Raw genomic sequence first — 121,064 nt, forward strand, 5'->3', positions numbered from 1 at the left:
AGTATGTCAGACTTATAAAGATAAACAAGATTACAAACCAAAATTCCAAATACACCAATATTAACAAATACCAAATGGCCAAAGCCAAAACCAAATTGCAGATTTTATTTTGCAATCATTTAATTTTTCAGTTGGTGAACAACACACAGGAAGAGTAAGTAAAACAAAACGTAATGACGAATCAATGGAGTTGAGGGTTAACTCGACTAGACATATCTGCATGTACAAATAATGTGTTGCGCCCTAGAAATGGTGTAACAAATTTTGTCGATGTCAGACGTTCTGCTCGCCCGTCCAACAGACCATTGGATTTTAGACGTTTCTTCGGATTTTGTTACAAAAATTTAGAAGTGACGTTGGTAATCTCATTTAAGTATTTGTATTAAATAAAATATCGAGCCTGTTTTCTTAAAATGACGATTGACATACTTCAAATCTCATAACAAAAAACTGTAAACTAACATGACATTTATTGCATTAAATGTTTAAAAATCACCATCGTATGATAAAACCAAGAAGGAGGGTCATTTACTTCACAAGATCCTGTTGCTGCGTTTTCGTATTGACTTCGAGGTCCATTTCTGTTCTTTTGTAGATTGATATTTCTTTTGTTGTACTTAATTTTTTCTAGAGTGTAGTAATAGGGTATACTTCAAGCTTTTGCTTGTTAAATAAAGATACAATAAACAAACGTTTTATATTATCTTTTATGTTTCCGATAGATTATCAAACTTCGCACAACAAACCGAAGTTATCCCGAATGTCAGTCTAACGGGCATGACACCTTTAGCGACACCTCTCAGTTTATTTCAAGTGACCACGTACTTAAAGCAACTGAAGTTATCATTGGGTAAGTAAATGATCTGATATGCTTAAAGTAGTTAAAGATAATCCTTGTGTTCGTGACAATATAGAAAAGTTACTTGTATACTGATGTAAAATGTTTCCTTATTTTTGAGTTATCATTTACCTGTAAAAGATCAAAGAAGTGCCCGAGTCGTTCACCCGAGCATTTCGATAGGGTTCTATTTGTAGTATTAACATTTAGTTGGGGATATTACTTGGAAAAGTAGAATCATGACCGTATGGACCGGTATTTGTTAATGCGCTAGACCCATGGCACTGATTTGACCAAAGTTGGATTCTACTACCATGAGAGCAAATGTTAATTAAAACTAAATGCGTTGAAAATTCAAGATTATTTTTTTCTGGTCATAATAATACCATATAAAACAGCTCCAATTATGAAACAGAATCCTTGTTTGAACTTGCTAGAAAGTTTTGAAATAAACTAAGCTTTGCTGTATTGCGAGAAGACTTTTAGTAATTTTATAGAATTATTCGCTATTGTCCTGTAAAGGAATTCGGACTCCTCTACCTGTACAAATCCGACTTGGTATGCTACAATGTACTGCTGAAAAACAAGCCAAGCATGTAAAAACGACAGACACTGGGTATTGATTTACGTCACGAAATAAGTCACCTGGCCTAGGCCAGGCCAGGTAGTTTAAGGTTGCATATACATTTTATTCCTTTTAATTCTCAAAAACTACGAATTATCCTCGTATTTCGAAGGTGGTCTAGATTGACATTTTAATTTAGGACAATGCATAATCTGCGCCTTTCCTCCATCGTCGACTCTTCCGGGTACGTTCCACTGTTGTCTTGTTGAGAGGAGAGATAGTGTAGATGTATACTGTGTGTAATCGACGATGTTTTACTTCAGTTCCTGTTGAATTTTCCCTTAAATTTTGGTACCAATGTTATCAATTATAACAATAATGTGGGATGACGCAATGTTATGTATGCAGTTGAAACTGTGTTATCTTTTTGTCCTGCATATTTTTTCAGTTTCCGCAAGTAATACATAAAAACCATCTAGAACTTTCAATTTTATAAAATATCAATGCATTAATTAGAAATAAACGGAATGAAGACCAGACATACTCGTATGAAGGCATACTTATTCGATATAAAAATACCAGCTATCTGTAGCAAATTTATAAATTTCGTTTAGGTTATTTAAAGTTAACTCATTCATTTTGATATTGAGAATATTGTTGTTGCCAGGATCTTCAGCCATACGACCACATCAACGAGTGTTATTCGTACCTGGAACCGCCATTCGAGCGTCTATTACAACACACGAACTTTGGGACGCTCCAGATCTCACGTCATCAAGTTTGACGTATTCCATAGAAATAAAAGAAGGGTGGTCAAGTAAAGGTTACCTGTGGAAGGGTGTGGTCAGTCCTGGTGGTCTACTATTCAATGGACCAGGGATGCACTTTCTGCAAGGAAATTGCAGATACTTGATGAAGGTCACTCCCCGGTACCGAACAACGACAGGCTATGTAACCTATGAAACCACACTTGGGAAGCCTTGCCGTATCTTCATTATTACAGGTAGGTTCCTTGTCTCGTCGTTTTGCAGATATTACAATTTCATATGAACAACGCGTTTAAACTTTTAAATGGTAGCAAAATGTCGTGCAAATGGCATTCCACATGAGTTAGTAAAGCATCCTTAAAGTTTACCTTTTTATAATTTGACATTATGCTTTACCATCATAATATAATTTGCTTTGTATATGAAGATAAGTTGTTCAGAATTTCCGTCTCAAAAACTTAATACAGCATTTGACTTGTCAATCGATATCAAAAGATATAACTTCCACAAATTCTCGTTTGCATCTGGAAACTGCGTCTATTACAGTTGACCGTCATGACAATGATTGTTAATGGTGTCTTAAAAATAGCCCGACCCCCAAAAGGTCACTTTGATAATCACCAAATAATAGCAAGGTGCGGTAGAGTTTTCAAAAATGTTCAAAAATAGCCTCGAATTATTATCTTTTTGCGATGGATTTAGCCTTGAAGAAGAATGTTTTATGATATGGTGTAATAAGAAAACGAGCACATTTGTAATGATTAATAATGCCGCATCATTACTTGCACGATTTCTACTTTGTTTAAAACAGTCCTTTGATTTAATTCTGCAAAAAATATGTTCTATTTTTTCAGCCTTGGAAGCAATGGATCAATCCCCTGATCGAATTAACACAGCTAAAATAACAGCAAGTTATTTGTACACAAGCTTTGAGGTAATAACTAAGTTTAATGTAGCCGCTCAACATCACAATTTAGTCCACCACAGTACGAGCATCCCACTTCTGGTTTGTCATGTTTTAATTAAACAAAGCTGATGTGAATTTTAAGTCAGAAATTGTCTGTAATTCAAAAGCATGAAGAGTTCTTGTAAACAAGGTGAATTTGATGTGATTCCTTTTATTATGACGTTAAAAATAAATCAAAACCTGTAGTGTAAATGTTTTGTTTCAGGAGGATCGTCTTGCATACATAACGCAACTGTCACGTGCAGAAAAAGGTATATTGTCATGGATTTCTTCATGTGAAAGCAAATTGTTTGCGATTTGGTTTCTCTGTGGAATATTTTATGATATGACTAATTTATTTATATAAGACAATGAATTCAATTTTCCCTCGAAACAGTTTCTTTGCTTGTTCGATATTGGTTTTAAATAATACATATATGTGTAATGATTTAAAGAGGCTCCATACTTTCGCAATTAACAGGCAAAATTCGTTGAAACTTTCCAAATTTTAACTTTTAAACATTTAAGGTGGCTCTACACATCGTCGTCAGTGTCCATTTTCGTGACGTAATTCCGGAAAAAGTAAAGCGGACTCAATTATCTCGATCGCAATGTGCATGTACACCATATGTCGTCATTTCCGTATTGCGTATCGGACATTCAATACCGTACTGTAAATTATAGTAACAGCCGGTAAAAAATAGTACCGATACGCAATACGGAAAGGACGACATATGAGCCCGCTTTAGTTTTTCCGGAATTACGTCACGAAAATGGACACTGATGACGATGTGTAAAGCCACCTTAAAGGATTGAAGCTGTTGTGAATAAAGATAAATCCAGTATCATTTTATTGTTTTAGAAACACCCGACAACAAATGCAGACGGGAGAGAAAATCATTTTGCAAACTTTGGCAGTAAGATATTACTTGTTTTCAAACTTTAATAAGCTGAGTGTGTACAACTACTTTTGTAATAATACTAAAATAAGTAATAGTTTATCATTGGTTAAATTGTGATCAGTTGTAAGCATTTGTAATTAATTTAAGCAGTTGATTGCAAGATATTTAATTCATTATAATTGACTGCTCATTTATCATTAGATCTCTATGGATACGTAAAATGAAGTATACATTTAGATAGAAAAAACATCTAGATCAATCGCTCGGTATTATTGTCAAAATCAATATTATAATTTGGTGTTATTTTATGTTAAAAATAAGTTCAAACAAAACAAATAAAGTATAAAGTAATTTCGGTCGATACATATTCATATTGACCAAGGAGAACAATATCAACCCATGGTTAATGTTCCTTTTTGATACCACATATCAAACACATCAATTGAGAGCATGACATCTTAGGAATTGATATGCCAGGGAACAAATTGAAGAACATAACGCCCTAATAATTTACAGATTAATATCAGTAACAGCTACATAGATGCATCGTTTAGCTCTACGTATGATTTAGCGTAAATATTTCAGCATTTTGGTGTGAATACACAAATTTAAACTCCATATGAATCCTAGGAAATAGGTCAACGCAAACTTAGCGACTGGCATTTTCGTTTTGCATGCATTTTTTTTGTACACAAACAAGTTCATTTGTAAATATTAAATCAAACAATCATCACTTCAAAAAGGTTTTTTGGTTATCAGAAAGCCTTTTCTCATTAAAAAATGAATTTCATCCAAAACCAGGACCCAGGTGTCATGATTTCGAACTTTCTCAAATGTGTATGTAAGGAGGGAGGAACCAAATGTGATCAGTGCCCAAAACGGATCACTAATCACAAAAAGAGTTTTAAGTATTCAAAAGTGATTATTTACACTGATGTAGCTTTAGAAGAGATAGCCGTGCAATATGTATATTTATCTACAGGTGAATACTAGTATTTTTCGAGATCGAATTGAATCGGAACACATATTTCAAACTTATAATGAAGACAACTATTTATGTTGTCAACACATTTCGAATGCAAGGACGATGCTTTCTGTATGACACAATGGGTTTATGAAATATTGAGATGCTTGTTTAGATTTTATCATTTGAAGCATAAGATATTACAAATTCTAGACGTGATCCGTTTTGGGTACTGACATTTGCTAAATCGTAAACGCTCATTGTAATGGTGACGTCAGCACAGAAGTTCCCAGTGTTAGTAAACTATCAAACGGGTGATTAGCAAAGTTCTGCTATACTCATTAGAATTAATCATTAGGATATCAATAAACTAGTGCACGAGACCTTGTAGTCCGAATTATTCTGACGTTTTATCGACATTTTTCATATCGGTCTGTCGTCGATTAACGTCAGAATTCCGGCCCTCTATAATATGCGGGAAATATGCGACCCGCGCTCGGAGCGCACTTCAAAGTGATAATTTAGAAACAAATCGTCACTTTCACACACATGTCGCACATGGATCGAAATATATATAGAGACCTTGCAGCTCCATGATTATTTTTTTCCCATTTTATAAATGCGAAGTATACCGGGGGGATCAAGCCTAGCCGGGCCCTTGAGATTTTTCTTTATATCTAATTGCTACCGTTTACTATAAACCATCTATATTGCAATAAGGTGATTTTGCGTTGTTGTTAAGTCGCCGGTACAATCAGTCACGAATTAAACACTTTTTACCATTATTTGATTTACGATACACAAATGAATACACTTATATCTCGGATGTTATCCCGGATGATTTAAATACATGTGCAGTAGTCGTTTGAATAATTGTTTTAAAAAAATCATAAAAACCACATCATATAGTTAGCTGGTAACATTGATGTTGATGTTAAACTTGAAACTAGTTACAGCATCTAGTGTAACAAATGCATGTTCAATTACATGTATGTGAAATAACATCTGCTGATAACAATTTTATTTAATTGTATTATAAACTTTCCATCATAAAACAGATTACGAAAATAAGTTTTATGTTAAACAATATTAACATACTAGTTGTAACAGGGAAGTAATACCGCTGTTACTAAGACGGTTGTGCGGTCACTGATAAGAACACGTTTACTTAGTGTCTGCACGTCATCCTATTCAAAATCATTTTTTATTTTCAGGAAGAGGTAGAACCTATTTGTAATTGGACTATACACAACGAGTATAGTTAGTCCCGTGTTCCTTGTGGGAGCACTGACTACATGAAGACATCGACTAAAATACTTTTACGGAATATAATTAACTAAACAACAAAATCATACAAAAAGTGTATAGACAAGTGTACAATTCACTTAGACGCTTAAATATTATCACACTGGTGCCAAATATAAGAGCAGTCACAGTTATAAAACCGCAAAATGAACTCCATTATCAATATCAATATATAAGTGTTATCAACATAGTAATAAATCAATTGATTCATTATCTTACCACGTCTTCGAATACGATTCTTACTCAATGACTTTTGTATTCATATACACATTGTAAATTTAGATTATATGTAAAGTAAGTCATGTGGTTGGTCTTTCCAGATGCAAAAGTTTAAAAGGATATACCAGGAGGAAAGAATGAACAGGAGAACGACGTAATAAAGGCACGGGATGTGACGACCAATTGATCAGTTACAGCGTATGGAATGTAAACAGTCTATCACAACGACTATTTGCGTAGGGAAAGACTATCTACATGATTATCATAGAGTATATTTTATATCAGAATTGCAATGCAGCTTGTTTAAATATACCTTTTTCTTGAAATAGTATGTAAATCAACGTTTAACCTTAAAGTGTACTAACGATGACGCAACATAAGGATTTGTCTTGACCACAATGTACCGAATTCCTTAGACTAGCCACCGTCTCTAGAATATTGAATTATTAAGAAATAAGTTTAACTCAAGAAATTTTGATCACTTGGATGTCTGATTCTAGAGACTGGTCAAATGTGGATAAGGTTTGTAATTTGACTCCGGGGCTAGGCTGCCTGTGAAACCACGAACACCCCAGTTTTTAATGGGTGAAAACCCTAACGGCTTGCCATAGCTTCATCCATGTTCAGGACATATCCAACATGATAAAATCAGGCCCTGGTATGTGTAGCCAAGACCATACGAACACAGCTAAAGGAAACCCCTCCTGCCCAGTCCCCCCACTCCAACAACCACCTGTAAACCTAGGGTAATAAAACTTCCACTGGTCACATCCCAGCCACCAAATCAAATCAGAATGATCTCAGTAATGCTATATGGGCTTGACCATTCTGCACTCACCTAAGTTCTAAACTAGGGGGAAATAAGCTAGTAGTAAAATGCAGCTGAGCAATTCTTCATAAAAACTTAGGGGCTGGTAGCCAGTCTACGAATTCCTGAATATAACATATTTTGTACATGTACCATATTTTACACTGCATTTTCCCAACTCCCTTCTAACTTCCCCTGTAATGTATCCCTATTCACGTCACTATCCCTAAGCTATAGTTGTTAATGTTGGTTACCATGAAACAGATTTATATATTTGTATTATGAACTACATATGTTATGAGAATAAAACAAAATTTAAACTATCTATATCTCCACATCTGACCATGAAACTTTCCGCAACTAGTCTCCATAGCTATCCAGTAACATGATGCGTATATGTAATGTAATACAACAGAGATGATGACAATGTTATAGTGTTCAAACGCTTAAGGTAACACATAGATTTCACGGGAGGAAGAACGACATGTGTTGATATATATTACCTCAGTTTGCTTTGCAAAATCATTATTTTCTCTTTAAAATATGTGATGTGTTTTTAAACCTTTGATTTTATTCTCTTCTCTTGTTAGGTTTACTTTTACCAGAAAAGTGCTTAAATAAAAAAAAATGAAACTATTTGTTATACTTTTAAACAGTCTGTAGTAAACTACATTATATGGACTCGTTTTTTGTGTGTTTTTTATGATTAAAGAATATTCATAAGATGCACACTAGATGTGTAAAAGAGAGAGAGCGAGAGAGAGAGCGAGAGAGAGTAATATTATCTAATATATAGTTACAAGTGTATAACTGCACTAATAATATACAGTAACTTTATCAAAAGGTGTATTTTCTCATAATCAGAGCCGATTAAACTCGCTTTCGGAATTTATCGCACTCAAGCTCAATGACCGACAATTTGCTGGAAGATGAGCAAGTTTTATCTAATTTTACAAACCGAGGCCCACCTTGGTTATGATGAAAATATCAATATTGTCAATTTCAATTGTTACCCAGAGTGTCGACCGAATCATCAGTAAAGATAGTTAAAATTCAAACGAATACTGGTAAAGATTGTCAATGGTTCCATAGCAGTAGTCAAGTTTTTTAACCCAAGGATTTTTGTCTCTGCCTGGCATACATTTTACATGTCAGTTGAAGCGTCATATTTTCGTATCGTCATAGGTTTTCTCTATGTCCTTGTAATTACTCTTGTTGTTTCGCATTTGGTTTAGAAAAATAAATCACACAGGAGAAAAATGCCTCACTTATGCTCTCTGCACCCCTTGAATATGTCAAGAAAAGATCGAAGACATGCGAATAGCCATTTAATTGGTCGCAGGTGATAAAACCTGGCCATTCGCTAGGCTGATAGCTGCCCCTTGAAGATTTCAGCGGAGCGCAACCCGACTTCAAAACCTGTCAATTTTACCGTTACAAATTCGCGAAATTATGTTGATGTGCATCAACGGATCAAACTAGCCTTCTTGTCTCATCCACAAGATGGTGCACACTTAGCCTTCCATTTTGTCATGATATATTCCAGGGTGTAGGAAACGTAAGTGAGCGGACCCCTGGAGTATCGAGGATTGAGAAAAATACACAGATATTCCTGTCCATGGAACAGACACATGTTTGATTATTTTCTCACATACTTACAATAAACACATTCCAGTCGGAATAAACATCGATCTGACTCTTCCGCTAAAACCCCAAAACCCTAGGGTTGAGACGGAGGATCGTGACGTCATTGTATTATTTCCGCGATGTATGACATCATGGAAATAATACAATGACGTCACATCGACAATTTATTATTATGACGTCATGGCGAGTGTCAACCGTCTTTCCCTACCCCGTGTGAAGATTAAAAGAATCTTCCCCTACCTTGAGGGTGTGACAGAGAAATCTCCAACCCGAGGGGTGATGTTTTTGGTTGTATTACCCGAGGTTCGCCCAAGTCCTTCATAATACAAGCATACCCAAGAAAAAAACATTTATTTGAATGTTAATCATTGTTACACACACACATTTGGAGCTGTTCGTACCAGTATGCATTGAAAGCCCCGGACCCGATGAAAAATATAATTTTGGGCACCGATTTGGAAGTTTATATTTGTTCAGGACTTAGTCTTTATTGCGATGCATGTAAATTGACCTCATCTCATGTCAGCCGAACTCGAACAGCATTTATCATTTTCTTCAAGTTATCAAAATGAACTATCACAACTAAGAACAAGAGTACCGCGGGGCGGAACAATATACGCCCGTCGATTGCCATATAGTGTTATATACTTTCTTACATTGAAATAGGATTTGCATAATTCTAAGAGTGGTTAGCTGACATGCTATAAAAAATGTAGAGAAAATCTCCGGACAAAAAATCAAATAATGAAATGAACAAACGGCAATAACTTTTGGAAAATTGTCGAATCAAAATTCTTTTAAGGGAGACACAACTTCATATCATGATTATAATGTGAACCAAGTTGCAAAGAGATCAGTAGAGAAATGTAGGAGGATATTGCCGGACAAACAAAAGTTTACGCCGGACGGACGGACGGACGGACGGACGACGCCATACCATAATACTCCCGTCAAATTTGACGGGCGTGTAAAAACCATGTATTTGAATGTTAATCATTGTTACACACACACATTTGGAGCTGTTCTTATCAGTATGACTTGTGAAACATAAACATACAAAATGTTACGTTTAAACACTTACATTACTTGCAAATTAGTGAAATGTTTGAAGATGGCGAAACTGCCTGCACCTTTGACTTTTAGCAAAAACACAGAAAGCCTGATGACGTCACAAATGTTGCTGCGTGACGTCATTCAGGCGTGTTTACAACAATGTTTATTTATAGGCATTTCAGTCAAATGTTCTTCTGTACTGACTGGTGCTCATCGGCATTTTGATAGATGTATATTTAGATAAATTATTAACTGAAACCCTTATTAATGTGACGAATTTGCCTGCATTAACGTTAGGCCTAGGTAATGGTTATGGTTATGATTCGTTGTCAAAATAATCCTTCTTCCATGTGGGGAAAAATTGAGGAAAATGGTGAAAATGCATGATTTTTAAAGACAAATTTCAGGGTGGAGGGGTTTCCTGAAGCCAAAAAAATAAAAACCTGGATCCGCCACTGAGGCCCTTGCATGAATTTGCGAATTGTAGATCTAAAATGTATCCATTACTCAGCTGGTATAGATTCTGCTTAATATCTTCTTCGTACTAAGGAATGGATGCACGTAACTCAAGTTTTTCATCGAAATTCATTATCTAGTTTGCGGCCCAGACTGATTCGCACTGTTCGCACTGTTCTTCCAGTCGTTGTAAGTGTTCGACTTGTGGGACTGTCCTATATCTTGTAGTCATCGATACTTAATGGTATGCGCATATTTGTTGGTGACAAGTTTTTAAAGATAAAAGTTCACACTAACGCTTTTAGTGTGTTGATTTAAAAGTGAAAGTTCTGTACAATTAAAATTCCTGATATATAGTTGCAGACGTGTAGAGGTAGCGAATCATATTCACTAACCCGCTAACAGCATGTTTAACTGAGGATTTGCAAATGACCTTAAAATTCATTTTCTCTGTTGGCTGTTGAAGATAGCAAATTAGTATTTTACTACCCTTCCATTGTCCGTTTCTAGCCACTATGTACACTATGGTAAGCGCCACATTCTGAAATTCAAAAAGTCTCTGAAGTTCTATTTAAATGCCTTTCGGTCATACACGTCTCATACTTCTCTATGGGTAGCTAAACCGGTTCGCTAACCTACAACTCAAACTATTGATTTGTTGAATATTCATAACTTCCTTAATGCCGGTTATCACAAGTTCCATTAAGACCCCCAATAACTACTATTTTTGCATTTGTTAAAATTAGCGATACAATATCACTAAATTATAACGTATGCGTACCGATGAGTTATTTGTGTTTCTGGAGCTAATAACAATCAGATGTGAATTTAATAGGCAGATTTCTCCAGTGATCATTCAGTCTGGATTTAAAAATGTTCAGGCTTCCTGCAGTCACTACCAAGCTTGACAGATTGTTCCAGTCGTTCACAATTCTGTTGGAGAAGCATTTTTTTCTACAGTTTATCCTGCTCCTTGCTTTCTTCAGCTTCCACTGGTGTCCTCGAGTTGTGGTGTTATCCTCTAGTTCGAAAAACTCAGATTTCTCTACTTTATTGATTTCCTGTAGAATTTTGTACGCCTGTACCGTATCATTCTCTTTCCTTCTCTGTTGGAGCGTTGGTATTCCGTTGGTCTTTCTCTGTATGTCTTGTTTCTGAGGGCTTTTACTAATTTTGTGGCCCGACGCTGAACGTTTTTGATGGCTATGATATCCTTTTTGTAGATTGGATTCCAAACAGAACTTGCGTATTCTACATGTGGCCTGATCAATGCTTTGTAGACTGTTAGGAACGTTTCTTTGTCAAGGTGCTCAAAAGTTCGTCTGACAACGCTGATCATTTGGTTACCTTTTGGCACACATCCTGATATGTGCTTGCTGAACTTTAAGTCTTTGTCGAATGTGACTCCTAAATCCTGTTCTTTCTTCACTCGTGCTATGTTGGTCGAGCTTCCTTTGATTGTCATTTAGTATTTATTTTCCTGCTTACTATGCCCCAGATGCATTGATTTACATTTTGAGGTGTTGAATGACATCTGCCATTTATCAGACTACTTTGTGAGGTTGTTCAGATCTTGTTGAATCAAATCTTTCTCTGCCACAGAACCGGTTTTTCCAATGATCTTTGCGTCATCTGCGAATAGTTTAGAGATGGTATGAATGTGTTCCGGAATGTCGTTAATAAATATGACAAACAGGATTGGGCCGAGTACGTTCCCTTGTGGTATTCTAAGATTTTACAGCCTCACATTCAGATACCTCACCGTGTACAATCACCCGTTGTTGTCTCCCGATAAGAAAGTCCTTTATCCACTCGTATACCTTTCCAGTAATTCCGTATCCCTCAAGCTTAGTTAATAAACGCTTGTGGGGGACTGTATCAGGGGCCTTTTTAAAATCTAAATAAATGATATTCACTGGTTCTTTGTTTTCCACAATTTTGGTGATAATTTCAATGACTTCGAGTAGTTGAGTGGTTGTTGATCTAACCTTTCTAAATCCGTACTGGTGTTTGGTCAAAAAGTTGTTGTTTTCTAAATGTTCCATTACTCTATCCCGTGGATTTTTTTCCATGCATTTTCCAATGACTGCTGTTAAACTCACCGGACGGTAATTTTCTGGTTGTTTCCTGCTTCCCTTTTTATGCAGTGCAGTTATGTTTGCCTCTTTCCATTGGGATGGAAGTTTCCCTTCATTGAGAGATTTCTGGAAGATGATTTTGGTCGGGGTTGATATTTCGCTTCCAATTTCTTGAATGACCTTTGGGTGTAGACCGTCAGCCCCTGGGGATTTTGAAACTTTGACCTCTTCTTGTTTCTTCAGGACCAGTTTATCGTTTATTTGAACTTCTGTTAGCTCGATGTTATTGTTACGGCTTTCAAATGATGGTGTTGTTTCCAGATTTTCGCCGGTGAATACAATGCAAAAGTATCTGTTTAATAGATTGGATTTCTTCTTGTTGTCCGAAACATTGTTTCCATTTTCATCCGTCAGGTCGCCCAGTCCACTCTTTACTTTGTTTTGGTCTGTACATATTTCCAAAAATATATGTCCTTTTTTCCATTCCCAGCTACTGTTTTTTTTCAAAGTTCATTTTAGCTTCCCGGCATGCTGCAGTAGCTTTATTCCTTACCTCTTGGTATTTCTGGAAGTTTTCCTCCGATTTGACATGTTTATATTTAACCCACAGCTTCTATTTTCTTTTAATGGCTTCCATAGATTCGATTGTAACCCAGTAATTTCTCGGTTTCCTGTTCGGATCTACTTTCCTCACTTGTACATGTTTCTTCGTCATCCTATTTACTTGTTCCTGAAAGCACGGAATTAGATTAGATTGTTATCTAAGTCCGTGCTGAAAGTGATCCCAAGCTTCCTGGGTTGATTCTGTTTCCATGATTTCCTCCCATGCCATTTCCTTCAGTTCCTTCCTCATTTCCTCATAGGTTCCCTTGTAGTATCTGTAGGTAGTTCCCTTTGTTTCCCTAATTTCTAGGTAAAATTGAAAGTCAAAAGACATTACCACATGGTCACTTTTTCCAAGCGGTGCCTTAATCTCTACTTCTTTTACCATATTTTCATCTTTTGTTAAAAACTAGATCCAGAATTGCAGCCCGTTGGTTTTGCCTAATATGTGTTTCATCAGTGACGCATTGTGAAAGGAATTCATCCAGCACTGTTTCCAGAAATTTGTAGGCGTTACTTCCAATGGCGCCGTTTGTAGCTCCTCGGAGCTGTTGGGACTTCTATATATGTTCCCTATAATTAATTTGTCCATTCCATTTAGTCCAATCGTGCACCATACACTTTCTTGGAAATTTGATCTTGATGAGTTCCTTGCAGTGATTTCCTTATATAAATTACTACTCCTCGCCCTTTTGAATTTAAAAAAGTATCGATCGTAGTTTTCCAAGTTGAATTCGCTTTCAAGTATGTTTCCCTGGTTATTTTTCGGTAATATTTCCGTAAGCGCTATTATGTCTGGATCTTCTGACTTGATTACCGCCTCCAATTCTTGTCTTTTATTAAGTAAGCTGTCCACATTGCTATATAAGATACGTAGTTTGTCAGGATTCTCTCTATTTACAGTTAAAATTGGTTTGTTTCCTTCCTTGTTAAAACTAGTTCCCTATGGGGTCCCCTCCTTATCGGAAGTATCGTGTTCAGAATCCATGTCATCCCATCCTTGGCTTCCCCGAGATATTTCCATTTGTGAAGCTATCAAGGATTCCACCTCTGAGCCTCCGTCCTTCTCCGAATCAAGGTTTAGAGCTATAGGGGGGACAGAAGGCGATGCACCCACTTTTCCTGATGATGTGCTTGTAATTTGTGTACTTATTAGAGGTGTGCTAGTCGTTGTCGTTGCCCGTTTTTCAGCTGATCTCATCAGACGTCCTACGATTTCACTTTGATTTTTGTTGGCATCTTCCCTCTTTTTATCCTTTTGTGGTTCTTTCAAACTTTTGGCCAAAGTTACACTTTTTTGGAAATTCCTGATGGACCCGGCCTAGGTTCCTGTTGTGTAACTGGTACTGGATTGGGTTCTTTGCCAATTTGTACTATTTTGTCTCCTCGAATGGCTAGTTTTTTCTCCTCTTTCCTTCCTTCGCTTCATTTCTTTCCACAAGGCTTGGTGTTTTCCCCTTTGTTCTTTTGTGAAGTATCTGGTTAAGACGACTTATTAAAACTCCCGGATGTCCTTGATCTTTTTACAGTTATCCGAAATTTTCTTCCTTTCTGATCTATTTTCGAGCGTTATTTTTGCTGGTCTGGTACTGTCCGTTGAGAGTTTTCTAATTCTAATTGTATCCTTTACTTGTGTATTCTTTATGCCTATTAACTGGAAAAGATGTATCAGATTTTCTATGTCTTCCCTTTTCCTGTCAGCTGAAGTTTCTTTGACTGATTCTGGGAGGTTGAAAGCCATGAGATTCATTTCTCGCCTGCGCTGATCATCCATTTCCCAGTTCTATTTCCTATGACTTCATCCATATCTTCTTTTATGTTGTTGATATATATCAGTATAATTTTAAATGCGCCCTTAAAAACATTAATTACTTTTATCATTTCTCTACATTCCATATTGCTAGGTATAACAGCCACATGTTTCAATAAATTTTATGGCTTACACAGCCTGTGATACAATGCAGGTAACAAATTAAAATGTAGGCACAGATACTAGCCTCGTTTGTCAAAACACCCATTATATATTCAAGATTATATTATGGGTGTATCGACAGACAAGACTCGTCTGTCAATACACCCATAATATAATATTGAATATATTGTGGGTGTTTTGACAGACGAGGCTAGTACCTGTGATGTGCGTTCGCATGTGCAAGACGAAAGAGCTCTTCTCCGTAGCTGAAGAAAACAAATCCGATTTTTCATTTTATTCAGCTTTTCACTTTGCTAAGTTTCTAAAATGAATAGGTTCAAATTAGATATTTTTCATTATAACATGTAAAAAAAAAAAAATCTTGAAAACGGACCTTATCTCAGACTTTTTTTGGCCCTGACCCAAACAATTCGTATTTCGCGCCATCTTGCATTTCGACTACCGTTTTCAAGTAAACACATTTTTCAACAAACCTGACGAGCTTAAAAGTAGGTTCCCTGCTGTTTTCCAACCACATACCTTATAGTCAATCGTGAGTCAGTGCTCTGTATATGTATGGGTATGTATGAGTAAGGCTATCCTTGTGTTGTTTAAATACCGGTTGTCCTCTGAGGAGCCCAGGGACCGAAGATTGACATGCTTATGTTTCTAACATCTTAACTTGTGTATCCTGTGTACACACCTCCCTATTCAGAGCATTGTGCAATAGAAAGCTCGTCAGTACAAGCATATACATGATTAAAAGCACGTAGAGTCAATCCCATGTCCTGTCAAGAATGTATGTTCAAGTACGACAACCATTTTTCGGCCGATCAATAGCCATCACATTCATACTGCAGCTATATGCTAGTCCCACAAAAGCATGTAGTACATCAGTAGATGAAAAACCATCATGTCAGGCTTTGCAAGATCAGTACCTAGTCCTTGATTACTCCTATGTCACCAGAAGGAACACCAATTCCTTTGACTCAAACATCAAAGTTACTGGAGAAAATGTTAATGATCTACCATCAACAGTAATTGGCATACTGTTAACATTATTGCCCTTACCAAACGAGCATACCCAGTCATACCTTGTCGAACAAGAAAAGTGTAGATTCATCAACATGTGCTCTATTGCAACTATGTGGCGCAAAAGAAAATCACCATTACAATCACGTAAATGGCTACTTTACCTACTTATCAGTATCATAACGCAATCCAATGATATTGAACAAAATCCAGGCCCAAGCAATGACACCACAAAATATCTGTGTGGCACATGTGATCACACAGTAACTTGGGAACACAAGGGGATAGTCTGCGAGTCTTGTGACCAATGGTTCCACAGTAATTGCCAAAACGTTGGAATCAAATCATATGAAGAATTAAATGACTCGATGGTAAGCTGGCACTGCCTAATATGTGACCGTCCAAATTACAGTCAAGTGGTATTCAACCCTCACGTGACAAGCACCACGAATTCCTTTCATGTGCTGTCCAATACAAGTGAAACATTCCAAAGCCTACAAAGCCCAAACCTCGAACAATCTAGTCGTGGCTTTAACCCTGTCCATTGTTCAACCCCAATAAGGAAAGCTATATATGCTTCCAAAGTACAAAAACCACTTCGGGTGCTGAACATAAACTTCCAGTCCCTTAGATCAAAACAACACCTCCTTGGTAACGTTATAGACAGTACAGATCCTGACATAATAATTGGTACAGAAACCTGGTTGTCACCTAACATCAAGGATAACGAGGTTTTCCCTGACTCTTTCAAACTATTTCGAAAAGATAGAGTCGGTAGAGAAGGAGGTGGGGTGTTAATTGCCATAAAAAACACCCTTATAAGCCAAGAAGTACCTGAGCTCACTGTCTCTGACAAATGTGAGCTAGTTTGGACCAAGGTAGACATTATTGGCTGCAGATCACTATACATATCTGCCTTAAAACCCTAAAACAAACGATGTGGAAAGTGCTAATGGTTTTGACTCCTCTGTTAAAAGAGCAGCCAGTATAAAAGATGCAGCTCTACTCATCGGTGGTGACTTTAACCTACCCGGTTGGGAGTGGCAATCCAGACCTCTCTAAAACCAGGCACCTTACATCAAAATATACACAAATTATTTGGAAACACTTTTGATGACACTGGCTTGACATAAATGATCTCAGAACCAACCAGGAAAAACAATACTTTAGACCTGATTTTGACAAATTTTCCCACTTTAATACCTTGAACGAAAGTCATGCCAGGCGTTTCGGACCATGATATAGTGTTTGTGGAATTTAATATTGCCCCCAAAAAGCTAAAACAAAAACCTAGAGATATCCCACTATCCAAAAAGGCAAACTGGGATAATATCAAAACTGAACTCAACTCCTTTGGAGACGAACTCAGACTTGACCATAAATCAGACGCAAACGAACTATGGGAAAAGTTCAGGGTCAAGTTACACGCTCCTATAAAGGCCCATATCCCCCCCAAAAAGGGCAAAAATAAAATAAAATAAACATTGGGTTAAACAAGAAACCAGACAACTCATCAGAAAGCGAGACAAGCTTTACAAAAAGGTGAAAAAGTCAAAAGACCCTCAACTCTCCTCTAAGTACAAAGACATCAAACGATTAGTACAACAACAACTGCGCCAGTCATATTGGAAATATATAGAGGGCATTGTAACACCTGATACTGGTAATCCAAATAATGTCAGCAAGAAATGTTGGACGTATATTAAACACCGGAAGACGGAAGGCACTAATATCAGCCAATTAAAGCACGATGGGAAACTTCTATCAGACCCCATTGATAAAGCAAATGCTCTAAACAAGCAGTTCCATTCGGTATTCTCCCCTACAACTGAAATTTCTATTGCAGAATTCCATCAGACTCTCTATGTAGATGACAACACTTATCCATCAATTGCTGACCTAAATATTTCAAACAAAGGAGTTCTGAAACTACTGCTAAATCTGAAACCAGAAAAAGCTGCTGGCCCTGATAACTTAAAACCAAGACTACTTAAGGAACTTGCAAATGAAATAGCCCCCATTCTGACACCGATTATTACCAAATCATACAATACTGACATTGTACCAAATGACTGGAAGACTGCTCATGTAGCCCCCTTATACAAAAAAGGACAACGCTATACTCCTGAAAACTACCGTCCCATATCATTGATATCTGTGTGTTGCAAGCTTTTTGAACACATTATAGTAAGCCACATCATGACCCATTCAGATAATCACGACATACTCTACCCTTTGCAACATGGTTTTCGAAAATTCAGATCCTGCGCGACCCAATTATTGGAATTTGTTGAAGATATTAATCAAAATTTAGAAGCTGGCAAACAAACCGACGTATTAGTATTAGATTTTTCGAAGGCATTTGACAAAGTCAGCCACTCACTTCTTATTCATAAATTAGAACATTACGGAGTAAGAGGGAAAACAAATTGCTGGATAAAAAACTTCCTACTTGGCCGCAAACAAGCTGTCCATTGTGAAGGGGAAATTTCATCATATATGTCTGTAGAATCTGGGGTACCACATGGGTCAGTTCTGGGACCAAGTCTCTTCCTGCACTACATAAACGACCTAGCATCACGCCTACAATCCACTGTAAGATTACATGCGGACGACACGATAGCTTATCTGACCATAGCATGTGATCAGGATGCTAAATGTCTCCAATCTGACCTGGACAAATTAGCCGTATGGGCAAAAAACTGGACTATGTCCGTCCACCCGGACAAGTGTAGCGTACTTTCTATAACACGTAGTCGTTCTCCCAAAATGTTTGATTATACCCTTTACGGACAAACCTTCAAACATGTAAATACTGCTAAATATTTGGGCATTACGTTCAGTTCAGACATGCGTTAGGAGAAACATATGACCAACATTTGTGACAAAGCCAACAACACTTTAAGCTTTTTAAGACGAAACCTCAAAATCAGCTCCAAAGGAATTAAAGAACAGGCATACAGATCTTTAGTTAGGCCATCAGTTGAATATGCCAGTACTGTATGGGACCCATATTTAGAACAAGACATCAACAAAATTGAAATGGTCCAGCGGAGAGGAGCAAGATTTACCTTAAATCGCCATGGCAACAGTGTAGGAGATATGTTAGATACTTTAAATTTGCCACCTTTAGAAACAAGAAGACAAAATGCCCGCCTAGCCATGCTTTACAAAATTAAAAACAACCCGGATGCAATTGACTCTACAAACAAACTACTCCCAGCTACACGTCTATCTAGAAACCAACATGAACAATGCTTCTCCATACCTCACTGCAGAACCCAGTATAAGAAAATGTCCTTTTATCCACGCACTATAGTTGATTGGAACAGCCTCCCGCCAGATATCGCCTACAAAAAAATCACTAGTGGCCTTCAAATCTGCCATCCTAAACTTTAAAAAACCGTAAAGTAATGTGTGTTTTTATCCTTATCTATTTTTATTAGGTGATTATTTCTAAATTAGAAAAATCATTAGCAGTACATCAGTACACTCCTGTACGGGAAGGGTTCAGAAAGGTGGCCAGTGTTGATATGACCAACACCGATTAAGAACCCTTCCCCAATACAGAGCAGTTGTAATCTTTGTTAATTTGGCAATTTATTTTTGGTTCCATGTACAAAAGCACAGTTCTGTACAGTAAAAGTTCCTAAAGTTGGCCAGTGTTGATATGACCAACACCGAGTAAGAACTCTTCCTAATACAGAGTAGCTGGTTCTAAAAAACAAACAAACAAAACACTAAATAATCAACCTTCAAATTTCCTTATTATATTAACTATTAGTAGTATTCTTCCTCATACTTATAATTATTATTATTATTATTTTTGTTTTTAAACATTTTTAATTGTACTATTGCGCACGCACAAACCAGTGTCATTATATTCGGCAAGACGAATGAGGACACTTACATGGCAGAAGCAGAAGAAGGGGCATGCTTTAGAATGCTATAAAAAGCAATATCTACCAAGAGTTGTCGTTCCTTTACACCACCGCAAGATTTCGAGTTATCGAACTTGACCTTTATTTACTTCCGTTCAAGATAGCCGGCTCATAAACACATGACAAATGCAGAACGAAGTCAATTTATCATACCGCTGGTATGTATCACTGCTATATAACCTTACATAAACAAAGATCATTCAAATAGTTTTTCAAAGCAAGGACTACGATGCAATTTAAGGGAAAAGATCATGGAACTTGACACGTCACTGCTGTCACTGAGCACTTAAAACATTTCTCAAATGACGCGTGTTTCTTACTAGAGTGAACCTCGTGTGGTTATTTTTGTGTCTGTGTTTGGAATCCCTAGCTGCTAAATTCTAAGAATAAGGATAAAAATATCGGCATAGTGCAAAATCTCGAATAGGTATGTGGGCGTTGCCCCCACCTAAATACTTCAATTTACTTGGAAAGTTAAACTTGGTAATGTATAAAAAGTGTATCTCTCTTGTAAAAGGCATACTAGGCTATGAAGAACCCACTACTAGTAGTAGAAGTAGTAGTAGTAGTGGTAACTCCCTCCTCTTGTAGGAGAACCAGCTCTTAAGGCTGTATGTTGATTCTGAAGCCAGATACATTAAATACTTGAATGGCGGTTAGAAGCTGTATAGCTGGAGTGGGAGACATATGTAATGGATATAAGTCTGTATTGCAGTGTTTACTGAGTAGTCTATTTGAAAGTAGAGCTTAATCAAGGACTATAATGTGAAGAGAGAGAGACAGTTTAAACGACCTATATCCCACTGAGTTACCCGTTACATGTCTGAAAATATATTTAGGGGTACTGTATGTAGGCAATACTATTTCTTTTTCATTGTTTATAAGGGTTATCTATATGGGAGTATAATCTTGACTTTTCTTTGAAAATTGCCAAAAGTTTACTAAAGATAAAATTACATATACATTTTTATTTACCGCAACAAAAAGATAAATCTAAGAAATATGTATATTTATCTCAAATATTCATATTTTATTTATACGTTTATTGATATTCATTTTTACATTGTAGAGAACTAACTAGAAAAAATACTACCATTGTTGAAAAGAAAAAGTCATAAAGAAGACAGCTCTTGCAGTTTCAAGTCAAGAAGTTCAGGGAACAAATATAAACTCTCAAACTAGCCATGTTTGACTGGAGAGAATGGTTGGAGTATATCTTAAGATGGGCAGCTACTAGTCCATGGGAATTTGTGTTCACAATCCTCCTTTGTTTGTCACCGTTCTTCTTCATCAGTGCAATTCTGGCATGGAAACTTGCACAGGAGATTGAGGCAAAAGAAAAAGAGAAGAAAAAGAAAGCAAAACGAGAAGCAGCTATTAAGAAAAAACAGCAAAAAGCAGACTGATTAAATATGAATAACTATGCAACTTATTGCATCAACATGGAATGACTTTTCGATATTTCCACTTAATGTTAATTTTAATTGTTTCTCATTCCTGAGTATATGTGAATTGAAGAATTTCAGGATTTTTGAATGGAACAATGTCAGAGTGCTTGGAATGAAAGATACATTATGACAACATGAAGAGTTTTCCTGTGAGAATTTCTTGTATGTGAATGTTTTAATGATAGTTTGAAAGTTAATTATAAGAATAATATATTCTGCTCTTTTGTATGTAAAATTTTATTACATATTTATCCATTAAGCATGTTTGTCTCGAAAGAATATTTGATGTCAAAATGAATAGTTCTCAATAAATAGAGACATTACTGTGCACAATCTAAATGTCATATACAGATGTATGTATTATACATGTAATTACATGCGAGTCATTATATTTGTCAGTCTTTGGTCTTTTTGTAGCCACATGTATATTATTTAGTAATATTAACTTATTAAGCCTATTATAAAATATAGAAGTAACCAATGAGGATAAGATATCGATTGTAGTACGATATACTATTTAAACTGGATTCTGTGAAGTCTAGATTTTTATCTAAACTGAATAAAAAAAGAATCAGATTGTAACATTGACAATGCCTAGCAACTAGCCTCTACAATCCAGATAACAGTCACATTAATTGTGCAAACACGTACGGAGCAGTGTGCAGCTGGCGACCACAGAACGGTCAAGGGGAGACAACTCATTACATTCACCAAACCTTTTTAATTTCTCCGAAATAATTCTTTTGGAATATCATAAATCATAAAACAAGTTTTACTATTTAATGCAAACTGAATGATAGGGCCATGAACAGACACCAGTCTGCACGAGAACAGTATTAAATTCAGGATGTAAAATGGTAATATGGATTTCCAAGCCAAGGTTTACCGAGGGATGCACAGTATAGCTCTGCTAAGCTCAGCAGTGAACCATGATCCAATGTAGTGTCGCCTCTTACTCAGTTCCCCTCTAGGCTCAATAGGTGCTCAGCCTATATGTAACAACACACAATTTATAATGGATATCAGTCAACCTCTGTTTCTACCTTACACAGATTATTGTATTTGTATTACTAGGTATGTGTATCTATACATTCAGGTTTACTGTACTTACTAAGACACTAATGGTAATTGTTACTTTGATATTTAAACTCCATTTAAAAGTTCTGAAAGATATTATTCAGCTTAAAAAAACACGCCAATATAATGTACTTTATGACACAATTTATTCATTCATAGTTATCATATAAACATATTCACCATCCCAACATTACCAGATTGGCACAAAAATGATCGTATACAATCAAAATGTTAATACCACATGTTCATTACATGTTGATAATATAGCGGGAACAGTATTTCACTGCACTGTATTAAAATGACTCCATTAATATCTTAGCACACCAATTAACAGAATTCCTTCATCTGGCATCTTAACTTTGACCCACTGTACAAACTATGTGTACATTTGTATTTTATGTATTATTGATATACTAGGTTAAGGAATTATTTAACCTATGCCTCAGATTTTTATAAGAATTTCTTTCTCAAAAGTAACTTAAAATTACATGGTCTAAAGAAAATGATGTTGTTGTTTGAAGTGTAACAATAAAATCTGAAATATAACATTTCCAGAACAATGGAGTTTACAAATAGTGCATCATCAGTCTTTACTTCAGAATAACAGCGTATGTACAATTTCTTTCAAAAAAACAAACTGGCCATTACAGTTGATGTCACGACACTGTTCTGTCTATGGGTGCTTCTTTATCTTTATAGTCCAACTTTCTAGTAGATCCTGATTTTAATTCCATATCTTCAAAATCGGGATGTGGTTCTGAAAATAGAAACCAAACTTTCATATAATCAAAGACAATAGTTATACAAAGCTGAGTGCACATTATTGTGTTATGTTTAGATTTTTCACACTTTGTTACACTAAAAGTATGTAAGGAATACTTTTCTATTTTGGTCAGGTTTTGAGGTGATAAAACCAGTTGAGCACAAGGAAAATGAACACCGTAAGATGTTGAAGGAGAGTGTAAACATGCATTATAAGTACCACATAATATGAAGGAGAGAGTGTAGACATGCATTATAAGTACCACATAATACATCTAATATAAGGGAGAATGAGATCCAACGTCCACTAATGGATTCAGTGAAGTTCTGTGTTCCCCAGTTGATGGATTCCGAAATGGAATTCACGGCCATATAAGAGTAATTGCTCTTCAAGTTGATCTTAAAACCTGAAAAACAATCCCAAGCAAGTTGATGGCTAGGTCTTGTTTGTTTAAGCTTTATTGTCTACAGGGCACTAAAAGCAGTGTTCAGGAACTTTTTTTATTTACTGGAGTAGTGATGTTGAGTTGACATTTTACCTGTGAAAGACAGCTCAAATTATTGTGGTGAAATGAAAATGCAGGTGGAAAGTAGGATAGACAGATGAAGTTCACTCCCAATCTTGATTTATGGCAATAAAAAAGTATCTGTACATGACTGTCTTAACCAAATATGAGTTATCCCTTCTTTGGCTTTCCTGTGTAAAATATTCAGCCTGAACAGTAACACAGTTTGACTTACGTTTTTCAAGTAATTTGGAGGCGTCCAGGTTTGTAGAAATTTCACTATTTGCTTCTAATGACAATTTTTCCTGTAATACAGATAAAAAGGTTAAGTTAACAAAAAGAGGCATACTTGCCAACCCTCCCTATTTAGGAGGAACAGTCTCGATATTGGACCCTGAAATTTAGTGTATTTTCAACATGTGAATTTGCTACACTATTACCATATTCAAAGATCTAATGATTTCATCTATAAGAACAACTCAAAATATGTCATTTAAAGGGTTATTTTATTGAGGTCATGGCTCCTAACTTCGTATTTAACATATAGAGGTTGTGGTTCTTAACTTCGTATTTAACATATAGATGTTGTGGTTCTTAACTTCATTTTAACTTGTCCTGGTCGTGGGGACACAATTTATTTGAGCTTTCAGATTCTCCACCATGGAAATTTCTAAAATGTTGGCAAGTATGAAAACAACAAAACCAATTTCATTTTTTCAGACATGAAGAAAAATGATAACCGATGATCTTTTAACATGATGATGTTTCCCTAAAATAAACATGACATGACTTCAGCGTTACCTTTTTTTCATGAATGTACAAAGATATTCTTGAATGCCCATCCCACTTCCAACACCCAAACCCTCTAACTTTTTTAACCAATTCAAAATTACGAGGTAAAAGTCTCACTTAATTTCAGCAATTATTTAAGCAAGACCAACAAAATCATAATACATATGTTTTTCTTACATAGCTCCAGCACATGTAAATTTTGAACTTACAAGCAGCAAGATTTTACTAATAGGATAATTGGAGAAATAATACTAGTGATATACCTCTTCTTCTCTGGTTTCAACTTCCAGTGCTCTCTGTCGTGTTTTCATCATCGACATATAATTGTGTTCAATTTCCTGCAAAAGAAGGAATTTCATTGTACATTTATATATACATCAGGCAGACTTTGAATAATTCTTCTAGCCCAAATAACATTTTCATAGTAAATATTGATAATTTTCATTTGCCCCTACGTAATATTTACCTATACTTGGATTCAAGCTATACAATGTGGAATTGCACATCCCTGCACACACATTTCATGGAATTATGTATACATTATATATGTACAGATTCTTAGGGATCAACAATCAAAGTGATTCAAAATACATTTGGATAATTTTAAACAGAAATTCAAAAGGATCAACTTAACTGATGGTAAGCAATCCTTACCAGCACAGCTACTTTCGAATACACTGCTATGACTAATATTCTACGAACTGCATATTTATAGCAATCTTATAGAACAGATTTTTTGAATTGTGAATCAAGTTGATGACTGAAAATTAAGCCCTTCATCACAATATAAAATTAAGTACGACTTTATTCAAAGTTTATATTTGCAGTTATATCCTCTAGTATGCAAGTACCTGAAGTGAGGGCGGGGTTTTCCTGCTGTGCCGAAGCCATGCTGAAAATACAGACAAAAATATTAGTAAATGTTTGTATTGAAACCAGAAAAGTGTCCAGTGGTTCAGAAGAGGAAATTGTGTGTAGAAATTACTGATTAACAGACAACTGATACATCTGTACAGCATAAGCTCACCAAGACGTTTTGGACCAGGTGAAAGTAGAGAAACTGAGCGAACTCAAAAAGATAAACCCCCGCTTCGTCTTATCTAGGTATTCAAACTTTGTCTGCAGGAGGCATAATATTCAAGTTACAAACCCCATCCTTCATAATATACTTTTACTGTGATAAGTTACAGACAAGCAAATTTGTTGAATTTATATCTCCCGCTTGCAGGACATATTGTAGGTAAACATTATTGAGGTTAGGTTTTAAACATGTGCTGTTGAGACATAATGTATAGCTTGAAACTCGGAGAAAAAAAAGCCTTGCACAAAAGTTAGACTTTTTATTAAACATGTAGGTATTACAGTGTAAATTAATCGTTTAGTCCATCAGAGTTTACTAACCTCATTAATTCTCCATAAATATGCACAAATCACATCGGTTGGCAAACTTAGCATGAGTGCGATGTGCATACAGAATTTGGTTGAAATATCTGAACAATATCTACAGCAATTATCACACGAAAACCAAAGAGTGCCCGAGATGGGTGGAAAGACAGAGAAACACAAACATTGTTGTCAAGTTTGAAGGAATTTGGCTTATATTTGCTGGAGTTATTAAGTGGAAACTGCAGATAATGATTTTTTTCGTTAATCAAGGGGCCATAACTCCACCAAATATAGTCTGCTGAAAGTGGTCATCGAACTTGGTCGAGCCCTTAAGGCATTTAACCCTGGTACCAAGTTTAAAGAAAATCGGTTAATATTTGTTGCAGTGATTGCACGGAAACGGTAGATAATGGTGTTGTTTTTTGTTATTCAAGGGGCCATAACTCCACCAAATATAGTCTGCTGAAAGTGGTCATCGAACTTGGTCAAGCCCTTAAGGCATTTAACCCTGGTACCAAGTTTAAAGAAAAATCGGTTAATATTTGTTGCAGTGATTGCACGGAAACAGTAGATAATGGTGTTGTTTTTCGTTATTCAAGGGGCCATAACTCCACCAAATATAGTCTGCTGAAAGTGGTCATCGAACTTGGTCAAGCCCTTAAGGCATTTAACCCTGGTACCAAGTTTAAAGAAAATCGGTTAAGCTGTTATTTGTTGCAGTGATTGCACGGAAACGGCAGAAAATGGCGTTGTTTCGTTATTCAAGGGACCATAACTCCGCCAAACCCAAATTAATATCCCCCGTTTCGGTGATAGCGAGAAATAAAAAAAAGTACAACACTAAGGAGGAGTTGAATTTATAAGGCTTCTGAAGCAGAAATTTAAGTTTCAAGAGCCATAACTCCAGGAAAATCAGTCTTTATACACATCTCCATATGATGTATTTTCACCATGCTACGTTACGAACAAATCTAACAAACAGTTCAAGAGGAGTTTTGTTTATAATGTTTCTGGACCAAATATTTTAAGTTTGAAGTGTCATAACTCTAGGAAATATATTAACCAGAAGTCAAATATCATATTCCTTTCACCATGTACATCTAATTATGATGTACTTGCACTGTATCAAGTTACAAAAAAATCCAACATGGTTTAAGAGGAGATGTGCTTACTAATGATCATGGATGGACGGATGGACAGTATGAACACCTTAGTCTTGCTTCCACTTTGTGGCGGCGAGACCAAAACTTGCTGTAAGATATGTAGCTTTCACTAATTTCATTTAAAAAAATCAACGTAAACACATTTAAGCATACTACTGAGTAGTTTAGCTGCATACAGCATCGGATCATAACTCATACACATGTACATGTGCAACAGGCTTACAGGACAGCAACAACATCCCTAGAGGGCCTATATTGCTCACTGTGTGCTTTTAAGCAATTATGGCAAAATCCTCCTATTGAAAGTAAACTGGGAAATATTTTTCTGTTTTGGTTGAAGTCTAAATGCATGTGTATGGTTATAAGGCTTGAGTTAATGACGCTGAAAGTAATTCCCCATGGGCCCAGCCAGACCCCATGGCTGACCCTGTTAGCAGTAGCATGTGTTTTGTTTTTTAATGTCCATCAAGTTAAGGGATGATATCTTGATCATTTCCAAGTTATGAATCATGGACCTAGCTTCCAAGGGCTTGGCTGAACCCCTTGGTCAATCTTATTTACATAAGTGTATTAATGATTTCATACATAACCATTACAAATATGTTTCAAGGGTGTAGATTTCAATTATTCAAATGTTTTGACCCAGGGACTAAACCCCAATAAACTGAAACTGTAATTAATTATAAGGTCAAGCTCTGGTAGCATTTTGTTATACCTACAGATAGCATTTTTCATAGAGTTATGATATAGGGATCTCAAACAATCCAGATTATAACCCAGAGACTAAGTACCCAGGGATGAGTCAAGACCCCTGGACCAATCTTGAGCAGCTGGTAGCATGACTACATTTGTATTCTCATGACTAGGAACTAGGAACTGTTACTATTATTTAAAGGGTGTGTATTCCTACTGTTTCCATGTAATGACTCTGCAGTTACTAATTGACCAGGTTAATCGACAACAGACTGATATAAAAAAAAGTCGATAAAACGTCAGAATAATTCGGACTACCGGGAGTGCTGCCCCCTTCCCCCTAGCCAATCTTAGCATGAACATTATAATATCCCTATCCTACACCTTTAGGCATGAAAGAGTATTTTTCTATCATTCCAACTACCAGAATAAGCCTAAAAACCATAAAAATGTGTTTGGACTGGCTTTCATTTTGAAAACTATCCATTTTCCCCCTGAACTGTTTAGACGAAAACGAATTCGTCACGAGATTTAGCAAACCCCATATATGCAAACAGAGTTTGCGCAGAAAAAAATATCTCATCTTCCTAACGTTGCCTTTTCCACATTGCGGCATCAGTGTTTTCCAAATTCGTGATGTCATATCATTGTTGAGACATTGTGATGTCACGTCATGTGAAATGGGGTGTAAGATAGAAATTTTCTACACCCCTTTCTTACCTTGGACATTTCTATCTTACACACACGGGAATGAGAGAAAAATATATATATTCAACTTTTCTTGCTCTGCAATTGTTTAAATGGTTATAGGGTTGGATTAAAAACTGTTTTCATGCAAGGTCCAGGGACTAAGTCTCCAGAGGTGGGGCTGAACTCAGAATCAAATCCTAACACTAGGATTTTGTTCAGCACTTTATGCCTAGCAGCAGTATACATAGATAAGGGGATATAGCATATTCTGTGTTATGTTATGACCTTGGTTGTATTCATCTCTTAGTGCTCAGTCAGGGCATAAGGTTCTAAGACGTTAGGGATGGACTAGACCCAAGGGCCAATTCTGGTAACATGAATGCATACTTTACAAGTGTATGTGGTTAAAAAGTGGAGTTTTTGATAATTGTTCAAGTAATATATCTCTACAGTGACAATTGCTCTTTTTGGGCCCTATATATATTCCACCAGACCTGGGGTCACCCAACTTTATTTATAAAACAAGGGGCCAAGAGGGCCTGTATCGCTCACCTGAATATGTTTAAAATAATTGGTATTAAGTAAAGATATAGCACTCCATGGTAGGTGCTGTAAGGTACATATGAAATTTCAGAAAGATCCACTCAGTACTTGAGATATAACAAATTTCAAACAGAGCCCCACCCCTATGCCCCTAGGGGGGTCATGCCCATCGTTTATACAAAATTGAGTCCCCTTGGCCCAAGGATGCTCCAGACTAAATTAAGATAAAATCCCTTAATCCCTATGGTAGAAGAAGGATTCCCTCTATTTCCCCTATAGGGCCCAGCCCCTCAGGTCCCAGGGGGGGGCCACACCCACTGTTTATACAAAATTGGTTCCCCTTTACTCAAGGATGATTCACACCAAATATGGACCAAATCTTTTCATTCCTACAGAAGAAGGATTTTAAAGAATAATTTGCTATGTTTCCCCTATTGGGCCCCGCCCCTCAGGCCCCTGGGGGGTCAGACCCATGGTTTATACAAAATTGGTACCCCTTCACCCAAGGATGCTTCAGACTAAATATGGAATAAATCCTGTCATTCCTACAGAAGAAGAAGGATTTTTAAGAATTTGCTATATTTCCCATATTGGGCCCCGCCCCTCAGCCCCCAAGGGGGCCAGACCCACCGTTTATACAAAATTGGTTTCCCTTAACCCAAGGATGCTCAACACCAAATATGGACCAAATCCTGTCATTCCTACAGAAGTAGAAGGCTTTTAAAGAATAATTTGCTATGTTCCCCTATTGGGCCCCGCCCCTCAGGCCCTTGGGAGGGCCAAACCCATGGTTTATACAAAACAGAGTCCCCTGGGCCCAAGGATGCTCAAAACTTAATAAGGATAAAATTCCTTAATCCCTAGGGTAGGAGAAGGATTTTGAAGGTTTTACCTCTATTTCCCCTATTTGGCCCCGCCCATCTGCCCCCAGGGGGCCACACCCACAATTTATACAAAATTGAGTCTCCTTGGCCTAAGGATGCTCCAGACCAAATTAAGTCAAAATCTACTTGGCCGTTCAGGACTAGTAGCGTTTTAAAGGAAAAGTTGACAGACAACGGACGACGGACGCTGCGGTATGGCATAAGCTCATCATGGACCAGGTGAGCTAAAAATATTCACCTGGCAGTATTGATATTTCAAACAAAAACATACTGTCGTAACTTCAGAACAAATTTAGTAAATATCCTTGTATAGCTACGTACCGTATACTTAAGTTCTTAGGGAGTACAAGTTGCAAATTTTACCTCTATTTCCCCTATTGGACCCTGTCCATTACGTCTTCTTCCACTTAAGTCTTAAGTCTCCTTGACCAAGAGGCACAAACCAAATTTGGCTGCAATTCATAAGTTATTGAAACTAAAGAAGTTTTACCATTATTTACCAGGCCCTGCCCCTTCATCCCCAGAGAGTCACACCTTATGTTGACAGTGATACCCTTTTGAGTCCCCTTAGTCCGAGGATGCAACATATCAAAATCATTATCAAAATTGACGGAGTAAGATTCACAAGATCCATATTTCTCTTAAGTCTTATTGAGTCCTACTCTTTAACCAGGGGGAGGGAGGGGGGAAACCTTCTGCTTCTAATGCCATGAATTTTCTTTGCCCAAGTTGTGGTGACACACACTGGTTTATAACAGAACTTATATGTAATGATGAACTAAATTGTGTCAGATTTGAACCCAGAACCTCCAGATGGATATTGTATGATATGTAAAGTATTGGCATATTGACAGTGATTTCTTGGCCTGTAAAATATAGGCTACTGAATTTTCAGCATGTCTTTTTATGGAGTCAAAATTTACCATTCCATTCTGTTGGTATTTCTAGTTCACTGTCCACCTTGGTCTGTCTATGAAAAGGTTTCACATAACGCCAACCTTTTCGATTCCTCCTCTCATCTGAAAAATACATATATAATGTAACAAGTTTTGACAGGTGTCAATTTCAATGCATCAAATATACATGTAATGTAACAAGGTTTGAAAGGTGTCATTTTGACAATGCATCATCGTGCTGAGTTTTATAATTTGTCACTTTTCAAGGATACCCTGCATGTCTATCTTCACTTCACATGCACAATCAATGACAATAAACAGCAGAGAGTGTAAAGGTATCCAAAGTATATAGATGCCAAATTACAGAGAACAAATCATAGTCATAAGTATAATCATCACTTCCATAAAGAAAAAACTTAACCTTTGCACATGAGAAATTCATGAGCAGCTTATGAACAACATGTGCACTCAAGAAACAAGTTAAATTGTATGCAAATGAAGAAAACGGGACAAATTAAAACAGAAATTTTCCAAATTTGCAGCTGGTATTTTTGAACTGCCAACATGGTTAGGAGTCAACACTACAGAATTGCCATCTCCTCAGCAAAATGTTGTTGAAAAGATACAAGAAAAGGTCAAAGATGTTGTTCAAGAGAATAGAAATTTGAAAAGAGAGTTGGAGGAAAACAATGGAGAAAAAGACTACCTTATGAATGAGGTGGAATTTTTAGAAAACAAGTTAATTGAAAGTTTAACCATTCTTAAGACTTTATAAAATACCTACAGAGAAATCATAAGGACACATTCCATGGAAAAGGTAGCTTTAGAAAAGAAACCATCTACACTGTGAGAACAATATGACAAAATATCAAATTCATTTGATGAAACAACAATGAAATTACAAAATACCAAACAAAATATAATGTTAGAAATGTAAACAAAAGACAAACAAGATATCCCAGAGGGATCTTGGCGCCCACCATTGTACCATCTTCACTAGTTCTTTGTCAGTTCGATCATTTCTCTTCTTTCCTCTAATATGTTTGATCGAGTCATGTTAACAGTAAATGCACCTTGAGGTAACTTTTGATCTAAACTTAATTCTGATGTGTATGAAAGCCAACCTTCAAAGTGAGTTTGTCATTTCACATATTTACTAGTACAGTACTTAATGTGTAAGAAATAGAATCGATCATTGCAATATGAGAAAGATCTGTTTAGTTTTTCCTTTAGCCATTTTGTTTTTATGATCAGCCTCAAAATATAACATGCACAACGAGGGATCAAGGGGAACCTACATATCAAATTTGAGAAATATCCCTCAAGTTATTCCTGAGAAATAGTACTAACAAACCTTCAATGCCAAAAAACGAAGATGGCTGTACGTAGGCCATTTCGTTTAACTGATCAGTTTCAAAAGTAAACATGAACAATAAAGGATAGTGGGAACCTGGCCAAAAATTATTTTTTGGACAAGTAAAAATTTGAAGCAAATGACATATTGGTGGATCAAATAATTTTGGGAAGAAATATTTCCACAGCATTTAACACAATGCTTCAGCACCTTTAAATTACATATAACATGACAAGGTTTGTAATATGTAAAAAAGAATAAAACATCATATTTTTAATTCTTCAACTCTAGTTAAAACCTGACATGATCCACTCCATTCAGGTCTTCCCAAAAAGAAATACACAAAACTTGCACCTCAAAGAAGACACCCTCGCAGTATTTATATAGAAAATCAGAAAAAAAATCATCACACTTTCTAAATCACGGGCAGTTCGATTCAAATCGAAGTAATGACAACTGAAAAATGTACTGCCCCCCCCCCCCAGTTAGTTTGGAAGGGACTATAATTTCTTTTATATTCATCAATATTTCTTTTTGTTGGGCCAGTGACTACCTCACTTTTGACAACTTTTAGTAACTCGAGCAAGACTTTAACCGCCATTGGCGAGCAGGCGGCCGTCCATGTCAGGCACTGCTGCACAACAAGGGAACAAGGGGAACCTACATATAAAATTTGAGAAAGATCCTCCCGTACTTTCAAAGAAATAGCGATAACAAACTTTCACTAACAAAATCCAAGATGGCTGCCTGTCGGCCATGTTGTATATCTGATCAGTCTCAAAGGTTGCCCTGCACAACAAGGGAACAAGGGAAACCTACATATTAAATTTGAGAAAGATCCCTCTCGTACTTCCCGAGAAATAGCGATAACAAACTTTCACTATCAAAATCCAAGATGGCTGCCTGTCGGCCATGTTGTTTATCCGATCAGTCTCAAAGGTTGCCCTGCACAGCTAGGGACCAAGGGGAACCCACATATAAAATTTGAGAAAGATCCCTCTCGTACTTCCCGAGAAATAGTGATAACAAACTTTCACTATCAAAATCCAAGATGACTGCCTGTCGGCCATGTTGTTTATCCGATCAGTCTCAAAAGTTGCCCTGCACAGCTAAGGACCAAGGGGAACCTACAGATAAAATTTGAGAAAGATTCCTTTGGCACTTCTTGAGAAATACCGATAACAAGAATAGTTTAAGGACGGACGACGGACGGACGGACGCAAAATCCGAAGACAAAAATTTCAATATCACAAAAAGCTGACACCCACATTTAATAATTCAAACACTTAATTGTTTGTCTTGATTTCTTTTTTCATTTGAGCTATAATATATATATTGCATATATCTTAAAACCAGAAATTGACACCAGACATCTCTATGGGTACATTCCTGTATCCTGTTGAAACGGTTGAATCGGTTGAACCTGTAAAGAAAACGAAAGGTACAAATCTGAGCCGAGATTGACCTCAGGAAAATTTGGACGTGTAGAATGAGGGGTTCAGACGTACCTAACCGAAACCAAGATGCTGACTATTGCTAGTTTATAAAACAATGTCAAGCCAGCTGTGTGACATGTAGTTTTTAAGATACATTATGTAATTCAGTGAACGCATGAAAGAAGGGCATACTATTATTGATATATTGTTTTTTATTCTCCAAAACTGTGCATTTTTAGCTCTGCTTATAATGTCTAAGTGCATTCATTTATCGTGAAATATTTCTGCGCCACACGTACCGTTTGAACCAGGATACACGAATGTAGCCTTATTCAAATTATCTAAGGCTACATTCGCGTATCCCGGTTGAAACGGTATGTGTGACGCAGAAATTTTCTACGATAAATGAACGCACTTGGACTTGAACGCAAAAGTCAGCATTTTAATTTCGGCCAGGTACGTCTGGACCCCTCAATCTTCTTCATCCTTCTTGGGTGTGGACTTGGTCCGCCCAAGTACGGGAGTAGACTTGAACTGTAACAGGAGTGTAAAACGTCCCGGAGGATTCTACACGTGCTGAATTTTCCTGATGTCAGCCTCGTTTCAGATATGTACCTGTCGTTTTCTTTACAGGTTCAACCTGATACGCGAATGTTCCCCTGGTGTTAGGAAACTCGGGCTAGCTCCTGTGATACTGGTCGTGTATCTCAAAAAATTGATGTAACCAATATATTTCTCACTCTTAATATATTCAAGATATTGACAGGAGATTGACGGTTCCAGGTTAGTTCATAGGGACCTGTTACCTTAGTTTATATAAAATATAGCTGTAACAAATTCTAAGGTCCCTGACTGCCTGAGCTGAGGCCTAGGGTTAGCTGGCTGTGTTGCTGTGTTGTGTACTGTTAGAACAGTTTAGAATGGGATCATGTTATCGACATCTTTACCCGCAAGTCTTTCGTAGTATTTGTTCCCCAGGTGATCTTCTCCTTTTAGTATCGAGTTTGGAGCACCGAAAGAATTCCAAAAATGTCGAAAGATCCGTAAGAGCGAAGAACCTTTTCTCTCCATGTTGTCTGTTGTCTGCTGAATTATTGCAGAACACATTTAACACAAGTCCAAGAAAAATGGATATGAAGCATTATGACCTTGGCAAAATAATTTCAAGTTATGTCTATAAATATTATAAATATATAGTCTATATCGATTTATACTACCAGATATGATATTGTTACAATTTAGAGGCAACGGATTGCCTCTGCTTTAGGGTTTTACTCTTAAAAAACACTCTCTTTTTCATGTGCTCTTTTGAGTATTTTATGCATTTAGTATCACCCTACTTGTGACCAATCAGATTGCTTGTTACATAAATTATAAAAAAAGATGGCTGCTGAAAGAGGGACAAGATTTTCTCCGGCGAAAATTTTCACTGGAAATAAGTTTTCGAATGATGGAAGCTTCTTAGAAATGTTTAAAAAACATATGGAAGAGAAAGATGAATTGAATTCAAACACAACGAAGGAATCAGACTCCTCAAATGTGGATAAATCGTCTTCCTCTTCTGTTGGTCAAGAAACTTCCGACTCGACGGCCACTGACAAAAAACCGGTTGTTTTACCTATTGTAAGGACGGAAACAGGAACACCAAAGAACATTTTTGAAATTGATTTTTTATCGAATTAAGTTATTGTTCTTGAATGCCTTAATTGATGTCTTTTGTCATAAAAGGGAAGGAACTCTTCCTCACTGTTAATCAATGATTTTTTATTTTTTTTTATACTGAAATGGTGAATGAGTGAAATAAAAACACACAAAGTTCTGTTAACACTAGGAGCGAATAGGAGCGTATTTTTTTAAACATAATCCAATAATTATAAATAACAAAATGAAATACATTTGTACACAAAAAGTTATCAATTCTGATATCTTAGTTTTTGTGAAAATGACCAACCATATTACTGACATTGTTCTCAATTAACTTAATTATCAGGTTGGGGAAAACCACCAACTTGCGTATAATACTATAATATACGCAAACTCGCCTATTATACGCCAGTTGGAGTATTGATTTGTTACTAAAAATAACCCAAATCGCTTTAACAGTAACTTTTGCAATATATTATTATAAATCACATTAATTTACGACAAGGTAAATAATATTTTGCTACAAGATGTTTACTGTTCAAAGACATTGGCTACTTGGAAGTTAGAAACTTGATGTAACTCTACCGGCATCCTCAATTTCCAGGTGTTACGATCGCGATCACCTACGCTCTATACGTGCTTTTTGATAGGTCAGGTTTTTTCTCCTGAAAACGTCCGTAGACCAATCAAATAGCTACCCGCGTGCCTTCAATTTTGCCATGACACATTCAAGGGGTGTAGAGAGCGTAGGTAATGGTAACCCCTGGGAATCGAGGATGCTCTACCGGAAGTATTGCATCTATGACTAAATAAATGTGACTTGGGCAAACAATTGGAAAAAGTTAAGCTTAAAGTGATTTTTACTATTTTAAGTAACAAATCCATACCCCGATTGCCATATAATAGAATCGGTGAATTTGCGTATTATACGCAAGTTAGTGGTTTTCTCCAACCTGATTATATACTGTATATGTAAGTTCAGTATGTAGTTGATGGGATCAATCAGTGCAAATGTGACAGGTGAGCATTAATTTTTTTCGTGTGCTATTTATAGCTGATCTACAACACACTATAAGCATTGGCATGGAGGTGAATCGAATGATACAATTTGTATTTTTTACAAAAATTTAGACAACTGAATCAACTTATCATTGTGCACAATTGCACCTCATTGTATTAGATACTGGATTGTGTTGAGAGAATGATGCCCTTTATTGTACATGTTCATAATGTTTCAAAGAACTTCATTTGTTTTCATTTCACTTTATTCCCCATTTCAGTAATAAAAATGTTACTGTAAATGGTAACTGTTGCCCAAATGCAGGATTATCATGTATGCCCATATGCTGTATCCACCGCTGTTCCTAGCCTGATAACGGTTTTAAGTCTTTAGATGATAGATTATATTTTGATACATGTAGTAGGCCTATAGCTACTGTACTGTGTTAATCGGTATAATTTTTTCATGGTCACAAAAACTCTATTTTTGAATCAAAATAAGGAAAACAATTGCTAGAGACGTTCCCAACCATGTTTTGACAGTTGTTACATGCATGTACATTCCCATTTTTACATCCTGTAGCAATTTCTCTGCTCCCCATGTGCACCACCTCACTCCAATATTTCTGGAAGAATATTGTCATTGCCTTGTCTCTGCATTTTTTGTCCAAAACAAATGGCATCAAAATGGTAGCTATGTAAAAAATTATATGGTGAATCAGAAATGGTCACTCAGCAATATGATATACATGTAGTGTCATGTTACCTACTGTACAATCATGATCAATGTACCTATGAGTATGTGATACCCCTGATATGATGAAAGAATTTCCATCTAAATTTGTCAGTACTTCTGTTGTCAGGTAGGGAAGAGGAAAGGGGCTAATCGTGCACTCAAAACTGGTATTGTGGCCAAGAAACCAAAACCAGAGAAAAAAGTAAGTAGCAAGGGTCTGATGCTGGTGTATGCTGTGTAGCTTCACAAGACAGTCAACGCACCTGGCATATATATTTTTCATGTACACTGCCAGTATCCTGTAGCTAGTTAACTGATCAACGGTCTTGGGTGATTTTCTGGCAAAGAAACCCAGTTACAACTCGACTAGTATTTTTCTTTTCTACACATGCAGGTGTAATCCCAGATGTGTGTTACTACCAAGTTTCTTTTTTGAAAATTAAATTGAACAATTGAAATTTAATTTGAACAATTCTGGAAATAAAAAGCAACTGATCATTAAGATTTTTTTTCTAATAGAACAAAACTTCATTTCCTTATCTTAAGTACAGATGTTTAATAAACAGAAGGGGTGAACAAATTCCCACATTTCCATTCTTTTAAATAATGTAAATAAAAAGAAAGGAAATGTGTTGTATGGCACTTAGATACGTAACCAATTATTCCCAACTCAAGGAAGGTTCCTTTAAAATACCTAGAAATAACCCTGCAGTTGAATTGTCAAAAACAATTTTGGTACTTGGCAAAAAAGAAAAATAATAAAAATAAAAATAAAGGAAATAGTGAAATAATGTTTTTATAAGGCTATATATTGCACATTAAATGTGCATTGATATTAATGAATTATTTAGTACCCTAGGCCTACTGTAATGGGATATGCTACAATGTAAATGACAGTTGGATGTTGTAGTAATAATGTAGTGGAAACTTCATGTACATATAGATGTCAATTTTATGATTTAATTATAATTTTAGCTGGTGTAAACCAGTGTAAAAATTGACTTTCAGTTTTAATAACCTCATCCTCTTTTGGTAGATTTCTCGTACACTACTCATAAACCTTCAGTGACTCGTTTATGGTGACATGTTTTCAGATTCTGTCTAGATCTGCCAACTGTCTATCAACAATTTTGTTATTGCTTTTTGACTAACTTTTCTAAACATCCTTACAAATGTTCATGATGTTGCTTAACTAAGTAAAAAAAAACTTTAAAAATGTTGTATTAAAACACATACTGTATTTTTTTGGGATTTCTGAATCAGTACTGAATATGTTATTTAATGTCGGTTCCTTCAATTTGGTTGGCTGATGGTATGGCTTCTGCTTTAAAACAAAACTGTTTTTATTCAAATTTCAGGAGATTGTAGTACAATTGTACTGGTATATAGTAAGAGGCAGATCCTTTTTTTTTTGAAGGTTAATCAATATTCTCCCTATATTTATCAATGTTTCTAACTTTATATTCACTACATGTACACTTCATGAGATCGATTAAAGCATTGGATTAGTGACAGCTGAGACTCTAACCATAGTCATTTCAATGGTTCAATGAGTACAGGACTCAGAATTCCCATTGGAATTTTCAATGCTGGATGCTTCCTGCTAATTGCTTCAGAGTTCCATTGTAAATCTGACATGTTCTAATTCTTTTTACCAGTAGTCATCTATATCTACTTGTTAGTGGTAGATCTTGTATTTGAACAAAAAGTGTTCTACAAGGTGGTAAGTGGTTTTTTTAGATTTCCATAAATTTTGATGGAACATTTAAATGTTGTAAAACATTGGCTTTTTCTTTTTGCCTATTCATACTTAATATGTAATTTCATGTACATGTATGTATGTATTAGGAAAATTCTTAATGATATTCATATTTGAATGGTTGTTTGTAGAAAGATTTACGGTAAGAATTTTAGAACTAAGGAAATTTTGGTTGTTGTGTGAAAAGATTAGATTCTTTTCAGGAGGAGTCTGACGGTAGCGCTTGGTCTAAGTATTTAGCTGAAGTGAACGAATATAAGTCTAAGATGTGCATGGATGAGGACAAAAGCAGGCCACTAGTGAAATGAGTAGTCCATGCAAAGTGAGTATTGGAGGACAAATGCAGGCTGCGGTGGAACGAGAAGTTTACATGGGAAGTAACCATTACGACATCTCTGAGAAGACTTGATCTGCATTAATAGACTGTTTTCTGAGAGACGTTGACCAACCTCAAACTTTTCTACCTTATAGCTATAGCTTCATTGTAACATCAGATTGAAATGTTTGCATTTTTCAGTACTTGGGGCACTTGATTTTCCAGACTGAACTACAAGTCTTTTGTGCATAGATTAGTTCATTTTTGGAAAACTAAGTTTACATTTTTACCAATGCAATCTTCAATTTGTTTGATAAGTTGAAGAAAGGAAGAGATTTTATTCAGAAATTTAAAATTTGTACCGATCATTTGGAAGGTGTAACCTATTGTGCATACTGAAATTATTTGATACTGATTTTTGTTCAATCATTGAATTCTGGTGGTACATTGCTTTCCAGAAAATTGTGAATTTATATATCCTTGTATAATGGAATTGTACTTATTGAAAAAGTGAGCAGAATCTGTGCATATTTCAAAAGGTTACATATATATATAGATCCTAGATTCTGATGGGCTGACACACTCCAGACAGCAACTTCCCTTAATACAAACATTGATATGTCAGTCCTGCTTTGTTATTGATGCTCAGGCCTATAGTTCAAAGATGAATGGAATCCGTGCTGTACCCGTAACTGATATATAAAGGGGAATGGCTACTTGCTTAGTTCTGATTGGTGGTTGAAAACAATTTTCCTAATTATTTTTGAAAATATAAGTTAAGTTTAATTTTTGTATACCTGGTAGATGAGAATTGAAGAATCTTCACATTCAGTTAGGATACAGGCTCTGACTTAATTCTGATTGGCTGTCTCTTTCTTGAGATGTTTTACGTTCATGTGTAGATTTTTACCAAAGTTGGTGCATGTTTTCATGTCAAAAACTCAGACCATTTGAACTGCTACAGTTTGAATTGAACAAATACTACATTTTTAATGATAATGAGGTTACCGACACTTCCTCAGTTCTGATGATTGGTTGTCATTTTTTTTCTCTCGAAAATATCTTTCCAATGTGTGTACAGGATTTTAACAAATTTTGCTTATGCTTGTTTAATCTTAGTGTTCAAGATGGCTGGAATCTGTGTTTTGTAATGAGGATACAGAAGGTTTTGCAGTTCTGATTAGTTGATGCTATGTCCAGACTTCAGACATATTAAGATGGTGTTATGATTATTGTATGGATGAGATAATTACAGTAACGTACATACATTCTATGAATTTCCATTTTTTTAAATATTTTTTTTGTGTGTGTGTTGTGTGTACTTAATTGCCTTCAAGAATTAATTGGACTCAGATCAGCAATACTTTTACCAAAACATAATCAATATAGTGATTTTAAGACCTGGCTTAGATATGGCCAATCATGTCAAAAAAGGTAGCACATCAGATTTCATTTAGACCACATAGTCAACTAGAGCTAATTAACGTGTAATAGATGACCAGGTTTATCTGTCAACCTTATAACATAATATGTTGTTCCTTGTAAGACATATCTATTCGCTGTACTACCATCTCAATATTTATTAAACTTAGTCACTTTTTAAAAGCCAGCGACAATCTTAATAACAGTCTCAATTTTTTGTGGATTTTTTTTTTTTTAAATGCAGTCAGTTTTTTAATCCTGACGTGTACAGTAACACCTCAATATAGCGCTCCTCATGTGTTTGTCACATTGTTAAACCCCTTCATCATGCCAAAATTTTGCTGGACAAAATGTGGCAGTATAGCAGCATTCAGATTTGTTGACTTTTGATGTAAAATTCTGAATTTTGAGTCCTTTTATCTAAAGTCACTAAGTTAGGTTTTCACTTAAACATATGTTCTTTTTCATGGATTACTTCAACATTTTTTTGCATAGAACAACCAGTCTTTTAAAAGATATTCTGTCTGGTATCCTATACATGATGTGTTTGTCCTGTACACCATTACACATTGTGATGAAGGGATTTCAGAAAGCTTGTTGGTTAAAAATTGTAGGGAAATACTTAACTAAATGTACTTATCTTTTACTTTATTTGATTTTCCAGTTACCTTTCAGAATGCAATTATTATCAATCTCCGGAGAATGACTGTGTCGGTAAACACAGATATAATATATATATGTAACAATGACTTCCAGTAAAAATCTGGTGACATGATCATGAATGCTGCTACATCTTTTTATTTTACAATGAAACTTTCCTGATGACTATTCCATTAATATAGTTGGGAGCCTGTCAGTGACCACACCCTTCTATTTTCTTTCTTGGCTCCACTAAAGTCATTTTAGCAACAACTTTTAGACTCCATCACTGATGTATTATTGGTCATAATTGCCAACTTTTTAATCTGTCTTACTCAAAATTAAAAGTATAAATAAAATGTGTATATGTACATCCTAAGGATTTGTTTCTTCCCTGATACTCCCCCAACACCATGTAGTAATATCTGGAATAATTCATCTCAAAGGGGACCAAATGTCTGGAAACTTAGAAAGATTAAGGTCTAATAATTAGCATAGGTTTTGGGATTGGGACAGCTTAAATTCACAAAGGTTACATAAGCATCCTAGTACATTGTATTACGCACATACTTGTAAATATTTCTTGATAAAAAAAAAGAAATCATAATTGTACAACTGCTGAAAGTTTTATGAGTTTTTGTTTAGTTCTGTACATGTGTAACACGTTAAAATTTGTCTTCACTACGCATTTTATGTGTATATAGCTTCTTGTCCTTCAATATGTCGCTAAGCAATAATATACAATCATCTGCATATTTGAGAAGCTACTTGTACTTTTAAGGATGGTATTTTTAATTATGTAAATAAGATAATAAGGTAGAGCAACCCACCACTTTCCTTCTTTATACATGCTCGAAAATTTATTCTCCTGTGAATTTCATGCTATTTTCTGTAAATTCATACAAAGACAAATAAAGGTTGCATGCTTTTTGAGGGAGGGAGATATTTTGACAATAAGTATTAACAAATATAACTGCATGGTAGGACAATGTATAAACACCTGGTTTATGATCAAGATATCTGTGTATTAAATCGTCATTACAAGATGTTAAAGAAAGTTATGATAAATATATAACTTTCACTGTATGCATCTTTTTTGATGGGCAAGCAACTCAAGTTAGGAAATTGCCAAACAAATTAGAACCGTCCCTTTTTGGAGATACAACAAAGACTGCGGGGACTATCTACCTTAAGAAAAGGAAATTTGATACATATGTACGGTATACATGAATTCCTGTAGAGTAAAACATCATAAAATCTATCCTTGTGAATAAAAGCAACTTCTCAGTTTGAAGATATTTGTGAAACTGGATCGTATAGTTTCACACCGTGTTTGATAGTTGTCAACCTGCTGGACGTCCGGGTTGACAGTCATGGATGTGTACTTATATTGTACAGGTAATACAGAGTTGCTCGGATACAAATGTTTATATAAATTAACAATATATAATGGTGTTTTTTTTTGTTTTTTTGTTTGTGAATCTGGAATTTATAAATGTATATCATAGCATATACATGCATACGTTTCACAACTCTCAACAGATGTTATTAAGTACAGCCTCAGTTATGAAAGTGTTTGGATGGATATAGCAAGTCATGAGGAGTTTGAATGTGTTTCCTTTCATTATAATGACCTATGACATTAATATGGACTTTCACCAGTCAAAAATTGATGTTCGATTGGTTTGTAATGTGCACTGCACTTTATGTGTATTTTAATTATTACATCGTAATTCTCTTTTACCCCAATTTGAAAAGAAGAAAAAGTATGATTTTAAAAATGATATCAACATTATGGTATACAAATGTTCTGTTGTGTTAGTGTTTGGTTTTCAACTGAAGTATTAAGCTCTCACTAATTAGTTTTAAACTTTTAAATTAAGTCTCTTGGTAAAATTTTAGTGTCAAGTTTTGTAAAATTTAGAATTTTTAAATTAAATAACTTGAGTAAGTTATACAATCGTCCCAAATCATGGCTTTTTGAAGAACCTCAATATATGCAATGTATAACTATATACAATAATATAAAGATTAGATACTGTTTTAAGAACTAGTACTGGTGTATATTTGAATATGACTTGTTACTGCCAACCTTTTTTTTAAGCTACTGTAATACATAATTACTTACATGTATTCCACACTGCAAGTGGGAAATACTATAAGCTTCTGTTAAAGTGTTATGATAAAAGTCAGAGATTTATTCTGTTAATTTTAGTCTACTATTGATGACTTCTGTAAGAGAAATTTCTGTGTTTGTTTGAGTTGATTTAATTTTTAATTTATTGGAATATGTCTCATTTAGCTCCTCTTGCCCACTTCCTTTTTCTTGTGCTAAACCTATAGGGAATGTTTAGATTGTGAAGTGTTGTAATTTTGGAAATGTGTTCCTTAAGATCCAGTCATTTTTAACTATCATTATCTTTGGGTAATGTACAACTCAAATGAAAATTGTATTGAACCATTTTAGTTGAAAGTGATTTTAATACATTGATTCTAGTTTTTACCAGATAGCAGAACAATTTATTGTGGTTTTAAATTGTTTTAGTCTTTACAATAACATCCACATTGGGGGTGATAGGCCCGAGATAACAGTCATCATAGCTCTTGCTTTTATTCAATGTTACTAGATTTAAATAGCCAAAAGGAATGTATGAAATGGAGCAGATGATAAGATCATGTCCCAGTTCTACAAGCCATTGTTATCCTAACATTTGTTGATAAAAACAGTTAAAATGCACATATCCCCTCAGTGGTATAAATTTAACACAATGTATAATTTAGTACACATAAATTACATATTAGGAAATTTCTTTCAAAATTTCAACTTCAGAAAAATTTCCAATTTAAATATTCTGGTTTACTTGCTTTAGGCTAACAAGGTTTTGTTGGGTCATGCTTTTGATCCACTTTGCTAGCCAAGGATTACGATCTGATGAGATAAGACCGGATCGTACCGGATCGTAACATTAACCCTTGGCTAGCGAAGATGGCTTTTGATGAGATATAGCCATTTAGCTGTTGTTATATATTTCCAAAACTATTGTCTTGTTAATGTCTGCATATTTCCGCTGATGGTCTTATAGAAATACTGATGGTTGTCCATAGTCTCTTTTACTTTGATTTTTATTTGATCATGTTTTTAATTTGAATTGTTAATTTTCTTGTGTTATGTTGCGAGTAAGAGGTCGACTGAAATATTTTATTTAATTATTGTTCTAAATTGTACAGCAATATTATGAATGCAGAACATTATATATTTTTTGTTGTTATTTCAAATATGACTTTTTGGGGGAATTTGAAATGCACAAGAGGTAATGCTGTGAATTTAGCAGTATATACAGTATATGTAGTAGCTTTAATCCAGACACTTAAGTTCCAAGCAAAATTGGCTTAACTTGAAACAACTTTTTTTACTAGTAAAAGTTTGAATAGGAAAAGTTCCAGTCTGTCTGTAAAACACAGGCTGGATCATAAGACAAATAAAGTAGAGATGATGTTGGCTTGATTTACGAAGCTCCACGTTTTATATGGTGATAGCCTTTTTTGAGTTTGTATGTCATTTATCAGGGTTTCATATTCTTAATGGTCAATAAAGGAAAAGCATTTCAGCATACGTAGGTAAATATCAGTCTATCAGTAAAATCACTTATATTATACAAATATCAAAAATTTGCTTTGAGTTATCACAATCTATTGTTAAGGTTAGGATTATTCATATTTATTTGGTAATACCTGTATATAAAAGCACAAACGATAATGACCACTGAGGACCTTTGACCTCAGTTTTTTGCAAGGCTGTCAATGAACAGAACAACTGTATAGTAAATGTTTTCAAGATGATTATTTTTTAAAGGTTCAGAATTATATTGTTTTAAAATAAATTTTGTATGAATGATTTGCGAATGATCCTATTTTGTTTGGTTGGTGTTGTTTTTGTTTTTCTACATTATACATGCAATTATAACGCAAGAATATAATAAATCTCAACAAAGTTTTTACTCAAGCTTATTCTTTTTTATTATTGTTAGTTCGTCTATTAAATACTTACCAGTGGAACTAAATGTCAGAGGAATGGAAATACATGTTTAAAAAACCCATTGCAACATCAAAAATTTACGTCTTTTGACTACAGCAGATTTTTAGCTCACCTGGCCCGAAGGGCCAGGTGATCTTATGGCATGGTGCGGCGTCCGTCGTCTGTCCGTCGTCCTCCGTCCGTTGTCCGTCCGTCTGTCGTCAACATTTTACTTTTAAACAACTTCTTCTCTGTAACCAAAAGGATGATATTTGGCCAGAAGCATGCTGGGGTGAAGGGCTACCAAGTTTGTTCAAATAAATGACCTTCATCCATTTTTAAGGTCACAGGGGTCAACTATGTTAAATTTTTTAAACAACTTCTGAATAACCAAGAGGCGTAGGGTGATGATATTTTGCCAGTAATATGCTGGGATGAAGGGCTACCAATTTTGTTCAAATAAATGACCTCTATTTATATTCAAGGTCACATGGGTCAAATATGTTTAAAAACTTTTAACAACTTCTTCTGAATAACCAAGAGGCCTAGGGTGATGATATTTGGCCTGTAACATCCTGGGATAAAGGGCTACCAAGTTTGTTCAAATACATGACCTTGACTTATATTCTAGGTCACATGGGTCAAATATGTTTAAAACATTTAAACAACTCGTTCTGAATAACCAATAGGCCTAGGGTGCTTAAATTTGGCCAGTAACATGCTGGGATGAATGGCTACCAAGTTTGTTCAAATAAATGACCTTGATTTATATTCAAGGTCACAGGGGTCAAATATGTTTAAAACCTTTCAACAACTTCTTCTAAATAACCGATAGGCCTAGGGTGATGATATTTGGCCAGTAACATGCTGGGATGAAGGGCTACCAAGTTTGTTCAAATAAATGACCTTGATTATATTCTAGGTCACAGGGGTCAAATATGTTTAAAACCTTTAAACAACTTCTTCTGAATAATCAAGAGGCCTAGGGTGATGAGATGTGTCCAGTAACATGCCGGGTTGAATAGCTACCAGGTTTGTTCAAATAAATGACCTTCATCCATTTTCAAGGTCACAGGGGTCAAATATGTTTAAAACTTTTAAACAACTTCTTCTGAATAACCATAATGCCCAGGGTACTGATAGTTGGCCTGTAGCAAAGAGGGCTACCACATTTGTTCAAATGAATGACCTTGACCCACTTTCAACCTAATGTCATTGTTTGACATTCAGGGTCACATTGATATTCTGCCTGTAGCTGTACTTTAGTCCACTTTTAAGATTACAAATGTGAGATTAATACCAGGTGAGCGATGCAGGCCCATTGGGCCTCTTGTTTTAAGCTCACCGGCCTGAAGGGCAAGTGAGCTTCTGTCATGGTGCGTCGTCCATCGTCGTCCATCGACTTTACTTTTAAATAACTTCTTCTGAAGAACGGACAGGCCTAAAGTCATGATATTTGACTGAAAGCTTGGTTGATAGGAGTCTGACAAAGTTTGAGAACGAAAATGACCTTGACCTACTTTCAAGGTCACAGGATCAAATGTGTCAAACAATTCAAACGACTTCTTCTGAAGAACTGAAAGGTATATAATCTTCATATTCGGCTGGTGGCTACCTGGGATAGAGCCCGACAAAGTCTGAGAATGATAATAACTTTGACCCACTTTCAAGGTCACAACAGTCAATTATGTCAAACTCTCCAAACTACTTCTGAAGAACTGAAATATATAGAATCTTCATATTTGGCAAGTAGCTTCGTTCGTAAGAGCCCAACAAAGTTAAGTTTGAGAATGAAAATGACCTTGACCTACTTTCCAGGTCTTGGGGGTCAAATATGTTATACATTTTAACGACTTCTAAATAATCTTGGAGTATAGATTTATTAGGTCACCTGAGCTTTGCTCAAGTGACCTATTCTAATCGCTTTTCGTCCGTTGTCGTCCGTCGTGCGTTGTGCGTAAACTTTTACATTTTCAACTTCTTCTCAAGAACCAGTGGATGGTTTTTTTTCAAACTTGGTCAGAATCATCCTTGGTAGATGAGGCTTCAAAATTGTAAAATTGGGATTCCTACCCCAACCCCTGGGGCCAGGGCGGGGCCCCAAAGGGAAAATTAACCAATATTTCAAAAATCTTCTTCTTCAGACTCCGAGGTACTACACTCATTTTCTCTGCGTGGAAAAAAAGATCATCAGGGGCTTTACTTAAATTGTAAATTTCAGGACCCCCGAGCTATCCGTTCTCCCTTGGGGAGGGGGTAAAGTTTACTATAGTTTATATAGGGAAATAACACTTTTGGGTATATTTTGACAACTTTCTGTAGGAAATTATTTTTACTTGGTGAGAATTATCCTTGGAGGTAGATGGTTTCAAATTGTAAAATTGAGATTCCTACCCCGACCCCTGGGGCCAGGGCGGGGCCCCAAAGGGAAAATTAATCAATATTTCAAAAATCTTCTTCTCCAGACTCAGAGGTACTACAGTGATTTTCTCTACGTGGAAAGAAAGATCATCAGGGGCTTTACTTAAATTGTAAATTTCAGGACCCCCGAGCTATCCGTTCTCCCTTAGGGAGGGGGTAAAGTTTAATATAGTTTATATAGGGAAATAACACTTTTCGGTATATATTTTATCCATTTTCAGCAGAAAATTACTCAAACTTAGTCAGAATCATCTTGGGTGAATGAGAGTATTACTTTGTAAAATTGGGATTCCTGCCCCATCCCCAGGGGCTAGGGCGGGGCCCCAAAGGGAACATTTACCAATATTTTCAAATTCTTATCCATTGATGACATGACAAGTATTGTATTTCACTTAGTTTACATGCTGATTTCCACATCACATCTAAACAATAAAATAAAGCTACCAGTACCTATGATATAACTCAGGTGACCGCTAAGGCCCTTGGGCCTCTTGTAATATTTGGCTAGTTGCTTCATGGGATGGAGACGACAAAGTTTACGAGTGAAGTATTTGTAGTACAGGATAATATTTAATGAGAATATTTTGATATGACTGCTTAAATATTCAGGTAAGCAATACAGGCCCTCTGGGCCTTTTGTTAAAATTAAGATTTCTGGTAAATCATGTCAGAATACATTCTGTCTACAAAGTTAAAACAAATCTCTGAGAGTGATCGTCCACCATCAAAGTCAACCACCTTGTGTATTATAAAGGCAAGAAATCCCATGTAGGGAAGCCCCTATATGTAAAACAAACTGAATGTCCAAACAGAAAGTCAAGCAAGCTGCACCATATGACCATTTCGTCCATTTAAGATAATTCGGTGGTACAAAACGTCAAAAGAACATGCAGAAATGGATCATTCATCGGGTATAGTGTGGCTATAATATTTAATCATATTCGAATCTTAACTCCATTGCAGTTTCAAGCTGATTTAAAGTTCCTTGAAAAAATGAAGAGAATATGTTTTTGTTTTAAAGAATCGACTAATTTGTATGAATATGCGCATAGTAATCACAGATAACAATTTTTCATTCTTTTCATCTTTTGTCCCTCTGATGAGTCGGTCCTTAACGGCGGAAATCGCCACATGGCACAGTAAAAATGTTTTATATGTTTGGCTGTTCGGATCTAAAAACAAGATTTTTAAATGGATGTTTCATTCCGTTGTATTTTGTAGTGATAACTGTACACGTTGACTGTGGTTGGACTGTATACCCCCCAGGTAGGACAGCTTTTTACTTGGAATATATTCAGGCACGGTTAACATAAAATACCAGTTTAAGAAAAAAACAATTGTAGCCTAAACATTTTAATGTGTAACGTTTTCATACGGTTCGGAACATTTCAGACATAAACAGGATTTTAATACCACATGCGAGTCAATATGGACGAAAAAGCCATATGGCCAAGTTCGTAAATTGTAACGTTTTACATGTAATTTATAGTCACCTCTTCCTTTTCACTTTTGTTTGGAACATTTTAGACAAGTATATTCATTATTTTGAGCTTCAGTACGACTAAGGAGTCTTAAGCGGATGAAAAGGCCTTAGGATGCAGTAAAACGTTTCCTATTTTTCGCTTGCAATATCTCTTGAGTCTGATTCCGTCTTTGTGTATTGCAGAGTTATCTTCTCTTGTGAACAGTTATTGATTGTTACGTCATTGTTTTGTGTAAGAAAATTACGTCGTTTTCTCAAAAATTGATGACGTTACTCTCCCAAACAAATGACGTAACAATCAATACCTGCTCACAAGAGAAGATAACTCTGCAATACGCAAAGACGGAATAGTCTACCAGCAGTCAGCTGCCTTGTGACGTAAGGTAATCACAAGTAATATAAAGTTATGAATAACTTACCGAAAGTCTTTGTAAGTCGATGAATAAAGCCAAATACATGTAACGTTAATGTTTACTGAATCAAAAGACCATTTCGTCCATCAAGAACCGATAAGTGGTACTACAGGTCAAAGGATTGAAAATCCATGTTTTAAATTTTCCAAAATATGTGAAAATAAAGGATTAATCAATGGTACTAAAGGGCAAAAAAACCTATTGACGTTTAGTCAAAAGGTTTGAATCTGTGTAGAAATAGAGGAGTTTGGCTGTCATCATATTCAAATAATAACTCTATTGCCGCACTTATAAATGTTATAAAATGCTTACTGCAACTAATAGAAGACTATAGATAACAATTTTGCAGAGATATTATAAATCACCAACTTATCATTATTGTCAACATGTTTTTTTTATGCATTTTCACATGTTTCAATAACATCTCTAGCACGCAGAAAACCAACTTTTGACGGTGGTCTCTACATACAGGACTAACTATTGGTATATAGGTAAACTAAAACTTAAATCATAAATGTAATACTTTTGTTAACTCCGTGAAAACGTCTTAGATTATTTCTCTCGCTCAAGGAATGTCTTGGGAATAAAAAAGAAGAAATCGTTAAAAGGATCTTTTGTTACCAATGTATATCTATATTGTGCATCACCGCTACCAATAGTTGTAGATATAATGTTTTTGGTTCTTCATCGGTTTTTTATATCATCATCTGATCACACACATGCATTCCTGAAATATCCAAGCAAGATTTGAACTTAAAGCTCAGTCTTTTTACAATAATCCTTTTGGATAAACAGCTTTTTCTTCAAGAAATGTGGGGATTACAACATTGTTTTTTTATCGCGTTTATGCCGAAACACACTTCTTTACTCTTTGAGCACCATACGACATTGTAGCACTGACGGAAGATTAGCTACTGTTATAAATTAAAGAAAGTAATATACATTTAGATAAGTCGAAATATCAACTTTCTCTGTTTACCAATAATTCTAGGTGTGGGAAAAGTTCGCTGTCGATTCTTAACAACTATTGTCAGCTTTAAGCAGTGTACCTGACCTAGGTTCTTGACAAACACACAATGGATATCTAGTAAATTATAAAAAGTATGTTTGGTTTTCATTTGGAGCAGCAGGATAAGAATCGAACTTGCTAGTGCTCATAGCATCTTGAATAGAAAGAACACATTTAATACCATTGTATTATATAGTCATTAACTTAGTAAAAGTGAGTAACAAATTTAAAATTAAATAATTTTAATTATTAAAATGCATAATTATGCAGTTTTAATATTTGTTTGACAGAATTCATTATATTTTGAAATTATTGTTACGAATGTCCCACGTTTATTGAATCCAACCTGTACACATGTACACGTGAACAATAAGGAAGCTTGTCCATGGCGTAAATACATAACATAATTTTAGGTTCGTGTAAGAGGTGTCGATGTGTTGGTATTGTTGTTTTATGGAACGTAAATATCATCCACTATTTAAACAGAGCAAAATGTCACATACAACAATGTATACACACGACCTACTGACTGTTATACAGCAGGGCAACGTGCACGTACACCAGGTGTTTGCCCTTCGCCAGATTCCAACCTGCCAAAAAGTTATATAAATATTAAAACGTGAATGAATTTGTGTTTCGAAGAGAAAATGAAAGGCATCTTTAGGCTGTGTTTTAAAGCATGGCTATTTTTACATAGGTTACCACAATTATGTCTTCCCATCGATTAAAGGGAGGCATTGTATTGTACTGGTTCTTCTGGATCTGATTCTGATTCTTGTCCGGGCCGTAAATTTCAAACCGTTAAACCTGCATCACCCATAGACACTGTCATTAGGTCATTGTGACCTTGGCTCTAAGGTCAAAAGTGAAGTATGTGCAAATATTTCAGGAACATCTTGTCCTGCTGTAAACTTTAAACTGTTAAAGATATCTTGATAAAACTTGCAGTATAAGTGTATCACCCACGGTCGATGCATAGTGCAGTGTCATTAGGTCACTGTGGCCTTTTTCTTCAAGGTCAAAGGTAAAAGAATCTGATTGTTTCGAACAATTAAAGGTGTACACCAAGGTGATGGTAACGGTCCCTAACTATGTCTTATTTTTCTTAAACTAAGTAATATAAGCAAGTACTTGATGGCATTGCCAGCTCTATCCAAGCATCATTTGCTTCTATGGGGTAAGTTTTTGGGATTTCTTTATGGCCCTCATTATAATTAAAAGTTGTTCAAGACAGTTCCTATAATAGTAAGGTCAAATAAGTGCAAAATAAGTTAAAGATATCCTGATAAAACTTGCAGTATATCTTCATTACCCACAGACGATGCATAGTGCACGGTCGTAAGGTCACTGTGACATTGACCTCGAGATCAGAGGTCAAATAAATGGAAAAGTTTTCAGGAATATCTTGTCCGGGCCGTTAATTTTTTTAAACCGTTAAAGGGAGACATACGTTTTTGTTCACATAACGTTCACAAGAACGTATAATGCAAATGACTTAACAATGAAAACTATCAATAAAAAATGAGAGAGTTGGCACAGTTGTACAAGCACAGTTACCATATTGTCACAGTCAAGCCAATTTGTACCTGGAAAATTTGCAATGATCTTTGACGATAGTACGTGTAGGGTTTTGTCAAACTATGTTACCTGAGCTTAATTATCCCAAATGTATAATCATTTGTTCAAAACCAAGAATTCACACGATATCTCAAATTCATTAAAAAAACAAAGTTTGAATACTTTCGTTTAAATAGTTAATATTTAATCGTCTTACATAATGACATATGTGCTGCTAATACGACAGAAAGGTAGGGTCAACGCCTTTAGAGATTTAACATAAGCGTCGGCCTCCGCTTGGAATTTCAAAACAAGATAAATACAAAAAGGTATGGGTAAAGGACGCTTAAATCAGGAACGGTTAGTTTCAGAATTCATTTTATGATAAATGGGACCTCATTGACTAACACCTGTGTGGGTGTTAAAGGTTCGGTAATTCAATTCCTCTTAGAGCATTTAAATGACAAAATTACTATAAAATTATATCATCATCGTGTGCAACATATTCCAACTGTTATTTTGATACCGAGTATTACGCTATTTCAAGAAAGACCTGTTCTTTTTATTGAAGATTTAAGCAGAAAAATATGTGAAATTTCATTACCTATGAGAAAATTTCCATTTTTGCCTCGCTAATTCACATAGTTTTAAAACGAGTTTATTTTTCATACTTGTTTAAAAGTTGGCTACCAATAATATCTTTCAATATCAGGAATTTCAAAAACATATTGACAACCGGTAAATTTGTCATATAAAACTTTTGATTCAAAAAAAGAAAACATAGCTTTCCTTCCACTTTTCCTTTAGCTTATGTTTCTTCATGACGAAAGGTCATTGGGTCTTGATATCTGGCCAGTAGGTTCACAAAAATCAAATGTGCTAAACGATTTTTTTTTGTATGGGGAGTCAGACAAGGATATCTTTTATTGCTTTACTTGTTTAGCGTTAACGATATAAAATAATATTTTTTCATATTTTGTTTAATGAAAGTGCAATGTGCAAAATAAAATAATAACTACAACTGTAAGCCAAATGCTAACTAAGGCAAAGCATTGCAAAGCAATCCATAGTCTCACACCAGTAATTATTTAAGCATATAGGTCACTGACCTTGCATACCAAATCTTGTTAGCCTAGATGAACCAGTTTTGCTGAAATCGTCTTATTAGTTAAGGAAGAGTTGTCAAGACAAAGACTTTTAACAAAAGGCCATAACTCCTAAAAAAGGGTCGAAATGAAAAAATACTACCCTGATGCACGACATCAGGAGGTAATTACCATATCTGTAAACTTTCATTGAAATCGGCCCCGTAGTTTATGAAGCAGACAAAGATTTTTTTACAATAAAGGGCCATAACTCCCTTTTAAAGGGTAGGAATGAAAACATGCTACTTGGATGCACAATGTCAGGGGGAGGTTACAATATCTGTAAACTTCCATTGAAATTGGCCCAATAGTTTTGGAGAAGTTGTCTGGACAAGTATTTTTCAACAAAGGGCCGTACAAAATGTTTAGAATGAAAAAATAAATACCTGGATGCGCAACTTCAGGTGGTAGTTATAATATGTGGAAACTTTCGTTGAAATTAGTCCATTACTTTGGAAGGAGTTGTCCGGACAAAATTTTTCTACGGACGGACAAGCTGATTCCAGTATACCCCCCTTACTTCGTTGTATGGATATAATAAAGTGTATAATAGTTTTGCTATTAAGATTATTTTATTGTTTTTAAATTATTGCATTTCATTTTCTATAACACAATCTAAACCTGAAGTGGAAAGATTACTTTGACAGAATGCATATTCATGAGTCATTACTGCTGCACATAACTTTAAACCATGTTACATAAAAATGATTCTGTCATAGAATATATATCTGGAAAGTTTTTAAAGAAGTTTGAAATATAGACTATCATTGTAACTATGCATAGGCAAATTGACAATGGTGGTTATATTTTAAATTTTGTGTACATTTTGCATGTTTTTCTAATTAAAAGTATCACTACGCTTACTTCATGTATACCAATATGACATATTTAGTATCAAAATAACAGTAATTTTATACACTATACAGTAACATAATTCATTTTCAAAATAACATTCGCTTGTGACATTTATTTGTCATTTTGTTAGGATACTCCCGTCACTCAGCCTGGTGTTATGCAAGGAGCTCCACTACGGTTATCAGTAGTTATTATGAATAATCATTAATGCAGTTATTGATCATTTTTATTTATCTACATATGGCAAGAGAATAAAAGAAATCAAAGTGGGGCCAAATGTTGACCCAACCTTTGAAAAGTTGGTGTATTGATAAAAACTATGGTGTGGTGCTGGAAATGAGTGAAAACAATTATGTTCAATAGTATTTTGTGGTTGATCTTTTTGCACAAACGTAATATTTGTCTTTCTGCATTTTCATGTGGAGGATATTCTTCTAAAATAATTTTGTATTTGTGTGAAAAAATATTTTCCAAATTGTGCTTTATGTCTTCCTTTAACTTTAAAAAAAAATCGAAATATACAATAAGAAATTAGAAGAACAGTTCGCCTGTCTTTAATAACAGACTAATCGCCTTTGTTACTGTAATTTGTGGCAGTATTCAGAGGGGAATGCAAATGTGTAATTGTGAATAAAGAACTGGCCCCCTTGATGACGACAAAACTAGAGAAAAACAAGATAACGTATTGATTTCTAGCTGAACCATGTTATTTATTGAACTTATCTTACAAGTGATTTTGATGTTACAAAAATGGCACAAGTACAAATTGCAATGCAAGTATATGTTATATTTACAAAATGGAAAAAATACATGCTGAACATCTTTCTTGAAGTTTGTGTCCTTTTGTCATAAACAGTCCATGACGACATGCAACACAGCCATATAGATTTTCATTCACGCATACCAAATGCACTGCGTATATATTTCCGTTGTGTATATTACAAAGGAAAGGAAATAATTAGTCATGGCTATATTTAATTTGGTGATATAGTTCATGAAATAGAATATATCAGGACTATATATGATGTATATGTATTTCAGTTGTTTGCTGCTTTCTTCGTAATAATCTTATCAACATCCAAATCAATTGAAACTCTTTGCTTCAGCAATGCACAACCATTTGCAGAAAAAATGTTAATAATATATACATTCACTATATATACAGATCGTACACATAACTAGTATGTAAAAAAATGAATATACATATGCATAAAAATATACTAAACACATTTAGGTATCGTAATAATTTAAAATGATTTTATTAATTACTGTTAAAATCATCCTTATGAGGCAAATGAATTGATGCTTAAATATTTGGATGCCTTGATCAAGGTTTAGTTTCCGTATGAGTTAATGGAGGGAATGATAATTTTCTATGCGTGTACTTTATGAAATAATCGAGCATTGGTAATTTTACTCAATAAAAAAAAGATGAAATCGATATGAAGGATTCTATGATAGAAAAATGTATTTTCGATATCTAGAATAACTTGCAAAAATAAAATAAAATATGACTCAACTTAGAATTGAAACATTTCCATTCCTTTATTCTGAATTAATTTAATTTAAAGCATATGAAAATTTTGTAAAAATGCAGAATTGATAAATTTTTAATCAATTTAAAATAAAAAGATGAAAATTTAATACTTCGAACTAGAGAAATTTGTGTATTTCATTGAGCCATTTTAAAAATCATCTCTATGAGGCATATTAAGTTTTAGAAATCTGAAATGGTGGAATCTTTAAGCTGTAGAAGAAAACAACAACAACATTTTGATAACGTCGATACATGTATCAACCTCGGAGTTCGGTCACTCGATATGTTTACTTTTACCTGTCAAAAAGCTATAACTGTACAACATTACCTAGATAAAAGTTGCATTGTTCACATATACCGATTTTAAAGCATTATCTTTCCAAATTAAAACGGTAAAAGTGGGATGTGGTAGAATGCTTCAATTATTTCACCCTCGAACATCTATTTGGTTGTAGTATTCGACAAACATTATTAAAGCATATATTATTGACTAAGGTCGTTTGCTACCATTAATTTGAAACCACGTTGACATTTGTTTCTCGAGTGGTACGTTAAGCTGCGTTTCTGTCAACTGCATGTGATTCATTAACATAATAGTCTGTTTATGACCTACATAAAAGACAAGCAGGGGTTAATAGCTCAACTGATGGGAGAAAGTTCATTTCTGTTACAAAACTTAACAGCGTTATGATAGGCAATATCACGGACTTTTTTGTGTCCACGTGTGAAGCGTTATATGAGTATCTGGTATGTGAAGCATTTAAACTGCATCCGATATGTGAAGCATTCATACTTTATCCACAAGTTGAGTGTAAATGAGTGTTCGACATACACATATATACATAGAGTCCCAGTTATCATATAAAGCGTTATGTCACCGACAACCACATGACGTCACCCGCATATTTTCTATCCGCTCGATGACATACAGATCGTTCCTTTTTTCTAAGTAGATTACACTGAGAGGCCCGTATGTGGCAGGGGTGCAGCAGGCTGAGGGCACGGAATCTGTCATTGTGTAGTTCGTCACGAAGTGGTACAAATTCTTCAGGTATGCATAATGCGTAGAATTCATTAAAGAACTACTAAATGGTCTATTGCAGTTCCCAACGCAAATGTTCGCTTCATACGTTGTTGGGTACCTGACACTGTTTAATCCAATCTCACTGAAGTCGAGGGTCCAAGGTTGAAGATGGCATGTCTCAGACTCAGTTGATGTATGTGCGTTGGTACTTTCACTCGATCTACGAGCACGTGTAGGATTGTTTGTTCTCAGGAAGGGCTCTGTATCAATATTTTCAAATACAGAAAGCATTGGTTCGAGGCGTTGGACTCTCCGATCATGTGACCGGAGGCGGAAGTCTGTTTGGTGCCGGAGTTGTACGTTCACCTCCATGTTTGGTTGATGACTGATCGTTTCAGTCTGTAATATTTCACTGACATCAATCTTGTAACCGGAGGTCGTGGAGCTACCATGTAACACTACTAAAATCAGAGAAGTTTGTATATATATTAAATCTGGTTTAAACGCTTTTTATTCACGTGTTAGCAATTATGAAATGCAATTGATTGGATTTTGTGTTTTAGATCTCAATCATGTTAAGTTTATTAAATATATGTACGCGTAGAATGCTTACACTTATTATATAATTATATAAGTTACCCATTTGTAATGCATAACAACAAGAAATGTATGTCAATAATGTAAAAAGGAACGGCAATAAGTAATAACCCATTTTCAGTTTGTAAGGTTAATGCCTTTGTTTCCATTCATCATAAATACATTATAATACTATTCGTAGAACGGGTAGGAGCAATGTTAGTGGTATTTACCTGATGTCGGGTCATGGTCGGGTATCGTTATCCCACTGATCTGTGTAGCCGAGTTGGGAGAAGTAAAAACAACCTCGGCATGGGTTATATTGACATTCGTAGGTATGGAGGACAGGTTGAAGTACAGACGTCTTCCAAAGTTACCTGTGGAATGGAAAATTGAAAAAATAAACAGATTGTTTGGTTAAATGTTTTCAAAAACAAACTCATAGTTCAAATGCGAAACGAAAATAAAACAATGGAAATGGACGAGCTGACGAAATTGTCACATGAAAGGTGCTTGAATTGGTTTGAAAAGAAAACAGATATTATTAAAAACCAACTCTTTGCTACATGTTTTATTTTCGTTGATGGTACACAGTTTCTATTACGCTATTCTAAAGACTTCAAATTGCAAAAACAAGAACTTGAACCCTGTTCTGAGAATTTAGAAATTTACCTTGATTTTACGCGAAATCAAAGTTGGTTACCTTACTTAGAAATCCCGAACATAGATTCCATTTTTTTGTTTTTGTTTATTTTTTTTGCTATGGAAATCAGCAGAAAAGTTTAACACGCAAAATCGACGATCTCATTATAAAAATAACGACCAGGTAAATGTTAGGTTTGTACAATTCCTTTTTAATTTTGCTGTAAATAGTTTTAGTACCTCAGAGTTATCTAAAATTCTGTAAAATACATAATTAGACCCCTTTCCCCAAAACATGGTAACCTAAATATTGTGTAACTGACAATATTGTTCTCAACTCGTGTTGTTACTCTGGTTTATAATAAATATATAAAATATCATGAACTTGTTTATAACAAATTTGTGTATAAAAATGCAATGTAAGAACCTTTTGCACTACACAAACATACTTATTGCTGAAAAAGAATTTGTACTGTAGACGTAATGTGGAACAGCCCTAGTAACCTAAATTCAGTCATATACATGTCCCATGCAACATGTCACATTCAAATTCAATTCACTGGCATTTAAGGTCATATTTACTTCATATACCTATATGGAATAAAATAAATGTAACATTCTGTTAATATCAAATAAACAAATCATTATCATATCATGTGGGTCAAGCTTCTTGTAGAGAGAAAATGGCATAACAACTTTATGTTTGAATCATCGATGTAATGCAAGTACCACAATTATCTAAATGAATGCCCTTTGTTCACTAATAAATGACTTGATTATATATATTTTTTTTTTTTATCAGAAATGATTAATCTACACCAAACAGGTTGCGGTCTAGTAGTATTTGTTGATGACACCATACTGTTCTGGAAATGTCAGAAGCCTTCATGACGGAAAACAATAGTTCCCCTTATGTACCTTGGTTTGGCAGGTTTGTTTGACATGTTTACCGTTTTTGTGATTCTTTCCTTATTTGTTTGTTTTGGTTTTTCACATGGTTCGGTCAGTTGTCTTTTCACCATGACGTTTATTATTGAAAAGTACCTCAAAACTTCGCATTTTTCGCTAGGTTGTAAAATAAAATATCTCATTATCAGACCAAAACTCTAATGTGCCATAGAATAGCTTAGCACCATGTATTCAGGTTGATTTTCATTGTTGAGATGCAATGGGTACCTGTAATGTTCTGTTTGAGCATTACCGTGTCATAAAATAGAAAGCCTGGTCAAGAAACAATTCCGAGAAAAAGAAACTATTTTTTTTTTCTTCTCTCAAATTTAGAGCATTAGATTTCAAAATAATGTAGATTTTTTAAAGTAATTTTCCAGGAGAGAAATCCCAATCTTCCCTCCCAAGCCGACGATTTTATTCATCGAAACATTTTTTTCTTTTTCTTTTGTCTTTTTTTTTTTTATCGTATTTATAACGCGAGAAGTGAATTCGGTTCGTGCTTTGTGATTCATCTTATTTTTTTCTGGCATATATATCTTTTTAAGGTAACATGTATTCATGATTATGCCGAAAAGTAATAATAATAACTCTCTTTCTTTCTTCTATTTTCTTCTTTCTTTTTATATGGCATATTGCCAGTGAGAACCTACTGTAGTATATTTTCGTTAATATATGCTCTAATTTAAAATACACTAAATTCCATATGTGACATCGTTCACTGAACCTCAAACGTAGACCGTTACCTATGTTTAACACGATTAAGTTTTGGATTATTTCAAACAACTATCTCTATATTTCTAGTCCTCAAAATATTTTTCCATATCTACATGTTTTAGTACTCAGATAATTCACAATTCAGCTTCGTTATTTGGCACTGACCTACTGTCAAGAGTTTGGGTCACGAGTTGTGGAGATTTACAAATAGTCATAACTTTTCAGGTAATGAGTTGGTCTCAAATCTGCATGCCGAAGAGATTCTTCATTTCGCCCTTACTCGGCAAACTGCGGCGAAAATATTTAACGGTTTTAAAATTGCGAGTTTTTGTCTCGTACACATGTCAAATACATGTGTCGTCCAATCTCATCACATGTGTTGGACATGTCGACACTTGTCGCATTGTAAAAAGCAGTTGTTAGGCATGCTACGAGTGTAGCTGAGAGTTTATGAAGACATGAATACGATCTCTGCTCAACATGCACCAAACAACGAATGATGCAACGAATTTGCACGACTTCCACGACTTCGTGTTCTGTTCGGCATTTCCTCGACATTGGTACGAGTTCTGGCGTGTTGCAGTGATTCATAAACGGGTGTACATATTTTGAATCAGCATCAGTTCTCTGTAGATTTCGACAGCACTTGGTCAATCATGCGTCTAAAATGGAAAGTGGCTGCGGTACATGACTACCAGAATGTATAGCCAAAAGTCGCCAAAGATCGCCATTAGTCGTACATTTCTCGTAGTTCACCCATTTCAACTCCATAACTCGTACAAATGCTGCAAGAACTCGACTTGACTCACACATACTTGTACATTCTCGTAAACAAGTCTTCGGTTGTTGAGCAAGTGTCGTATACAGATCGTACGGATAATGCCTAAACTTTTGTTTAAAAGAATATATTTATACTACTCTCATATCAGTAAACTCGTGAAAACGTCGGCAATTTATAACTCGTAAGCACTCGTGATTACTCGTAGCCCAAAATCGTGAAAATGAGACCGGACTTAATTTCAATCATCCATGATTTTCATTTTTTTCCCTCAAAATAATTAAAATTACCAGGAGCACATTCATGTTTAAAAAGTGGGACATAAAAGGTTCCAGCTTGATTTTAAAACGTTAGTTTAGGGCTAGTTCGACTTTAGGTACCGCAAATGTAATACTTCCAGGTAAAGTATATACATAGACGAAGATCACTTGATAATAAGATATGACAAATACTGATCTAGAACTACTAGGCAAGGAGAACAGCTGAACAAAAAATCAACAAGAAAATACAACATCAAAAACCCGAGGAACCAGCTAAACAAAGGAAAGACACCGTACCAGCAAGGGCAAATATCTTTAACGAAAGGAAACATACAAAGACAGGAACTGGAAACTAATTGCTCATTTAAACGTAACTTGCAAACTGGCTTACCCATGCATAGGAAACAAGAAAAAATAGAATTCTTAACTACAATATTTCTGACTCAAAAACTTTATATATAGTGAGTACGCTGGAAAAACACTTGAATGAATTGGTATTTGTAAAAATACTCTGACTCAAAAGATAATCTATAGGCCTAATTACACAAGCGTTTTTTGGAAAAGTAGTTATGTTCTTTCAGCGACGACAACTTAAAACCCCGAACAAAAAAATACATATTTACATTGCTCTTGTAACCCAAAACTGCAATTATCAAATCAATGTTGAATGGGAATTTTGACAGATTTTCCGACATCCCTCATTGGTAACATAAGTTGCTGAGATACTGGCTACAATATCAAATAATTATATATACATATATATCTATTTTTTGTATTTTTTTTTGTATTTAAACATTATTCATAATTAATTCACACAATTATTTTAATAATGCATTCTATACATTGGGTTAAAATTTTAGAATACCAGCTACCAGGATTTAAAGTGGTTAAAGATAACAAAAAGAATGTGACAAAATGGTTCAAATGAAAACTGTAAATTTTTGATGATTTTGAAATGTTAATTTTAATAAATAGTTTCCTTTTACATCTGTTATGTTATTTTATATTTATATTTTATCCTCACTCCCACTAGCTATTTATGTGGTCTCCAACTAATACTTTAGACAGATCGCAACGCAGCTAGTTTTGCTTCTTGTAATTGTGAATCATAAACCAACAAAGACATTGTTTCCAATTGTTTGTCATTTGTTTTATTAAAATGACGGAGTTGATATAACATATATACAACAATAAACGTGAATAGTGAATAATAACTCACAATTCACCAAAAGGTGGAGCATAAAAAACAGACACAAGTCCTGGTGCATCTAGACGTGTCAATTACGTATAAATACAATAATGTCCCGTTATGCCTCATTGCTTTCTACATTCTTGTGTATTTCTGTTTTAATTGCTATTTCCATTTGAAATACGTCACTATATAATATTTTTCCTACTTAACCATGTGTACAAAAATGTATTGTTATATGCTATGCAATACATGTTGTGGCCGGTGTATATTGAATATGTGAAATATTCTCTCTCGTAGCAAAGAAAAAGCCGGTAAAAATGTTATAAGATTTAATATTGAAAGGATGAATACAATACATATATATATCATCAATTTCATTTATTATTTTCTTTAAACATTACTTGTTTTTATTATCGTATTTTTTCATATACCTATTAAACAATAAAAATAACCAATAAGTGAATTGTTTTTTTGTTGTTGTCATGGCAACACTATAAGACAATAACACTCCCAATGCAGGTTTAATATACGAAAACCAACCCATTTATAATGTTGACACGTGACTTACCAAATTGTGGCCTCAAAAAATGGATAGCTTCCCGTGCGGGTTGATGTTGAAAACTTTCATCCGTCGTCCTTCTTGTAAGATCAGAATCTTGACGCCTCATGATTTCATACATATCCAGTTCATACTGTGTTAATTGACGATTGAGGTTAGAGCTTGCCGACTCGTCAGTTCCCAAACTCTGACGGATAAAATCCTGTTCGTTTGATTGATGTTCACTTGAGATTGGATTGCATCGTACACCATTATCAACAATTATGACAACCAAGTACACGTTCATAAACAATTCACGCAACGATGCCATGCTTCCTGTAAATGTACACACAACTGATTCATGATTCGGAAGTCGGTCGCCTTTTATGCATTGGCATGACGTGATTTGTGCCTTCTCATAAAGGTTACACGTAAAACAATGAAAAGGTCAAACGCTTCGTTGCGTAAACATCCACATGTGCGTCCCCCCCTCCCAATATGCTGTAGACCAACGGAAATAAGTACATACTATATTTCGATATTTTTATTGAAACAATTTGATTTTAATACCGTTTAAGATTTTGTTTTTGATAAATTATATTTTATATTTTTAATAGAGTCCACAAATATGACAAAACATGATATTAGATATAAACACCGGATGTGTTTTCCCCTGAAATGTGTTCATTGATATGATACAAACTACGATCACTTTCTAATACAGCGTATTATTTTAACAGAGTATTATGCCAAAATCTCCAAAAATTTATCCGCCAATGGTTAGAATATTCTTATTGTTCACGAATGAAATAAGTTGTATACCAAAATAATGTATTTTGGATAGCACTACGCAATGCAATTATTTTATGCTGCAAGCATGATAGCTAGAACTGTTTGGCTGTAAAGATAATGATTGAATGATGAGTAATAAAAAATGAATCACATAGGTTGATTTGGGATTTAATGAAACCAATTTTCAATGACGAAATTATAACTATTTAAAAAAAGATTATTTTGAACTAATATTTCTTCATTCGTATTATGTTTTCTGTTCAAATATCGAAAATGTTCTATTCTGATGCAATACTAAACACAGTTAAGTAAGCATTACAATTTTAAATAAAATATATTACTGATGATTGTTATCATATCGGTTTTCAGCGATGTTTATAATGCATGGTTACGTGGTTCACACTTTCAGATATAGTTACAATTGTGTCATACCATAACGTGCTTCTCAATCTACCATGTGAGCATCTATCAAAACAAAATTGATGTAAATAGTTCTTGTAAGAGTAGGGAGATCTCGTTGAAAATTTGGCGCTTTATGACATTTGAAAATTAAGGACTTTAAAAGACCAGAAAGACATCGACATCGAATGGATGAACAGGTCATTCAAATTATCTCTGACCGTTTAGTTTATTCATTCAGACTAGAAGGAGAAGGTCATATCTTCTTGTGAAGTTCAGAAAGCCTCGAGTCGTGATGTTTGGCTATTAGCTAACTTGGAAACAAAAACTACCCTTTTGGTCTACTTTCTATGTAAAATATGATACAAAGTTTAATGTAGTCTTAAAACCTAGAAGTTAATGTCTTTAATTTGACATTTCGCTGCGGAGTGTATAACTATGATTTATTGTGCATAACTATGATTTATTGTGTATAACTATAATTTATTGTGTATAACTATGATTTATTGTGTATAACTATGATTTATTGTGTATATCTATGATTTATAATGGTTACAAAATATTCACTGGAAACAAGATTGACAAGCAGGAAACTGTACATTATATTAACAGTATCTTCAAAACGGTTGATGCGTCAGTTTTTAATGGTATACAATAAAGGATTAATACATTGATTTTATTGCTTTTTAATCAGGTTGTGTGAGTACTGATTACCAAAATTATTGCAAATATTTTAATCATAATACCTAGCGTTGTGTATTTTGCTCATTCTGACCAATAGCTTACTGTTCTAAAATGCCAGAGTTTATTATTGGCTTTCAGAAAATTTCTCTTTACAACCATTTTTAGAATAAATCTAGAGTACAGTCAGATATTTTGAGGCCATACACTATTTTGCTGTCAGATACGTCCGAAACTTAATATTTTAAGGACTACATTTTAATTCATAATGTAAACAAAGACTTTTTACATGTAATTATTTATCTCATTTCGTGTGATGGTTTTGCCATTAAAGCTTAACATCATTGTATAATATATAGATATAAATGATTGTATGGACTATAAGCAAGAATTACTTTCATTGGGATTTGGCGTTCTCTAAGCTTGTTTATATCGGTGAAACAAACGGACAAGTGGATACACATTTTAATTGTGTCGAAACAGCTATCTTTCCTACACTCCAGCTCCATAAAGTTACGGAACTTACATATCACATGTTATCCCCTATCACAGAATCTGTTCTTATAATGAGGTTTTTTTCTGGATACTTGCGTCATGATAGATATAAACTTGAAAAGGTTTCTATCTATGATAGTTGAGTTTATATTATAATCAAGAAAGAACTTATTCAATATCTTAGACAATTGTGACACGTATGTTCTTAGCTTGTACAGGAGATGCTATGACGAGTGCCATAACATGATGTAGGTTACTCTTATCCCACTGGGAAACATGTTTACCTGTTTGTTGTAAGTGTTGTAATGCCTCTCCTGTTGCATTGCATTCATTATTTCTCTGATTTTGTTTAACAATTTTGAATTCATATTTTGCACTTGTGTGTTATGAACATAACTTCATGCCATTGCTAGAGAAATAGAGAGATACGGTGAACGTAAATTACTCGATAAAATCAACATGGCGCTCCATTGAATAATCACATAAGTCGTTATACATTGTTGCATTAGTTTGCCAGATGTCCTCAAATTGTACCAGGTGCATAAACAGGAATAGAAACATCCAATGTGTTAGTTCAAAGGTCGAACCCGTGGCATAGAAGGGAAGCTACCCATTGACAACACAATCACGTGTTTATACAAATATGTTGTTGTTTTATAGATTTTTTTGTCGTTTATTGTAATATTTTGACCTGTGAAGAAGTGTTGGGAACATGTTTGTTGACTAAACACATATGCTATATCAGATGGCCAGTTGTGTATTCACTTGTGACGGATGAAAGATACGCTCTGCCTAGCCATCTGTTACAGATATCACGAATACGTAGCGTGGGTAGACGTAGTATATAAAAATGTTCCTCGACGAAGGACGTCTGGTTACCGTAATTATCTCTATCCAGCTAGTTAATTTCTGAAAGTTATAAGAGACACCAAATTTACCGAGTTTTAACGAGAGTGTGATTACTTACATAACTAACCGTAATAAATAGAATAATTTTGCTTCCCAATTCCTTTGTCATTTTTACCGCGCAACAATTCAATTTATTTGATAGATATTTTATCTATATAAACAAATGCTGCTGGTGAGTTGAGTAAGACAGCTAGGTATTTAGTATTATCTTGTTTGCTTATTACTAAATTAGATGATTCACCTTACCATGAAAATAACACTTACGCAAAAGTAACCTTGTACAAAGTATTTCATCTAAAATGCCTACATACAAATAACCCTATATACAGCAATACATATAAAATAACCTTGTTTGCAGTATTTCATCTAAAATATCCTTGCTTACAATATCACAGATAATATAACAATGTATACAGCTTTGCCTATAAGATAATCTTATATACATTTTAACATTTGAATAACCCACTTTATACATTAATACTGTACATAAAAATAACCTTTCATGCAATCATGTACAGTAATTCATATAAAAAGCCATGTCTTATAAGGTGTCTTTGTTTCAAGTTTCAAATCTGCCTTTTCTGTCGAAGATCTTGGAGAAGGTTATGTCCCGGCGTTTAGAGGTTCATCTCCATGCAAACAGTCTCCATGACAACATGCAATCGGCCTACCGCATGGGACACTCTACTGAGACGGCCCTCCTACGTGGACAAAGTGATATAGCTTCTGCATTGGATAACAAGTGCAGAGCGGTGTTTGTCATGCTGGACTTGTCAGCTGCATTTGACGTCATCGACCATGCCATACTTTATAAACGTCGTCTGGAACACTCTTATGGAGTGACTGATACCGCACTATGCTGGATACAGTCATACCTGAGTGAACGACGACAGTGTGTTGCCATCGAATCTGCCACCTCACATGACAAGGTACTAGATTTCGGGGTTCCTCAAGGGTCGGTGTAAGGACCACGAAAATATTGTATGCAGTCCAAATCGATTGGGGAGATTTGTCGTCGCCATAGCCTTCGCTATCATTGCTATGCTGATGACACACAAATTTACATGGTCATAAAACCACAGGACAGTTGGAATACAGTCTCAGAAAGTCTGGAAGCTTGTCTGACAGATATCAGTATCATGATGAACGTCAACATGCTTAAACTTAATCAGGAAAAGACGGAACTAATCGTCTTTTCTCCAAAGTGTCAGCAAACAATGGCTCTCCAGCTCAAGGTTGGTGCCAGAACTATTGAGACTGTTCCAGCTGTTAAAAACCTAGGGGTATACTTTGACAGTTCTCTGAACATGGAGAAACAAGTGAACGCTATTGCCAAATCCTGTTACTACCAGATCAGGAACATCGGCTGTATTCGGCAGTTTCTAACTGCAGATGCATGCAAGATTTTGGTGCATTCACTTGTTACCTCTCGGTTGGATTATGGTAACGCCCTGCTCTGTGGTATATCTGACAAACTAACTAGTCGTCTGCAGAGGGTTCAGAACACTGCAGCACGGCTAGTTACTCGTACTCGAAAGAGAGAGCACATCACACCTGCGCTTTATTCGTTGCACTGGTTACCTGTACGATACAGGTCGCAGTACAAAATTCTGGTATACACATACAAGGCACTGAATGGAACAGCTCCTCAGTACCTACAGGAACTTGTTACCCTGTATCAGCCGTCAAGATCACTGCGGTCGGAGTCAGAATCTTTGTTGTGTGTCCCAAAATCTCGTACTGTGACCTACGGAAACAGATGCTTTGGGAGGGTTTCGGCTACGTTGTGGAATAGCTTACCATCTGCTATTAGGAAGTCAAATACCCTGGCCAAGTTCAAGAGGGACATAAAAACTCACCTCTTCACGTCTGCATTTTAGAATCTTTGCAAAGACGTCATGTAAATTCCACCCTTTTATTTGTGCAATTATGTGCACTTTGCTTGTTAATGTATGAAAGTGATTGCAAGCCTTTGTTGTTTGTTTTCACAATTATAACTATTACTATTATCCATATGTTGTAAAGCGCCTTAGAGTAATTTTACAAATTATATAGGGCGCTATATAAATGCTGTATATTATTTTTATTATTTGCATCCAGTATTACATGAAAATAACCATGGTGACAGTATAGTATCTGTAAACAATATTATATAACCATGTATACATTATTACATATGATTTATTTCTGTATACAGTGCTACATAATATACAAACCCGAAAACAGCATAAAAATGTAATATTTGTACATAGTATTACTCCTTTAACAAACAGGTGTATAGCCAATAAAACTAACCTTGTATCCCCATTAACCTAATATTCCCTGACTAATGAAAAACACAATTTAAAGATAACCGTGTATACGATGTCATATCAAATAACCATTTACGCAGTGTCACATATAAGATAGCAAAATATACAATAATACAAATAAGATAACCCTATATACACTATATATGGTATTCCTGTATGCAATACTGCTTCTACAACAATCCTGTTAACAAAATTATATCTTAAATAACCAATTGTACATAACAAAATGGATGGTATTCCTGTAGAGAGCAGTACCCACACATAAACTTGTGTGCAGTATAACGTCTAAAATAGCCCCGTATACTGCACTATTTAAAACAAATAACCTCGTACGGAATAGCCTTGTATACAGTATGACATCATAAATCGTATATGAACTTTTTTGAATAACCCTATATACAGTTATACATAGTTACGTTAAGTATTACATAGTCATTTAAATAGCCATCAGAATATCTGAAATAACCATACATTCAGAAATGTTTTCTTATGGGCGGCTAGAGGAGAGAGTGTAGCAGAATGATCTTGGTCGATCGGCTAGGTTGATCAGAACTTTGGTTTAAATACCTGCTAACATACCCATACACACTTATAGTTTAGATCCTTCGAACAGGAAAGGTGTAAGGTTTAGGTTTTACCCATGTATGCTAAATGACGACCTTGTTCAACCCTTTATGAATGGTGCATTGGCTCTTTTGTTGTACGGCAGTCTATTTAAATCACAATTGTAAAGGGTGTATAGAATTGAAATCACCATGTTGTTTGTAAGTTATATTTAGAAAGGTGTGTATGTCTTCAAACCTTAACCGTGTGTGGATATACTGTGTTATACTGAACACTCGGTAAAACTGTTTTTAATTTTAGGTAGACGTAGTACTCGTGCATTGGATTACGTCGCTCTCGCTATTGTTATTTGGTATTTGATAGGTAGAATATGTTATGTGGTATACATTGGGATATTTACCGAAGTTATGTGCACGGTCAGTGTATGATAACAGAATGACGACTTCATTCACACACACTTTACTGCTAATTGTTTTGTGGTTTATGCTAGTGGATGGCATGGGTAAGTATTTATGTCTCTTTATTGTATAAACATGACACAGACACACATACCCGGAAATGAAATGAATTTATTCAATGTTGTTCCTAGACATATATACGGCCCAAAATCATATACTACTTTGTTCTTACCACAACCAGAGATACATTTGAGTATCTTCAGTTTGAGTTTAAAATATTTATAAGTGAACTATGCACATTTGTTCCGCCATAGAAAGTCCTCTCTCGCGTGGTCAGTACTGGTACCACTAGTCTATGTCATTTACTATCCAGCCAGTGATTGAGGAGATATTAATCTTTTTGTATTCAAATTCATCCCGATATACCAATTGTTTCAAAGTTGGAAATATATATGATAGATTGATAAACTATACAGCTATGAAAGATGACCCCGTCTCTCGATCCAAGATACGTAGTTTACCAGTTACTAGGAATATTATTGAAATTGCTGCATAAAGGCAATATTTTCTATTACATATAACCAAAATAGTTATTTTTATAAAGAGACCAAAGAAGAACAATATCAGCGAAGCCTTAAATATTGTCACAATTAAAATATAGACACAGTATATAGTATTTTCAAATGGGAGATAACTCCAAGTAGAAATCGACAAAACTCACAATTCAAAATGTAAAAGTACTGTAGCAAAGAAAAGAGAAATTGAATAATATTATAATTTATCTTAAACTTTTTCATATAAAAGGATAAGCATCATTAGACAGTAGTACACGTATAGCACTATCATTAATGCAATAATTCCTTTTTTGTTCACATAAAAATAGTTATATGTCCTAACAAGAGGTAAACATTTTACAATAGTTATATTGACAACATTCTTTGTAGTTTATACATTTTTTTGTAATTGAAGCGTTCTTTTACAAAGAACCCATAATCCTCAATCATGGAAAATATATTCTTGTCTACTTTTTTTAATTTAAGTGAATGCATTTAACATTAACGATTATTGTTGAAGACATTTTCTGTTATCAACATTGCAGTAAACCTGAAATCGGGAATGGTGACGAGTTCAAGTCAAGCCCATGATCCCTACTTCTCGCCTAAGGCGGTGGACGGACTATACGGGTCAAACCCACTGACTCACTGTTTTGTGTCCGCCAATTCTCAGATATCCACTGCTTGGTGGATGGGCGACATCGGTCACGTGTCCAGGATCATCAACATCGATATTCAGTTCCGGGAAGGAAGTCAGTAAATATTTTATTTCATATAAATACTCTCGTCTCCCTTTGATTACCTGCTTCTTGTTGAAATAGAGTTTGAAATGATAAGAACGCAGATCGATTTGCATGGCCTATACCTCATGTATGTCTATACAATGTATTGTCAGGAAGGACGTTTGATTTATTCTTGACATTTTGTTGTCTTTGTAAATAATAATATAATAGAACTTTTTATTGTTTTCACCTATGAAAAGCAAAGGTGATGCCGTAGCTAGTATTTCCAAAGATAGTCTATTTGAAACGAGAGGCACTTATAGTAAACTAACAGCCTGTCGCAACGTGTGATAGGGAAATTAAAAGGACAGAGGGCACGTGGTTGACTAGTCCGAATTATTCTGATGTTTTATCGACTTTTTTTATATCGGTCTGTCGTCGATGAGACCGATATAAAAAAAGTCGATAAAACGTTAGAATAATTCGGACTAGTGGTTGACATACTGTATCTATTACAAAATGTATTCGGTGCAATCACGTGAATGTGTTTCGTTCATATTACAATAAATGTAAGCGTTTCAAAATCTGACCATCAATTTAGAAAAAGCTTTCTATTTCCATTTCGTGAAATATTTTAACTTGATGGACAACTTGAACTGTTGGCAGGTAGATCTACCAAAACTTTTTTTCATTATCATCAACTGTTTAATGTGATACGTTATTAATGATGTTTTGCTTAATTAAATGTCATTTTAGCTGGCAGACAAAAAGGCTACTTTTTATACGTTTCAAATTCGTCCTCGTGGACTAACGGAAAGTTGTGTTACCATGACAACAACCCCGACGTCGTTCCTGATGTCATACAGAACAAGACGTGTGAGCTAGATGGACGTTACGTTATGGTGGTCATTCACAGCGACTCTTACGCTTTCGTTGAGATATGTGAAATCGACGTTTATGGTATGTATTTACAAGTAGTCTATATGGTCATGCAAGATTCGTACTAGTATGAACTATTGCATGTCTGTGTGGAAAAATATTATGCATGCGTAACCAAGACTACATGTAGTTCAAAGATCTCCGTACCACTGCCAAATAATGTCACTTAGTGTTTGACTCGGAGTCTGGCATGACTAGAGCTTTACTTAATTAGTTCTGAGAGGAATTCAAAACCTGGACTTCAGGTTGATGCAATATCACGCTAACCGATTGAGCTACTTGGTCAACAAAAGTGCTGTGGTCCAACTATGCTACATATTATATCCAAACGGGAGTTACGGAGAGGTTGATGAATACAGAAAAAACACGGCGCAGTGGGACAAGAGTCATTAAAGACCTAACGTTTACGTTGTGATTTATCAGCGGGCTTTGTCTGATCTTCCTAAGATACGGCAGCGTGTATGAGTCAGAAAGAATCCTGAAATCAATTGCAACTTGTTTATCTGAAGAAAACAAATTGTTACATTTTAATATGATTTTGCTTTAACAATTCATCATAAATGCTGTAACAAACATGAACCGGGAAAGCAGCAAAACAAACAGGAAATGACATCATAAACCCACCGAAACGTTGACAACATAATCGAATGTTCTGTCATTCAATAACATATATTCATTAGTATGTATCAAAAAATAATCTTGTTCTCCATAGAGATTTTTCTTGGGTCTCAATGTACTAAAGATTTACAAGGTGTGGGTTGTTAATATAAATTCTTAAGATGTGGATTTACACAATATTTTACAGGGTGTGGTTTTAGACTATATTTTACAGAATGAAGATTTTGACTATATTTTACATGGTGTGGCTTTCGAATATATTTTACAGGGTGTGGATTGTGACTATATTTTACAGGGTGTGTATTGTGACTATATTTTACAGGGCGTGGATTGTGACTATATTTTACAAGGTGTGGATTGTGACTATATTTTACAGGGTGTGGATTGTGACTATATTTTACAGGGTGTAGATTGTGACTTTATTTTACAGGGCGTGGATTGTGACTATATTTTACAGGGTGTGGATTATGATTATATTTTTACATGGAGTGGAATGATTATATTTTTACAGGGTGTCGATCCAAATTTTACGGTGAGAAATGTGAATTCCCTTGTTACTGTAAACAAGGGTGTAATGTCACATCTGGGATTTGTGACACTCCGGAATGTCTGCCGGGATGGAAGGGTATGCGGTGTGATACAAGTGAGTAGATTTGGATTAGATATACATTTGTATAACCTTATACCTGTAAAGTATGTAAGACTAATCGCCCTTTATAGCAAACCTCTTAATGTAAAAATTAAACTATTACATTTATACACCTTTCACATATGTAGTTAATTTATTAACAGGGTCCCGATTAAAATATATTGTACTGTTATGTTAATGCGGAAATCAGTATTGTATTGCGTAATTATTTTTCTATATATTATAAACTCTTTATTTACATACAGTGTATAGATATATCATAAACAGGTGTATACATGGATGAAAAACCAGCAGCATGATCAGTTTTACTTTATCCGAATTTATAGAGAATAAAATAATCAAAATCTTCCATGTTTTCCAAATCATTCTTATCAATATTTTTTTTATAATCTTTGTTCGTGCAAGGATAAAATGTAAGTAAGGAATTTTTGAACTTGTCAATTACCCACTTACCTATTGCAGAATGTGGACCACACCTATTTGGCGCTAACTGTAGTCAGGTGTGTCAATGTCGAGAGTCGGGATGCCACCACATAACGGGATACTGCGACAAGCCGACCTGTCTTCCGGGTTACCGAGGTGACAGTTGTAATCGAGGTAAGTAGCGCAAATAGTCAGTTTCAAACTAAAGAAATTAAGCTTTGAAGGCCATTATTTGTGATACTGTCATGGAAGTATCAGGAAAAAAGGAAGAATAATTAAATCTTTTGTCGCAAGCTTTTCGAATAAAGGACTGTATTTAAATTATGCCAGGTTTTCTTACCCTGCCTTTATGATATGTGACTAAAACAAACCGGGATGTATTATTATGATACGTTTAGATATATATTTGTATACTTTTTTAGAGTGTGCACCTGGGACATTCGGGGGAAAGTGCAGCAATGAATGTCACTGTGAGACTTCCGGGTGTAGTCATGTGACAGGAATTTGTAAAACACCCGGATGTAGCAGAGGATGGCATGGTATCACATGTAGTGAAGGTAATGTTGTGACTTCATGGTAGTGTAGCTTGTTTTGTTTTCAGTTTTAACTGCTAGGCCCGAATTATTACAAAAATAGACCACTTGATCCGATATTGTAGATTTTGTTGTTGTCATCTGGACCTTTTGGTCCCAAAGTTGATAATTCCTTTGCATGATCCTCCTGACATAGTTTTTTTCTGGATATATAATTCGGTTGATTTGGAAAACTTCACATATTATTTACATTCGAGTTCACCCTAAAATAAAATAAATTGAATTTATTAAATGAAATTTAGTGTTCCAAAGTTTATCAGATTTGTTCAATGAATATTACATGTAAAATAGAAGCCAAACCCCCTAAATAAAATCACAATTGTCTAATGTTATGTGTTAAGTGAAGGTGGATATAAATGTCATTATCATTATCACAGCCTGTGGTCCAGGAACGTTCGGGGAGGACTGTAACCAAACGTGTCATTGTCTGGTAACGGGATGTAATCCTTTCATTGGTTCCTGCTACGAACCCGGATGTGAGCAGGGTTGGAGTGGAGACTCATGTGACATAAAATCAGAAAGTACGTTAAGTTCTTGACTTTTCCCTCGATAAAATGATAACTGCGTTTATTGTTCAGGTATCCTGTATATATTATCTGAAAATGACCACTTATTTTATTATGATGCTCAGGTCAAATATTTAAATCCCACATATATTAAAGGAGTATGCCTAGCAGGTCAGTCTGTTTTAATCCCACATATATTAAAGGAGTATGCCTAGCAGGTCAGATTGTGGTCCGTACCAGCTGTTTATAAGTGTTTTGAATTGCGTAAGTGTTGTTGCTGTTCGAAAGTGGTCTGGCAGATAATTCCATATTTTTGGTGCTTCAGATCGAAAAGAGTGTTTGCCAAATTTGGTTGTTCTTACTTGTGGTATGTCTGCTGTGTTGTGGTATCTAAAGGAGTATGGCTTTTGTGTGGTACTGATGAGGTCATGCAGGTATGTGGGTGTTTGTTTGTTTGTAATTTTGTATACTTCGATTGCAAAATTTCTGAGGCGTCTAATTTTGAGGGATGGTAATTTTGAGCGGGCCAATAAAACTTTGTATGTACATGTGTGGTCGTCGTATATGAATCTGAGTGCCCTTTCCTGTATTTTTTCCATTTTTTTTGTGTTTGTTTCGCCACAGAAATGCCATGTGAGGGGACAGAAGTTAAAGTTTGAGAGGATGAATGAGTGATATATAGTGAGTTTGCCTAGTCTGTTTAAGTGTCTGCCTATTCGTTTTAGTACGTTTAATTGTCTAGATGCTTTTTTACAAGTGTTTGAGATGTGTGTATGAAAGTTTAGTTGGAAATCTATGGTGACACCTAGCAATTTCACTTCTGGTTCGCAGTTAATCAAATTGTTCTGTCCTAAACTAAATGTGATATTTTCTTGTTGTGTTTTTTTGCCTATAGCCATTGCCTGGAATTTGTCTGGATTTGCCTGCATGTGGTTGTCTGCGAACCAGTGTATTAGTGCGTCGCTGTCTGTCTGTAGTGAAGATTTGACTATGTCTAGTGAGGAGTGTGCTTTGCTGAGTGTGTTGTCGTCGGCATAGTTGTACAGGCTGCTATGTTCTATGTGAAATGGTATATGTCGTTGATAAAAATGTTGAAAAGAATAGGGCCTAAAATTGATCCTTGGGTTACCCCATTGTTTAAATTTTGAAATGTGCTAGTGGTTTTGCCAAGTTTGACGCATTGTTTTCTATTACTTAAATAGTCCGAAAGTAAATTTGTTGCCGACTGATCTAAACCATGATTTTGGAGTTTGAGAAGAAGAAGGTTGTGGGGCAAACAGTCAAAGGCCTTTGAGAGATCCATCAGTATGCAGGCTACATACTGATTTTGGTCTAGTGCCATCTTCCAGTCCTCGATGACTCTCAGTAATGCCGTTGACACCCATATCCTGCTCTAAATGCAGAGAGATAAGGGTGAAAAACGTCATCAAAGAAGTCACTGAGTTGGGAATGTATGGATCTCTCAAAAATCTTGGAAAGTGCCGGGAGAATGCTGACGGGTCTGTAGTTGCCTTTGTCAAGTGTACTGTTTTTCTTGTGTATTGGTCTGACTTGTGCTGATTTTAGGTTGTCTGGAAAGGTGGAGGTGGATAGGGCGGTATTGACAAGTGTAGTGACTGGTTTAGTGATGGCGGGTTGTGCTAAACGTAATAATTTAGGCGATATGTTATCGTAGCCCGTTGCTTTCTTAGGGTTTATTTTGTTAAATTGTTTATGTATGAATTGTTCGTCTACTGGTTTAAATTTGAATTGACTCATTTGAGTGTTGTGTTTCTGGTTTTCTGTGATTTTTTGTAAACTAGGGTGGGTATTGTTTATGTCGATGCTGTTTGTACCTATTTCTTTTGCTACGTTAACAAAAAAGTTGTTAAAAATTTCTGCTACTTCTGTTTGCTCATTAACTATTTTCTCTTCATCTAGGACGATGTCAATTTGTTTTTGATTTCCTTTGTTGGTTATAAAAGGTTTAATTGTGTCCCAAAAGTTTTGCGTGTTTTGCCCCCCTGTACATTTGGACATGTACAGGGGGACAGTTAACGACGTTATGTTATTGTCACGGTAAAGGGAACACTCAAAGCTATTAACGGTATATCATTATTATACCAAGATTAACTAAATAAATATGAGAGAAAGCAACTTATAATGATTGCTTTTAATCAATAGTTAACGAGACATCATCTGATGAATGTGAGTTTGGAAAATTCGGAAAGACATGTTCCCAACACTGTTATTGTGATGTTGGGGACTGTGATCACGTGACAGGCACATGCTTGAAACCCGGATGTATGCCGGGATGGAGAGGGGCAGCATGTGATCAAAGTGAGTTCAACATGTTCAATGGTTTGTGAGTAATTTTCATCAGAAAGTACCCACTCTACTTGAGTACGCGCTGTATTGTAGCTGTGTACGGCAACGGTTGTTTTGTGCCGCTTCCTGTTTGTTACGTTAAAAGTATTTTTTCTGGAAATATGATTCGGGTGATTTGGAAAACTTCACATATTCTTTACAGCCTTGTTCATCTTAAAATAAAATAAATGTATTAAATAAAAAATTAAGTGTTCCAAAGCTCATCAGATTTGTTGAATGAATAGTACATGTAAAACAGAAGCCAAACCCCCTAAATAAAATCACAATTGCCTACTGTAATGTGTTAAGTGAAGGTGGATATAAATGTCATTATCATTATCACAGCCTGTGGTCCAGGAACGTTCGGGGAGGACTGTAACCAAACGTGTCATTGTCTGGTAACGGGATGTAATCCTTTCATTGGTTCCTGCTACGAACCCGGATGTGAACAGGGTTGGAGTGGAGACTCATGTGACGTAAAATCAGAAAGTACGTTAAGTTCTTGACTTTTTCCCCGATAAAATGATAACTGCGTTTATTGTTCAGACATCCTTTATACATTATCTGAAAATGACCACTTATTTTATTATGATGCTCAGGACAAATATTTAAATCCCACATATATTAAAGGCAGGTCAGTCTGTTTTAATCCCACATATATTAAAGGAGTATGCCAAGCAGGTCTGTCTGTTTTAACAAAAGTTGGTAACTTGTCGATATATATGTATGTACAAAAATGTATGATAAATAAGCAAGTAAGTGTTCACATAATTCTCCGTGTCATATGAACTTTCTAAAATGTTTTGCTTCCATACCGGCAGCAGACCAATGAAATAAATGCATGTTTATACAGATAAAACCTTTTGTCATGCTGGTAAATTTGGCGAAGCTTGCGTCCATGGGTGTCATTGTAAGATACAAGGTTGTTACCCGAAGTCAAAGTCAAAGTCAAACGTTTTATTTATAGTCGGTACATGGTATAACAATACAACATTAGCTCTAAGGAGCTATTAAAACCGACTAACATACAGGACATATACATTGCATAATAAAACAGTTACAAAGTCAATACTTTACTCATACATCACATTTCATTTTCAGCTAGGTTAGCACTATCATTTCTTAAAGGCACATGTACACAAGTAGCTGTTTAAAATAGCAGATATCAGTCTAAAAACATGGGGTGTAAAAGCATATTTAAAAACCTTGTGTTCTTGTATGAGAGTAATAAGTGATGCTATGTTGTTGTGTGGTATATTACGTAGATTGTTTGCATGTGACACATTTATATTGTGGTCCGTACCAGCTGTTTATAAGTGTTTTGAATTGCGAAAGTGTTGTTGCTGTTCGAAAGTGGTCTGGCAGAGAATTCCATATTTTTGGTGCTTCAGATCGAAAAGAGTGTTTGCCAAGTTTGGTTGTTCTTACTTGTGGAATGTCTGCTGTGTTGTGGTATCTAAAGGAGTATGGCTTTTGTGTGGTACTGATGAGGTCATGCAGGTATGTGGGTGTTTGTTTGTTTGTAATTTTGTATACTTCGATTGCAAAATTTCTGAGGCGTCTAATTTTGAGGGATGGTAATTTTGAGCGGGCCAATAAAACTTCGTATGTACATGTGTGGTCGTCGTATATGAATCTGAGTGCCCTTTCATGTATTTTTCCATTTTTTTTGTGTTTGTTTCGCCACAGAAATGCCATGTTAGGGGACAGAAGTTAAAGTTTGAGAGGATGAATGAGTGATATATTGTGAGTTTGCCTAGTCTGTTTAAGTGTCTGCCTATTCGTTTTAGTACGTTTAATTGTCTAGATGCTTTTTTACAAGTGTTTGAGATGTGTGTATGAAAGTTTAGTTGGAAATCTAAGGTGACACCTAGCAATTTCACTTCTGGTTCGTAGTTAATCAAATTGTTCTGTCCTAAACTAAATGTGATATTTTCTTGTTGTGTTTTTTTGCCTATAGCCATTGCCTGGAATTTGTCTGGATTTGCCTGCATGTGGTTGTCTGCCAACCAGTGTATTAGTGCGTCGCTGTCTGTCTGTAGTGAAGATTTGACTATGTCTAGTGAGGAATGTGCTTTGCTAAGTGTGTTGTCGTCGGCATAGTTGTACAGGCTGCTATGTTCTATGAAATGGTATATGTCGTTGATAAAAATATTGAAAAGAATAGGGCCTAAAATTGATCCTTGGGGTACCCCATTGTTTAAGTTTTGAAATGTGCTAGTGGTTTTGTCAAGTTTGACGCATTGTTTTCTATTACTTAAATAGTCCGAAAGTAAATTTGTTGCCGACTGATCTAAACCATAATTTTGGAGTTTGAGAAGAAGAAGGTTGTGGGGCAAACAGTCAAAGGCCTTTGAGAGATCCATCAGTATGCAGGCTACATACTGATTTTGGTCTAGTGCCATCTTCCAGTCCTCGATGACTCTCAGTAATGCCGTTTGACACCCATATCCTGCTCTAAATGCAGAGAGATAAGGGTGAAAAACGTCATCAAAGAAGTCACTGAGTTGGGAATGTATGGATCTCTCAAAAATCTTGGAAAGTGCCGGGAGAATGCTGACGGGTCTGTAGTTGCCTTTGTCAAGTGTACTGTTTTTCTTGTGTATTGGTCTGACTTGTGCTGATTTTAGGTTGTCTGGAAAGGTGGAGGTGGATAGGGCGGTATTGACAAGTGTAGTGACTGGTTTAGTGATGGCGGGTTGTGCTAAACGTAATAATTTAGGCGATATGTTATCGTAGCCCGTTGCTTTCTTAGGGTTTATTTTGTTAAATTGTTTATGTATGAATTGTTCGTCTACTGGTTTAAATTTGAATTGACTCATTTGAGTGTTGTGTTTCTGGTTTTCTGTGATTTTTTGTAAACTAGGGTGGGTATTGTTTATGTCGATGCTGTTTGTACCTATTTCTTTTGCTACGTTAACAAAAAAGTTGTTAAAAAATTCTGCTACTTCTGTTTGCTCATTAACTATTTTCTCTTCATCTAGGACGATGTCAATTTGTTTTTGATTTCCTTTGTTGGGTATAAAAGGTTTAATTGTGTCCCAAAAGTTTTGCGTGTTTTGCCCCCCTGTACATTTGGACATGTACAGGGGGACAGTTAACGACGTTATGTTATTGTCACGGTAAAGGGAACACTCAAAGCTATTAACGGTATATCATTATTATACCAAGATTAACTAAATAAATATGAGAGAAAGCAACTTATATTGATTGCTTTTAATCAATAGTTAACGAGACATCATCTGATGAATGTGAGTTTGGAAAATTCGGAAAGACATGTTCCCAACACTGTTATTGTGATGTTGGGGACTGTGATCACGTGACAGGCACATGCTTGAAACCCGGATGTATGCCGGGATGGAGAGGGGCAGCATGTGATCAAAGTGAGTTCAACATGTTCAATGGTTTGTAAGTAATTTTCATCAGAAAGTACCCACTCTTCTTGAGTACGCGGTGTATTGTAGCTGTGTACGGCAACGGTTGTTTTGTGCCGCTTCCTGTTTGTTACTTTAAAAGTATTTTTTTCTGGATATATGATTCGGGTGATTTGGAAACTTCACATATTCTTTACAGTCTTGTTCATCTTAAAATAAAATAAATGTATTAAATAGAAAATTAAGTGTTCCAAAGCTCATCAGATTTTTTGAATGAATAGTACAGAAGTCAAACCCCCTAAATAAAATCACAATTGCCTAATGTAATGTGTTAAGTTAAGGTGGATATAAATGTCATTATCATTATCACAGCCTGTGGTCCAGGAACGTTCGGGGAGGACTGTAACCAAACGTGTCATTGTCTGGTAACGGGATGTAATCCTTTCAATGGTTCCTGCTACGAACCCGGATGTGAACAGGGTTGGAGTGGAGACTCCTGTGACATAAAATCAGAAAGTACGTTAAGTTCTTGACTTTTCCCTCGATAAAATGATAACTGCGTTTATTGTTCAGGTATCCTGTATATATTATCTGAAAATGACCACTTATTTTTTTATGATGCGCAGGTCAGATATTTAAATCCCACATATATTAAAGGAGTATGCCTAGCAGGGCAGTCTGTTTTAATCCTACATATATTAAAGGAGAATGCCTAGCAGGTCAGTCTGTTTCAATCCCACATATATTAAAGGTGTATGCCAAGCAGGTCAGTCTGTTTCAATCCCACATATATTAAATGAGTATGCCTAGCAGGGCAGTCTGTTTTAATCCTACATATATTAAAGGAGTATGCCAAGAAGGTCTGTCTGTGTTAACAAAAGTTGGTAACTTGTCGATATATATGTATGTACAAAAATGTCTGATAAATAAGCAAGTAAGTGTTCACATAATTCTCCGTGTCATATGAACTTTCTAAAATGTTTTGCTTCCATACCTGCAGCAGACCAATGAAATAAATGCATGTTTATACAGATAAAACCTTTTGTCATGCTGGTAAATTTGGCGAAGCTTGTGTCCATGGGTGTCATTGTAAGATACAAGATTGTAACCCAGTTAACGTTATGTAATTTTCAAGGTAAAGGGAACACTCAAAGTTATTAACGGTATATCAACATGATTTCTTTCAATCAATAGTTAACGAGACATCATCTGATGAATGTGAGTTTGGAAAATTCGGAAAGACATGTTCTCAACACTGTTATTGTGATGTTGGGGACTGTGATCACGTGACAGGCACATGCTTGAAACCCGGATGTATGCCGGGATGGAGAGGGGCAGCATGTGATCAAAGTGAGTTCAACATGTTCAATGGTTTGTGAATAATTTTCATCCGAAAGTACCCACTTCACTTGAGTGCGCGGTGTCTTTTTGATTCTTTAAAAGTCCTACCGTATTTATTCCTCTCCAAATTATTGTTTGTCTACGAACTATTCTGACAAATGAGGAGTACATTACGACTATTGAACTTCCATTTAACTTTACACAGTTGTTCTAAACAATACAATTTATTTGTGTTGATGTGAAACCAAAATGCTGCATAGGGAAGACAAACAACGGAAATAAAGTTATGTTAGCCAATGTTTTCTTCCAAGATATATAAGAGTTTCTTGATATAAATTATCTGTAGTATACTTCAAATTTGAAATATATCATTTCGTTTCCTTCCGTTTTCGAACAAATTAAGGACAGTGACTGAAGGCTTCCCCAAGGTCGCTGGAAGCTGAACTGTTTTTTAAGAGAACATTTGTTCAGAAATATTGGGAGCTGAATAATTTGTAATGCAATGCTTGAAAAATTATGTAAAATAATGGTTCACAGAATAAATGACTGCAACAAGTATGGATATTTGACTTACCGATGCTCTCCGTAGATCAATACTAATCTCATACATTTTTTTGGGAAGCAGGATAAACGTTTGGACAAGTAATAAGTCTAAAGGCAGGCACTTTATATTATATCACATAGTTTAACTTAAAAAAATATATCCTTCATCCAATACCATTGTTTTCTTTGAACAAATCCATACTCACGGTAAACACGCACAATTTGGAAATATATTTATTATACAATATGTAATTCAATGTAAATCCAAACTATTTACATTTAGCATATCAGATTGAATTGTTTTTTTGCTTGAATGAAGATAAGCATATCATTATATGAAAATTAACTCGTTTTTTTTAAACAGTATGTGATACTGGAACGTTTGGTGAAAACTGTAACAACATGTGTCACTGTTTGTACCCCGGATGTGACCACGTTAACGGTACCTGTTACCGAAAGGAAGTACTTTGTCAGGGCGGTTGGACGGGCGAATCTTGTGATGGAGGTAAGTAACTAAATATTATATCACGGTCTTGTCTCTTTAATTTAACGAATGATTTTGTACTTTATACATATCAATTTATGTCTTCCTGTTTTATTCTCTTACAACTCTTACTTAACATATGCAGCAACCTTTATACTTACAATGTCGCTTGTATGAATCTACCCAGTTATAAAAATAAGTCAATGTTTCCTCTGCTTTAAAAGCTTGCCCAGCAGGTTCCTTCGGTACGCGGTGCAGCAAGAAATGTCACTGTAGATTCCCCGGATGTCATCACGTGACTGGAACATGTGACAAAATAGCGGCTGGTTGTCTTGACGGATGGAAAGGGGATGCTTGTGATAAAGGTAGCGAATCATTCAGATAGTGAAATTCGGTCGATTGTCATTTCAAATATATTGATTTTCTACAGAACACAAATCATTCTTTCCATGGCGTACCTTGAGGTGACAATAGTTATTTTAAATTGTGATGAATCTAAGCGTATGTGGTAGGAATGTTATAGATTTGTCACTGTTGCAAGGATTTTCTAAGGTTTATGTTCTAATTTTAACTGGGTTTCTACTTCGTACATTCTGAAGAAAATTAAAACAAAAACTTGGCATTTCAATCAGAAATAATATTATTTTTCATTGTTTTTCAAATGATTAAGCCATAACGTCTTATAAGTCCTATATCTTAAAAACATGTAATACCAACTATATTTTGATTTGAGTATTAAGTATATTCCATAGTACATTACCGTTATGAAGATTTAAAAGTAACCCAAATCACCTCTATCATTGAAGCTGAAGACGCAGTGCATGCTTGTCCAAATAGTCAGGATCTGCTCACAGCCATTCACGACTCTGTCCATGTGTGTCCAAATAATCAGGATCTGGACACTGCAATCCTACTTTGCGTTTTGTTTGGTATTTTGCTGTCAATGACAGGCAACGCCATTACGATGATGTTGATTGTCAGGTGAGACATCACTGTAAAATAGTCGTAACTTGAAAGGCTATGTGGACGAGACCATTAGTTAAATATATAGAAGTCTGTATTCTGGTAAGAAGTAAAAAGTCACAAATCCATATAGAACAGAGCATCAAGTAGGCGAACACCATCTGGAAACATTCATTTCGTTTTAATTAAAAGATTCAATATATTCAATTTAACGACGATATTTTCTAGGCTCGTATCCATGAAAACCATTCTCATACTTAGACTATTTTTTTTATTCTGGTGATAAATAAATAAAATATACATGCTGTCAATGACGTGAAAGATGTTTTGACAGTCTTCAACCCAAACACTTTCTTGAATATTTGTGCTTGATCTTTTTTACCTTGTCATATGAAGAAAGCGAGTTACAAGCAAGTTAATTTGAATCAGAATCAATGGTTTAGCACAAAAATATGTTCATGAATACGGGACATTGAGGAACTGTTTCAGATTAAACAAGTTTCTTTAATCAATATCTAGTTTATATATACCTAAATTGAAATCTGGACACAGTTTATAAAACTGTTTAAGCTTTTCACTAATACTTAAGGCATTATTTTGAAGGTAGTGCATATTAAGCTATAGGTGAAGTTTTGTAAAACTGGGATCGGGTTCTGACTGATTGTAAATATACTGAACCGAAAAAGATACGCGACTTACAAAATTGTTATGTATTTTGTATCAAACATACATATAGCTGTAAAACAATCGGGGTAATAATTGTGCACCCTGACTATAACCCTAACCAATGTCCAACATCAATCGGGTGTAACGAGAAACTGCATCCTGTGTTGTTTTAGTTTACAATCTCTATATATTTACGTTAAATTAATGCATTTCATTTAGGAATCTGAAAAGGATCACATAATACATGTATTGAACACATTATACTGACCGAATCTTGATGTTTTCGATGTAACATAACCGACTGAAATATTTCTTTTTTTTTACATAGGCGAAAATGTTGTCAGAAGAGGCAGGATTTGTACACACTAGACGGTATTAGTATACATTTGTTTACATTAAATCATACTGTTCAATCAATGTATTAATTAAATTTTACGTGTTTTCTTTGATAGAAAGAAAATCTGTCTGGTGTCAGATGTCGTATGCGTTATGTTAGACGTCGTATATGTCATTTATCTTTGTTTTCAAAGTTTTCGGCGTTAGTACAATTATATGTGGCATTTAACATAGAAAATAAATGATAAACACTTTAAAGTATTATTGTAATTTGTAATATTGTTTTTTTTGTTTCTTTAATTACAGGAGGAATTGTAAACAAAACATACGATGATTTGAACCTTCCAAATAACGAAGAAACCGCATGCTCTTCAACATAAGTCATCAATATGTTTCAATTGGAAACCTGTCTAGACAAAGCATGCTGGTGTGGACCAGCAATACAGAAAATAGTTGATATCTGGCATATCGTTCAACCAGGAAATGATTGTGGTTCAATAACGAATACAAACTATAATCAGATCAGCACTACAATGTTTTTTTTAATCAAATTGTTACATATTATAATCATATATCGAAGCCCCATTCGTTCTTATACTCAGATGAAAATAAAATTTATATACATTTATCAACTAGCTATCCCATTACCATTTTAATTAATCTCGACAAATTTAAAAAGGAAGGACATTTGTTTCAGCATATCATATCGTTTAATATATTTTCTGTTTTTTTTTTTTTATCTTTTTAAGACCTTTATCTGTATTTTAAGTTGGTTTTATCGTATAATCTGCCATACGTAGTCAACCAGATTTACTTTCCAGTAAGATTTAAAAAAGGTCAAAGCTGCTAACTGTCGAAACAAGTCAAATATAGGTCAGTTTTAGAACTACTTATAAACACGGAAACACAATAATTTGATAATATTCAGTCTACAAGGCAGCATCAGTTCCTTTAAAAAAAGAGTTCCAGGTGATGGGATCATTTTGTTGATATTTCTTTCCAGTTTTAAAACATTAAAACGGATGACCTTTTACTCGATTCTCGATATTGTCAATAATATGCTTCCGCGGCCATACCTTTTAAAGTTATTTGTTTATCGAATGATCAAAATAAAACATGGGAATTTTTATATTAATACCGCCACCTTAATGGACCTAAACTAAGCTGAAATATCTTATATATATATCATATCACTTATTTCTATATTGTTTTCTCCACTTGTTATATTTCTGGCAAAATCCCAGAACTTTCACGATTCTGATAAATCTAATCATGATTTTTTTTCTATTTTATAATATGATGTTGCTAACTGGTCGAAAATGTTGAATTTATTCTATTTGGAAGCCTATTTGTTTGTTGAATAAACATATGTTATAAAGCATATCGTATGTCGTATATTAGATTTTGTTAATTTGGTAACATTAGATGAGACAGCTCTGGCAAGGAGCTTGATGACTCCGCGAATCAGCATCATAAAATATCATCAATATTTATTTGATAGATAAAAAAAATCATTCAATAATAAAGTTTGAACCATAATCGCCATTTAAGTACAAGAGTTATCTCCCTTTATTCGATGTTCATTAGGCAGCAACAAACGCCTGCCTAAGGTTGTGGTAGTCATTTACCAACTTTATATGAATACGCCAGAGTTATGTCCCTTAGTATTACTTCATTTAAGTACCATTGCCTCCTAAATATGATCAAAATTTTAGACCACATATATATTATGAATTACGAAGGTTTTTTTTATTATTGAAGAGAATCACAAAGTGCTATCAAAACCATAATTCAAACTTAAAATCGAGGAAACAAAGGACAGTTTCTCGCATTAAGTCCAGGCCTTTTGCTTCATCGACGATACCCACTATGTAAATCTTCGATCGAATCCAAAAGTATTGCCAAGTCATGAAAATGTGAGCTGGGGTAGTCACATGTAAATCACAAGACGCATCACTAAGCTTTATCAAAATGTTGACATCAATGTTGCTCACGGTAATGGAATATTATAAAATGGTTTCATAATAGCGACGATGAAACTTACCAATAGTCTTCATTAACCAGCATATCCCTTTACCTTGCGTCGTATGTTTAATTCGTCAGTATATAACATAAAATGCAATATTTTGATCGAACATTTTAATTTCGAATCAATTTGTAGATGTAAAACTGAAGGTGGTCAAACAGGGATAATACCATCAGGAAAGGGAAAGTTCACAATCGGAAAACCAAAGTTGTCCAGCTCATCATTATGTTTAGTAGTAAGTTTCTTCCAATTGGCCATGTTGTGAGTAAACATAAAGATAAAGGGCCGATGAAAAAGAGACTTTAGTGTCCTTGATTTCAAAACTAGAAAGAGGTTGTAATCGATCGATCTTGTCAATGAATTTCGTTTTTTATTTTAAACAAAAGATCACCGTTATACATGTAAGTGAAAGTAAGCACATGACAAGGCCATTGCTACTTGTATTGGAAATCAATTCAAACTTCAGTCTCGTGCACAATTTTTTCCCATATGGGTATGCCTACAATCTTATGGAAAATCTTGCCATTTTCACATTTATACTCAGCAGATTTCATCATGGCCTTTTCAGGAGTGTTCCCTCGTTCTATCGTTTGCTCTTAAAGCATAACACTAGAGTGTAATTTCCTGCTATACAAAATATTACTTTGCTGTATGAACTTTATTAAACAGATAGTTTTCTGCCTTTTTTAGGGCAATTTATGTTCTAAATGGTAGCTTATAAATAACGATATTAATAAAATGCAAAATGCTGTTAGCTTGGTGTGACGTTTGTGAGCGGCTAAATATTCAAGACTGTTATTAACGACTAGATACGTGGTCACTTAATCATCATCAAACAATTTACAATTAATCAAAATTTGAATAACATCTTATCCTTTAATTGAAATTCAAAATGTGGCTACATCTGGTGGCCTTGTAAAACATTCTCTATCGCTTCAAAAAAGTAATGAAATTTGGAAAGACACTTTCATTCATTATCCAATTGAAGAAATGCTTAAAACAAAACAAATTCATCAGAAAAAGTAATAAGGAATGAACAAAAATAGATCAAAATGTAACATTAAATGTTACTTAAACTAACAAATGTAAAACAGAAACATACATTCCAGTTTATCGATTGTAATAAGATATATTTTGTTTTATTTGTTAAGCAGCGTCCTTAATCAGAGACTATTACTGTTAACGTCCCTGTAACATACAAGGCTACTACTACTACTACTACTACTACTACTACTACTACTAGTGCTGCAATACAAATACATGTCTTTGCATCTTAAAGATTATGTATTGAAAGCTTGCCAATAATAATATAAATATTAATTCAAGTTAAGTAATTTATAAATTGTTTAACAATACCACTAAATCAATGTTTGACATGTTTTTGAACATTTTGAACAACCTGGAAGCCTGCTGGCCTTGACATATGTAATGGGGTGCTGGTCAAAGAGAGCAGCAAATGATGCAGGATATTATATATAACATTACCTGTGGTAATCTCGTTAGGTGGCGTCCTATTTGTAGCTACAATGAGTGAAGTTAATGCTAATACTGATATTTAATTAAATGCTGGTCTGCCCTTTGCCAAACCAAAGCAGGAGGTAATGGCAAACTTTGGTCTGTTTATTTCCTGGTGTCGATTTGTTTTAATTACACAGAAGTTGTTAATTAGATTTGTAACAAAATTGCTTAATGTGTTGTTAGCTTAATGCAAATCGGACGAGGTGTTTTGGTTTGGTTCTATGCTCTTTAAATATGAATGTGTATGATTATAACTATTGAATTCAAACTCATTCATATAATAGAAATAATCCAGCTTTCAAAAAATACAAAAAATATTAAGCCTAAAAAGTATTTAATCGATCGTGTAACAGGGATTTGTATATTTTTACTCTGTTTGCTGTTAGACCACTATGCTGTGATACTTTCGAACTACCACAGATGATTATCATTGTGTTAGATAGCATAAAACACCTCACGGTACAACACATTATTATCACCAAAGAAAGGCGGGACAGAGGTGAATTGACCCCGAGAAGATAACACTATGTTACTGCTGACGTGTAACAATGTTATTGTATAGTTGTGCCGTGGACCTTGTAAACGTTATACCCCATAGTTAGACTACCTCCTAGTGTTAAACAGTTGATAGACCCTAAGATTTAAACTATCTTACACATCTTTGTCAACTCGAGGTGCGATAATCTATCATAACAATGGAAATTCGGAACGGTGCGCCATAATGTAAAAATAATTAACAAATTTATAATTAGAAATAATTCTCCCCTACCTGGGCGCACAATTTGTTTTGATTTTCCAATGGCTACACGTATATAATATTGATTATAAAAAAATGTGTGTTACGGACTGAATTAGAATTACGTAAATAAGAGGAAGAATAACCAATAGGTTGTAATAGCTCCACTCCTTGCTGTGACATAAACACATATTTTAAACCTATTGCAAACCTATTTTAAGATGTTGTGCAACATTAAAAAGAAACACATGAATATAAATACAATACTCTACTCTGTCTATATGGTTTATTCATCCCTCGATGTGATTGCATATATTATGTAATATTGAAGTTTTGTTTGCTCTGCATTCACTACAACCAAGCAATATACAATTATGAAAGGTGTTTGGCAGTCGACCTTTTTTTATGTCATTCTTATATTATACCCCTATTAATGAAGGGGTGGAGATAAGATGCTTCTGTCAGGCTGCCTGATCAGTTAAACTTTTTTAAAAGATGTCAAAATATATGGACATGTTACCTGAACACGTCTTAATCTGATCGTTAACCATGACGTAATGCTATTGTATTAAGAGTGACGGTACATTTACAATCCTGATGAAGAAATGTTATGTAAGATTAACCAATCATACACACATGTAATAGCACCTTTAAAATATAAAGATAGTTTCCTACACATCATCGAAAACAGATACGATCTCCGACTTTTACAGTTTACTTTATTCATGATTAGGTAACACAAATAACAATTTTCAGAATTTTCATAGCTATTGATTTATTGATTGATTTATCGATTTTTCTCTAAAATATGTCAGATTTATAGTCTCCATTAAATTATGACGCGAATAATAGCGCATGTTAGCTGTCTTTACGTGTGTAGGTAAAACAGGTTCATTTTCCCCTTGCAAATACAGAAATGCACATGTGCAATGCGGGAGAGACATTTTTGTCTCCATATCAAAGTTTCATTTGTTTTGTCTTTCGTTCGACACACACCTATTCTGTATGCTGACACCAAAGACTTCAGTGTCATAGCAGGTTTCAATTTTTGACAAAACATATCAAGCTTTGCTCTCCTGTTTTTACGAAACAGGGCTGGACTTTTTTGTCTCTTTAAAAACGTCAAAGCAATTTAAGTAACACACCAGAAAGATTTTTCTATATACTTTTATTTCTCAACGACAACATTTGAAAAGTAAAAACAAAATAAATAAACACTCGTTATGAACAGAGAAAAAACATTTCATTTCGGTACTTGATACAACAGAAATCTGAGTAATTAGTGTCTAAGTAAGGTACTCAACATAGCATGTACTCCGAGTAATCAAGTAGCTTAGTCAAGATATTATTCAAATAGTCACTTCCAGATCTTGGAAAATACAACAGTATCCAGAATCGTTTGAGTTTTGTTTCTGATGTCCTCCACGATTTCTCTGTTTTAGTGACTTGACTGATGAGTGCATGTCACCATCTCGCAAGTCTTCCATAGAACAGTACTTTGTATGATCGCTTACACTTGAGGTATTTTTAAGCTTCTCTGAGACTTTTTGGCTTCTGCAAGTACAAGGTGAACACATGTGTATCTCTGTGCACGGGTCGGAACTGTTGCATAAATCACAGTAATCTTCCCCAGCCAGGATATCTTCTATCGAATCCTGTAAAATCAGGAGCTGTTTGGTAAGTGACAGGTCGTAGTCCATCATTGCCGCCTGTAAACAAAATAATTGACCTTCATATATCTAGTAATTATTTTAATGCAATGGATGTAATAAAAATATTTACCGAAATTGTCATTACATCATGTAGTTGTGTTTATGGTGAAATTGCTTGACCGAAATTAGTTGTTGACAACCCTTCTTGTCATAAAACTAGATTATAAAGCGTGAGGCTGTGTCAGATTTTAGATACCTGAGCCTCAGATATTTAATCACGAAGATCACCTTTCTCTAAAATACGACGCAGCTTGTTTTCTTCATATTTGTGTACCTTCCGTGTCGCAATAACAAGGAAGAATCTGGGTCATATTGACTGATTTTGTCACTCACGAGTTACGTAGGTGGGACGGCAACATAACCATGTATGGTGTTGTAATACAAAACCGTTTTTTATGAATTGTGCATTGGGTAAAGGGCCTTTAAGACAGTGTTAGAAACATCTAGAAACAGCAACACACGTTCCGGTTGAAGACGTGTGTTGATAGCTCATGCAAATGCACATCATCTAATACATAATTTTCTGAATTTGCACCCAATTTCAAACTTTAAATATTTTTAAACCAGTGAATAGTTTATATATTTTTTATTCTATAGTATTTCAGTCTTCTGAAATATCTATGAATTATTTACAACAATTTTTTATTTACAATCCAATCCCAGTATTCTGCGCAATAAATTGACATTCATTTACAAATACGAATAAGAGAACAAGTGAAATGTGATAAATGTTTATTCCTAACTAATAGGAGAAAAAAATGTATCAATTAAAAATTAAAAACTCATTTTCATGTTTTCTTATAGTTTGTGTGATACTTAATGGAATAATCGCTTAAATTACGAAAGTGCCTAAATATCTACTTCTTCCATATATAATTGATATACTGGAGTTACAAGTCAATGTTCTGAGGTATGAAAACAATACTATGAAACAATTTAATGACGATAAGAAGAATAAGAACCGGAGAAAACACCATGTTCTATTTACTTGAAAACTAAAAATCTGACATAATAAACTCATATACTCATAACTAATTTGGCATAAATAAGATTAAACTACTAACCATTTCTTTACGAAGCGTATCCATGGCTGTGTCCAGGAACGTCTTTTTGATATTTTCAGGTCTGGATAGATTAATCCTCATAATATTCCTTAACCTCTCTCTGGTTGCGATTCTCTCGGTATAGAAATGTACAAATTGACTCATTAGTTCACTATCACCCTCAATTAACAAACTGTCCATAGAAACAGATCGGCAGATATTCTGTTCTACCATCTTTGTCTTCAGATGCAACTTACTTGACATAATAGCTTAAGGTGTTTGTGATAATTTTAGAGGAATGCTTCTTTTATAGCTATATGTGATACATGATTCATCTAGGATATTGAATTACGTGAAGGCCGAGGTTGTTTTGAAACAACCTGTTTACAAACTCCTTCTCGCAGTTTCACTTCGCTGATCATCTAGATCACCATTTAAACGTGTCATACTATCTCGTGATTCAAATCCGGTCAATCCGGTAGACTTTCTATACGATAGAGTGATGAATGTATGTAAAGTAGCGGGATTCCCGGAGGAAGTTTTGAAAGAGTGAAAGAGGAAGAGACCATAGCGATTTTCTGGTGCAATCTCCGAGTTGAATTTTCTTATTTATTATGATCATGTTTGTTAGAGTAGTCCTCGTTATGCCTGTGTAATACCATTTCGATATTTATTATTTTTGCGGAAGAACTACTTTCCAGATATTTGATAGCAATTTGTTTAACAGCTTTGCTCAGAAGATATGCCTTGATATATTATACAATGTAATGATATAATAAACATAAGGAGGAAGAGAGACAGTTTTACATGTTCTCACCTTCATTGAACACATTGTTTTCACAATTTCATAGGTAAAAAAATGAGATGCAGGCACATTTGATATATTACACACATAAGGGTGAAGTAATAATGAAGAATTTGTACAATATGGATAAACCTTTCGCATTTGGTGGCATTAATGTTCAAATTTGTTTAAAGCACCATTTTCAAAATGATCTTTATTTACAATCAGTAATGTGATTATCATTATCTTAATGATTTGTTAGTAAACGGTTAGTGTTAGTGAATACTAAAAACGGTCAATATAAAAAGGAGGCATATAAATATAAGAAATGAGCTTTTGCATTGATGAGTGATTCTGAACGTATTTTTAAAACGTATCTTAGCGCTATTGACACAGACTTATTGGACTAGTAATTACAAATTACATATTGTAATTACGAAAATAATACGTTTAAATGAATTTTAAGTACTAGAATGTAAACATTCAAAAGATTACAACAGGTCCGTAAGGACAAAAGTGTTAAAGACCTCCCAGACAGCAATTGTCTCTCATTTCAAAAACTTAAATGTTGACAATGTGCCCAGATCTGTCTAGTCATCGCGGTGTGCCGCAGAGTGGGATATGAGATATATCAGTCCAGGGAGGTGAGGTAAGTTGTGTAAAATTCTATGTAAACGCAATATAGAAAATGTTGCTTGTTGTCACCGAATTCCAACTCTGCAAGGGGTATTATTTGACAGGATTCTTTGTATTATTTTTGTATATCCTGCAAATGATTATTTCAGCTGTGGGTTTGATTATTATTAAATCAGCGAATCACCTTGTCTAAACATTAATTATAATATCAAAACAAAGTGACCTTTACAAAAAATAGTTTACCCTATACTTATGTACGTATATTGATTCATACTGCAACATAACCTTGACATAGTCGTGTTTTCTCCAATTCTACAACAAAGTTCACCAGTGAAGGTTGTACCGACGAAAGTGCGCCAATGGTAAACATAAAAATCCTAATATCTCTAACACGTAATTACTGAACCATTGCTAACTATCTCGAAAACTCCATTTGTCATGACCTCAACTACGTCGATATAAAGATATTATATTCTAAGTATATCATGTTCTAAGTATATTATGTTGTATGTATATAATGTAGTATATTATGTTATAGGTAAGCTGGAAATATATTATATACAAAAGAATTTTAGCACCGGTAGGGATGATTTCACTTATCAAACAATTTACATACAATTATAGCGAGGTCTTTTCTCTTTAGAAAGAGATGTCTGATGACACACAATGTTAAGGAACCTAACTTAACTGATCAGACCTAAGACTGGCCTACACCCCCTTTCTTAAACACTTTTCAAATTAGCAACATGTCATGGACATTAACAACCTTGTTATACGAATAGTTTTGCCTATTAATATAATCCATCTTTCTTTAGGTATTGATTGAATTAAAAAATGAAAGTTATAACAATGAGTCAATATTTAAAGCAATCGAGTTATAAGAAAAATGAAACATTTGTTTATATATTCATTATGTCATTGCAGAAATCCAGAATATTCCATTTTTACTGCATCAAATGACAATTTTGCCCATTAAAGATTCGTGAGTGGTAGTAAAGGTCAAACGAACGAAAAGCGATATATACTTGTTCCACAACATGTAAAAATACTACTTAGGGTGAAAAGTACCTTTTATAACGTTTCAGATTTTCACATTTTGGATACAACAGATACTTCCGAGCTATAGCTAGGGAATAGTATAAAATGTTAACGAAATGCGAAAAATCGAAATTTTTGTCCCCATTTGCTCTTTGATAGATCATTCCGGGTGGTTCTTGTACCACCCCGGACAGGCCCGGGAGCTGTCAAGGACGTCTCCCGTTCTAACATTATGTTCCCTACTTGAAGATAGTGGTCTCCACGGGAGTCTTTTTCTCACCTGTATGGTTTCAGCATAGCAAACTATGCCCACCTAGGATCCGTCATACGGGCCCCTGCTTGCAAAGTAATCAGTGTTGATAACCATTCTGATAGGTGCAATATAATAATAACCCAATCATTATTGGCGTGAAATATAACGACACATTCTTTGCAGATTATTGATAGTGCGGTTTTGATTATTTTGTACATTGTTTATGTATCACTAATTATCCCTAGTAAGCAAGTGAAGGTAAATTAAAGAGGAGTTCATTAGTTGTTTTTGTCAATTACTATCAACCAATTTTCACCGGAACAGTGCATGCATGCAAAATATATTCAGCAATATTTAATATCAATGTATGTCCACCAAGACCGAGAGTTCAGTATTTACTGTGACTTTACAAACCAATAATCATATGATAAAATGTCCTCTTTGCAAAAACGTACAACGGGTATTAGTTCCTATACCTAGAAAATTACTAGTGCATGTAATTACTTGTTCTTAATGATGTACGATGAATATGTTTGCAAAATACTGTAAACTCTAGTATGAGCAGATATAAATGTATATATTTGAATTGGTACATATCATAAGTTGAAAAGGTGTAAAAGTCAAAAGATAACTCATCTCATTCAGAAATGAAAAAATCAATATAATTTTAATAAATCCTCAATGATTATTTAGAATATTTTATGCGTATTACTTTCGGTGCATGCATTGATTCAAAACAACGTTTTGTTACTTGCTTGTGTTTTATTTTATTAATTAAAGAAAGAAAACAAAAACACTATCCTAGGACTTGAATTGGAATTATTTGGTCGCGTTGAAGAATACCATAACAAATTAAGGTCACCCATGTTATATGATCTATGTCAATCATATATTATCTATAGAACTAAACCTTTGGTCATTTACATTTCATAATGTAGGTAATCACGGCCCTCGCGGAGTCTATGAGGTGTCAGAAACATGTAACGCTTTGCTTGATAATAATCATTATGCTGATTAGTGAGATAATTTGACCCCACATAAGTCCTTGTCTTACCTTTGTAGTACCGACATTACCTGTCATTTCCTACCTGGTGTTCTGACACAGAAATATATCTATCTACAACATCAATGTATATTTATCATAACACCTGTTGGTTATTCCTTGTCTTTACTCAATCAAACAGGTTAAAAAACTGGAATTGACGTCCTGAATCATATTTAAAAGCACACATGGGGCCATTTCACGAAAAGTTTCATTCTTTTTGATTTTGTGATGAAATGTAAAATCAAATTCACGTTTCATCTTACGTTTTCTTGTGGAAGGTCGATAAACAAAACTCTATTTAAGAGCTTTTTGTTTGTATTAAAAAAAAATCAGCTTAATAGAAAATAGCGTTATAGAAGCATCTGAATTTATTTTCATATATTTATATTAGAATTATAGAAAATGGCATGGTTTAACTTCTTTCTTAAGTGACATAACATATTCAAAACGAACAGAAATATTGTTTGTTAACAAAATTATATTTTCCAAGCTCGCGTATTTGCATCTATATAGCAAACCATTTTTTCATTTCCATAATAAAAAATCCGGCAGAATTATTAATAAAGGGGGCTTTTCTGTATCAGGATTAAACAAGTATCCTCTGCAAAGGATATGTATATAGATATAAATATACATGTAAAACAAAGCTTGAAAAAAAAGAGAACGGAACTATATGCAAGACGCAAGCATTCAACCTCAATGCATTAATATTCTTATAGTTCAATGAAAATTCCAAATATTCGTTCCAAACTGCCCCCCTGCAATTCCACGTTACTTTCTAGGTCACTCTCCATTACTAATTGCTCCAAGGAGGTCCTGTTGTAATGAGTGGTATTGTCTAACATGACTATATTGTGACAGTAGGAATCGTTAACCCGTTGTTGGGTTCCCCTACTGCGATAAGTATCCCGTCTTTTGTTATATTGTCAATGCATGTCAGGATAAGACAACCAGCAGACTAATTAATTATATACGTGGGGTCTTAACACTATATATAAATGAAACAACGTTATCAAAATAACAGTATTTGCACAGACATATTTCTAGTGAGTTGACAGAAAAAAGACACAGCCTCAAAATGGTAAAGACTGACAATGTTGAAGAAGTTGGAGTTAATATATGCGGGGTAGATAGATATCTCGATGGAATAGACATCAACAACAGCTGCCGACGGGTGTATCTGAGGAGGATGGAATCTATTGAGGAATGTAAAAGGTCATCATCGACAGATGACGCAGAAAAACAGTCAACATCTATTGGAGCAGCCCTGGCACGACTTAGAACGGAGATGGTAAGAATTAACATCACAATAAACAAAATTGCGATTGATGTTGTTTTGTAATGTTGTTGACAGTAACCGAGGAAACAAGTGACGTAATTGATAAAAACATTTTTTTTTAAATCATAAAAGTACTAATGCAAAAGTTAAATACCAGATACATATACCAATGATTCAATACCAAAATATTGTTAAAAAACCTTTTTAATATACAGAACTATCAATATAACCTTGATTAACAACAGTGTCATTCCTTTATCTTTGAAGGTTGGACTAATGGATCAGGACGCCGGACTGATGCGACAGATGCTGATCCTTAACGAGAAAGTGGAGGAACTAAAGGCAAACAACATCTGTCAGATGAGCAAGGAATCCTTGGATAGTTATGACAGTTTATATCTGATGGAAGGACAGACAGCCAATCATCTTCTGGAGAGCAAAGATAGTCTCTACCACACGGACGAACAGTCGGACGACTTATCATCTGATGAAGAAACATTTCAATGTTCTGATTCTGCTTACTCTGATTCAGACGAAGATAAATGTAATATTATCTCCCAATCACGTGATTGCCTGACTTCTCGAAAGGAGTCTGAGTCGTTGGATTCTGTTTTCGACAGTTTGCTTGAGTTTGACACTATGTGACACAGTGATCTGACATGGAATCTAACAGAAACCGTTTTACACTGAAAATGGTATCACTTGTTCCCTGATGTCTCCATACAGAGCCCAAACAATGACGTCTATATGAAGACTTTCGGAACAGCGCAAAAACAGAAGATGGTCTTAATGATTATTATTAAAAGGTAATTTATACATTCAAACTTAAATATATGCACAGTTGAATAAAACATATTTCAAATATAATTTTGAGAACATGTAAATTACACCTATTCCTTAGAATTACATCTATTCTTTATTAACTAAATACTATTTTATATACTCCCTGTATATTGTATTATATAGTATTTTAATAAGTGTTACACTATTTGTATATTTTCAGAAACAGATCAACAACTCGAATTGCAAACAGGCTCGTCGTGGATTGACACACACCATGTGATAGCGCAATTGAAAGCCTCTAACAGTGACTGAAAGTATGCATTAGAGGGTTCATTCTTACTGAACCAATGCATTTGTCATCGTGTGTTAAATGACAGGAGTGAACAATAACGGACGAACTCAAAACGATGATGATAATTAAACTGTGGTCTACAATGCAATTTTGCATTAATTATGAACAGTTGCTAAGAGGGATACTCTATCGTTATCCATTAAAAGAAATCCATTGCGTTCGTTGTTTTGAAAACAATTGTTCCATACTATTGTATCATCTGATCAAATAAAATACTACACACAACATTCTACGTCGTATTTTGGTTTGTATCAACAAATCATATTGGACTGGAAACCATTTGAATTACATTTTTAAACTAGATGCAACGGAATAAGCATTAGTGTAGGTAGTTAGAAAATATACATAAACTCGCTTATTGTATAAACATAATAAACTGAACAATCATTATTTTTCCACATTGTATAGTTTATTTTGAATTCGTTCTAATTATCTGCCGATTTCCAATATGCTCAAAAAATTTCTTGACTCAACGAAGGTAATTGTGTATGCAGAGAGAAATTCAAATATATAAACGTTTTTTTTTTCAAAATACAATTTTTGGGGAGATCTTGAATCTTGTTTGTAGCGTATGATCTTAAGAACTGATATAATTAACGTTCAGAAATTCCGGCCGTTTTAGCATCCTACAACATATAAGCTGCGTTTGAAAAGTATACTTAAATTTAAAATTAATACAAAGATTTTTTTTTTAACCGGATGAAATATTTGCTGACTGATGTGATACACCTTCGAACCCATCTCTATATATAAAGTTTTAAGTTTAATTTGATTGAATTTTCGAATTTTGATCTAAACAAAAAATATTATTTGCTGACCAATATTTGACGGTATAAGGAACTCCACATTTAATCAGTGGTACATGTACAAGAGAGGGTAACATAAAGAGTCCCTGTAATAACAATTACATTTTTTTGGTGGAAATATATCGACCGCAAAAAAGCGAAATATAGAAGCACGAGAAAGAGAAGCTTAAAAATATTCGTTTATTTAAATCAATTATTATGATTGCATTTTTTCTGACTATTGCATTGCTATAATGGAAATTTAATAATCCGTTATATATGTAAAACAGTTGACTAACACCGACTTTTTGTTTCCGAGTTTCTATGATATTGAAACTGGATTGACATTGTCAAGGAAAGAAACAATATATATGTACAGGTTGGAAGTTGCAGGAACCTAAACTGGTCAACATGTAGCTAGAATATATATTGTACGCAACAATATCAATTGTTGCATAATTCGTCGTTAAGATATATCTAAAAATCTCTCCTATATATCTAATGCCGTCACTTTTGGCATTAACTCTTTTTATTCAATTTATTGTCTTTTGATTTCGAATGATACAGATGAATGAATGAATTAATCAATCAATCTGTCGCCACTGCACTGATTATAAAAACGGTGGTTGCATTTGAAATGACAAACAACGATCCGAAGTCGCAGTTCTACAGCAAAATAAAACTACAATGATATTCAACTATAGATACAATAGATGTTCAATGATGCACTAATTTTGTCATCAAATCAGTTTCATTTCAATAATATTTGCATTAAAGGAGTAAAAGCGAATAGTCATTAAGATATTGATGTTAACACGAAAATTGAAGGATAATAAAGCGTTATTTTGATAAAACTGTAAAACCAATGCATGCACAAACGATGCGTCATAATAGAAGTTTAAATATTCAGTGGCATACAAAATTAGTGGTGTTACCGGTAGTATGTAAGATCGCATTGTTTTCCGGATTGATTCGATTATTTTTCAATCGTTACTGATGTGTTTAGCTGCAATGTTATATTGACTAAGGAAACTCATCATTGCTGCTATAGATAATTATTGCCATTGTCAGTTAGAATGAGCGATATTACATAAATTGTTTGTCGCGTCATGACTAATTGGAATGAATAAAACTATTATAAAACGTATATGTTTAATACTTATTACTGCTTTATCCTTCTTTCAACATTGCCGTTGATTTGATTTCATTACATGATATGCAAGATTCAAGTGGTAAACGTCAAAATTCTTGAGTAATTTATTTTGGATTTTTTTTTGTTCAACCGAATGGTATTATTTTTAAGATTCATTTTATCTTGCATTATTTTCTTCTTTTTGTAAAATGCAATGACGAAAATAACCATTTCGAACCATATCCAATATACGTATAAATTGTCTTCTATAACCCCAACCTCCGCTCCGTTGGTGAACCCCTTCGATGTACATGCGGGGTCCCAAAGTATGTCTTTTTCATGAACGGTTTTTTGACCATAGTTGTTAAATATTCTCCATTGCTGGCGTTGCTTTAACTCAGGGGTAATCGGCATGGCATTATAAATAGCTCACGTGGTGTCGATTAAAGGTAATCATGTAAAAGACATTCTACCAGTAAAAATATATGTCGTTCTTAATGAACCAGACCTCCACACTACTGTTTTTAACACCAAGCCATTTGACGAGCTGTCAATATTGTTTACGGTCATTAGCATTCTATGTCGACCTCATCGATGGTTTTGTCTCCTACTTGGGTCGGCATCGACATTGATAATATCCAACAGATATTAATTCCAGCAGGGACAGGACTAACAATTTTACATAATTATGATGTCGACAAGCCGGATACCTCCTGGATGATGATCAATCCAATAAGCAGTGAGCTCCGAATGTGCAAAGGTTATCATTTTTTTATTGAGCATAAATTAGAGCATATATCATTAGACTTCATGTAATTATAATAATATATAACCATTAAATAGATCTTGCAACAGTGCCACAAAACATGTGGTTCTTTCTCCTTAACTTATTATCAATGTATATATATATTTTTAAATACGTGTTACAAATCATAACTATTCCATTCCTTCGAAATAGAAGATACTACGGTTCAATCTATAGCTTAGCTTTATATTCTAACAACGGATGTAAAATGAAAGTTGGCCCAATTAATGATGGCAATAGTTTGCTCTTGATATATATCTCTAGTGTTATGTCGATTCTTTCTAGTATTTAAATCGTTCTGAACCGTCCTTTTATGCCGCTTTTAAAAAAAGAGTGAGGAATATAACTGCCAGAATAACAGAGAATAGTTTGCCGCGAATCCATTGTAATATATTGTCAGAAAACTGTCGTTTAGTTAGACAACGTTCGCTTGACATGCCATTTGATTGGTTAAATTATAGCATACGATTGTTAACACACGTATTATCTACACGCTTAAAACCACAAGGAAAATACTAAAAAACATTTTTCAATATACTTGTGTCACACAAAGAGGTTCAATTTTCTGGTGCAGCTTTTAATTCATCAGGATGGGAATTTAAAAAGCATTAAAATGAATGTATCTCATTTTGCTATTTTTAATTCCTACAAAAAGAATAAAAGCATGAAAAATATGGAGCTAGTTCGAATAAAAGAAAATGTACCAATCTTTAAAGGGGCATCACGCTGAAGTAACTTTTTTTTTTGTCTTTTTTCCAAATACTACATAAACATATCAAGTGAGGCTCCTTATGGAAAATGCCGATCGGATTTGGCTGAAATAGATTCATAAAAATGATTAAATCTAAGATAATCATCGGTATTTCTACCTGTCTGACCAACGTTTTGTTCAGGGATTTCCCTCTACTAGCGCATGCGCATAGCACACCATTTCTTTGTAAACAAAATGACTGGCCGTGTGAAGTAAGCCAAAGAAAAGTGTTGTACCGTGTCAGCTACGAAGCGAATAGTTGCCAAATGGTCAAAAGATAGCGCAAGGGGTACGTTACGGAATCATTATTGCCAGTGGGAAGTATTCAAAGCAGAAAATAACTGCCCTAGCAGTCAGTACGGTGCATGTTTTCTTCCGGATAGCGGCCGGTTAAGCTGAAATAAAATCGACAGAAATGCTAGCGCTGTTTATGTTATGAATAAATATCTAAAACTATTAACCTCGCTAGTATCATTGTGTGAGTTTGAACACAGATGAACTTAGTTTAATATGTTAATGGGCATGTATCGGAGAGAGTTTACTTTGTGTTTTTTATAATTATACAGTGGTTTATGCAAACGAAAGGGATAAGTGACTGGTTAGTTTGATTTTGCCATGAGGCCCCCCAAGGGATAACTGCTGTGATGGCCACGGCGTATTCTGTTCTCTGATCCTCTGTCGGTGCTCGGGGTCAAATGAGATACGTGCGCTATTAGATTTACATAATTTATAATATTACCGGGATCAGTAAAATGGTATGATTTAATTATATTGCTGAATTAAACGATTGTTTTTTGTTTTGACATGCAAGTTTTAAATTAGTACTAATATAATACCCGGCCTGCCCTGGCGCGACGACGCAATATATAAAAAAAAAATCGCTCTTCGTCAGAAAGCTACGTTATCGCAGCTAGATTAAAAATGTCAAAATGACGGACCAGGATGAATAACTGAGGAAGGAGAACCTACTTCTAGTAAATAGGATCGCATAACACTTTTTTTTTAAATCGTAATTTTTCAACAGTTCATGTTTTCATATGATGTTGACTTAGAATGTATGATCATGTAACAACCTTTTCTCTATAAAGAATAAATTTTCGACTTCAGATAGAATCGGAATACGTATTGAAAACAGGGGAAAAAATATTTGATTACGTTATAAAAATGGCGCGTGCTGCCGATAACTACGGCTTCTGTTTCGGACCAAAGGAACTGATTAAAGAAAAGTTGTCTCAGCATAAAAAGGTCCATTTAAAAGTATGCTTTAATCTCTGTAAAGTATTGAAAAAATATAATTATCAAGTATCTCAACACGTTCCTTATTGACACATATTCTACATGTACACGTAGTGGTTTTGCCATACAGTTTATTGTGTGTGATGGTTAATATGACTTCCTAAATGTTAGCGTTTGGAGACAGTGAAAGTGGGAAAGAGAGTATACATAGATTTATATTCATGGTCTAGAAAAAAAATGGCCAAAGACATTGAGTTGTTTAATGTAATAAATAAATTCACAAACGTTTCCTTTTTATATTCGCGTGTAGTTTGTCATTGCATATATGCACTTTATGTAAACATTTGAAAAGGGATATTCGTCTCGTGAATATTCCTTTTTACAGAAAGGTTTGTCCCATTGTTGAGGGAGTGTTTAGCCCCGTACCACCTGTACCGGTCACGGGAGAAGGCTGTGATAAATTGTAAAAACTTGTGCCCCATCCTTTGTTTAATTTTATTGGCAACAGATTTATGTTAAAAGCTAAATAAATTTAAATTCTTAATATTGGCAAGTGTGCAATTAACTTCTGATGATGAATAATTACTGTTCAATAAGTTTGAATACGGAATTAGAAATCATATAACTTGGTTTCATAGTGCGGTAAGAAGTTGCAGTTGCCTGACGGCCCCTCTCCGAGGGCCCCTTTGTAAACCGTTTCATCTCGCTCGCACCACTTGTGTTTGCTGCCTAATCAGGTGACGTTATCGGCGCTATTTTTAGCCGGGCTTTCCCGAACAATTCAAGTGGTCAAACTGGACATTTGGAACGGACTATGAATATGGGGATAGCGAGGTAACATAAGTGGAAGTGCATACAATACATATATTCATTAAAAAAAAAACGCCTTTTCACGTGATGTCCCTTTAAATCGTATGCATCCATTTTACACTCGAATATTTTATAATTGCCCCTCTATATATTTAATAATTCCCGGGAGGTTACTTTAATGAGCATCATTGATTCTATTGTGTGTGTTCCATGATTGCGTAAGAACAATATGAATCACCCCTTCCAAAGCCGGGGTTCCCCTACTGTGCTAAATACAGATGCATAGAATAATTCAGGCCAGGACAGATGAACACACAGAGACCCGAAAAGTATCTATATATATATATATATAGGAAACAATCCTATTAACACAGAAACATCGTTAGGAACTAGATAAAGAAAGAACTATTCACCATGGTTAAAGTCAAAGAGGATAAGATAAACCAGTGTGCTACACACAGATATTTGGATGCTAGTGATAAATAACAGCTGCCGACAAGCGTATCTTAGGAGAATAGAATCTATCGAAGATTGTAAAAAGATCAAGATTGTCAGTTGTTGCTGATGTGCATACAACATTTGTCGGTGCAGCTCTGTTGCGTCTAAGAGAAGAAATGATATGTTTATCATGTATTTACAATGATTAATTAAAGGAATCACATAAAACATTTTTGTCTTTTTGTATAACAAAAGATGAATTTTCCATTCAAATTACTATCCTCACGTCACTTCCTCATACAACATTTGTTTGTTAACTTGTAGGTGGAACTGATGGATCAAGACACCGGACTGATGCGACAAATGTTGATCCTGAATGAGAAGTGGAGGAGCTGAAGGCTAACAATCTCTATCAGATGAGCAAGGAATCCCTCGACAGCCAGGAAAGTCTGTATCAAGCGGACAGACAGACAGACAAAGACTGTCTGGAAAGCAGATATAGAATCTACACGGACGAACAGTCGGACGGAATATCGTCTGATGAAGAAACAATAACAAATTATAAATATGATTCTGCCTACTATGACTCAGACGAAATTACGAGTAATGTCATCTACGGATCAAGTAAATACCTTTGTTTACGGGAAAAGTAAAACAATTACTTCTATTCGAGGAATCAAAGCAAACCCCGGTTAGATTCGAGATGGAGTAATTTGTCCTGACGCCACCATGCAGTAACATAACAATAAGTTCGGTTTGGGTAGCAGGACGTAGAACAGACATTTGTCAAAGGTAAATATACACATTGACACTCACTTTTGTTAAGTTCTAAGGTTCTTTAGGTATTCTTTTACGAATTGAGATAAGGCATAATACTGTGTGAACAAAGTTGCCTTTCTATTTATATAAGGCGGTATTTGGTTTAAGATGCTGAACATTTTCTAAGTTTTCATGATCATAAACAAGGGAATGCATTTATTGATGTTAATTAACTATTGTACCAAAACATATTGGGTTCTACAAATAAATCATAGTTTCGATCGAATATAGTTACAGTATTATAATGTTAAACATCTGTATTGAATTGAATTGGAGATGACATGCTGTAATAATGATATGTTAAATGTCACCTATTCAAATCTGGAAAATTTCAATGTCTTTATTTATTTTGTGCTTTCAGGAGCATGCTACATACATGGGACGCAAAACAAGGTAGGACATCTTCCAGAAAATAAGCAACATCTTGAGTGTTTAGTAAGACATGCAAAGTCTTCACAAATGCATTTATGGCATATTTTGCTTTGAATGACATATCAAAATAATATAATGGAAACATTTATTTCCAAACGACTTTGAAGTTCCCGATGGAGTTTTATGCATTCAATGGATAGTTATCACAAACTGTTTCTGATTCAATAAAACAGATATTGCCATATAATATCGGCCACATAGTTATCAATGAAATATTTTGATGAAAATACGAAACAAAAAAGTAAACAATGGAAACCCTTACATCAAAACCCCTTATTAGTTCATCATTGACATTTTTATGCATTCAATTGAATGTGTTCTGGTTGAAAAATTACAGACTGTTTCCGGTTCAATCAAAACTGATATAACAATTCAATATTACCGTATTCGTCAACAAAGAAATATTTTGAATAAAATGGTTTTAAAGTGAAGGAGAGAAAAATGAAACACTTAACTTGTTCTGTTCACATAAAAATAACAACCGTTTGTAAAATCTTTGTATGTAAGAGTTTATAAATTTCCACCTGATTGATTCCTTAAGATGATTAATTTGAGTTCATTTTTACCTATTTTTAAATAACATTGATAAAAAAAACAATCAAACAAGAAAATTATTAAACATGCAATCATAATCAAAATCAAATAAGATAGGAAATCGTATGGCTATAGATTAACATACATTGATAATAATAGTCAAATTAATATTGGAAATTGCATTGAGTTAGATTTAAAATCATATTATCTTACTTACTGGGCAATCAATGCAATAAGGTTTTACAGGGTCAGACTAAGCCTTTTAAACTGGGCCCAGTTGCATCAAGCACAATTACTGCAATAACATATTCAAGCAACACTTTTATACTAGGTTTTTCATATCATTATTAAAACTGGAAACAAAGTACGTAAATTACAGAATGTATTTACCAATCCGAAAAATCGGATTTTTTGTTTCAACAGATGCTGTAAATAAAACAAAAAAAAACCCTGAATGAGGCCAAAACGCTCAGTATAAATTGGTCCTGATCATACATGTAACGTTTGTTTGGTACTGTGTCCTAATGTTACTTATGAATCCACGGGTAAGCGAAACACAACAACTGCAAAATTAATTGATTTCACGAGAAAAAAAGATATGAGAAATAAACATATTGATATATGAAAATAAATCATTCGCACAAAACAATTAAAGTAATTTATTTAATAGAGGCGAATTCTACTTGTTATATATGATCAGGATTTCGTTCTAAGTAATACTAAAGATCACACATCCCTTCGCAGTATAAACTGTTTAGGATAACGACGCGTGTTACGTTTACCTTACAAAAGCTTTCTATTGTGTGTAGTTGTTTATGATCCATTGAACTGTAAGTAAGTGAATATAGACAAGAAGAACAGGGCTACCCCATGCTAGGTTAATTATGACAATTACAGGTAATTAGCAAAATATTGCTTTTGTATCACGTTATTAGTGAAACCAATTAACCTGATTATACGACCTAAATCACTGTATTTTTATGTTACGAGGAGTGCTAGACTCAGCTTCAAATGAACCCTTTATCCTAAAATGCAAATTTTGATTGACAATGCGTTCAATTGGTTTCGGATTTAGAAAACCGTATTTAAGATATTTATTGACATTAGAATGAACTTACTGCGCCAATGCTTACATTCAAATATGACCAAGGTAAGGGCAAATCTTCCCAGCTTTTCAGTATTGTGTATTTCTTTATTGGATGAATTATTTAAAAAATAAGTCACAACCCAATACATGAACCATGGGGTTTTAACATACAAGTCAGCCAGTTAATACATTTTTGTTAATAATGTTCTGCATATAAAGGCTATTTAGTTCATGGCTACATACTCAAAGGAACCTACTTCCTCATCCAACGGACAAAATCTTAAGAAACTTCCGATGTTTAGACAAAAATAATAATAAGGGAACACAAGAAAAAAAAAAGAAAAAAAAACCAGGCATCAGTTGTCTCCAAAAACGTTGGAGGCTGTGCTTAGTGCTTCGAAACTAGTTTCATGTGCATTATGTGGCGGTCGTCATAATATCACGCGTTATCAATTATCAAAGTCTTAGTGACCAATACAATCGGTATGTTGTTTTCTTCTTGACTGTTTATCCTTTGTTTGCATACGTTTTAAGTCCAACACGTCATCAATATATCATACACAAGACTTTCCCCTCATGTGCAACACCCTGTCAGTGCTCAAAAGTACATTTACTTTGCATAACAAGTTTCAATAAATTCTCTACAGCAGCCGTGGGGAAAACTGATGAAAATATCATTGTCTATTATTTCATTGCATATCTACCTCGGGAATATGTTTATCTAAAAAGCAGAGCCTACGATTGACATATACGTATCAGCTAATTTATATATGATATACTGATTGTAATTTCTTTTGTTGAATGCGACTTATTCTGTTATGTGATAGTTTTAACTTTCTATAGTCTTTATTAACATTTGTGATTACTTCTGAAAACATTTTCTGCCGTTAGAAACTGTAAGCAAGTTTTGTCTCGCTTTTCGATGATATGATCCATCCATCCATCCCATCTGCATCCGATTCCATCCCATCCACCCATCCATCCATCCATATTCAAAATCGTACATCAAAACATTTACTATTTAGTCCATTTGTAAATTAGTCATTTAAATGTCATTTGCGTTTTTCCTTGGCCACATTTATATAAACATTGGTAAGGTAAGCCTTTTAGTATATTTATCATGCCATATTTCCAATTGGTCACCTAATTAAGCATACGAATATGTACCACCTACAAGGCACTAAATGTCATTGTCTGAGACACATGTAATTTAATAGCTCCATGGTGGTCTCATTCCCTCTCATTAACGTTCATGGTATAACTTATAATTACGTACCCAGTGTGGGAGAACATCAGGAGAGCCATTTGGCTTTTGTTTTGCTCACATAAATTATTGTTAGATCACATAGAGCGAAAATTATTTTCTTTTTTGTAAAAAACAATACTTCGAGTACTCCTGGAGTGAAGGTATTCATAATTGTACCACACAGTGGATGTATAATACTACCCACGTGATACTTATTTAGTATAAATATGTCAATTCGCCTTGATTTAGACACTATAGCTAAACAAACTTACCATAACTGGAACTAGTAGGAAATATATATCACAGTCATTATGGTTCACACAACAGAACTAGACGTTACCAGTGGTCCAGCAAATGTTGTTGACAGATGTTTAGATGGAATAAACATCAATAACAGTTGTCGACAGGTGTACCTGCGGAGGATGGAATCCATCGAAGAATGTAAAAGAGCAACGAAGAAAACAGATACTCACAAAACAACATCCACCATTGATGCCGCTCTAATGAAACTAAGAATCGAAATGGTAAGCATCATAATTTTGTACAATGTATTGGTGACATTATTGCTATTATTTCATTATCAATCTTTATTGACTGTTCGAATTATATATATATATTCGGAAAGTAATAGAACATATTGACTATACTTTTCTTTTGTTCTCAGGTGGATCTTATGGATCAAGATGTTGGACTGATGAGGCAGATGTTAATCCTAAACGAGAAAGTCGAGGAACTCAAGGCCAACAACATCTGTCAGATTAGCAAGGAATCCCTTGACAGTCAGGACAGTCTGTATGAAGAGGAAGGACAGACAAATAAATACCTCATGCAAAGCCAGGACAGCGTGTACCACTCAGACGAACAGACAGACGAATCCCTGTTTGATAGCAAGGAAAGTCTCTACAACATGGAGAAAGAGACAAGCAAACTCTTAGGGGACAGTGCTGATAGTTTATACCAGACTGACGGATTCTCATCTGATGAAGAGAACAGTGATGCATGTGATATCGAAAGGTCGGTGAGCACAACGGATTCGCAGCCTCACCTTTTATCATATGACTCTTTGTTTGAAAAGTTGCTTAACTTTGACAAAAAATGAAACAGACGACATCAATAGAAACACAGGTATCCCAGCTGTTTAAAACATAATCGAGTATATAGATAGGCGATAAAATGGTGATATTTGACAATATAGTCGATCCATTCCGACATCACCGATGAAAGAACAAGACGGGATCATTTATCATGGAATGGACGAAAAAGGATCATCTAAGAATGAATGTAACAGGTAAGGATTTTTTTAAACATATGTTAACAACACATAAAATAATATTAAAAATAACTATAGTAATTATTTTTTCAATCATCATAGTTTGAACAATATTTTACATATTTCAAAATTCCTCTTCCATATACGCAGTCAAAGTCTACGGAACTCTTTGCTTCAGACACAAATAAAACTACATAGATGTGGAGTTTTAGCTTTTTATGACTCCTGAATATGGACTTATGGAAATGAAATAATGACCTTGAATTATTTTATATTTTTCAGAACACTTGGAGATTGAAAGATACGTCAAAGAGTGAGTGGAGTGCTCCCCGGGAACCGTCATGATGTTGAATGACTGACATCCGCTGTGAAAACAAAGTAGTTATTTTTGCAATTGTTGCAAAATAGAAATTCAAAGTAAAATCATTTCCAGACCATTCAGTTAAAAACGAATATTGTTCGTGAACTTTGTGAATGGATCAGAAGGCATTTGAATAGAACTTGTTAACGATCAGTATAATCATCGTTAGTGATAATTTCAATGGAATGTATATCATTCCCTCTCACCTGATGTAGCAGACACATTCTATTGTGATATACATTATCTTAAACAAGATTGTACATTTCTAACATGACATTTGAGTATTGTTTTGAGCTACAATAAAAAAATATCAATGTGAAACGCGTTTTTACTTATCAGTTCCTTGCTGCTATTTCACATAATGCTACTATATTTGGGGCCTTATTTTGAACTGAATATTTTGTCATCCTGGTGTTGATGAAAACTGTTTAATGTTTAATCACATCAAAACATCTTATTTTTTACCTTTGGAACAAATGGGGTTGATAATGGATGAAGTACAGTTTAAATACACACCCTGTGAGTCAAATAATATAATAAAATTTGTAGTTCAGTTTTCTTGAACTAAATAAGTATTGTTTAATACGACGTTGATAAATGTATTAATAACACATTTAGATATTCGGAAAACCAAACGAGGTTTAAAAATTCAATTTACTCCTAATAAAATAGCCACCGCTGCATCATTAATACTGAGCTGCTTTAGATATCGCGATCACTCTACTGAAATCACATATTTAATTTTATGTTTTACATCACTACATGAATACGACGCTAAGCAGGAAATGTTTAAAAATGTAATACTTAAAGTCATATACGTGTGACAGGTGGCAAAATTTCACAAATCCGATTTAATCACAAATTGTAACTACAATGTACTTTTCTTGATTCGTATGTTTCTTCCGATATTTAGTTTTTGAAACAAATTGTTTCATTATGACAATGTGTGCTAATAAGAGTGACACCATGGAATGGCCAGCAGTGTAGTAAAACAGAGTGGTCCTGTAAGGGAAATTGCAGATATATAATGGTCTGCCATAGGAACCTGAATTTGGAACAAAATGCCGCATGTATTTCTGCAAGGGAATCATATAGGCTCCTTTTGTATATATTTGAACAGCTAAATGGGTGTTTTGTGGTTTGTTACAGATAGTTATGTTACAATGATCTCAAATACAATAATTTATATTAACCCTATAAGTAAATTCGTTTTGAAACATGCATAAAACAGCAAAAAGAAATAATTTCAGTGCCCATGTCAACCGTATTACTTTGTATATACTCTCGACCTCTGCTCTTTAGATGAACCCATTCAGTGTGCAAGCGAAGTACCTATTTATTCTTTCTTTATTGAATGGTTACACGCACTGTAATGTAGTGCTAATATGACTCCAAAACTGACAATTCTTCATCCTTTGTGATATTAATGTTTATTGACGAGTTAGGACACGCGTTGCCGATATCAGTCAATCATGAAAGAGCGATTCTATCAGGTCAAGTCAATGTCGTTATTTATACTACAGACCTCCTCACTAGTATTTTAACACCTTGTCTTCCGACGAGCTGTCACATACGTTAACGGTTATTGTTAAAACAATTGTAGTGATATGTCCACCTCGTTAGCGGTTTTGTATTTACTTTAAACGTTTTTAATAACACATGTATCGGTTTTGAAGCGCTGGAATGTGATGAATAACCTAACATATCATGTCGAGAATTCAAAGCCCTCCCAGATGATCTTTAATGCACAAGATATATACACGACTTTAGAATATTTTAGTTATGTTTGTTACTTTGTAGCACCCTGTTTTATTATCAGCCTTCACGGAAGCCTTCCTCAAATACTTATTATAATTACACGAACCCCAAAAGTAAACTCAAGTTATTTTCCTCATTATTGTGCTACTGTTCAAAAATAATCTTGAGTTTTTACCGTATTTCTATATAAATTAAGTATCATATAAAAAAAAAACCGCCATTGCAACTCTGTACCAGTTATTCTTTTTCTTCAGAAAAGTTGATAAAAATAAAGTTATAACTCTTTGTATTCTATAAAAGGACATTAGCGATAGGGAGTTTTAACTATACATTCACCTTGCTACTGTATGGTACATGGAAGATGTATAGGTCATGTTAAGTTAATGAGGCTAATTAACTCTATTGTCTCCTCTGATGGAATTTAGATAAAGGAAACACGTTTTCCCATTCAGGAGCTCACCTACTAAGATAAATGCCGGTTGTGTCAAAAACAGGTCAAGATAGAAAAATCACTACACATTTTTTTTTGAGGCGGAGGGGTCGCTAAATTGCACATACACAATTTCAATTTCAAAGTGACATAAATTTCATAGGATTAAAATACCCTGTTTCGAAATGGTTCAGACAACAAGATCAACATTGCAGAATAAACCAAAACAAAACTGCCTGCTTTAGACAAATGACTGGACATCATTGGCATCAACAAAGTTTTTAACCAAACTGTGACGTTTTAACTGTACAAACCCTTCGTGTTTTTTCGCGTCATATGATACCCTATTAAAGAATACAAGAACCCATCTACGTGATACTATGTATTTTAACTGGGACAAGTGTTATCGTATAGCTCTGTGGTGGTAACATTCCTTCTCTTTAACATTCACGGCATAATTTAGAATGACGTATACGATGTGGGAGAGCACCAGGAGAGCAGTATGGCTTTTCTTTTGTTTCCAATCATTATTAGATCACATGGATCGAAAATTACTTTCTTTTTGTTTAAAAGCAATTATGATAGATCACCTGGAGCGAAAGTAGTGTTAAGTTTACCAGACAGTAAATATAACACGTGATGTTTTAGTATAAATATGCCAATCTTACTTGACTTAAACATTATAGTGAAATACACTTCTGTACTAAAGTACTGGAACTGGATTGAGATATACGAAAGCATCATGGTTCACACGACAGAAGTAGACGTTACCGTATGTCAATCAAATGCTATCGACAGATGTCTAGATGGAATAGACATTAATAACAGTTGTCGACAGGTGTACCTGCGGAGGATGGAATCCATCGAAGAATGTAAAAGGTCAACGAAGACTGATACTAAAAAGGCAACATCAACCATAGATGCCGCTCTGATGAAACTAAGGACCGAAATGGTAAGCATTAATATTATGTTCCGTGTTTCGATGTCTTCTCTTTGTTTTTTGAAAATGAGAAAAATGTGTACTACCTACATGTTTGTTTATATAAACTAGACTAACAAAAGACATCGTCATCGATTTTATAGACACCTCGTACACAATTTACACCTTTGTTTGTAATCGCTTCATTTGTCATTTGTCTGATGAAGGTGACACTGTACATATCGTACTAGTCATCGCAACGTCACATCGAAAATGTTATTGGTTGTGTAAAAAGAACTTCTCATAATCCGTACTTACCAACCTGAAGAAAATGTTAAAAAACAGATTAACAAAAGTTATAGAATGTGTTGCTAAAACTTGCTATTCGTTTTTCTTTTCAGGTGGATCTTATGGACCAGGATGCAGGACTTATGCGACAAATGTTAATCCTGAATGAGAAAGTTGAAGAACTCAAGGCCAACAATATCTGTCAGATGAGCAAGGAATCTTTGGATAGCCGAGAAAGTCTGTACGAAGTTGACGAAAATGCACATAAACTCTTTACACAAAGCAAGGACAGTCTTTACTTCTCGGACGAGCAGACGGACGAATCCCTGTTTGACAGCAATGAAAGTCTCTACAACATGAAGAAACAGACAAGCGAACTCGTAGGGAACAGCGTTGATAGCCTATATCAGTCTGATGAATTTTCATCTGATGAAGAGAACGTTATTGGTGATATTAAAAAGTCTGTGAGGAAGACGGATTTATTGCCTGACATTGTATCATATGATTTTTTGTTTGAAAAATTGCTTGACTTTGACGACAAAATATGACGACATGCTATGCAACTTAGGACACAGCTACCCCAGCTGTTATAATCCAATCCGATGACTCCATTATCGGTTTAACTGATAATTAAGGACAACATAGACGATCCATGGCGATGTCAGCAATGAAATAACAAACAGGGGTTATTTCTCTTAGAGAGGACGAAAACAGGACAATGGTGGACTGAATGTAACAGGTAAGCAGTTTAAATCAGTTACCTTGAAATGAGGTATCTCTGGTAGATTTGTTTCGACATGGATAATATTAAGTTTATTCTTGTTGTTAATGTTTCAATTAAGGAAATTTGTATAAGTCATGTTTAATGCATTTCTGAATAACCTTTAATAAAAGCGTTCCTATTCTACAATGTTATACGTACAGCTACGTAGAAATGTACTAAATTAAAAAGCTACACGTAACACTAATATTAGAATTTAGGACTGAAAATGATTAATGACAACTATTTACTTCTCTTTTTCAGAATGCATGGAGATGGCATCACATGTCCGTGAATGAGTATCAGTGCTCTCTAGGGAATCGCCATGACGTTAAAAGGAACGAGATTCCCTGCAAAAGACGAGTTGGACGCAAAATAAGAACTAAAATCAAACGAATTCCTGAACTATTCGATTACTATTGGATGTTGTTTACGAGCTTTGTGCCTAGATCAGTCGGTTTTGTATGCAACTTCTCAATATTCCTAGAGCGTGTTTACGTGGAATTACGCTGATAAAGACGACTCAATGTATTCATGATGTTTAGACTGTTTACGGTTTATCGAATCACTGTTAGTATGAACTGCAATGGGATGCATATCACTTTCTATCAACTATGGAAGCAGAAACATTCTATTTCGTAATTTCTATTTTATCATATATTGTTAAATTAACGACATTTGTGTTTTTATGTTTATAATAAAATTGATTGATGTCAAAACATTGGCCTTATTTGTAATTAATAATAAACAGTTGGTGTTTAATTGAATGAGAATATAGTTGCAGCTTAACTTTAGGGATAACTATTTTGCAAATGCCGCTGGCATATTTCAATATTACAAAGGCACTGCAAAAGTTTCATTGGCTACATATTCAATAGATAAACCACTAAAACAAAATCAAAAACAATCTTTTTAAATATGAATATAACCTATTTAAATATTACCAATGACTTAAGTGCTACAGAAGCAGATAATTCAGTATTGTTACACGAAGTCAGGGAGGATAAAACTAAGATATACACAAACAATTAAATTCGCTGTAGGTGAAAACAGGAAAGAAAATAGGGGTATAGGAAAAAAAGAAATGATAACGATAAAGGGGAAATGGAAAGGAAAACGATAAACGAAAAAAACAGAAAAAGATAGCGAAGGGAACATGAAAAAAGGGAAAAGGAATGGGGCAAAGGTGAATACAGTAAATGATAGCGGTATAGGAAAAGGACAGGAAGGGATATATTATGATAACTGAGGGAGCAAATACATTATCGTCCTTTCAAGGAGCCTGAAATATGACATAGAAGCAACATCTTTATTTTCGTAAGAGAATCACATAAGTTGTGTCTATAACAGAAGCTATGCAGAAAAAAACAGCGATATTTATTATTTCTTCCAAAACTGCCTATAGTGAAAAAATTAAGCAGTTGGCAGAAGATATTATGATGTCATCAATTCTATCATAATATATTGAATTCATATACTTCTACAACACATATAAATGGTAATATTTATCAAGAATAATGTGTGACATATACGTCTCACGGAGTGCTAACGTGACAAAGAGAGATACTTTATTTCTGGTATTTAACCAATTATACCTATGGGGTATACACAATTATCTAATTAGCCATTACAAACAATACACACCACACATAAGCATGCCCATTGTCGAACAGACTACGGCGAAGAAGAGTGTCAAGCTGGTTTCCTATAGCATAATGCTAAATTTGACTACAGTTTTGCTTTAGCAAGCAAAAAAGGATTTCTCTAGAAAACAAAATGATTCGGAATAAGAATCATCACTCTGGTATTGTAATTACACGCTTTGTAAATAAAACTATTTGAAATTGTTTTGAGAACGTTTGCGGTCTACATACAGCTGAAAACAACTGACTAAACAGGTGTGGGCCAAGACGGCGAATTCAATAGACAAACGTTAAAATCGTATCGAGAAATTGCCCCTTAATGGAAGAAAGGAAGTTAGAATGGGGTTACAGAAAGGTTTCATTTGGTGTACCCTATTTTTTTTATTCTCTTGTCCTATTAGTAAGATGCAATTTTTATTTTTCAATGTCCATTTATCCCCGCGCCTTTAGTTTGTCTTTCCACGATTGTACTTTTCTGATTTTACTACCATACCATATGCTCTTTTCTATCGGTCATTTCCACGCAGCCTGATCAAAACTCGTTCTGGAGCTATGATATCATTATTCATTTATCAAATTTCTTTTTATAGAAACAACAAACACTAATTTCCTTTAACTTATGAACACATTCAGAAACCGGGTGCTTTCATATAACACGCTTTCTAACTAACCAAACAGAATTCTAAGAAGTTTCGATCGATCGTTCGTCCAAGCTATTATCAATCAGCCAATTAATCAATTAGTTCCAATACATCATAGTAATCAGCAATTTATATCGAATTTTTAATTTGTCTATTCGTCAAGAAAAGCGCTTTGCATTCCCTGTTATGTGTGCAATGTCAAACATTATTTATATATTTATTATGCCATATTTTCTAAATGGTATTGTACACTATCATAAGAAGATCAACCTACAACGCAACACATGTGATTATCTAAGTTACAGGGCATGTGATAGCTCTGTGGTGGTCTCATTCCCTCTCATTTGCATTCATGGCATAATTTGGAAGGCGTTCGCACTGTGGGAGAACATTCCGAGAACAATAGCACTATTCTTTAACTACAATCAATGTAAGATCACCTTTGGCGAAAATTACTTTCCTTTTGTTGAAAACAATATATGTTCAGGTCACCTGGAGCGAATATATTCTAATTTCACCATACAATGCGACACCGTGTGGTACCCATTTGGTATAAATATGTCTATCCGACTTGGTTTAACCACTAAAGCAAATCACACTTACCAGAACTGGAACTAGATTGAGATATACGGCAGTCATCATGGTTCACACAACAGAGCTGGATGCTACCATTGACAAATGTCTAGATGGAATAGACATCAATAACAGTTGTCGACAGGTATACCTGCGGAGGATGGAATCCATCGAAGAGTGTAAAAGGTCAACGAAGAAAGAAGCTTCTCACAAAACAACATCCAGCATTGATGCTGCTCTGAGGAAACTAAGAATCGAAATGGTAAGCATCATCATTCTGTTTAACATTTGATATTATGATGTTCTATTTTGTTCCTACGAATACTAGATAATCAGACAGAAGGTAACATAATTCATATTGACATAAAATAAAATGTTTTAAAGCATAGGTCCATGATGTAATTGAATATTTTATCCAAATATTATTTAAACAGTTTATATTATACATATCTTCTTTGTCACTTAAGGTGAGTTTGATGGATCAGGATGCTGGTCTGATGCGACAGATGTTAATCCTAAACGAGAAAGTCGAGGAACTCAAGGCCAACAACATCTGTCAGATGAGCAAAGAATCCCTTGACAGCCAGGACAGTCTGTATGAAGAGGAAGGAGAGACAAATAAATATCTCATGCAAAGCCAGGACAGCGTGTACCACTCCGACGAACAGACAGACGAATCCCTGTTTGACAGCAAAGAAAGCATTTTCAACATGGATAATCAAACTAGCGAACTCTTTCGGCACACCGCTGATAGTCTGTACCAGACCGATGAATTCTCATCTGATGAAGAAAACATCGATATTTTCGATGTTGTAAAGTCTGGAAGTAAAACGAATCCACCGCCTTTTGTTAACAATAGATGCGTCAGTTGTCAAAAGAACTTAGTTGAGAAGTTTGTCTCATATGACACAATGTTTGAGAAATTGCTTGATTTTGACGACAAGATATAAAGACAGATTACGTTTATTAGGACAAACAGGTATCCCAGCTGTTCAAATCCAATCGGATTCCTAGATAAACCACTCCAGTGTCGATAATGGACAATATTGACGATCTATCCGTCGATGAAGAACCGCCAAGGATACTTTATCCCGGAAAGGAAGAAAAGCAATAACTGCAAATTCTACTGAGGAATGAAGCAGGTAAGTTTAGTATATATAAAACAATGACGATTTACACATGAAGTAGTAACAATTTAATTCTATTTGACATTGTTATCTCAAGTGAGTCGGATTTAGGTATGTTAAATGCATTTCCCAATAAAGCTGTCAATACATTTGCGCCTATCTTTAAAAAATATTTTAATAAGATATTGACTAGATTGGTAAGTTTAACAATTCAACTTTGATATACACATTTTAAACCTAAAGGAAACAATAAATAAGAATCATTTACTTTTATATTTTTCAGAATATATGAAGTTGGTGTCATCGGCAATGACTGAGGGGTAGTGCCAACCATAGCACTCCAATTACTAGACTGACATCCTCTGTGAAAAAACAATGGGGTGGTCCTTTTTGGAACTGACGAAGATAAAGACTCGAAATAAACGAACTGCTGGATCATACAGTTTCAACTTGACAGTGTTCGTGAACCCTTTCCAATTGAACTTCCAAATATATTTGCGGAATTGTTACTCGCAGTCTTGCTGATATGGACGTTGTTCTGTGTTTGTAATATTTAGACAGTTTACAGTTAATGGATTCACGGCTGCTATGAATACAACTTATACAATTTTTTGACCTCCCACCTTTTCCTTGTGGATATTATATTAACTAATACAATTTGTATGTGACATTTGAAATTTTATGCACTGAAATAATAAAAAAAATAGTAATCAGTACATAGTTGCTCCGAGTTCCTATATATATATAGCTTTACTTTGAAATGGGCAATTATGCCATTCCGATGCTATTTTGTACTATTAAAAATAGATATTTTGCGTTAAAAACGTCTGATCAATTACATGTTTAATAGGTAATCTTTCAATAAAACAACAAGAAAACTGTTCGTTTTAGAATGGATATATATTGTGATACAGTTGATGTATTTGCTGCGGCTAAAGTGATGCAAAAGATACTATAATTCAGTGTCCTTATAGGAAATAGGCATTATAAAGCAGAACTTCAGGGAAAGTTGATAAACGACTTACAGATAATCATTTAATAATATGAAGCATGTACTTAAACATTGCGGTAGATGATCATAAATTATAAAATAAAGATTTTCATATAAACTTTTAGAGATATTTAGGTACCAAATAGTTTAATAAAAACAAATCTGTTAAAATAATGGATAAACAATCAAACACTGATGACAATTGAAAGTTATTTTTCTAATTCCTTTTGGAAAAGGAAACTTAACAAAACCATGTAAAAAAAAGGATTAAATCAATCCTTTTTGGTTTCATCTTCGCTAGCGACGGGTTACGATCCGGTACGATCCGGTCTTCCTAGAGTAGGACGACCGGATCGTACCGGATCGTAACCCGTCGCTAGCGAAGACGATTTTATTTGTTCTAATTGATTTTGACGTTCAAAGGAAGTTATGTGTTCTAAGAGTGACACAAAGGAGACTATCAAAAGATTATAAAACAAGAAAATATGTGTTGTTGTAACGGATGCTGCAGATATATTTTCGCTTTTTTAATAGAACCCTTTATTTTATCGAAAGACATTAGTCGGCTATGAATATAGTGCTATAGGACAAAGTGGGCAATATAATTAACAAAATCAGCCCACGGAAATTTGTTTTGCAGTATGCGGCAAGTATTACAATAACACCAGTTATTGTGTATTGTTCATAATTAATATGTTAATACAATACCAACATATGGGAAGGGGGGATAATCAGGAATGTGTGGCACACATTTGTTGAGCTAATTGGTTTGAAAAGAAAGAGAAATCCACGTGGGGCAAACTTGACATAGAAAGAAATATATTTTTGGTATGTTAACCAATTATCCCTATGGGGTAGACACAATTATCTAATTAGCTATTGGAGACAATATACACATCATTACCATAATCAGTTGTCGTACAGACAACGCCGAGTATTAAGATAGACACATACAGTATATTTGGAAAATATTGATCTACATTTTGCCAAAGTAAGCAAAATTCTTGGGGGAATAAACTGGTTATGATTCTAAGTAAGAGAAAAAAGAACACTAACACCATAAATCTCTGCTTAAAATAGTTAACTATTTTATATAAATTTTCAACATCGAATTTATTTCGCTTGTAAAACACACTTAATGCTATATTTATTTGCTAGATAGTATCTTCATGTGGTTCAAATCCTTTAGCATCGATTTCCTTAATGTTTAAAACTTAAAATTTTATAGAGAAGTTCGCAATAAATAGAGAATAATGACTCAGAAAGACAATAAATGTATAGGGATAGTAATATTAGAGAATATTGTTTATACGTAATACTACATTATCACGTTTATTCTTTGTTATTTATTACGAAATAGAAGTTTTTCACTAGACGGCAGGTGAAATGAAAGATCTATTGAATTCAATTTAGGAACTCTAGATATTTCTCTTTCCAAAAATTCGGGAAAAAAGAAATATCGGGACTGCATTACTAAAAATATTACCGATAAGCTTCCTAATAACAAAATGTTAATTTAAATATAGTTGATTAGCGACTTCTAGTGATCGGTCAACTATGTGTATCAACACTGTACAACATCAAGATCAACATTTCTGATAACGCCTCGATACACACGTCAATAGCTCGTCTAGTTGTTTCATTATTTAAGGGTTGTTTATTACGGCGAATCGATTGAAAAGCACTTGTCAATCTTTCGTATCTTTTTATTTAGAGTCATTGTTCGCTGTTGGAGAGCTGACTTGATTGAGATCATTTGGCCTGATACCTGTTTGATATACTGGGCTATCGACATAAAATCCTATACAACACGTCAAAAGGTCTACCCCACGTAGAACCACATATATGATAGACATTATGTAAAATACGCCCCTGAAAACCAATAAAATGATACATAGTAAGAGACAACGTTATTTTTCATGGCTGATTCTTGAGATACAGAAAAAATATTTTACCGACTGCTGTCACGAGAATGTTTCCTTATAGTTAGATACAGTATTTTGGTGTATAATTGTATAAACGGGCTAATTGAGTATCGCATACTAAAATAGGTATATTGAACACTTTTCGGAAAAGGGAATTCACCTGAGTAAAATCAGATAATAGATTAACTAACTTTAGGGGGAAACAATTGCGTAATAGTAAGATAAAGATATAAAAGAATATGGTCAGAAAAATTGTTTAGAGCGTATGATAAAATGGAGCTAGAGGAATACACGAAATACCGTTGGGCGTAGTATAGGAAAACAACACTGCGTATTATATAGGCTTGACTATAAACTGATCGGACCAACTGACAAAACAGAGATTGCAATGATATCAGAATGAAATGAATAAGAAGGTAGCTCCGTGTATCGTATATGTGTATATAAAATAAAAGCTCATATCTGAATTACGGATGTTCACAGATAACATTTTTTGGTAGTATTAAGATATTTCTATTCAGAGCTCAGACTACATTAAACCGGCATATCGGAAAATTAAATCAAATTGCCTTTACGCCATTTCCGATCAACACGGACTCTGACATTAATCTCTGGTGAGAACTAATTCGCTGAACAAAAGCAATAGAAAAGCACACCTTAATTCGATTCTGTACGTGAAGAACAGCTGATAATTTTAAAGTAAGTATACATGAAATCATTAACAATTAAAGTAAACACACATTAAATGTGTCTTGTAAAGTTTTCCAAATAGTATACGAAAAAGCAGGTGGAAGAAGAGAAAAAATTGAATCAATCTGTTAAAATTCTCAAATTTGCTTCATCCGAAGTACACAAGTCTACCCTGAGAAGTAGGGTATCACGGCAGCAAAAACATAACAAACAAACAACGACAAAACAAACCGACATTCTGCGATCAAAACTTCAGAGCTAAATAGATCAACAAATAAACAAACAGATAAAATACAATTCAGAAATCCTTGCTGTTCCTCTGATTATTCCCTTTTGCACAATTAAACGGAAAGAAAAGACAAACGCACACATTGATAAGTTCTATCAAAGACAGTTTGCTTCAAGTCTACAAAATTCTAAAATATATGACAACTTCATTCCCCTAGCATGGTAAGATACTTTGTTGACAAGAGACCAGACATGAAATGTACAGAATGCCGATAGTTTATG

The 121,064-nt window shown here is 34.7% G+C and overlaps 9 protein-coding genes and 2 long non-coding RNA genes across 12 annotated transcripts in view; 8 read left to right on the top strand and 3 right to left on the bottom strand.

The window, feature by feature from the left end:
* The window catches only part of LOC110466592 (general transcriptional corepressor trfA-like), a 15,874-nt gene extending 7,879 nt beyond the window's left edge, over positions 1-7,995 (top strand). Inside the window, exons 9-16 of the mRNA XM_021523179.1 lie at positions 132-154; positions 723-850; positions 2,071-2,406; positions 3,025-3,104; positions 3,343-3,388; positions 3,979-4,033; positions 6,197-6,202; positions 6,608-7,995. Coding sequence (XP_021378854.1) covers positions 132-154; positions 723-850; positions 2,071-2,406; positions 3,025-3,104; positions 3,343-3,388; positions 3,979-4,033; positions 6,197-6,202; positions 6,608-6,647 — 714 coding nt within the window. The 3' untranslated portion in view covers positions 6,648-7,995. The remainder of the gene's footprint in view (positions 1-131; positions 155-722; positions 851-2,070; positions 2,407-3,024; positions 3,105-3,342; positions 3,389-3,978; positions 4,034-6,196; positions 6,203-6,607) is intronic.
* A 12,102-nt stretch (positions 7,996-20,097) lies between these two features.
* Positions 20,098-21,875, top strand: LOC110466614. Its single transcript, XR_002464753.1, has 2 exons — positions 20,098-20,194; positions 21,106-21,875. It is a non-coding gene; the product is annotated as an uncharacterized LOC110466614 (long non-coding RNA).
* Positions 21,876-22,690: 815 nt separating this feature from the next.
* Positions 22,691-34,930, bottom strand: LOC110466612 (mimitin, mitochondrial-like). The gene is made up of 6 exons (XM_021523202.1): positions 34,614-34,930; positions 30,904-30,999; positions 25,473-25,513; positions 24,885-24,959; positions 24,065-24,134; positions 22,691-23,318 (listed from the first exon to the last, which is right to left on the bottom strand). The coding sequence occupies exons 1-6, from the start codon at positions 34,771-34,773 to the stop codon at positions 23,218-23,220; spliced, it is 543 nt and encodes a 180-aa protein (XP_021378877.1). The 5' UTR covers positions 34,774-34,930; the 3' UTR covers positions 22,691-23,217.
* Positions 34,931-35,051: 121 nt separating this feature from the next.
* LOC110466615 lies at positions 35,052-45,175 on the top strand. Its single transcript, XR_002464754.1, has 3 exons — positions 35,052-35,289; positions 37,173-37,247; positions 39,008-45,175. It is a non-coding gene; the product is annotated as an uncharacterized LOC110466615 (long non-coding RNA).
* Positions 45,176-54,774: 9,599 nt separating this feature from the next.
* LOC110466608 (bone morphogenetic protein 2-like) lies at positions 54,775-62,645 on the bottom strand. The gene is made up of 3 exons (XM_021523199.1): positions 62,322-62,645; positions 57,450-57,593; positions 54,775-57,101 (listed from the first exon to the last, which is right to left on the bottom strand). Exons 1-3 carry the CDS (start codon positions 62,620-62,622, stop codon positions 56,491-56,493), a joined length of 1,056 nt encoding a protein of 351 aa, XP_021378874.1. The 5' UTR covers positions 62,623-62,645; the 3' UTR covers positions 54,775-56,490.
* A 5,914-nt stretch (positions 62,646-68,559) lies between these two features.
* Positions 68,560-85,265, top strand: LOC110466604 (protein draper-like). Of its 2 annotated transcripts, XM_021523192.1 has the most exons (17): positions 68,561-68,945; positions 69,941-70,147; positions 70,874-71,077; positions 72,186-72,317; positions 72,786-72,920; positions 73,169-73,303; positions 73,717-73,860; positions 76,009-76,164; positions 76,537-76,680; positions 79,419-79,574; positions 79,938-80,081; positions 80,760-80,915; positions 81,814-81,954; positions 82,158-82,298; positions 82,740-82,914; positions 83,891-83,934; positions 84,205-85,265. In XM_021523192.1, the coding sequence occupies exons 1-17, from the start codon at positions 68,819-68,821 to the stop codon at positions 84,276-84,278; spliced, it is 2,415 nt and encodes an 804-aa protein (XP_021378867.1). In that variant the 5' UTR covers positions 68,561-68,818; the 3' UTR covers positions 84,279-85,265. The 2 variants fall into 2 exon arrangements, with proteins under 2 accessions (XP_021378868.1, XP_021378867.1); XM_021523193.1 differs by lacking the exon at positions 76,009-76,164 and having other exon boundaries at positions 68,560-68,945.
* Positions 85,266-89,329: 4,064 nt separating this feature from the next.
* On the bottom strand, positions 89,330-91,236 carry LOC110466637. The gene is made up of 2 exons (XM_021523270.1): positions 90,955-91,236; positions 89,330-89,887 (listed from the first exon to the last, which is right to left on the bottom strand). Exons 1-2 carry the CDS (start codon positions 91,195-91,197, stop codon positions 89,528-89,530), a joined length of 603 nt encoding a protein of 200 aa, XP_021378945.1. The 5' UTR covers positions 91,198-91,236; the 3' UTR covers positions 89,330-89,527.
* Positions 91,237-95,727: 4,491 nt separating this feature from the next.
* Positions 95,728-97,321, top strand: LOC110466581. The gene is made up of 3 exons (XM_021523167.1): positions 95,728-95,980; positions 96,236-96,774; positions 96,972-97,321. Exons 1-2 carry the CDS (start codon positions 95,768-95,770, stop codon positions 96,611-96,613), a joined length of 591 nt encoding a protein of 196 aa, XP_021378842.1. The 5' UTR covers positions 95,728-95,767; the 3' UTR covers positions 96,614-96,774; positions 96,972-97,321.
* Positions 97,322-107,448: 10,127 nt separating this feature from the next.
* Positions 107,449-109,021, top strand: LOC110466617. The gene is made up of 3 exons (XM_021523205.1): positions 107,449-107,702; positions 107,843-108,466; positions 108,731-109,021. The coding sequence occupies exons 1-2, from the start codon at positions 107,490-107,492 to the stop codon at positions 108,275-108,277; spliced, it is 648 nt and encodes a 215-aa protein (XP_021378880.1). The 5' UTR covers positions 107,449-107,489; the 3' UTR covers positions 108,278-108,466; positions 108,731-109,021.
* A 1,773-nt stretch (positions 109,022-110,794) lies between these two features.
* LOC110466661 lies at positions 110,795-113,628 on the top strand. Its single transcript, XM_021523331.1, has 3 exons — positions 110,795-111,949; positions 112,318-112,943; positions 113,229-113,628. Exons 1-2 carry the CDS (start codon positions 111,653-111,655, stop codon positions 112,750-112,752), a joined length of 732 nt encoding a protein of 243 aa, XP_021379006.1. The 5' UTR covers positions 110,795-111,652; the 3' UTR covers positions 112,753-112,943; positions 113,229-113,628.
* A 2,218-nt stretch (positions 113,629-115,846) lies between these two features.
* Positions 115,847-117,577, top strand: LOC110466601. The gene is made up of 3 exons (XM_021523187.1): positions 115,847-116,083; positions 116,289-116,963; positions 117,232-117,577. Exons 1-2 carry the CDS (start codon positions 115,889-115,891, stop codon positions 116,769-116,771), a joined length of 678 nt encoding a protein of 225 aa, XP_021378862.1. The 5' UTR covers positions 115,847-115,888; the 3' UTR covers positions 116,772-116,963; positions 117,232-117,577.
* The last annotated feature ends 3,487 nt before the right edge of the window (positions 117,578-121,064 follow it).

Source organism: Mizuhopecten yessoensis, unplaced genomic scaffold, assembly GCF_002113885.1.
Source record: "Mizuhopecten yessoensis strain PY_sf001 unplaced genomic scaffold, ASM211388v2 scaffold11139, whole genome shotgun sequence".
Classification (NCBI taxonomy): Eukaryota; Metazoa; Mollusca; class Bivalvia; order Pectinida; family Pectinidae; genus Mizuhopecten; species Mizuhopecten yessoensis.

Coding starts and splice junctions, on each gene's coding strand:
- LOC110466581 (XM_021523167.1), top strand. CDS start 95,768: ATGGTAAAGACTGACAATGTTGAAGAAGTTGGAGTTAATATATGCGGG. Junction 95,981..96,235: donor CACGACTTAGAACGGAGATG/GTAAGAATTAAC, acceptor TTATCTTTGAAG/GTTGGACTAATGGATCAGGA.
- LOC110466604 (XM_021523192.1), top strand. CDS start 68,819: ATGTGGTATACATTGGGATATTTACCGAAGTTATGTGCACGGTCAGTG. Junction 70,148..70,873: donor TATTCAGTTCCGGGAAGGAA/GTCAGTAAATAT, acceptor ATGTCATTTTAG/CTGGCAGACAAAAAGGCTAC. Junction 71,078..72,185: donor ATGTGAAATCGACGTTTATG/GTATGTATTTAC, acceptor ATATTTTTACAG/GGTGTCGATCCAAATTTTAC.
- LOC110466608 (XM_021523199.1), bottom strand. CDS start 62,622: ATGGCATCGTTGCGTGAATTGTTTATGAACGTGTACTTGGTTGTCATA. Junction 57,594..62,321: donor TTTTTTGAGGCCACAATTTG/GTAAGTCACGTG, acceptor TCCATTCCACAG/GTAACTTTGGAAGACGTCTG. Junction 57,102..57,449: donor CGACCATGACCCGACATCAG/GTAAATACCACT, acceptor CTCTGATTTTAG/TAGTGTTACATGGTAGCTCC.
- LOC110466612 (XM_021523202.1), bottom strand. CDS start 34,773: ATGTGTTCTGCAATAATTCAGCAGACAACAGACAACATGGAGAGAAAA. Junction 24,135..24,884: donor TTGAAACCAGAGAAGAAGAG/GTATATCACTAG, acceptor TCTGTATTACAG/GAAAAATTGTCATTAGAAGC. Junction 23,319..24,064: donor CTCCAAATTACTTGAAAAAC/GTAAGTCAAACT, acceptor TTCTATTTTCAG/AACCACATCCCGATTTTGAA.
- LOC110466617 (XM_021523205.1), top strand. CDS start 107,490: ATGGTTCACACAACAGAACTAGACGTTACCAGTGGTCCAGCAAATGTT. Junction 107,703..107,842: donor TGAAACTAAGAATCGAAATG/GTAAGCATCATA, acceptor TTTTGTTCTCAG/GTGGATCTTATGGATCAAGA.
- LOC110466661 (XM_021523331.1), top strand. CDS start 111,653: ATGCCAATCTTACTTGACTTAAACATTATAGTGAAATACACTTCTGTA. Junction 111,950..112,317: donor TGAAACTAAGGACCGAAATG/GTAAGCATTAAT, acceptor TTTTCTTTTCAG/GTGGATCTTATGGACCAGGA.
- LOC110466637 (XM_021523270.1), bottom strand. CDS start 91,197: ATGTCAAGTAAGTTGCATCTGAAGACAAAGATGGTAGAACAGAATATC. Junction 89,888..90,954: donor ATACGCTTCGTAAAGAAATG/GTTAGTAGTTTA, acceptor TTTTGTTTACAG/GCGGCAATGATGGACTACGA.
- LOC110466601 (XM_021523187.1), top strand. CDS start 115,889: ATGGTTCACACAACAGAGCTGGATGCTACCATTGACAAATGTCTAGAT. Junction 116,084..116,288: donor GGAAACTAAGAATCGAAATG/GTAAGCATCATC, acceptor TTGTCACTTAAG/GTGAGTTTGATGGATCAGGA.